Here is a 112,603-nt window from a genome sequence, read left to right as displayed (position 1 = left end):
ATAGGCAAATGGAATGTTTGACCATTCAGAAGCTGCCATCAAAGATGGGCACAGTGGCACACACCTGTAGTCACAGCCACTGGAAGATGAAGCCCCATAGAACAGAACAGTCCTTTTCTGAAATGATTGGTTGGTTTTGTATTTTAACAAGTCTCAGGATTTGGGGCTTACATTAGGCTTGGGGAAGTAAGAACATTGGCCGTCAATCTTGATGATCTGAGTTCAGTCCTCAAGTCTATCAGTTTAACACACTTAAAGGGAGGCTGATAGCTTTTAGTTGCATGTTAGACAAGAATTGTTAAAAAATAAGTTTTCTCAGGAAACTGAAATAATAGTAAATTAAACCAAGATTAGTGACTACAGGTCAGCTCTTAGAAAATATGTGGTGAGAATGTAAAGAGAGAACTGACCCAAGTCAGTGATGAGAACCATAATTGTGAAGTCTTTGCAGTAACAAGCTTATGAGTTGTTGCTAAAAACAGCTCACCAAAACCATGGTAGGAAAACGGAGCTATAGTTGAAGCTGATGAGAGTATAGTAGGCCTCTTGGGAGAGTACTTTCCCAGCACCATACCAGAAGATAGAGGCAGGGGAAAGAGTTCAAGATCGTCCACTGCATCGTGAGCTTGATGCTAGCCTGAGCAATGTGAGCCCTTCCCTTGATATGAGGGAAGGGGGCAAGTTAAACGTGTCATTAAAGGCTTTTCAAAATATATAGTCTTGGACTGCTACTCTGGTAAATCATGCTCAGAAGCTCAAGGGGATCTTAATAGTTGAATGAAGCCTACTGGTGCACACGTTTAATTCCACTCAGGAGGCAGAGCCGAGTGAGTTCGAGGCAATCCTGGCATACGTGGAGTTCCAGGACAGCCAAAGCTACACAAGCCCTGACTTGAAAAAATAAAAAGAAGTGGTTGATAGGCTTGGCAATATTAAAAGACATAGATGCTGCTGGCAAAATGACTTCCACATGGTCATTTTTAAAGCCAAGCACTTCTTAGAAGCAGTGCAGGGGCATGTGTCAAGCTCTTTGCTGTTTGTATTAGGGCTCTCAGAGGCTGGGACTTAAAGTTTTGTTTTATTTCATCCAATCCTAAAATGTGGTCTGTGTTTGAGTTTTTACAGCTGGAGAAAAGAATCACAGGGCACAACTCGAAACCTTTAGACTTAAGTCTGGTGGTGGCAGCGGCTCACACTTTAGTCCCAGCACTTGGGAGGCCTGCTCTATAGAGCTACTAGCTTCAGGACAGCCAGGGCTACACAGAAAAAAGTCCCAAAGGAAAAGAACCTTTAGACTCATTACGCACATTTAAGGTCAGTTATATCACTGAGTTCATTTTCTTTGTCAATGTACTCTGAGGTCCTAGAAGTTGGTTGATGTGATCAAGGAACGCATTGTTTTCCTTTGCCAGTTTATCCAGAGATTCTTGGTAACCAGCCAGCATCATTTTCCTTATTTTTGCATAAACACAAAAGTTGGGCTGGAGAGTTTGCTCAGAGGTTAAGAGCAGGATCTTCTCTCACAGAGATCCTGAGTTCCCAGCAAGCACGCGGTGGCTCACAACCATCTATAGTGAGATCTGGTGCCCTCTTCTGGCTTGCAGTTGTACATGCAGGCAGAATATTATATAAATAGTGACTACATCTTTTTTTTTTTTTTAAGTTTCTCTATAAAGCCACTAAATGCCTTCCTCCTCACAGCAGGTAAACCAGGATGATTAATGCATTTATTTCAGTAACTTCATTAAATAGCTTACACATGGACTCCAGTGCTGTCCATGGCTCTAGGAGGGTCTTCAGTAAGCACGTGCTGGGCAAACTGGAAAGCCTGTTCTAGATACCCTTTAAAAATCTACCCTTGTACATCTGTAGGTTTAGAGCCACTCCTGTTTCTGGTGGGACCCTGTTGCAGCGGTTCTCAGCCTTCCTAATGCTGAGACCCTCTAACACAGATCCTCACGCTGTGGTGGCCCTCAACCACAACATTCTTTTCATTGAACTTTATTACTGTTGTGAATCATAGTGTAAATATCTGTGTTTCCAATGATGTTAGATGACTTCTGTGAAAGGGTAGTTCACTCCCCAAAGTGGTCATGACCCACAGGTTGAGCACCACTGTTCTAGAAACACTGATAGAACTAAAGAAGTGTGTGTCTGTGTTACATGTATGTCTGTAGCATGTATGTATGGAATTTATTAAGGTGGCGTACAGGCTGTAGTCCAGGTGGCCCAACAATGGATGGCTCCCAGTGGGAAGGCCAGAAACCTAGCAGTTCCTCAGTTCAAAAGGCCAGATGGCTCCAGTGCAGTTCAGCCTACGTTGGAAGCCTGAAGAAGTGGATTCTAACACTAACAAAGGAATGTCTTAGCCACAGGATAGATGAACTTGCCAGGCACAGTGAGGGAAAGCAAGTAAAAAGCAAAAGGGTTTTGGCCCAGATTTAGGGTGGGAATTCTACCTCAACACGGTCAAAAAAAAAAAAAAAAAAAAAAAAAAACAGTTCACAAGCTGAGAGTTGGTGGCTCACGCCTCTATTCCCAGCACTCCATGGGCTTAGGTAGGAAGACATCTGAGTTCAAGGCCAGTGTGGTCTACAGAGTGAGTTCCAAGACAACCAGAGAAGCCCTGTCTTAAACCTCCCCCTCAAAAAAAAAAGCACACTGCAACACCAGGTGGCGCCATGCTACAACATGAGTTCTTGGGGTTTCTTGCGGCTTGGTTCTGATGAGGGGTTGGTTGGTTGGTTGGTATTTTAGTTTTATACATGTAAATCCAGCATTACGATTACTCACCTTCCTACCACCCCTGTCCACTCTCCTCACAAATGTCCACTTCAGTTCTTGTTTGAGACCCAACAATGTAGTGTAGGTCCCCAGGTGTGAAGCTGCCCTTGAATACAACTAAAGGCAGTGATTCTCATTCCTAGGATCTACATGGAGGCAATAGTTCTGGGGTGCAGAGAAGGCCCTGTGAGCCCCTTCCACATCCTTTTTGTTGACAGGCTGGTCTTCTGTGGCCAGTGCAGACAACTACAGTTGTCCTAAGCTGTTATATTAATTACCATGTTGGGTCCAGGGAATGGCACTTCCTAGCCCTTGTGGCTCACACACACCCTTCTTCCACAGTGTGCTCCAAGCATTAGAGGGGGAGGTGTAAGTGACTTGTTCAGGGCTGAGCTCACAGCTGTCCCACATTCTCTTCGTGCTGGGCAGCTGTGAATCTCTGAAGTCAGCACTCGCTGTGAGGGGAGGCTTCTCTGATGAAGGGTGATGGCCATTTCTGACTGCATGGGTATTTAGAAGGCAGTGTATTGCTGTGTCCACTTAGTTAACCATCAGAAAAAGGAGTCTTGCATGGGCCCACAGCCTCCCCAGAACTAGAATCTTAGCCAAGCTTACAGTACAGGGCAGTGGTCCCCTTGTCCCCTGTGGAGTGGGTCTGGAGTCCATCCAGAGGTTGCAATAGCTAGAAAATGAAGGCAGGCTACATGCCCAACAACTAATAAACGGACAACAAAGATGTGGTACATACACACAGGTTGCTTCACTCAGCTTTTCAGAAATGATAGAGAATCTGGTACCATAACTGAGGTTTATAGAAAGTTTCTATTAATGTTTGTTCACCAAAACTGACTTCCAGTGAGGCTCCATTCTCATAACAAGGGACAACCCTGTCTTACAAGCAGCCATTAGGCCCCACCCCATAGCAAAGAGCATGGCTCTAAAGAGCAGTGCCAGGTCACAGCAGTCATTAAATCTGGATCTGCCATTTTGTCCCCTGTGCTATTATCAGGAAAAGCAGAAGTCTGCCTGGCGGGAAAACAAACTTGAGTAATAACTATCCAATAAAAAACACTGATGTACTTAAAATAATTCTGACAATGTTTTTGCTGTGTAAATCTCTCATACGTCCAAGTGGCCAATTTGCAGTCTCCTCTCTCTGTTTAAATTGTTCGAAGTGCAAGCCTGGGGCTGAGACCTGGAAGAGCTTTTAAGGATGGCAGCGTGTGGACTGAATGAACCTAAAGACTACTCAGCTGGTAAAAAACTCTGTTCACGGCTGGTCCCCTTTTGCACATTAGCTAGAACCGGTTGTGTGCTGTTATCAGTGAGCATTCCCTTCATCGATCTAAGTGTGTGGCGTGAGTCCCTCACTGGGAAGGCATGTTCTCTCTCTAGCATGTGGAGGCCCCAGCGGGACATCCCTATACCCTAGCCCCTTGTGCTGCTGGAAACGCTGTTCCACTGGATGGAAAGGAGGAGCCCCAGGAAGGGAAGGAAGACCGACCTGACTCCAGAATGCTGACCACTGGTCCAGATTCTTTCAGAGATGAGGAAAAGCTCAACAGGGACGCTGCAGGATAAGTAAGGTGCTGAGTGGGCCCGGGGTCTCCACCCTGTAGGGCTCTGACCAAGCCCTAAGGAAGCTTTCTAGCAAAGCCAACAGGTTAGAGTGGGGATGTGTGCCTACCTGCGAGCCTTCTTAGGAGGGCTGACAGTCAAGCCTACCATAGGAAAGCAGTGGGAGGGAATGTTGTGAGCTTGGAATGAAAGTGCGAGCGAACACGCGGCCTGCCAGGGAACTCTATATTACAGACACCCCTTTGTTTAGGGTGAGTAGGGAGAACTTTCTCGGAGATTAGCCACCTGTTCAGCTGGATTGAGCAGATAAACGAGATTACGAGATCCTGTTCACTCCTGAAGCCTGCCCCATGCACTCCTCAGAGCTGAGCTGCTGTCCTGTAGATACCTTTTTTTTATATATATATACAAAAGGACCAACTAAAACCTGGGACTCCTTCCACGAGGAGGAAGGAGTTTGGGATCCTGTTCAGAACATGAAAATGGCTCTGCTAGCACTAAAGGGAAAGGAAGGACCTTCCTCTAGCTGGTCATGAGCAGACACTATAGCCTCCTCCATTAGGCCCTGCAAGGTTGGCTGGGGCAGGATGGCCTGAGCTACTGTTGGCAGAAACAGAGTAGCACACCTCCCCCCTTACCTCTGCCAAGACCCAAGGCTCTCTGGCAGCCCCATCTCAGAGCAACCTGGGGTGCTCAGCCAGTTTTTCTGTGGGAAGCCCCTTAGCTGCACACACTGGGGAGGAAGGCTGGGGATAAAAACATTTCTGTGTCCTAGTGCCTGCTGTTTTTATCAGGTCCCGTAGACCGCTCCTCTGCGACAGGGTGTTCTTTCTGTTCCTGGGACTCACTTGGCTCGATGCCTGCGCCTTTATCTCTGTCCTATCACACATGATTTTATTTTACTTTTCAATTATGTAGACTAAGGGGGGAAAAAAAAACCTAACAACACAGCTTTCTGAGTCCCATATATAATGGCTGTTTAATGGCCTCAGGGTAAGTTTAAAACATAGAAGGAAAAAATATTAGACATTTGACTGGCAAAGGAACCAAGATCTGTCTGCTTCATAGAATAATTACATTACCCTGCAACTTGATGTCTTTATGAAGCAGGAATACTTATGAAGCTGTTCAAGTTGTCTGCCTCCGTCTGTAAGACACCCAGAGAATGGTTATGAATATTTATATCACTGGGTTCATCCCAATAGAGGAACAACAGAGGTATGGATAATGTTGGAAAATTGTCACATGCTATATGTTTGGCCTCAAACAAGTCTCACCCAGAACCTGGGCAGTGAGCAGCAAACAAAACAAACGTCCCCCAGCCTGCATTCCTCTCTCCCTTCCCGGCTTTGTCCAACATCCGAGCCTTTTTATTGTTGGTAGAGGGGTGATGTAATCTCTCCTACAGCTACTTCCTGCTGAAATCGGGACACTGTTGTCAGGTCCCAGGAAGGTTGCAATGTTGGACAAAGTTGGGAAGTGCAGGCGGGAGGACATTTGTTTTGTTCGCTGCTCACTGCCCAGGTTCTGGGTGAGATTTGCCCTAGGTTTCTTTGAGACTTAGCACTGTATTAGCTCACTGAGAAGCTAGCTCTGGAGATGGGATTTGGCCCACGCGTTACAGACACAAGCATTTTCGTCTCAAAGTTTCCTCTAGAGTCTTTGCCCTGTGTCGGGCTGGCTCCCTGACACTGTGACAGGAAGGACAGCAACAGAATAGCCCAGGGAAAAGACATTGTGTATTTGGTCAACTATTTCCAACAGTACTTAGTAATCTCATGGTGTATTTATTCTTGTATTTGTTTATTGTGACAGGGTTTGTGCATCCCTGGCTGGCCTGGAACTCCATCTGTAGACCAGGCTGGCCTTGAACTCACAGAAATCCACCTGCCCCTAGCTCCCAAATTCTAGGATTAAAGGCATGTGCCACCATCACCACCACCACCTGGCTAGGCATGACCTTTTTATTTACTTATTTTGAGACAGGGTTTCTCTATGTAGTCTTGACTGGGCTGCAACTATGCAGTACAGGTTGGCCTCAAACTCAGAGATCTGCCTAGTGCTAGGGTGCCACCATGATATTAAGGTGATGTTGCAAAATATATTCTAACACAACTGCCATCTTCAGAACTCCAACTGTGATGACTTAAAATAAGTGCAACTGGACTTGCTAAATGTTAATACTCCTTCAAGAAAAGGAGATAGACAAGGTCACTGGTCCCTTACCAAGTCACTCTTCCTACCTGGTTTAATGCAAACAGGCCCTACTTACTTGAGACCTAAGATTTTCTGGATAAATCAAGTAGTTTGAATGAGCATGGCCCCCATAACATATACTTGATGCTTAAGTCATCAGGCAAAAAAGGATGGTCTTGCTGGAGGAGGAAGTGTGTCACCGGGGTGTGTGTGTGTGTGTGTGTGTGACCAGGCCCAGCTCTCTCTCTGCCTGCTGCCTTCAGATCAGGATGTAAAGCTCTCAGTTACTGTTTCAGCCCCATGCCTGCTATGTGTACCGCCATGATAATGGACTAATAATAAGCCCCTGAATCTGTAAGCAAGGCCCCAATTAAATGCTTTCTAAGAGTTAATCGTCATGGTGTCTCCTCACAGCAATAGAACAGCGATAGCCTCCTTCCTTGAGGCTGAATTTTCACTGTAGGTTCATGCTGTTTTTATCTCCTCTGCTACTTCAGAACACATGGGTCACACCCACATCAGCTGTTAGGAGTCTAGTCTAGAAAGGATGTGTGCATAGTGCAATTCCTGTCTTTTAGCTACACACCAAGGAATGAGACCGGGGCTGATTGTTTGTTTTTAAATTGCTGTATGTTGCTGGGGGGGGGGGGGGTAAGAGTGGTCAACTTGTCTGTTTCTCTTTAGAACAGCCCTGAATTCCTGGTTCTCCTGCCCCCACCTCCTATGTGCTGAGATTTCAAGTGTGTTGCTAATTTTTTCAGGTTTGTTTTGAATTAAGTGTATATGCATGTGTGAGCAGATGCCTGCAGAAGCAGAAGGCAGCCCAGGTCCTCTGGGACAGCAGTGAGTGCTCTTGACCACCAGGCCCTCTCTCCAGCCCCTTCCTTCACTTTCAAGGTTTTTATTGTAGAGATCTTTTACCTCCGTGCATGAGTTTTCCCCCTAGTTTGTTTCACACTATTGTGAATGTGACTCTCCCTGATTATTTTTCTTGATGTATAGAAAAGTAGCCGATCTTTGTATGTTGCTTATCAGAGCTGTTTTCAACTGGAGTCTTAATTATCAGCTCCAATCATTTGCAAACAGAGTTAATTTTCCTTATTTCCTATTCGTATCCTTTTATCTCTCTTAATGCCTCCACGCCCTACCCTTTGATACAGGGCCTCACTATGTAGACTAGGACGACCTTCAACTCAAAAGAGATCCTCCTGCCTCTGCTCCTGGGTGCAAGGATTATCCTATTTATCACACCCAGCTTTATCATATGCTTTACCCCTGTAACACTTACCTAACTTTGTTCATGTATCTTTCATGAGGCAATTTTTTTTAAAGGGTTGTGTGTGTGCATGTGTAAGTACGAGTGTAGGTGCCAAGGTCAAAGAAGGCTTTGGCTCCCACCTGCAGATCATCAATCATGTGGGCGCTGGGAACCAAACCTAGGTCTTCCACAGGAGCAGCTAGTGCTCTTAGCCACTAAGCCATGCCTCCACCCCTGTGAGCTATTCTTACAGATCACTTCAGGTAATCTGGCGAAGGGCTGGAACTGGATTTTGTTCTGTTTTGGTTTTTATTAAGTCACACTTGTTAAGGTGGGGCAGGCGGTGTGTATGTGTAGATCAAAGGACAACCTGGAGGAGTTCACTCTCGGGTCACTGGCTTTACCCTCTGAGCCATCCTCCCACTGAAAAGAACTTCCCTTTGAATCAACTTCCTCTCAGTGTCTTTGGACATAGAGGGCATCAAAGCCTGTTGACAAAATCTTCTGGCCTTTCTACTAGGATTCCATGTGGCAGTGCTAAACCCCGATGACCCTCCCTCAGCTCCTGCCACTTTGGGACCTTTACTCTTCTATATCAGAGGTTCAAGTGACACTGTGGCCTGTGTTCTGTGTCAGAGTGTTTGGCCAGCTTGTTAGTTCTTACACATGAGATTTGCTGTCACCTTTCCTGAAATCATGATATCAAGTGTCCCTTAGGGAGTACCAGTCCAATGTGATTCCATTCCGATAGGCTGCTCTGTTGGCTCTTCATACCGACTCAGGAGGCGGGAAGGGCTTCGCTGTCGAGGACTCCTTTAGTAAACCTTGTAAACCCTCAAGGCAGGAAAGTGGCCAGGCTCATGCCCAGACCTCTCTGCTTTAACTGTTTCTAGACTCTGTAAGTGTCACAAAGGACATCACCAGTCCCTCAATAGAACCCTTCCTGGGTTACACTAATTTTAGGTAAGAAGTCTGAAGAAAAGCCACCACTCTCTGAGCTCCCCTCACCCAAGCTAGGGACTTGAAATCCTACCACTCCCGGCCCCAGAAATCTCTGCCCTAGAAAGCTCCATTCCCTAAGAAATCCTTTCTAAAGGCTGTGTCTACTCAGCTCCCTGCTGTCCTCTCCCAGGAGCGGGGGCAGCCAACCCTGGATTCGCCCCTCCACACCCTGAACCCTCCAATAAACCTATTTTATGAGATTTGCTGCCTGGTGTGACCCTCTCATTGAAAGAACCCAAGAAGCAGTGAAGAGAAGACAAGTGGAGGGGGCTGAGGCTCCTGAGCTCCCTAGCTCAGCTGAGCTACCCTCCCCTAAGAGCTGTGTGGTTCCTGGGCTCCTGAGTCCCTGGACACCCTCCCCTCCAAGCAGGAAGGCCAACTTGCTGGAGATGTGTCACGGCCAAGGTGGCAGAGGTGCATGCTGTCAAGCCTGGCCACCTGCGCGCCAACCCTCAAGTCCAGGGAACGGCTGTCCTCTGACTTCCAGCCCCATGTTCTACTTGGCAATAAGCAACTTACTATCACTCAGAAGCTGAGGCAGGAGCATTAGTTGGCGTAGGAATCTGGTGAGGCCAATCTGGTCTACACAGTAGGTTCCAGCAAAGACTACACAGTGAGACCTCACCTTTTAAAAAGGAAGGAAGGAGAGAGATTACAATTACAGACTCCAAACTTTTGGAAACAGTCCTGAAGGCTGGCGTGACACCTGAACACACAATCCTCCAGCCTCTCACACTGAAGGCTGGTACTGCCTTGCTCAGCTAACATCCATTAGTACTTACAACCTGTAAAGGAAGGAGTGGTGAGTCGTCAGCACCTGTGGGTTGTCACTGAAGAATGCTACAAGATCCCCTACATAAGTTCTGGTGAGTAAAATTTCATTAAGAAAAGGAAAAATCCAAACCAGGACTAAAAGAAAACATTTATTGAATCAAAATCAATACTTTCTTTTTAATATCTACAAGCCAACAGTGAGCTCACTTTATTCAAGAATGAACACAATGTACAAAAAAAGTATGCTTATATTATAAAAATACGTCCATCTTGTCTTCTGGTGCTCAGCAGAAGCCACTGAACAGGTCAAGGCTGCTGCTCTCTACACCAGCTCCATTAGTAACCAAAGGAAGCTAATGGACAAACTTTCCAGGCCCACTGGAGAAGCCACGCCCAGCACACTGCTGCAGTCAGCTGTTTCTCTTGCTTACTAGTTGTCACCACGTAGTTCAGAGAAGTATTAATATAATAAATTCTGGGTACAAAATCCTATTAGCTCCAATTTAAAAATGAGATGTGTTACTATGGGGAACAAAGGCGTTCCCAAGGTTTACAATCCCATGTAGGGAGGAGGGAAGCTTGCCTCCCTGCACCTTTGCCAGCATCCTTAGGCCGCCATAGAAGACCATCATGTACAAGGTTACTCTGTACATTTTCTTGACTTTACTGAAACCTTCCAGGGCACCGGCGCGGTGCACTGTATACAGTGTCTCACTGCTGAGAGGTCAGAGGCAGCTGCAGGACCATTATGGGCTCCACGAGCCTTTGGCTTATTAATAACTGGCCTTGGAGCAGCAAACAGAGTGACAGGGGAGGGGACAATGGCTCCTTGTGCTGTCCCATCCATCAGTGCTGATGATGCCAAGAGATCCCTGTCTGTCATACAGAAAGAGTTTGCACACAGCAGTGCCCGGCAGGAACCTTGCCCTGGCTAAGCAGAATGACAAACTCAAGAGTGCAGTGTCCGCATGGTGAGTTAAAGACAACAGTGAATTAAATGTTTCTCCTAGACAGATTCTGTCTGTGCTTGGGAATGACACCTATGAACAGTAAGAATTACAAAAAAAAAAAAAAAATCAAAGGATCAGGTCATCCAGTGTTCCTACTGGTAAATTAAGGTCAGAAGAAAGGTAGGAGAAATGCTTTCGGCTTTGCCTGCATCAGCCCAGTGGCTCTTCAGTCAGCATTCTCAGGACAGGATCAGTGTAGGGCAAGGACAGGCAAAGGCAGAACAGAAAAAGATCACAGCTTCTCAAAAAAAAAAAAAAAAGGCTCTAAGTGCCTTCCTTCAGAGCTCTAATTTCAGTTAAGACCCATCTTCTGGGTGAATGTTAATCAATCAAAGGCAGTTAGATGGAAAGTAACCTGGACCACAGGCCCAGCTACCCACACTCGGCGGGGAAGAGGAACAGAATGGGACCTGAGCAAAGGCCGCTGACGAAGCACACACAGTGTGAGGGCTGGCTCCTGTCAGTGGGTCAGCCAGGCAGCAGGCTGCTGCTGGAAGCTGCCTCAGCCTCCGCAGCTAGTGGAACACTGGAAGGCTGAGGGGCTGCAAGTCCCAGCTGGCAGCAGAGGCCAGAATCTCAACACACAGCTCGTGGAAACAAATGGACACCAAAAGACTAAAAGAAAACAGAGGCAGGTCCACAAAGAAGAGCTAACAGGACGAAGATGCTGAGAAACTGGATGGGCTTCACAACACTCAGATACAAACGGTATCTGCTCACAATCACAGGTCCTTACTCTCAAATAAATACACTGAACATTCACAGCCAAGTGGCTGCCTCTGCTTTCCTGTCACTGCTCTAATCAGACCAGAACCCACTGGGATTATGGAAAGCATCCTCCAAGAGAGCAGCATCCTCAAGCCGCAGCAGCTCAGGACACCGGTGTCTGGCGTCCCATGGGGTCCCCTCTGAGCAGCACCATGGAGTGTGCAGACGCGCGCTCCGCTCAAGTTTCCAACAGATGAAAAGGACTATTGTGCTTGTGGGTCTCACGCCTTCAAAATATACATAAGTGGTGGCAGTAATTACAGGTCTTTGCTTACCAGTAAAATCATAAGGCAGAGGGGCTGGAGGCGCAATGAAAAGGTTTAAAATTGAAAAATTACAAAACAGTGCTAGCAGTCACGAAAAAGACCATGCTAAGATCCAATCCATGTCGATTAAACATTGAAAATTCAGCTACGATCCAAAGAACTCTGTCAGAGTCCCAGGCATGCATACCGCTGACGGCAAGGTAGGTCACGTCGGTCTGACGCCGCCTTCCTCGAGCAGGAACGTCTTGCTGGAGATCACAGGGGTGAACAGGTTGCTGCCACGCTTCGTTTTTATAATAAAAATAAAAGAAATCCAATCACAAGACAAAAATAGTATAGAACTGTGGACAGAGAAAATACAGAAATTCACAAAGACCTACAAAACAAAACAAAAATCAAATTATTATTTTTTAGGCTGTTTGTTTTGTTTCTTTTATAGACAGTCTCCCTACATAGTCCTGGCTGTCCTAGAACTTACTATGTAGACCAGGCTGGCCTCAAACTCACAGAGACCTGCCTGCCTCTGCCTCCCAAGTGCTCAGATACCAGAATCACAGAACAAAGCTTCCTCCCTACGCAGAAGCTGCGTCTCAAGGCCTTCAGATGAGGAGACAGCCTGACCTTTAACCCTAGAAAGAAGTCTCTGCTGAGGCCACAGAGAAGGCAATTTGACTCAGTTAACTGTTTTAGCCTCAGGGCTAAGGAGAGAGCACTCACCGAAGGGACCAGGGCTATCCTGCCTTTGTGTCCACCAGCTGCATCTGCACGTTGGCAGGCATCCCACCTCCATAGCCTCCCTTGGACTGCATTTGGTTCTGAATGGAGCTGACCTACAGCAAACAGGAAGAGAGCAGAAGCACAGCAGGGACAGTCAGTGCAACAGAGATTTCACCACCATCCTGCAGGGAACACAAATCCAGTTTTAAACACCTTAATTTTCTTTTTATAGTGCAAATGGCGAGGCCAGTATTGGACATCTGTGAGTTTGCTTTGCTTTTTTCCCCAGGCATGGCCTCATGTAGCCCAGGCTGGCCTTGAACGTGTAGTCATACTGCCCCCCCCCCACCTCACTCTGCAATGCATTCATAACACAGGCTGATGAAGGGAAGGTATAGACCCTGCTCTGAGGTAAGACCAGAGTCTCATTCTGATGGACTGTAAAGTGTTTATCACGGTCATTCAACCCAGCTCCTGTAAACTATAAACATTCTGGAAGCAGGGAGTGAGTCAGGCCACAGTGCTAGGAGGAGGAAACCAAGCAGGAAGTTTGGAGGTGATGTCCAGTGATGAATCAGCCACAGTTGGGGTGGGCCTCCATCTTTAGACGGAGTCTGAAGTGGTGAAGACATTTATTGATTGGGAAAGAGGATACTGATTATGATAAACTTGCTACACAAGTCCTTCAGCCAGATTTGAATAAGCATACCAACCAGAGCCCGAGCGCCCGTGGCCTCTTTGCTGCCTTCACCCTGCTGCCCAGCAAACAGCTGGTCCTCTCTACACATCGTGATACCCTTACTCTCCACTAGGCTGCCAGAGAAACACATCCTTTCACAGACTGACAGCAGGAGCTATAAACGGCTCCCTTGCTTTCCTAGTCACTGAGGGGACAAGGGGGTTTGCATGTACCAGACACTCATTATCTACTCCAAGCCCAGCTCTGTTGATCCTAGCTAGGAAGCCTAAACACAATCACCTCATTCTGCTTCTACAACAGTGTCAATGTAGCGAAAGGCTGGTTATGTTCTCCTTTGATATAGAATATAGAGTCCAGATGAATGAACCTAAGATCCATTCTGGCATGTATTAAAATCTCTACACAAAAGACAGCAGATTCTTCCTCATTTCAGGTACTTTATAACCAACTGCCGAATACAGCAAATTTTTGCTAGTTTGTCCTAAAGGGATGTATGCAAAGTCCAATTATCTGCTTAGCAGAAAAGAACTTAGCCACAGCAGCCACCACCTCCAGCATTCAAACACCTGCCTTCAGGGAAACACTGACATTTTTGTGAAGCTGACTCAACAAACATGGATGTGGGGCTGGGGAGTTGGCCAATGGTTAAGAGCAATACAATTCTTGCAGAGGGCCTGAGTTCTAGTCCCAGCACCCAACCAAATCATGTGGCTCACAACTTCCTGTAATTCCAGCTCCAGGAGATCAGACTCCCTCTTCTGGTCTCTGCAACCATGTGGCACATGCACACAAACACATAAATAAAACTAAACCTTAAAGTATGTGAGAAGCAGTTCACAACAAGAGGGTAAATTTTAATATTTACTTATTTGGTTTTTTGAGTCAGGGTCTCTATGTAGCCCTGGCTGGCCTCGAACTCAGAGATCTTCCCCCTGCCTTGGCCCTCTACGTGTTGAGATTAAAGGCCTGGCATAGATATTAAAAGTTCAACTTGAGTCCCATGGTGGGAACTTAATAATCAATAACTAATCCTTTCCGAGTTCAGATCTAAAATGTATGCTCATAGTCATATGTTCTTGCATGACATGGTCTGACTTTTGCACATAGCCATCCCATCTCCCCACAAACATTAACTCATCTGTAGCAGTATGTACAAATAACTGCTAGACTAGACGGTATTGCTGTGGGACTGACAACAAGAAAGGGTTGTATAAGCACAATGTTTTTTTTTTCCGAATATTTTCAACTTATGACTGGCAAAATCTAGTTGCAGAACTCACCTGACATGACGTTATTACAAGGGGACACACACAACAAGTATAAAGAGTCATTTAAAGGTGTGAGTCTGTCATGCAGGCTCCACTGGGCCTTGTCCCACCAGCCCATGTGACACACTTACTGAGTTCATCCCACTAAATAGGTCTCCGGATCCTACATGAGCTGTGTGCACAAAGTTGGTTGGCTCTCCAATCATACTTCGGTCAATCCGTCGCCGCCTTTTCTAAAACATGAGAACAACGTATTAAGAAAATGGTCGTATTCTCCCACACTGGTCTGAAAACCCAATTCTCATACTTTTAATTTTTCTTTGAAACAATGAAACAACAAAGCTCTAAGAGGATGAGCAGTCAGGATGGTTCCACCAGTACAAAAACATGCCGTGCATGTCCTGAAGCCCACGTCCCATCCCGACTCCACGGTGGAAAGAAGAACTAAGTCCCGAAGGTTGCCTTTTGTGCCCATGACGCAGTGATGCATGCAGCCACACAGTTACAGCTTTACTTGAGGGAGCATCTGGAGGTTTTAGCACAAAGCAGTAAGTAATAAGCTGGGTGGTGACACACCTGTAATCTCAGGTCTGAGGAGGCTGAGACAAAAGGACCTTGGGTTTGAGCCCAGCCTGGGCTATGTTATGAAACATTTTCAAAAACAAAACTAAAGAAATAATTTTTTTTTTAAAAGATGGGATCTCATGTAGCTCAGGTGGGCCTTGAACTCCTGATCATCCTGCTACTACCTCTCAAATGTTAAGACTGGAAGCCATGACTAGATGGAATAATAAATACCTGAGGAAATATTTTATCTTGACTAAAACATTATACAAACAGTGGACATTATATAATCACCACTGACATGTATTTTTATGTCAAAAATAACTTAAAATAAGGCAAATGTAAGATCACCTCATCATTAGCCAAGAACATGTGTGATTTGACCTCAATGTTCTTGATTTTAAGCATGATCTTGTAGCTCTTGTTAACAAGTTGATTATATTCTGATGTCATTTACTTGGGTTGTATCCAACTACCTTCCACACTGGAATGAATCTGTCCATTCAGCTGGCCTGTGGGGAGGGGCAAGGTTTTAGTACTGGTCTGTTCACTGCATTATGACTGTCCAAACTCAACAAGGCTGGACTTGCTTCCTAATTCCTGACAAGCACATTCTCGTACTATGACAGGGTCTCATCTATGTAGTCTAGGCTCAGCTCCCAAGTGCTGAGTTACGAGTGTTATTGCCACATGTGACTGCCCAGCTAAACAGTTTCCCAGGAAGCAGCCATGCTGGCACCCTTGCTTCCCTTCCTGCCTCATGACAGCTCCGCTCATCTGAGGTTTGCACATATCCCTCAGATATGACACAACTAAGAGCAGCCACCAGAGGAGCTGGGTCACTGTCCTCACAGCAGGCTTCCCTGTGACAGCACACCACTCCAAAATTTGCAGGAACTCTGAACTGTAGGAATGAACTTCAGGATGCAGCACTACAAGTCCACACAACTGCAATGCTGCTGCCCTTCTCAGCAATCCTAATCCTAACGGTCGATGTGGCAGCTTGTCTGTCAAAACATGGCTTTCTGCAGACACACAGAAGTCAACAGTTCACGTGTACATGCAGACGCTGGCTTCCAGTGTTCTGATCTTTATTGGTGCTGAATAAAGCCCAACAGCAGCTGGATACTTTTCTTTGGAAACACTTGCTTTCCCTCCGTTCAGCAACAGCAGGTGCCTTCTCTGAGTTGACTTGGTTTTAGTCCCAGTAACTCTGCATGGTAACACAGTGTGTCTGAACCGTGTGTCCCTTCTTGCTGTTCCTAGAGCTGCTCAAGTGCCCACGCTCACTTGCTCACTCTGTGTGTGTGTGTAAGAGAAAGTCCTTAGAGATTGTTTTCATCCATTATTTTAAAATGTCTCTTTATAACATATTACAGGAAAATGACTCCCTCTCTTCAGGAGGTGACAAAGGCTAGAGTATGCACACCTCACACTCACAATCCTCTTAGCTCTGCCTCACCATTGTAGCAGGAAAAAACTAGGAAACTAAAACACACACATGCAGCCATGCGTGTTCTGACAACCTGGGCCCATTGGAAGGCCAGAGGACCCACTGTCTTCCTTTTTTTTTTTTTTTTTTTTTGGAAACAGAGCTTCTCTGTTTTGCCTTAGCTGTCCTGGAACTACTCTGTAAAACAGGCTAGCCTTGAACTCAGAGATCTGTGTTGGGGGTTGTTCTAATGCTGGCCCTCAAGATCTGGTTACCTATCCTTGTTTTGTAAACCTGCCTAAGACATACCTGACTGGTTGATTAAACAGCCTATACCTGGGCAGGGCAGAATGTGTGTGGCTAAAGTTACCGGGCTTCTGGGACAGGAAAATCACAGAAAAACAGATGGGAAGACAGGAGGAAGGAGGTCTCCATGATGAGTTAGCATGGAGAAGGAACCAGATGGACTGGGAGGAAGGATTCCAATAATGGTGTGAAAAGGCCAGATGAAGAATACAAGCAAGTACCATGGGATTATGGATGGAAGGTAGACCAGATGAGGAGGATTAAGGTGGATGGCATTGAATGGGAGCTGGGAGATGGATGGTGAGGTTACTGAGTCAATGTAAGTGAAATATCTGCCCGGCCCAAGGTAAATAAGGCAATTATAAATCTAACAAATGCCTGTCTTATTATTTGTGATAGTGGATTAAATAATACCACTATGATAATCTTAAGATTAATAATAAACATAACCCAACACTCAACTTTTAAATTTTCTAGAACAGATCTGCCTGCCTCTGCCTCCCAGGTGCTGGGATTAAAGCACAGCGCCACCACCTGGCTTCTTGAAAACATTTTGAAAGCTTATGCTTTGAGAACCTCATATGTGTATATGGTATATTTTGATCCCACTCACTCCCATTACCCTCTCTTATTCCTCTCTCACTGCCACTGAACCCCCTTCCTCCAACAGCCCCCCTCACTCTTTCTTTCATGCCCTTTTTTAATGACCCACTGAATTTAGAGATGTTTATATGAACAAGGGTGTGGTGGGTTTTCCTGTAGAATTTTTGTTGTCCTATTTTATTCTTGGACAGCATATATTAATTCACTCTTACTCTTTACCTCAGGTTTTTCTGTTTTGAGACAGGGTCTCTTTACATGCTGCTCTAGCTGTCCTGGAACTCACTCTGTAGAGCAGGCTGGCCTAGAACTCACAGAGAACCAGTTGCCTCCGCGTCCCAGAGTGCTGGGATTACAGGCACCACACCAGCTTCCCTTAGTTTTTGAGACGGGGTCTCTCACTGAACCTCTCACTAACTGGCTAAGCTGGCTAGCCAGCAAGCTTCAAGGATCTTCTCCATCCCATCCCATCCCCCAGGGCGGGACTTGCAGATATGCACAGCTTTTTATGTGGATGCTAGGAATCCACACATAGATAATAGGGCTGAAGAGATGGTTCAGTGGTTAAGAGCACTAGTTGCTCTTGCAGAGGACCTGGGTTCTATTCCCAGTACCCACATTATAACTCATATCTATAATTCCAGTTTCAGAGGCTCCAACACCCTCTTCTGGTCTCTTCAAGCAACTGCAAACACATGATGCAAGACACACATACAGACAAAATGCCCCCACATGAAACAAATAACCCTTCAAACTTAAGGTGTTCCTATGTTGGTCAAGTGCTTGAAGCCACTTGACTACAAACTGTAATTCTGAATCAGTTTTTGTTTGTTTTCAGTAGCAGCAACAATAAGTAATAACAATTATCACTATTACTGCAGGAGGCCTGTGCCCAGGCTGACGCATGGAAGTTAGAAAGTCTGTTCTCTCCTTACACACAGGAATTGAACTCAGGACACTGGGCCTGCGTGGTATGTACCTTTACCCACTATGCCATCTATCTGGCCCTTATGATAGTTTTTCAAGAGCTCACTCTTAGATGTTACTGACATATGTTTAAGCCTCTGTGAGGACTAAGCATTGCTAGCCTCTAACACAGTGAGTCAACACACTGACCTGTGTCTTTTTCTATATTATTTGAGACAGGTTTCACTATATAGGCCTGGCTGTTCTAGAATTCCCTGTGTAGATCATGCTGGCCTCAAACTGAGATCCTCCTGCCTCTGCCCTCCCAAATGCTGGGATTAAAGGCATGTGTCACTCAGATCAAGGAAGACAAACATGGTATGTATTCACTTATAAGTAGATAGTAGCCATAACATACAGGATAACTACCATAAGGATACTACAATCCACAGACCCAAAGAAGCTAAGTAACAAGAAGGACCCAAGGAGAAACACTTGAATCTCACTCACTGAGAAGAGAAAACAGAATAGACACCGGGATGGAGGGAGGGATCTGGGTGAGGAAGAGGCAGGAAGTGGAGCAGGAAGGGTCAAGTGGGGAGAAAGAATTGGAATGGGGGATGGACCTCTGGGACAAGCTAGAAACCTAGGACAACGAGGAATATGGGGCCTGAAACAGCCACCTCCTGTAACTAGAAAAGACCCCCAATGGAGGGACTTTGACACCAACCCAGCCGCGAGACCCACAGTTTCTCCTACCAATAAGATGTGCAGGGGTAAAAATGCAGCAGAACTGAGGGAATAGCCAACCGATGACTAGCTCAGCTTGAGACCCATCCCATGAGAGAGGGCCACCCCTGACACCGTTAGTAATAGTCTGCTATACGTCCAGACAGCCACCTAACGAAACCGTCATCTCAGAGGCTTCCACAGCCAAACACTAAGCAGAGCTTGGGGAATTCTATGGGGAGAGGGAGAAGGCGTGTAGCAAGGAGTCAAGACCACCACAAGAAAACCTACAGAATCAACTAACCTGGGCCCATAGGGGCTCACAGAGACTGAACCACCAGAGAGCATACATAAGACAGACCCAGGCCCTCGGCACATATGCAACAGTTGTGCAGCTCGGCCTTCATGTAGGACTCCTAGTAGCAGGAACAGGAGCTTTATGTGACTCTATAGCCTGCCTTTGGATCCCTATCCCCTAACTGGGATGCCTTGCCTAGCCACAACAGGAGAAGGTACTCCTACTACAACTTGATATGCCAAAGCAGGCTGACATCCACAGAAGGCCGCCCTCTTCTCCTAAGAAGAAAGGGAGGACAAGAGGATGGCAGCGGTGTAGTGAAAGGGAGGGACTAGAAGGAGAGAAGGGAGAGGAAGTTGTGATTGGGATGTAAAATGAATTAATTCTTAAAAAGTTACAATAAATACAGCAAAAACTTTAAAAGTGATACACCCAGGTCATTTGTGTTTTATTTCTCTAAATTTAATCTCCAGGCCTTTAGTGAGAGTGTTCTGGACTTTCAGCTTTAAACAATATTAAAAAAGCCAAGAGAGGGTCCAGACCCTGTCTACGCTTGGCTCACCAAGACTTAGTTTGTCTATTTGCACCCACCACACTCATTTACTTCCCTCCCTTCCCAGTTATATGCATCATGATCAATTCCCAGCATCTTAAGTAAGACAGATTATTAGACTTTCTGGCCCCAACAGTACCAACTGAGGTTAGAAACAGGCACCTAGGTTCTTGGCAAACTCATCACAAGAAGAGGACAGCAGCTGTACTTGTCGGGGCAATGACCTACAGGACTGGTGCTATCTCCCAAGGTCTCACAGAAATCTCCCTTGTAGGAGCAAGGGCCGGATGGAGGGCCCTCTCTAGACAGACCTGGCAGACTTGAGTCATACCTTCCTTCCGGCTCTATCGTCCTAGCCCTGAAGACCCCTGCAGAGGCTCCATGGCCCCTCTCCATGCCCACCAATAAGCTGTAGAGCCTTTAGAGGTTACACAGAGCCCACACAGCTACAATAAGTGACTCACTCCAACTGCTGTGTGACTAAGGGCTAGGGGAAGAACAACCACCGCAGCGAGCTCAGCACCCCAGCCTATTCTAAGTCCTGGGGGAGGGTGTGCAAACACATTCCAAAGGGCCACCCTCATACAGAAAAGCAATGGTGGGAAGCTTCTACCTCGCTTTTTGACAAAGGCACATGGCTGTCCACAAACAGCCTTAAGATGAGATGGTGGAGGAAGGAAGAGATGAAAAAGGAAAGGAAGAAGGCTGGAGAGCAAGCCCAGGAGCCCACCAGTCACCACAGTGGGCATAGCCATCCTCCTAAAAGTCCCCTCCTCATCCCTTTTCCATGTAGCCACAGCTCTACCACCAGCACATGTCTGCTAGCATCTTCCTGAAATTCATTTAAAAGGAATCCTACAGCGTGTGCTTTCCTGCATGTGCAGTTATTCTGAGAGTGGGGACTTATGGCATATACTAATAGCTACTCCTTGTTAATCACAGAATTCTAAGAGGTTCAACTGTAACAAGACAAAATCAATCTGAATTCCTCACTCTCCTCTCAGACAGCTGACTTTCCCCATGTCCACAAACACACTTCCATAGTTGTACACAGCACATGAAGGCAAGGCTCGCAGGGTGGCAAGACCTTGTGCCAACTCCACAGTGCTCCATCTTGATGCTCTATGATGTAAGGGTGCAGAAATCCCATGGAAAGAGACTTTTGCCTAGTCACCTCTGCTCTAGCACACTGTTCACGTCCGCGCCTCTAACCTCTGACCTTACGCAGAATGAAAAACATTTTAAGTACGACAGAGATTATTTATTTGCATGGCTGGCAGCTAATGAAGTGCCCTGTAAGATCGAAGTGTTCCAGGAAGCACAGTGACTCTACCCAAGTCCACACAGCAGGGCTGCGAGCGCCCTCTCAAGCTTCCTGTTTTGCTTTGAGAGGCCCAACTGTGGAATTCCCCTGGCTGCTGACAACTGCATCTGTGTTTGTCTTGAATTTTTAATAGTGTATACTTGAAAAGTATGCTGTTCCTTTAAAAAAAGAAAATAGTCCACTTTATGCCTGAAAAATACTGTGTTTAGTGGTTGGTGGTTGTTGGGGAGCAGGAGAATCCTTCTGTGTAGCCTTGCCTGGCTTGGAATATATAATTCTCCTATCTCAGCCTCCCTTCAAAGATATGAGATCCCTTGAAAATGGGGTTTCAAGTTATCGTGAGCCTTCCAACTTGGGTACTAAGAACAGAACTCAGTTCGTGGAAGAATAGCCAATACTCTCTCCCAAATCAATGTAATATTAGTTCTGGATAATGAATCTGTATCATGTCCTTAGTTATAAACATGTGTGCCATGAGCATTTCATTCTAAACTTTATCACCCTGTTAACTGATTTAAAAGGAACGAAATGCGTGTTTCTGTTGTACTTACGTATCAAAGTCACAAAAGAGACAGGACTTGACCACAATAACCTCAAGCAAAAGACTGATCCTAAAAAAAAAAAGACTGATCCTCCATTTTTGCAAGTTCATAAAAAAACTAAGTCCATGTTATTGGTGTTAGAGAAGCAACGCCAATAACTTCACTTTGGCAATTTAAGAATTCATGACTGCTGAAGAGATGGCCCAATGATTAAGAGCACTATCTGCTCTTCCAAAGGACTGGGGTTCAATTCCCAGCACCCACGTGGCAGTTCACAAGTGTCTACAACTCCAGTTCCAAGGGATCTGACACCTTCAAACTAATGCACATAAAATAAAAAATTACAAATAAAAAAAATAAATAAAGAATTCATGACCAAGCTGGTGTGGTGGTACATGCCTATAATCCCAGCACGTGGGAAAGTAAGTGGGTCTCTGTGAGTTCAAGGCCAGACTGATCTACAAAGCAAGTTCAGGATAGCCAAAGCTACACAGAAAAACCCTTTCTCAAAATAACAAAAATAAACAAACAAAAAAGAATTCATGACCGAGAAAGGCATAAACCTTCACACCATCACACAACACAGCTTGTAACTGCAGACTGTATTTTCTAAATAAATACACAATTCCTTACATGTGGTCAGATGACGTACAACAATAGGTCATTTAAGCAATGTTTCAGGATTCATAAAAGCTTCCAGTTCACAGGAGCTCTTCACATGGCCTACAAATAAAGGACTGTGTGGCATGATGTAAGGCAACTGGGAAAGACACAGGAAAATAAAGCTGGCACTTATTTGCCTCTTTTTTATTTTTTTTAAATTTGAAAACAACAGTTGTTTTTCTTCTCATTCATCAAAAAGGGTTCCCTGATTTTCTTTCATGGTAACTGTTTGTGGCTATATGCAGTACAGCCAGGGTGAGGCATAACACACCTGTAATAGCAGTGCTTGGGGGACAAAGTAGGATGGGTCCAGGTTCTAGGACAGTCTAAGCTACACATAAGCCCTGACCTGTCCCACCCTTCCCCAAAGGTAACCCTGTTTCTGAACTGTGCACTCAAGTCTATCGCAGGCAATACACTTATATTGGGGTTCTAAAAATTCTTCTGATGAGATACAGGAGGAAAATACAAGAACTACTATTTTTATTTTTTATTTAGGTCCTACAGGTTATATTTAGTATACAGGTTATCATGAGGCTATTAAGTTCACTGGTTTCTGTAAGTTATTAAAAACAGAATAAAAGAAAGTATATATTATATAAATTTTAATTATATTAATATATTAATATGGATATAATTAATATGTGACATGATTTATATGACATTAAATATTAATTATATTATATATAATTATACATAACATTTGAAACTAAATCTACCAATGGAAGATGCACAGCGCAGATTCATCAGATAGACTCCGCCTGTAGACATGTGCCTTTCAAAATGCCAAAATGACTGTGTGGTGGTTTGAATAAGAATGTCCCCAACAGATTCATATTTGAATACTTACTCACCAGGAAGTGGCAGTATTTGAGAAGGATTAGGAGGTGTGGCCTTGCTAATGTAGGAGGTGTTTTTGGGGGGGGGGGGCTTTAAGATTTTGAGATTTCAAAAGCCCATGCTAGACCCAGTTCTCTCATCTTTTGGTGTCTCTCTTTGCCTGCATGTAGCTCTCATCTTCTGTTCCAGTGCCATGCTCCCTGCCACGATGATAACGGACTAAGTCTCTGAAACCATAAGCAAGCCCCCAATTAAACGCTTTCTTTATTAAAGTTGGCTTGGTCATGCTGTCTCTTCACAGCAGAACAGTGACAAAGACACTGACCTTACGCTCCATATTCTTATGGATAACAGAGTGGAAGAACTGAATTGGGGAATTTTATTTCCGATTTTTCTGTCACCCTGATTCATAACCTAGTAGTAGTCAATGAGCCAGCATTAAAATTAAAATTAGATAATACAAGACTAAAATTCAACACAAGACCCTCATGTCGTTCAGTGAGACCTTGAGACAAAGGAAAAAGTAGAGAGCAATGGAGGAATTGAGAGCATCCGTATCAACCTTTGGCAAACACAAGCTCTCTCTCTTCTCCTCCCGACCCCCAACCCCCGACCCCCGCTTTTCAGATGGGAATATCACTCAGCTCGGCAAGTGATCGTCTACCGTGCACAAAGCCCTGGGTTGGATCCCCAGCACCACATAAAACCAGATTTGGTGGTACACAACCATAACCCCAACACTCAAGAGGTGAAACTAGGAGGATCAGAAATCCAAAGTTATAGCATCTGAGGCCAGCCTGGGATACATGAGATCCTGCCTATGAATGAAAGAGTGAGTGAGTGAGTGAGTGAGTGAGTGAGTGAGTGAGTGAAAGCACAAGTAAGCTTTCTCAAAACTAGTCTGCAAATGAAGACACACATCCAATTTGATGAAATGTAAAGTCAACAAAAATCTAACTGAAATCTCATCTTTTAGAAACTGACAAAATTTGAGATTTGTATGGAAAATTCCACTTAGACTGGCCAAAACATAAAATAAAAACAAAAGGACAGATCTGCCCTCCCAGAAACCAGGACAATATAAAGCAGAAAAAAAGAAGAGCATGACATCAGTTCAATACTAAGCTCAGGAAAAGCAGAATGAATAGACTCTGAGTGACTCATACATGACGTGTAGACATAGGTGAGTAATTGCAAACATTTTAGTACCTGTGGCTAACTTAGAAAGACGCTATGTAACATGCCCACAATACACTATGACAGATCTCACACCAAGGCAAAGGGCTATGGGGCAAAGAGCTGTGGGGGGAAAAAAGTCACCACATGGAAAAGTAAGCATAATTAGATTCTTTCTTCCAAAGCCAGTTCCAAGCCCAGCATAGTGGTGCATATCTGAACCCTCCACATTCCGAAAGCTGAGGCAACAGAACATGGTTGAAGTTCAGCCTGGGACACACAGCAAGATTCTGTTTCAAAAAGCAAACAAAACATACATTAATTCACTTCAGGCTTTTAAATATATATGGCAACAGATTCTACTTTTACAAAAAAATCTAGTTAAGTGTCTTTATAACTCAGGAGTAAGAAAACATTCTTAAACAAGACACAAAAACATAGCCTAAGATATCTATTTGTTAATGTTTTATCTTTGTGTTTGTGTTGCTAGAGACTGAGGCCACGGCCTCGTGCATGCTAGAAAAGCCCTACAACTGAGCCACTGCCCCAGCTATTAACTAAAACTCCTAACAGGGAGATGCTCAGGCAGCCATGCGCTCGCCATGCAAGCAGATCCCCAGCATTCGACACAGAAACCTGTGCCTGTAACCCTACAGTTGGGAAGGCAAAGACAGGAGGCTCTTTGGTGCTCATCATCCAGCTAATGCTGCCAAATCAGAGCTAAGTTCATTGAGGAAGACAGAAGGACAAGGGAAGACACCTAATATTAGCCTTTGGCTTTCTACAGCATGATGTGTGCACACTGTACATACATACACACAATCAATAATTGATATTCGGAATATTTAAAATATTCTATGAATAAGAAATATGGAAAATCACACCAATAAATAAACACATCACATGAGTCTTAGTTTCCTGCTGCAGACGTAGCTCAGTAGGCAGAGCACTTGCCTAGCATGCACAAATGAAACTTGGTCTAAGTCTGGGTGTTGACCTGTAATCCAAGCATTTGGAAGGTGGAGGCAGGAAGATCAACAATACAAGGTTAGCACTGGGCCTGGTGACACATGCCTTTAGTCCCAGCATTCCAGAGGTCAGTCTTGTCTACATAGTGAGTTCCAGGACAGCCAGGGCTATGTAGAGAAAAAAACAAACAACAAATAGCACAAGGTCATCTGTGGCTATAATAGTAACTTTGAGGCTAGCCTGGGATACATGAGACCCCCATTCCAAAATTAAAGAGGTTAGCAAGAGGTACAGACACTTGCTGCCAAGCCAAAGGATCTGTATTTGTTGCCAGGACCCACACAATGGAGTGAGAGAACTGACTTCCAAAGCTGTTCTCTGACCTCCACTTGTATGTCATGGCACACACATCTCCCTAAATACGTAATGCAATAACATCTTTAAGAATTAAGAAACAAAAAATGAAAGAATGAAAGGTGGGGGTAATGCTTAACCTTGTTAGCAATCATACAGAACAATGAAAGAGAACACAGTAAAATCACAGAATTTCATTTACCCATTAAACTGTTAAAAACTATGGTTAAAACATCATTAATGAAGATTCTGTGAAAGCCAAACTAGCCAACACTGCAACAGGAGCCATAGGCACCACAGAGTCATTTGTCACTATCCTATGAGACTGACTATTCATAACCCACAACTCAGATTTCCAGTGTACTAAAGGCAAGTACAACAACAGGATGTGAGCCAGGAGCTCAACCAAGGCACAAGTGTTAGGCGCCTGTCTATGCTGGCTGTCCCAGCACTGATAAGCATCGCTGAAATGATGATTCTGAGAAAATGTATACAGCAGGCTAAATGATGATTCTGTGTATTCTACAAATTCACAAAATCAAACAGGATTTGATTGTCTTTTAAATATTAATGCATTGATCAGGGTTTTTTTTAGCTGTAACTCTGAGGTACCTATAAATTACAATTGCAAGGTAGCTATAAGGATACAAAAGAGGGGAGGATAGAGAGAGGAAAAGGAGGGAAGGAGAAAAGGATGCAGGGAAGAGGAGGGAGGAAAGGAGAGGGAGGAAGAGGGGTGGGACAGAGACCAAGAGAGAGATCCCAATCTGAACTGAATCAAGACCATTTTAAGAAAAGTACTAAAAGGTGAGATAGTAGCTGGTATCTGTAAGTCAAAGACAGGAGGCTCTTTGGTGCTCATCATACAGCTAATGCTGTATGAATCTGTATCATGTCCTTAGTTATAAACATGTGTGCCATAAGCGTTTCATTCTAAACTTTATCACTGGAAGTTTGTCCGGTTAATCACAGCTTCCCTTTGTCCGGAAGCTAAATCGATGGTCAGTACTTCCAGGTCAGCCGCACAGTGCTGCAGGTTAGCCAAGGCCACACTGAGGGATTATCTTTTAAATAAAGCCTAGAATCAATGTTCATTCTTTAGAAGGACACCTGAGAAGTTGCTAGTATTCTACTGCACAACTGAAGAACTCAGTACCCTTGAAAGCAGCTGATTAAACTCCTTAAATTCAGTTACAGGGCATTCAATTAAAAAACCTACACCCTTAGCACTACTTAACAGCAGCAATGACCTTTGCACCATTGCTGGAAACACTGGGACTCTATCATGCTATGTACTGCACTGTGCTAACATGAAGGAGGACAAGAAAATGATTCTTAGCCATTCTGCAGAAAACTGCTTCCTATTTTCTTTCTTGCATGAGGCCCTTCGCATTCATGGAATGTGCAAAAGCAGAGTAATGAAGGAGTGGGAGAGCTGGCATGTTGCACTTTATCCTAGCAAATACTTCAGAAAATTCCAAGAGGTGACCAAGCAACTCTCAGAGAAGGCTGTCTTGACACTGGCTCCAAGAACAGCAAACACAAGCATAAGGTTATAGCTGCTCTTAAAAGAGTGTGCTTGAGGCCAACAGCAAAGCACTCTTCAACTACTGTGACCACATAGCCTGCGGTATACTTTTTCTCAGAAAATGAAGAAGGCTAAGGATGTCTGTGGAATAGTTAACACACATACCTTTATTACATGACTGACATGCCAAATGTTACATGTAGAGTCTTTCTGGAAACAAAGAATCCATTTCTATTGTCCATCTCTTGTAACTCCAAGGCCCCAGCTACTTAAAGTCCTCACAAGGTGCATAGCCTGCTGGCTTTACTATACACTCTTTTAAAAGGTGGCAACAGGGGGCTGAGCAGACAGCTCAGTGGTTAAAGAGCTTGCCATGCAAATGTGAGGACTGGAGTTTGAGTCTCCAGAAATCCCGTGTCAGCGGGCATGGCAGCCCACCCATAAGTCTAGTCTCCAAATGCAGAGACCAGGCACCTCTGTAGAGCAAGCTGGTTGGGAAGACTAGATGTGTCAATAAGCTCTGGGTTTGATTAGCAGACCCTGTCTCAATGATTACAGCAGAACAATTGAGGATAATTCTTGACATCAACTCGGGGCCTCCACATGCATGTACCCACATACATGTAAAATAAGGTCACGCACAAGCACACGACATATACGAAATGGAAAAGAAAGGAAATGTATGGCAATGTAACTTTGCCTCTTGGCTGACCCAAAAGAAGATTCGGCATTTCTACAAAAGACACACAAGAAAAGCCTGGTCAAACTGAAATCCACAACTCTTCTTATATCTTCTGACAACAGGGGACTCAGAGAAAACTGCTGTCTTGCAGACAAGCATCCGAGAGCCACAGCCACCAGAGCAAAAACCTGCACAGTAGCGAGCACTGGGGCAGAAAAGCCATGTGTCTTGGGGGAACCCTGAATAAACCTGCACGTGTTTTCACACCATGCTTCCCTAGATCCCATTCAGATCAAGTCGAGCAAAGGCCATCAGCTATCAACACTACCAATACTGTATGTCTTTGATAATGAAAGTAAGAGTCCCTAAAGAGATTACTGCTCAGCTGGGCGTGATGACACTTTGGAGGCAAAAGCAGGCAAAGGTGACTTTGAAGCCAGCCTGGTCTACATTGTAGGTTCCGGACCAACCAGAGCTACACAGTGAGACCATGTGGTGACAGCGGTGGGAATGGAGGGACGGAGACAGACAGGGAGAAGGAAAGAGATCAGTGCTGCTCTCAGCCTTGGCCAAAGAAGCTTTTCTGTGCAGTGGGTAGCAGCTAATGCTCACACTCAGAACCAGTCAGCATTGAGAACACGTGAGTTCTGAGTGATGAGCACTAAATAGGACGTCATGTCAAGCCCCGCCATACACACTCCTGAGGCTCAGAGGACATCCTAGAAGAAGGAACAGAGAGGAGGTAAGAGCTGGAAGATGGGCGAAGTGAAATGATGCCTTCTGTATATGACAAGGCCATCGCAGCCATCAATTCACTGCAGCTGGGGTTACCTGTCTAAGAGAAAGCACAGGATCAGTCAGCATTCCAGGAGACAGCACTGAGTGGGCTCTCCCCCACCAGAGAGGGAAAGGGAAGACACGCAGTGGATAGGAGGACGTGAGAGGGGACATGATTAAATATCAGAAAATAAAGACATGAGTCTGTATGCGGGAGCTGACTGACTTGGAGGTGGAGGTGCCTGTCACCAAGGATGATAACTCCAGTTGATCCCCTGGAACCCACATGACAGGAGAAAACTGACTTCCACAAGTTGTCCTCTGACCTCCACTTGAGCACTGTGGTATGTATGCCATCCCCTCACCACACACAAAAGAAATAAAAATGTTATTAAAATTTTTTAGAAGAGATATTTAGTACATTTCAACTAAACCACTATTAAACTGATGTCAGTATTTCAGAATGTATATACATATTACAAAGCTAACTATATAATTGTTAAAGTCTTATAAATAATAAACATTAGGAAATATAAGAGGAAAATGGGGTTTCAGAACAATATAAAAGTCTGTAAAATATCTAGAGCAAATTGAGCAGGAAATATACAAACTTAGGTAACCAAATCTACTTTTCAACATAATTACTCAAAACTTTAACGATGTCAATTTTCCTCCAATTGGAGCCTAAACTCCAGACAATCTAAAAATACCTACAAGACTGAGAACGTGCACTATGCAATGTCTTATATAAAAATATAAAACAGGGTTAGGATGTAGTTTAGCAGTAGAATACTTTCCCTTGTACTATGGGCAAAGCCCTGAATTTATTTCCCCGTGCAACTGAAAAGGAGAGAGCGAGAGAGCGAGCGCGAGAGCGAGAGCGAGAGAGCGAGAGAGAGAGAAGTATATGATAACATAATAACCCACAATCCACCTTAAAAACCAATACCACCGACAAAGAAGAGTTATGAAAAGATTTTCCCGCTGTGAGACCAGAAAGCACAAAGGAAGTGCAGCAACTATGGCTATGAGAGGCACCTGCTTAACACACAGGAGCCATACCTCAGCTCACTCTCATCCCTACCAGCGAGCAAAGAAAAAGTTTAGGTGAGCAGAGCCCACTGGGCCAAAAGAACAGAACACTGCACACCTCAAAACTGGACTCGGGAATTTAACAAATAACAGGTGACAATTCAAATCACTAATAAAAGAACAGTTGTTTAATGAAGTGCCTTTAAATAGCTAACTAGGAAGGAAAGGTACACTAACTTGATGCCACAGCAATGAATTGCCTTTCATCCATGTAAAGAGCTAAGTGTGAAGGTGGAAGACTGTATGCAGCTGGCTACAGAGCACACATGTGAAGGCCACCTGCCACAAAACCTGCTGCAGTGAACCTAGGTTAAAAAGATGACACAGGGTACCCCTGTAATCTGGAAAACATGCCCAAAGCAGCAAACACAACTCATTTAAAGACTATTAATAATTAATTTGATGAAAAAAAGGAAATTCAGATTTATACTAAGTATATGAAAAGATGTTTGACCCCACTAGGAACCAGGTAAGTACAAATTAAAAGTACACGTACAAATATATTTTAAAATGTAATCCTCATCATCCTTGTAAACTATTATAAAGTTGAATAAAATACAAATCCATTTGTTCAGCCAAAGAGCTAGCACTCATACACAGTCCCTAGGAAAGCAGTGGGTCCTACACAAAGTAACAAGGCCTAGCCTCTACAGGGCTCAGAACAGCTCTGAAGCCATGTGCCCTGTAACCCAGCCTCCTGAGAGTTACCCTGCACCACTGAACTGCATCCCAGCCTTCCAGAGATGACCTGATGCAGGCCTCTGCAAAGATGGACAAACAAGTTTTCTAACTTTAATGCATAAAAGGGTAAGAGACACAAAAATAGAGCTTGTGTCTTAGGTTTTCTATTGCTGTAATAGAACACCATGACCATAAGCAACTTGGGGAGAAAAGGGTTATTATTGCTTACACTTCCATATCACAGGCCACCAAGGAAGGAACTCAGGGTAAGAACTCAAGTAGGGCAGGAGCTGAAGCAGGACCATGAAGGGGTGCTGCAACTGGCCTGTTCCCCGTGGCTGGCTCAGTCTGCTTTTTTATAGCACCCAGGATCACCAGCTCATGCATGCACCAATAACCGCAGTTGGCTGGGCCTGCACCCATAATTAAGACAATACCACACAGGCCTGCCTACAGTCTGACCTTATGGAGGCAATTTCTCGGTGGAGGTTCCCTCCTCTTGAATGACTCCAGCTTGTATCAAGTTGACATAAGCCAGAAGCACAGCTTGCACGAAGTCACCCAGGGTGATATAACACCTGTGTGACTGACTGCACAAAAGCAACTGAGCCTGCCACAAACGGAAACAAGAGCTGGGAGGAAATGAGCAGGTGAGTGAAGAAGAGCTCACAGGGGCCTGATTGCCACAGCTTCCCAGCACCAATCTAATGGCTGATGTGGCACATAGCACACCTCCTCTCCTCTGCTCCTGCATGTGTCAGCGCTGTGAACCACCCAGTCTCAGTGACGCACAGTGGGGCCTACAACAATTCCCCCAGTCGGGGCAGGGGCAGGAGGTGGGGGATCTCATCATGTACCTCCAACTGCTCTGAAAACAGCCTCAAACTCAAGGAATACACCTGCCTCTGCCTCCCCAGTGCCGGGACTAAAGGCGTTCAACACACCAGACTCCTAGCACAGCTCCTGACACTCAGTATGTCCTTTTGGCTTTTTTGAGGTGAAAATCTTGCTGTATAGCATTGGCTAGTCCTAAACCTGCTTTGTACACCAGGCTGGACTCAAACTCATGATGCTCCTCCAGATTCTGCCTGCCCAAGTGGTGAATTAGAGGTGTGCCGCCAAGCCTAGTAGCTTTGTTTGTTTTGCTTGGACAGATGCTCAGAGTTCTAGAACTGCACTTGCTGCCAGGGTCCCCATGCTTAGTCTGAGAACCAGCGTCCTATTTAAGAGCCCACACCCAAATCAAACAGATACTTACAGGCTGAGGTTGCTCTGCAATACAGCAGTTGAAACACAACCAGAATTCACTCATGCTTTCAGCCCAAGGCCTGAGTGAGCACCACCAAGGCTCCAAATCTCCAGCCAGGAAGCTCCACGTCCACCCTCAAGGTGAGGAATGGTTGTCGAGATAGCTTTACTTCACTGTGCCTCTGTTCTTGGAGTCAAATGTCTCAAGTTGATTAAGAGGAAAGTTTGACTGTTTCTTTTCTCTGCTTCCAGTTCTACAGACACTGGTTCCAAGTCGGTGGGAATGAAAAGAAGCGCTGTGTTCTAGGGCCTGTAGCAGGAAAGGAGGAGGAGGAAAAGCAAGTGAGTCAACCACAGTGTCCTTGAATCGTTTATCTTTTGAAATCTGTAATAAAATAGGAGTGAATATTACCGAAAAGGCAAATACTACAAGTCAACAATTTCACAAACTCATTGATGTAACAAACTAGTCTTTGAGTTACTGCTTGACTGTGAGGGGTCAAAACAAAAAATCCTTGCTTTCATGTAATATTTTATAACTATAAAGTATGAATTAATTTAAAACCATTATATTTTTTAAATCACCAATTAAAACATTATAGTTTCCATACTTCAATTCCACAAAGAAATGCTCATCATTTTCATGCTTTGTCAAGTCTTTGTTTTCAGACAACCCACAGTAACTAACAGATAAATGAACTCTATGATAAGCAGGTACACACACCAGAAACTTTAAAATGATCACCCATCCACAGAAATGGAACCCTACAGAGATGTTGCTTTCCTTCCATGCATCCAGCCATTAGGAACCCCACCCACCCACCCAAACAGCCAGCACTGAGTGGAGACGTGAGCATCCCACCACAGCAAACCAAGAAGTCCAAGAAATCCTTGTCAAGCTGACAGAGAAGCAAAGGAACAGAAGCCAGGGAGGTTCCAATCATTCTTAAGACCAGCATCACATGTATACAAGTTTGCTTGGGTGAGGCCTAAAGTTATATCAAATGGGCTCATACTGGTGGGAACCTACTCTGCACATTAGCTGAAGATGCCCAATACTAGACACACAAGTTACAAGCCACAGAAGCCTTAGCAATCAAATCAGCAAACCACAGCAGCATGAAAGGTAAGGTTGGCTCAGCCGAGGGAGGTGTCAGAGCAAGCACAACTATATGACAGGAACAGAAGTTTACTAAGGGGATCTACCTACTACCAGAACAAGAGAGAAGAGAAGCTAGTAAATGTGGCACCACAGAGCCACCTTCAAAAAGAAACTGCTACTGAGAAAAGATCAGACCTCGGAAGGGAGGGCAACCACTGGAGCCAACATGTGAAGGCAGCATCTGTAAGGAAACAGGAAGCTAAAAAAGATAATGTGATGCTCAGGGAGGCAGAGGCAGGCGGATCACTGTGAGTTCTGCGAGTTCAAGGCCAGCCTGATCTACAAAGCCAGCCCCAGACAGCCAAGGCTACAGAGAGAAGCCCCATCTAGATAGATAGACAAATAAATAAATAAAAGATAATGTGGTAGAGAGTGAAGAAAAAAGCTACCCTTGAAATGAAAAGATCCAATGCCAAAGATGACTTCATTTGGTTACACAAAAAAGACATAAACATTTCTGATCCAAGTGGTAAAATAGAAACTGAGTATCTGGTTGTTTTTTTGTTTTTTTAAATTGAGTATTTGTAAACCTCTTAAAGAAGCTTCATAAATTGATAAACTTTGTCATGTATAAATCATTATCTCATTAGCTCATAGAACCCTGGAGATTAACCAAATTAAAACTGTGCCCTTCTAAAATTATATTATGCAAAGATAACACAAAATTCTCCTTTATTCTCACCAATGTGACTACTTTAAAAGTATTATTTTAAGCCAGGCATGGTGGTGAGCGCCGGTAATCCCAGAACTCTGGGAGGCAGAGGCAGGCAAATCTCTGTGAGTTCGAGGCCAGCCTGGTCTACAACATAAGTCCAGGATAGCCAAGACTGCACAGAGAAACCCTGTGCAACAACAAACAAACAAACAACAACAAAAAAGGTATTATTTTATATATCATGGGTTAAGTATCCTTTATCCTAACCACATACATTTTTTAAAATTCTTCCCTTTAATTTCTTCAAAGCTAGGAAGACTAAGACAGGCACTTCCACCACTTTTATAAAAACAAAGGAGATAGCTCAAGTCACAAACCTGGTTAGCTGCAGAGCATAAAATATTCAACCTCACAATTCATGCAGTCAGAAACATTCGAGAAGACTGAAGGAAGAAAAATTCAGCTTTGCTATAATTAAAATGTAGACCTTAAAACAAACACTGCTTACTCCACCCAAGTCTAGAGATAAGAAAAAAGTAGAGATGTTTGTCCTAGGAACTGAGAAATATTCTGAGATTTAATTAGGTCAAAGGAACTCTTACCTATTTCTGTCCGATCTTATTATAAGGAATATACCAGGAAATGAGTTAAATTCACAGTATCCAATGTTTTAAAGATATTAAAAACTGAATTAAAAGGCCACACGTAAGGCTTACAAGATGGTAGATAAAGGCATTGGCCACCAAACCTGAGGACCTGACTCAAATCAAAACACATAAGAGACTTTATTCCTGAAACTTATCCTCTGACCTCCACACTGAGAACCAAAGTGTCAAAGTGTACATACACACACACACACACACAGCGCTGTGATACATGTATGCATTCTGTAAAGCTAAAAATACATATATCACTTTAAACATTGATTACTTCTTTATGGCAACAACACTAAGAATTCTCACCTAGCTCCTAGCTTTCTGGAATAGATGTAAGCACAGTGTCACTGTTGGTCGCTGCTAGTCACCTCACTAAACGAGATCACACCAGAACTATCATCCCTACTGTAACTCAGTCCCCGATGAGCAGGTACAGCTCCAAACAGGTTTAAGTGCCCCTGTGTCCACAGCCTCAGACATGAAGGAACCACTGTGAAATGGACTTCTCTAGCAGCCAGGGCCTTTGTGGAAACACCTCACTCTTCACCGTGGTGCAGGCCACATAGACATGAAGCTACTCTCGTGTTTTCACACCTGTTATTTGGCTTAGTCCATGTATATCACATTTTCTGATTTATATATAAACAGCTAGAATCTAATATTATTTCACATTCCGAGCAGGTGCATTTTGCCAATTTGCTTGTTAAAAATGGCTACACTCTTGTTTAAATTAACAAGCGACTTCTTACTTTACCATCTATAATAACTGCCTACCAGCCCACATTTCCCCAAATTCACATTTTCTTCACATTTCCAGTGGACACACCTTTAATCCTCAGGAGGCAGAGGCAGGTGGATCTCTGTGAGTTGGAGGCCAGCCTAGTCTACAGATTAAGTTCCAGGACAACCAAGGCTACACAGAGAAACCCTGTCTTGGCGGGGGGGGGGGGTCCTAAGATGCCTTGGGAAATGTCCATCTTCTTGCCCTCCTCATCAAACTGCATTTTTAGAATTACTTCACGTGTATAAATCTAAAATATTGATATACAAATATCTTCCAAGAATACTGACTCTACTGCAAAAAATTCATCATTGTTACTATATCAATAGTTATTTTCCACTCCTTGAGTTGAAAGTTGCTTAAAATACTTCCATTTTCAAAACCTTATACTTTTAAAGCCAAGTGCTGTTACAGTGAAGGCAAAAGGATTCAGGAAGCGGAGGTCATCTACAGCTATACAGCAGGTTTGAGGCCAGCCTGGACTACATGAGAACTATCAACAAAATACAAACCAAACCAAAACCCCTACACTTAAGAAAACACACAAGCTATGCACAGGGGAGCACCATTCCAACAGCTACACAGCTCAGCACATTCCACACATAAGTCAATACCAGGCTGGTCTAGAGCAGCACACACTTCTCCTAAAGCCTAATCTAAAGCAGGAAGAACAGTGCACAGTTCAGGAACTGGGCACAATCAGTCTGTATAGCGCTGTACCAAAGTTCGAAAGTTAAGACTTTGGAATAGATACGTGGCATGTGCTGTGTTTAAAGCCAAGCTTAACTGCTGTTAGGGCAGAGTGACATTCCTCTAGCTATCGAAAGACTTTCAGTATTCCAACCATTTTAGAAATGATAGCATAGAGAAGTGACAGGCCCTAGCTCCCATTCTGTTTTCTGTTATAGAATGCTATGTTTCAGTTTCCAGATCTAAAATGAGGGCTAAATTAGATCCTGCATATACAGGTAATGCATACTAACTGATCTTATTATCAAAATTTAAAATGGTAATTCAATAATGAAGCAAAAATAACAGTTTTCTCTTGCTATTTTTGTTGTTTTGTTTTGGGGGTGTTTTGTTTTATTGTTTGTTTGTTTGTTTTCTGAGACAGGGTTTCTCTATGTAGCCTTGGCTGTCCTAGACTCACTTTGTAGATCAGGCTGACCTCGAACTCACAGAGATCCACCTGCCTCTGCCTCCCTGAGTGCTGGGATTATGGACATGTGCCACTGAGCCTGGCTGTTTTTTGTTTTCCATGTTGCCCACATCAGTTCTGACTTCCAAGCCTCAGGTTTCCCAGGCCTCAGCCTCCCAGGTAGCTTGGCCTATAAGCACACACTACCATGTCTTACTGTAAACTAGGAAACAGCTCAGAAGTCATTTCAAGGAGAAAAACAATTTTAAAAAGATTTTCAGTTTTATGTGTGTTGGGGCATGCAAGTACACGTGGAAGCCAGAAGAGGGTGTCAGAACCCCTAAGCTCTGGTGTTACAGGGGCAGGTGGGGGGAGGTGTGACATGGATGCTGGGAAAGAACTTAAGTCCTCTGCCAGACTTAACCACTGAGCATAGGACTTAAGGGTCCTCTGCACCATTAACCACTGAGCCATCCCTCTAGCCCCAAGGCGCGGGGGGGGGGGATTTAATGAAAATGGCATAGTCATACCAAATAATATGAAACACAGCTTTATAAAGCATAATGATTCTTGAGAAGCGTTATATAAAACACACAGAGAACTGGCAACTGAACTCAGAACCTGTAGAAGAAAAACCAGTACTCTTAAACTCTGAGCCATCTCTCCAGCCTCCGTGATGTATCTCTTAAACCTGGGTGGTAGTTACAAAAGTATTGGTTAAACAGTACATTTATGCACCACACATGTGTCTATATATATTTTTTTTAAAAACATCTTTTAATTTAAAAAATTTGTTATGTGTATAGGTGTTTTGCCTGCATGTGTGTATATATGCATGCCTGGTACCCACAGAGTCCAGAAAAAGGGAATCAGAACCCTTGGAGCTAGAGTTACAAATGTTTACAAGCTGCCATGTAGGTACTGAGAATTGAACCTTTATCCTCTAGAACAGCAGTAATTACTCTTTAAGATTTATTTATTTTATGTATATGAGTGCTCTATCTGCATGTACAACTGCATACCAAAAGAGGGCATCAGATCACATTATAGATGGTTGTGAGCCACTAGGTGGTTACTGGGAATTGAACTCACGACCTCTAGAAGAGCAGTCAGTGTTCTTGACGTCTGAGTCATCTCCCCAGCCCAGCAGTATTCTGAACCTCTGAACCATCTCTCCAGTCCCTCTTCCTCTCCATTTCCTTTGTGTATGTGTGACATGCACAATGCCCACAGAGGCCAGAATAGCAAATGCTCAACCTGAGCCCTCTTCCTAGCCCCATATTTTTAATGTGGGTTCTGGAGATCATACTCTGGTCATTGCTAAACCAAATAAACTATCTCCCCAGACTGTAGTCTTCTACATTAGAGGAAAGGTGTCTTCAGTCACACACTATCGTATTTTTTTTTTAAGGCATTGTCTCTTACAGAACCTTGAGTTCATGGACTCAACTAGATTGGCTGGCCATGGAGCCCAAAAGATAGGATCCTCAGCCCTGGGCTTACAGGCATACACTACTGTGCCTGAACTTGGTTTGTCATGTTTCCACAGTAAACACTTTGACAATGGAGCCATTTCACCAGCCCTTTGTTTTCAATCTTTTCAGACAGGGTCTTAGGTGGCCCAGGTGACCCTGAACTCACTAGCTTAGAGCTTCTGGTCCACTTCCTATATGCTATGATTATAGGAATGGCAACCACACCCAGCTTAAATGGTTCTTTTAAACTGATTTGTGGTATCTCTTGGAGGAGTTCCCAACTAATTAACAATACTTCCATGAGGTTAAAAAGCCCAGAGAAGCCACTGTTACTGAACTAGTCTCAAAAGGCACAGAGAGGAGTGCTTGCAATCATGAAAACAGGGTATTTTTCTCATGCTTGAAATGACTAGTTAGACACTAGTCTTTCCCATTGATTCATGTAAATGAACCACATAGAATATGCTCAGTATTTAATGGGGCTGGAGAGATGGTGGTTAAAATGGCTTGCAGAATGCAGTTCTTAGCGCCCACACTGAGTAGTGCCTATGCCTGTGCATCCAGCAGGCCTCTGGGCACCATGTACACATGCACACACATACACTAACTGAATGAACGAACGAATGAATAGATGGATGGACCAACAGACAGCAAGACAGACTGGACAGACAGATAGCAAGACAGACACATATACATTTTAAAAAGTTTTAAGTCCTAACTACATACGCAGACAAGTGCTTTTGAAGAGTTTTTATTTGGGGGAAACACAGGAGTAGAAATCCTCCGCCATATTTTAAGCACAGTGTGAGTTTTACTTCCTAGGAAACCGTCCCATCGCTCTCACAAACTGGTGCCATCACTTTACCTTCCTACCAGTAATGCATGAGGGTCCCACTGCTCCACATCCTGCCACTCTCTGCTCTGTGGTGGGCACTCATCTTAGTCATTATGGGGTAATGCCCCTCTGGTCTTAATTTGCACTTTCCCAGTAATTAATAATATTAATGATATAAAAAAGATCTTTTTATCTTTGTTTACATGTACGTGTCCATGTGAGTGAATGCCATGTGTGCTCAGGTACCTATGCATCCCTTGTATCTAGCGTTACATGTGGTTATGAACTCAGGACCTCTAGAAGAAAAGTAAGCACATCTTTCTAGCCTCACTGATCTCCCCCTTCTCTGAGGAGAAGGAAAATGGAGAAGGGGAAGGGGAAATTGAAATGGGGAAGGGTTGTATAAAGAAGGGACTGGGAGGAGAAGAGGGGGCCGGCCATCAGGATGTAAATAAATTTTCAGATGGACTGCCTGCCCGTTTTTTAAAGATGTGTTTTTATTACTTCTAGCTATGTGTATGTGTGCACAGGTGCTCTGAACTGCAGAGTGCAGCAGCTCTGAGCTTCAGAAGGCTGGGAACTGCCCAATGTAAGGACAAAATCTGAGCCACCTCTTCAGATCCCCAGGGCCTATTTTTAAATTTTAATTATGTTCTATTACTATAATCTCAATTCCATTTTAATTAAACTGAGTTCTTTATATACTCTAGAACAAGTCCCTTGTCTACTACAGACATGAATTTTTTTTTTCTGGTCTTTTTCTTTCATACCAATATCTTTCAGAGTTTAGCTTGCATGAACTCTGATGCATCAACTCTGTCTTTTATGATTTGTGTTCTGCCTAAGGACTTTCGACATACTCTTAAAAGTCACATAGACTGTCACTTACTCTAGAATTCTTAGGTTTCATTTTGTATCTATAATCCAACTTGTAGTCTATTTGTCCACCTTGAACCTCTAGCTCCACTGAAGTAAGACCTGCAGTTGAGATTGGAAGTGCCCTGTTTTTACTTTTCAAATTCCATTCAATTTCTAAGCCCCTTTTATTTCCACATACACTTTAGAATCCATCTATTACTGCAAAGTTTGACTGTTTCCTTTAACCTGTTCTGTGAATTAATCATGACTGGAGGCTTGTTTTTCCTGTGTGAGGCCAAGGCTCCCTAAAGAGCAGTTTGCATTTACTGTTGTTTAGATGGCCACAAGGTAAAATGCCTAAATTGAAGTATGAATGTTAATTTAATTCCTTGGCTTAGAATTACTATACCACATGAACAGGATACATCCATTCATACCGAGCACTGGTGTGCGGAGGAGAGATTAGAAAGGCTGTGTGGAATGCCGGTTTAGGATTATAACAGATGGCCACGGGCACATGCCTGCTAGTGCTAGTGTAGGCCAGCCTGGGCTACACATTAAGATGTCACAAACAAATTGGCTTAGAACTGCAGAACACTTGATCTTTGTACATCCTGTTCTGCTGTTCTATGAAACGGTTTCACATTAGTGTCTACCTCTTTGGTACACGTGAGGATCCAATGAATAAATATAGACTGCTTAGAAATGTGCCTGGGCAGTTTACAGGGCCATGTGTGTTTAACACCTCTCCTATGTAACTGGTTTCCACTATGGTTGCTGTGTTACGCTTGTTGCCCTAGTTACCATATTTTCTTTTATACAAAGACAGGCCTCCTTGGTGCTAACCTGAGTAACATGTGCACAAAGCCTTTTCTAGTCAGGCTTCCTCTCTTAGATGGAGCAATACATAAAAAAGTATCTATTTACATTTACATTTAAAAGGGAAAATGAAGTAAAACTGGTATCAAGGTACAGAAAAAAACTAATTCTTCCTTTGTATAGCAATGTCCTAATATCCTCCAGAGTACCTTAAATGTTTACATAATTTATATGTCCACAACCTATACTAAATTTACAACAGAGAACTTTCAGTAGATAGCTGAACTAGTAATTCTAACTTGGTTACTTTATCAATCAGTAAGTGCCAATGAAACATAACTGTATACTAAATTGATTTGTCAGGTTTTCTCCTCTTAGAACAAAAGGCCCTAAATGTCAGAGGTATAAAGGTTTAGAGGGGAATGACATTCAATATCTAGATACTTTCCTGAAGTACTACCAAGCAAGAGAGGACATAACGGAACAAGCTTAACAAAGGAGCTGTATGTGTAACCCACGCTTCTTGGCCATGCAAAGAAGTCCCTATCAGTCCCTTGGGACATGAAAGCCAGTTCAACACAAACTGCAGTGGCTTATCTGGGTGTAAACAATGCAAGGTGGAGGGCAGCTTTAATCCTGTTTCAGATTACTCCCCAGAGACAAAAGAGCACTTGGTTCTACACTTCATTCCTACGTGCCTGGTGCCAAGTGCCTCAGACTTGTCAACTTGATATTTTCCTCCAATAAACAAGGTCTTTTCAACTGTCAAATGAGTTTTTAGAGGGAAACCTTTTTGTTTTTAATAAAATATGCTGTAACAACAGAATTACACCACACTCTGTAAGGAGTTCTCTTGGTTTCTTTAAACTTTTTTCTATTTAAAATTTTTTTTCCATTTATTTGTTTTATGTATATGAATGTATACATATGAATATATGGCTGTGCACCATTTCCATGCCTGCTTCCTAGGAGGTCAGAAAAGGACAATGGATCCCCTGGAAATGGATAATCTTTGTCAAAATATATTTAGTACGTGTGACTGATATTCAAATGTTTGTTTTCTCTTTTTTTTTTTTTTTTGGAGAGGTTTGTAGTATTGCTGGAATATTGTTTTATAAGGAAATTTATTAACATCACCAATTTTTAAAATTTTTAAACCATTCGAAGAAAACAAGTTGGACATGGTAATCTATGCCTATAATTCTGGTACCTGGGTGGCAGAGTCAGGATGACTCAGAATCCAAAGGCCAGCCAGAGTTGCACAGAGATCCTCTTTGGGGGTGAGGGTTGGTAGGACACTGGCTAGGAAAGGATTAAATACAACTTAATAGTAACAGACATAAATAAAAATTTAAGGCAGCAATTTAATTAGATCAGCTTGTCTGATGTGGTCACTGGAATCAATTACTATACCAAAGAATGAAATGACCTTTGGCTCATTGAAACAAGAGGCTAGACTAGGCTAGCTTGCCTGTTCAGTGGAAATCCACAACACAGCAGGAAGGGTAGAGGAGGAAGTGTTGGAAAGAGGAGACTCAAGGACCTTGTCAGAAGCCTGTACCTACTTTTTATTTATAGCCTCTGTGCTTTGTTCAGGCTATAAACAGAACCTGAAACACATTAAACTATATATATGTATATATATGTGTGTGTATATATATAAACTATATATATATATATATAAAGACTAAATGGGAAACTTAACTTTTGAGAGATTCTTGAGGGTACTAGCTAAAAATAAAACTAATGGATTTTCCAGGAGAGAAATAAAGAAGGGCTGAATGTGAAAACCCACAGGGGAAGATGACAAGTTAAAACTGCTCACTGCTTCTAATTAAAGAAATGGAAACGGGAGACTTTCTAGAGAAGTCAATGAATGGTGCACTACTATACCTCTCCACGTCCCTCTTGGTCTCTCCTAATGCTGTGCTAAAATATATATTAAAACTATTTTTAATAAACTATAACCAGCTCAAAAAAGCTCAAAATGGCAACTACCATTTCATACATATTCTATTTAAAATGAGATTGTACTCAGTGCTGGGAAGTGACCAGGGAAAATGTCTGTGGTGGTTTGAGTGAGAACAGCCTCCAGAGGCTCAAGTTTGAATACTTGGGCCCCAGCTGGTGGTACCAGTCATGGTCTGAATGAGAATGGCCCCACAGGTTCGTGTTTGCCTACCTGGTCCCCAGTCAGTGTTACTGTTTGGAAGGATTAAGAGGTGTGGCCTTGTTCAAGGAAGTATGTCACTGGGGACAGGCTTTGAGGTTTCAGGACTAGTGCCATTCTTAGTCTGCTCTCTGCCTCCTGCTTGAGGTTCAAGGTGTGAGTCTCAGCTGCTGCTCTGGACACCTGCTACTTTCCATTCACTACACTCTAACCTTCTGAAACCATAGGTCCCAAACAAATTCTTCTATGAGTTGCCTTGATCATGGTGTCTCGTCACGGCAATAGGAAAGTAACTGGCAACCACACATATGCGAATTTCAGTCCTTTTACAAAAGCAACCTGAAAAAAAAAATTTTTTTTTCTATTCTGAGCCCAAAAAGGGGACGTGGTGGTACACGCCTGTAATCTCAGCACTCTGGGAGACAGAGGCAGGGGGATCTCTGTGAGTTCACAGCCAGCCTGGTCTACAAAGTGAGTCCAGGACAACAAAGGCTACACAGAGAAGCCCTGTCTCAAAAAACCAAAAAAAAAGAAAAGAAAAAAAGAAAAGAAACAAAGAAAAAAGCATACATGCACAAAAATTATTCATTGAAATACTTTTTAAAACAGGATTAAAAAACAAAAAAAAACTAATGTCATGTGGCCAGATATTGAATTCTGGCTTAATGACAGCTTTTACAGCCATGTTAGTGTTAAAAGAATATGTTTAACAAATTGTATTGCCTAAAAGCATTCTAATATTGCAACAATCATAGGAAACTTGTATGAAAATAATATGGCCATTTAAAGTCTAATATTATTAAAAATAATTGAAATCTTGCTTGCTCTTTTTAAAGATATTTGTTTTTATTTTACTGTATGGGTATTTTGCCTGCCTGTATATCTGTGTACCACGTGTGCCTGGTTCCCACGAAATCAGAAGAGGACATCAGATCCCTTCAAACTTGAATTACAGATGGTTGTGTGCTGCCATCTGGGTGCTGGGACCTGAACCTAGATCCTCTGAAAGACAGCCAGTGCTTTTAAACCATTGAGCTGTCTCTTCAGCAGCAAATCTTGTCTGTAAAATATCTGATTAATCTGGCACCGTGTATTGAAAACATATGAACTTCACCAAAAATGGGCAGAAACAATTACATTTTACATGTAAGTCACAGAAATATTAACTTGAAAGGATATACAAGATTTTTTTATACTCAAAGACTATAACATAGCTACTCTTGAATAAATAGCTTATGGCAGCTATTTCAACATCCTCTATACCAACACAAAGTGCTGGGTTTATTTCTCTGAGATGCTTTATGTTCTCATCTGTTTCATTAGCACAGCTCCACAGGAGACCACTGAAGGCTTGTTTCTGGAATTCTGCCCCAATTCTTCTCACCCAGGCCTTGTTGCCAAGGCTGCAGCTGCACAACCAATTCTTATTAAAATGGAGTCTTTGAAATGCTGGTCTATGGAAAAGGATATAAAGGATTTCATTATCTCTTCTCAAAACTCACAGTGAGGATTACTCTCCACCCTTCCCTTCCCAAGGCACACAACTACTCACATCCCTCTTGGCCAACTTAAACACCAACACAAAGCAGCAGCTCAGCCTTGCAAACAGTATAAGAAGTCATGACAGAGAACACTGTTCAGCACTGAACCTTAACCTAGCAGGTTATTTTTCAAATGAGTGTAAAATCAGTGGTGTGGCCATGAACGACAGCTGTACTCATGCATGGATGTGACTTGAAAAACAACACTTGTAAAGAGTCAGCACTTGGGGAAAAGACTCAGCACTGTCTAACAACAACCAAGGGTAATTTCACAAACAAAAACGGGAAAATGAAAGGACTCACTCACTCACTTTGCTATTGTACTAAGGGCCCTAACAGCTGCTTGGAGGAGAATTTTATGGATGGGTTATTCTCCTCTGTTTTCATTAGGACCACATGCCCTCCGGCTCTCTCAATAAAATTCTGCTGGCCTTGCTCTTGAGAGCAATTTATGACTGAATTTACCTTATGAGAAAAATTAATGTAAATCTATGAAGATTAGCTATTTTCAACTGAATGTAAACATAAATACTCAAAGGCAAAGTAAAAACCAAGGCCAGATTTTTACTAACTAGTATTTTCAGTGTAGGTAGGGCACTAGAAAAAATTTTTGTAGCATGAAGAACCTTAGAACACCAATGATTTTAATACCAATGATTTTAGAGACAGGCTAGAGACACTCCTTGGAGGACACTGTTGTCTGTTCCCCAGCGATGCACTTACAGTGTAAAAAAGCAAGAAAGGAGAGTGAGGACGTTCTCCCTGGAGGACCTGACCACACACATGTGCTTCAGGTCAGAGAACACAGGCACAACGAGACTCAGACCTAAAAGCACACAATTATTGGCATTTTATCCACTGCAATCAAAACTGAATCAGAGATTAAGTATATTTAACACACACAGGTACTTTCCCTCTACTTTTCAATTCTTGTACCTGTCAAGCTCTACATAAAATGTTCACTCTCAGTGTTTGCAAAAGAAATTTAAAATACTCTTCTATTTTTTCTCATAATAGGCTTTGTCCTTAGTCAGTACATGCTGTTTTATTTTTTAAAACTTGGTATTTTTGCCAGCTATAAGTTCCCCTTTATTTTAGAGAAACAATATTTCTATTTTATTTAAAATGTATAGCCAAAACAATCTCTAGAACTCTAAAGCTCCGTTACTGCTGATGTGCGGTGGGAAGCACAATCCCTTCCTCCCAGAAGAGGGTGGGAGGACGTGTTCTCTACTCCTGCGACTATGATGGACGGAGCTATTGTCTTTTACACCTTGCCTCAACAATCTTCATTTTTGTCATGTACTGGACTGCACAATGAAGAAAGAGTAAACATGGTTCTGGCTAGAGACATTTTCCAGGTTTTTCTTTTCTCCTCCTTTGAGACAGGGTTTCTCTATGTAGTCTTGGCTATCCTGGACCTCACAAAATAGACCAGGATACCTCTGCCTCCCAAGGCCTACAATTAAAAACATGCACCACCATGCCCAGTAGATTCTTAATGGTTAGGGTTAGGCAATTAAAATGGCTTTGAAGAGTAGACAACCTTTACTGGATACTTTTATTGATAAAATGTAGAAAGTATTGTGACTACATAGAAGATGGCCGGCCATGAGATGATAAATAACTGTCATGACCATCACTGAAAGTGAAGAGAAAACTGTAGGCAATGGAAGGCTGTGCTTAACCTGAGGATCAAAGCCACACTCTGAAACCACGCCTTACATACTGGAGGGGAGAACTCCGACAAATGAACTTACTACTGGTCAGTGCTAACAACATGAAGAAAGCAGACTGCTTCTGTGGGGATTTCGATGTCTAGTCCTCAGTGGACACAGACTCACCACTCATCAATGGGGACACTTATTCCGCTGTCTCTGAGTGAAGATTAGTCTGTAAGACACACACAGGTGACTCTGAAGATTCATTAGCAGAAGTTGTTCCTTGAAGATTTCTTCTCGGTTGGTTTCCACGTTTCACTCAAAACTGACCCAATCTGCAAACGAAAGCATGCAATTAGGAGGCAAAAGCTGCAGGGAGCAATTTCTCTCTATATATAATTAACTGATAGCACAAGAAAACCGAGCTCAAATGCTAGACCACACTTAAGAACCATGTTTAAAAGAACAACCTACTTTTTAATGCCTGTAATGTGCTTATTACAAAGTTGCTACCCTTTTCTCATCATATAAATTGACCATTGCTTCCATGCTATGCAAGGTACAACTCATACCAGGGGCAGCCCCCTACACATGTCAATTCTGGAGACATCCGCAAGGTTGGCTTACACACCGTGTTAAAGAGCACCTTCCTACATTGACAAACCTGAAGTCTTCACAAAAAAAATTCAGATTTCTAATCTCTCTTGAAAAATGAAAGCAGACAACATGAGGTCTGCTCCTCCATGGAATGCTATCTATCAGATGGGATTAACTGTCAACTCCTGATGGGCTTGGGCACTGTGTTTCTCCACAGATGCTGCCACTCTGCAACGTAACTTAGTTCTCAGTTTTTGTCAGGACCAGATAAGCATCCGAGCTTTCAAACTCCAGTATGTATTTTTAATAGCTTGCAGAGAGCACTGTATTACTGTCAGAGTCAAATATGTTTTCCTGACTTAGGGATATAAAATGACATGAGATTAAAAAACTTGAGCTTTGAGTCAGAAAGCTGTAGATTTGCATTCTAGTTCTGAAAGTCAGGAGCTGTCTGAGCAAGCCTCTAGCAAAGCTAAGCGATTTCTTCATACACAAACACCCAAATAAACACTTAGAGCTCTAAGCAAACACCAGGCCTAAAATCCAGCACGCACACGCTCAACTGGTAACCTGATCACCGCTTGCCCACTCTTGCTCATCTCAGGGACCACACCATCACTCTCCAATGTCTTCACCCCTAAAAGCACCACCATGACAAGTCATTCTCTTCCCATCCCAGCCATTCAAACAAATAGTAATTCCTCCCTAAGCATCAACTCATTTGCTAAAATTGTCTATATATTCAACTGTTTAAACTATGGTAGGCTTGAGATGTCATTGGCCTTACATGCACAAAGCCCAGATTTAACCTTAGCACCAAAAACTACAGCAGAAGTAGAAACAACTCATTGTGTAGTCCAAATGCTGCTGAGACAAATTTGAAATGCACAGCCATTAGGCTTTTATTTTTTTTAATTTTGCAGTTGCTTTAAAAACATATAGATAAACACACACTCTGTCATACAGTACAGCTATTGCATTCCTAGGTATTTATCTAAAAAAGCAAAAGTGCACATCTCTGGAACTATAATTTAACAGTAATTTATCTGTAACATGATAAAATGAATACACAGAAAGCCACTTATTTGAAGCTATCTATATACTTTGAATTCCTATAACATGAAATATGTTAGTATAGAGTTTGGGTCTGGCTAATTTTGGTGAATGATGTTTTAATTTATTTGCAAGGGTTTTTTCTTAATAAATTAAAGCTTATAAAATTTTAAGAAATTAAAGAAATACAACCTAACTCACTATATAAATGAACAGAAACCCTAACTGACTGGCAGAACAAACAGCCGAGTCTCAAAATCACAAGCAGCCAAATTCAGCCAAGCACAGGCTGCCAACAGAGCAGACCACACCCAGAAAGGGTAGAGAAAGGGACCCTACTTTACTTCCCCTTTTATCAAAAATACTCAATGCCCAGTAGACAAAATTCTCTGGATATGATTATTTATGATTATAGCTATTAACTAATTCAGAAAATTCATTCTTTACTCAAACTCCGCTTTATTTAAATTGCCTAGTTTTTTTCCCCCTTTATTTAACAGCGGGAAACAAGCCCAATTGCCTATAGATAGATGAACGGATAAACAGGAGTACACCTTCATTCCGGAATTGCAGCCATGCCCCACAGGAGCCCTGTGTACGGATGGCCAGCATACACAAAAAGCTGGATGCAGAGCCAAACATCTGTACCCCCAGTGGTGAGAGTGTAAGATAGATGGATTCTGGGGACTTGCTGGCCAGCCAGTAGAGGCGAAATGCCAAGCTCCAGGTTCACTGAGAAACTGCCTCAAAATATACAACAGAGGGGGTAAGATGGCTCACTGGGTAAGGGCACTTGTTGTGAAGTCTGAGTTCAACCTCAGGCACCCTCATGGTGAAAGAAGGGAACCAATTCGTTCAAATTGCCCGTCAGAGGTGCACATATGCACCATATATCCCCCATAAATGTATATACACATACACATACGTATACACATACAATAAATAAGCAAATGTAATTTTTAAAAACAAAGTAGAGGGATAAGAGAAAAACTTTGGGGATGACAGATATTTTCAATTATATTTCCATTACAGTACTTTTTGTGGTTCTGAGGTCACACCACAGCCTTGGGGGTCTCAGGCAAGCTCTGGTCTATTGCTGGCTCCCAGCCTCAGATTGTCAGTAGCTTGAGTGTGGTATCACTTCATAGGCATATATGTATGGCAAAGTTTATCTAATTGAACACTTTCAAAATGTTCAATTACTTTATTTAAAACCAATTACTGACTGCCGGTTGATAATTTAGCAAGACTGATTTACATGGAAAGCTCAACCTTTTCAATGCATGGTCACAATCTTCTTCAAAAAAGACTTTCAAAAATGCATATAGTGTTAGGTACCAAAAACACTAACTGCTGATCACAAAGAAAGTATGTACTAAAACGGCACTGGATCCCAGTGTAATTGCACATTCACAAAAGGGAAATTCAATAGACTATTTATTATTCATTCAATTCTAGTCAGTATAGTTCCTTAGTCCCTTATTACATTTAGTAGGAATCTCTTTTTTTTTTTTTTAATTAATTTGTCAGCCAAAACTGCACTTTAATGTACTCATGCCAAAAACATTCATGAGCCTGTTACTGGCATGTACTAGATCCTCCTTAGACACCCCCCACCCCACCCCCCGCTGAAGAGGCCATGAGGCTGCAATCTACCTTAAGACCTGGCATGTGGTAGTGCTTTTTGTACCACATTAAATGCTACCTTTCCCACCTACTGTTTACAGTGAGAAGACAATGTGCTCTGCACCACCTCTCTTGGGTTTGAGATTATAGCACTCTTTGCACAGAAACTTTTTGTTTTCCAAAGTCTCCATCAGAGTGCCATGAACAAAAGGATGATCTTTAAATGAACTGACATCTTCAGACACTTTCAGGCAGTCACAGAAAAGTTAGGCGTGTTGTACTCATTCCAGCTAGACAGGAAGGTGAGGGGAAGCCACTGGAACACTGTTTTGTGTCACCACTGCCTGAAAGTAAAGTGTCCTGCTTCAGTAGCTACTATCAGGATGGTGGATCGTGACTAAAGGTCCCACTGGTGGTGAAATCCCAGTTATGATTCCTCTAACCCTTAGATCCTCTCAGGAGTTTTAAGGACCAATCTGCTGTAACTCAAAAGCCCTAAGGTTAAAGTGACCAAACTGTAAGGAAAACCCTAAGTTTTACAGAAAAAAAATTATTTAGTTCCCACTTTTCTCAAATGCATAGTAACCTGCATTAGCAGACTTGATCCTATTAAATTATTTTAAATAATCTAATAAAAATACATACTTACAGACTGGGTGTGGTAGCACAAGACTTTAATCCCAGTAATTGAGAGACAGAAGCAAGCAGATCTCTGAATTCCAGTCTGTCCAGCTAGGGCTACACAATGAGACACTGTCTCAAAAAACAAACAAACAAAAAACCCTCATGTACACACCCCACGCTCTTGGTCATTTAAAAATCAAACAGCCATTCTCTTTTTTTCCCAAATACAGATAGGTCAAAAATTTAGTGCAAGCTCCTGATTTTAGATCTGTCCAAAAATCACAATCACTATAATGTCTACAGCCACTGAAATGAACCTCTGCAAACAAACTACAGGAATATAAGCAGCTTAAGGGAAAACTTATCTGGGTAACCATGTATCGGTACACCGTTAATGCTACAATCCTGATACATTTTGCTATATCTGTTGGTGCTGTTCACAGTCCTAGATGTAGTGGGGTTACTGAAGGTACAGACAAAGACTGCACTTCCAGGAATTATTTCTACAGTTTAAAAGACATATAATAAACAAGGAAAAAAATTTTGTTAAAGGGGCCTACTACTAATTGTTGAAGTTTCAAAACCTGGTAGGAAAGGACGCAAATGTCCTATTATCACACATAGAAAAAGAGAGGTGAGGTTATTAGAGATGACCTACTGGTGGGAAGGCAAAGCCATATAACCTGTGGAAGGGATACAACTACTTACTAATGCTTGTGGACTATAAGAAGTATGTGACAGCAGCTTAGGAGAGAGGATCTACAGTCTGAATTCTAGTTCTGTCAATTATTACATGGGTTAAATTTAAGCAAGCTACATACCCATTCCAAGCCTCAATTTGCTAAACTGTACAATAAAAATAATCCATAAAATTACTGTGAGGTTTAAATTAGGTTAGTATCTGTGAAATGCTTATGACATGGTCTAACACTCCAGAATGTAATTATCAAACTTAATGTTATATTTTATCATACTATCAGCTCCCTCAAATCACCATGACTTTAAAGTCAGTATATTTTAAAGTACATAGCACACTCAGAGCAACTGTAGTCCAATGTGGTATTTAACAGTGAGCTGGAGACAGGTGTGATGAGCCTAGCCATAATCCCAACAATGTGGAGGCACAGGCAGAAAGAAGAATTTAAGGTCAGCCTGAATAACAGTTGACATAGATTGTATCAATAGTCAAACAAATATAATTTCCAATTTGCGCCACCATAGAGAATTGTAAGCAAATTATTTTAACTCCCCAGAGTTTGGTTTTATTAACTATAAAGTGAACACAGTGCCACTTAACTCAGTATAATGTTTAACACATAACTAAAACTTGAAATATTTAATTATACTACAAATGAAATAGATATATTTTATCTTTGTATGAAGACTGTCCCAATTTACACTTTGTTTTCATGGTCATTCCTGTCTCCATCTCTGGATGTCTTGTTCAAATAACAAACTATATAAAAATTTTATTCAATTATAAATTATATGGCCACTCTTGTTTAAAACTGAAATGCCTTCAGATTTTTCCCTGTGTTTCACTTTCAAGTGTTCTTTTACCCCCTCCTGTGGATCAAGCTGGCCTGGGAATTCTCTATCCTCTTGCCTCTGCCTTCCAAGAGTTGGATTACAGAGTATGCTGGCTCCACAGCTCTCTCACATTCCCTTTTGGGTGACAGGATCCCTTTGCTCCCCTAACTCATCATGACCCACTTCCAATCCAGGCTCCAAATCTAAGATTCCTCTTTACTCTCACCCTTTGGGACAGTGTCATGTTTTCTAAACTTAATCTTTCTTAAATTTCTATCTGAATTTGTTAGCCAAAATAAAGGCTAGCGATATGAAAATATGAGCACTACAGTAACAAGTCAAAAGTTTATCCCTTCAGAGATAACTACACTTTTAACAGGACTCCTGAAAAGACAGTATTTTAACCCAAGAGAAATACTAATGATAGGAATTTCAGGTACAAGCTGAGTAGAGCTCACTGAGGGCAGTTTTTACTCTTGGGATCAAATTCATCCTCAGTTCCATCTACCTTATTTTATTACATTCTCTTTCTTCTACCTTGTTTCCAAAGCAAAAAGCAATAGTATCATTCTTGACTCCTGTCTTTCTGCTTTGTTGTTCAAGTCCAAACCAAGATCTCTCCTAACTATTTTTACAATCTACTTAATTCCAGCCTTGTAGCTATTAGTAAAAGTGATTGCCACCACACCTGACAATCAGAGTTGCATCCCCAGGACCCACTTGGTAGAAGAGAACCTTTTGTAAATTGTCCTCTGACCTTCACATGCATGCTATGGCACACTCAAAATCCACCCTTCCTCTCCAAGACAGATAGGCAGACACACATGTATAGGTATGTACACACACACACTAACTTTTGCACTAGCAAAACATTGTAAGGGAAATATTTAAAATTGAACATGACAAAAAAAAAAAAAAAAACAGGCTTGAGAGATAGCTTAGCAGTTAAGAGCTCTTGTTCTTTCAGAGGACCCAAGTTCAATTCCCAAAACCCTCATGGTGGTTCATAATCATCTGTAACTCCAGTTCCAGGAGATCTGATGCAAAACACTCATACACATAAAATAAAACAAATCTCAGAAATAAATAGACAATAAAAGCAAACATTTTTCCCAGTTTAGTCTGGGTAAGACTTGCTAATTCTAAGTTCATTTTTTTTTTTTTTTTTTTTTTGAGACAGGATGTCTCTATGTAGCCCCCGGTGTCCTGAAACGTTATCTATAGACCAGACTGGCCTGAAACTCAGAAAACCATCTGCCTCTGCTGCAGAGTACTGGTATTAAAGGTATGGGCCACCACATCTGGCCTAGCACACATTATTTTTGAAGATTATCACACCCTATTGCATTTCAGCAAGATAATAAAGATTAAGTGAATTTAAAAAGTAAAGCATAGGAAGTAGAGATGGCGCAGCAAAGCATGCTTGCACAAGCATGAGAAACCAATATTCTCAATGATCCTACAGAGATAGGCAAACTCCAAGAAAACTCACAAGCCAGGCAGCTTATGAACAAGAGACCCCATCTCAGGCAAGACAGAAAGACAGGACTGAGACCTGAGGTTGTCTTCTCACCTGTACATATATGCTGTTGCACATGCATGCGCACACGCACAAACACATATGCATACACACTTTGCAACCACGTTACAAAACCAAGCAGAAAAAAAGATACAAAGTGTGCATTAATTCAACTATGTAAAACCCATCAGTAAGAGAGAAAACTAAAGATTTTACAGTTACAGCCACAGGCGTACTTCAGCATTCACAACAAACAGGAAACATACTATAAAAGGTTTTGTTTTGTTTACAAACAGCTCACTTCCAACTGAAAACATTAGACCTGAAAAAAAATCACTTTATATAAACAAAATTAGCTGTTCACATTTAGCATAACATTTCAGAACACATCAAGTCTAAGATTTTTTTAATCTTACCACCTTCAAAATACTGCATGCAAAGCCTTGTAGCCAAACAACAGAAAAATATTCACACTACCTAGACATGCATACCTTCCTGTACTTCAAAAAAATCCCCTACATTTTCCAGATCTTTTCTTGCGTTAACATTTGGAATGTAAACAGGTCTCTGAGTAAGCATCTCCTACAAGTCTCACTGCTGAGCTAAGTGGTGAGTTGGTGAGCGGGAGGATCCCCATGTTTAGAAGCTACTGCCACCAGCAGCAGTTGTGACCCCAGATTTGGAGTTCTTACAGCAACCTGCCAGTTTCAACTTCCTGACCTCTAGGACATAAGTATGGGCCTATCTTCTTGAATATATTAACTAAAAAATGACCTCAATTCTAATTCTTCCAGACCATCCGTTACCCTCTTTTGTTTTTGGTGGGCGGGGGGTGATGAGGCAGTTTCCACCTGGTCCAAGATAGCCGGGAACTACTGATCCCACATATGATGAACCTTGACAATGACCCTGATCTTCTGTTTTCACCTAATCCAATAATCTTATCATTACCAATGTCCTATGTAAATGGCCTCTCTGAAATTGTGAAGTGTTTGTTTCATAGAATGAACTCTGAAAGCTATAGTAGGTGTCTGTTATGTTTAAAATATGTATTTCCTGTGTTCATTCCTTTACCCCAATTTATATGCCTAATACACAAGACTTAGTATTATCAATTGAATTTGCAAGGTCAGTATGAAGAATTAAAGCTTCTCTTATCTCGGGCTTGGTGACAAATGCCTAAAATTTCAACACCCAAAAAACAAGACAACAAAGTTTCTGTCAGATGTAATCTGAAATTCTTTTATGTATAATGTATGCCAATTAGTGGGCTGATATAAAATACTAACACTCCTGTGGTGGTCTGAATAAAAATGGCCCCCACAGGGTCCATAGGGAGTGGCACTAATAGAAGGTGTGGCCTTGGAATAGGTGTGGCTTTGTTGGAGGAGGTGTGTGGCTAAAGGGCAGGCTTTGAGGTCTCAGAAGCGCAAGCCAAGTTCACTTCCTGCTGCGGTCAGATCAGGATGTAGTACTCGCAGCTCCTTCTCCAGCACCATGTCTGCCTGCAGGCCACCACGCTTTTCACCATGATAATAACAGACCAAACTGAAACCGTAAGCCAGCCCCAATTAAATGTTTTCCTTTATAACATTTTAAGTGGTCATGGTGTCTCTTCACAGCAATGGAAACCCTAACTAAGACAACCCCTAAGATTGCATGATTCTGCTTTTCTAGGTTGAATAAATTTCTGTTAGCATAAAGATGCAACTGCTGTTTTAAGAATTTCCTTGCCAGGCTTGGTGATACATACATCTATAAGCCCAGCACTTGGCAGACTAAAGCAGATCAGGAGCTTGAAGAAAAATTGGTCTATACTGTTAGACCCAGTCTCAGAAATTGAAAACAAACAAAAAAATCAGATAAATAAAATGTTCCTCTTTCTCGGGAAAGTAGAGCAATGTTTAAAAACTCAGGAATTTCCACCTTCCAGACTCCTCACTGAACAGCTGTGCATGTGCATCCCAAATCCTGCTACTGCACTCTGACTGACAGTCATTCTCCCTCAAATTCTCCATAGTGAATCTAAATTACTAGTGGAATGCTGGCTATGACAGGCACATGCCTACAGCCTCAGCAGTATATAAGGCTCAAGCAGGAAGGTCACAAGTTCAACACCTGCCTGAGCTACATGGTGACGGCTCAGTCGTAAAAAGAAAAAAATTCTAATTTAATCTAAAAATAAATTACTAGTGGGATATAAGTACACAGAGGTACAATTAACCATTCCTCTTTTCACTGACCATTGAAAAATTTAAACAAAATATGACGTGTCCATACTATGGAATATCATGCAACCATAAAAAGAAATTAAGTACAGATATATACTACATGAATAAACCTGGAACCCATTACATTATGTAAAACTATCCAATTACAAAAAGCTACATATACATAGCTCTACATCACTAGTAGAACTTGCAATGGTGCAGTCTCTTGGTGCCATAGTCTAGCACTTCATCAAGGTGATATATAAATTAGTATGTTATAAACCCATCCCAAGGTATACACACACATAAAGATAAACTAAGCATATCCACACAAAACCTTGGCTAGGCATGCACCACCTGCCGATAAATATAGTCTCTAATGATGAAAAGTACACATTTATAGTTAGATAAATATATAGTTAATGTTAGCAAATGTGATGCATCTTATGTTAACTGTGTGTTCTATACCTGTCTATGACCAGCAGCACAGTAATTTTATACCAACATCACCACAAACAAGTGACAGAACAGATACCATGACCATGTTATTAGGTGACAAGAATCTCCATCACGATCTTAAGGGACCACTGTAAGTGGTCTACCTCTGCTACTCGTCACTTGACTATGCTTAAATGTTCACTTTTTTGTTTTGTTTTGTTTTGTTTTGTTTTGTTTTGTTTTGTTTTGAAACAGGGTTTCTCTGTGTAGCCTTGGCTGTCCTGGACTTACCTGCTTTGTAGACCAGGTTGGCCTCGAACTAATGGAGATCCACCAGCCTCTGTCTCCTGAGTGCTGGGATTTCTGGTGTACACTACAACAAAGTTCATATTCTTAACTGCATTACCCATAATAGCTAAAATGTGAAAAAAGGAAAAAAAAAAAATCAAAATGCCCACAAACTAATGAATAGAAATATGAAATGTCATATATGTACATTATGGAATATTTAATTGTAAAAGACAGTGACAGGTGCTACGTTACTGGCAAATCCTTATGAGATGTAATGAACACAGGACTCCTTTCCAACCAATTACCCAAAGAGGCAACTGCCATGAACAAAAACTTCATTGTTGTGTCAGAGCACAGAGCTGAAGATCTCTAGCGATAAAAATACTATTTAGACAAAGGAGGCAGTCAACAGCACCGACTTACACGTCTCAACAAACTGATTTTACTATTATGTGAAATTTCCCAATAAGCCTGTTGGGGGGAGGTATTACCTCCTCCCAAAAGAGGGGGAAAGTGTTTTTTACCCCAAGACACATTCTTAAAAGTGAAAATACTAGGATCTTCACTTTGGCACAGGCCAGGGTGTTTGGAGAAAGGGTCCCACCAACTCACCCCCTGCACTCCTCACTTACCACCACACTGTATTCAGGACTGAAACACCACTGTCTCTCAAACCTGGTAAAAGAAACTTGTAATTGATTACTGAAGTTGAGAGTGTTTCCCCCATATTTTAACTATACTTTCGTTTCTAAAAGGGTCAATTGTTAAAATAGAAAGACTTATGAATAAATGTTAGATACACAAATGTGTCCATTTCTAAGGAAATACAGAAATGGTTACTTTCTCACCAATGGTTACTTTGGGCAGCAGAAATTTAACTCCTATTATTCAGCTTGGTTCAGCTTAACTCAGAACAGTTTTACTTTGGCGCTTTTTAAAGGCAGAGTCTCAAGGCTGTGAAACTGTCCCAGAACTCACTATACACACCAGGCTCGCTTTGTACCCGTGGATCGCCACCTACCTGTTTCCAGAGTGCTAGAATTAAAGGCATGTGTACCATTATGACTGGCTACTTCAGCTTGTTTTGATTTATTAATTTAATCACTTGGCTATTTCAGTTTTTAACATTAAAGCTTCCATTGAAGTCAGCTTTTTTTGTTGTAGACCAGGCTGACCTCACAACTCAGAAACCCACCTGCTTCTGCCTCCTGAGTGCTGGGATAAAAGGTGACATGCAACACCACCATAGATGGTGTTTTTAAAAGTCATGAGAACCACTCTCATTCTCAGACAGGGAGATTAAACAATTACCACAAAATACAAATGAGCTCCACTGAATTTCACACATTTCTAGTTTCCTGACCCCAATGAACTTTTAAGAGCTCCCAAGAGATCTTAACAGAATAGGGCCATTATTAACATCTTCCATAACCCAGTGCACTGGGAGTCACCTCATTCTCAACAAACCGAGTACCCTTTCTTAACCGAAAACCACCACAGGTAAGAGGACTTGCTATGTCACTTCCCAGCACCTCCCAAAGTAGCTGAAAACAGCTGGCCTTCAAAAGTAGTTCTACCACTAGCTGTGTGACTAATTATAAGCCTCTTACCAGTGGTTCTCAACCTGTGGGTTGTGATCCCTTTGGGGGTCCACTGATCCTTTCATAGAAGTCACATGTCAGATATTTACTATTCATAACAGAAGCAAAATTATGGTTATGAAGCAGCAGTGAAATAACTTTATGGTTGGAGGTCAACACAACATGAGGAACTGTATTAAAGGGTTACAGACAGCATTAAAAAATTAAGACCCACTGCTCTATACAGTTTGTGCCAACTTCACAAGGTTAGTATTCATAAAATACGTGTAAAGAAAGAATGATTTCCTAAGAGTAACACACACACACACACACACACACACACACACACACACATCTTGACCCTACTCGTTAAAGGCTCCTAGAACAAAGAAGGACAGAAAGAATATAAGAGCTGGAGGACAGGAGAAGCGCTGTGAAATGCTGTCTTCAGGACACAACGGTGTTACAGTCATGAACTCACTGTATCTGTGGTTACCTCAACAAGGTCAAGTCAACAAGATCAGTGAGCATCCAATGGGTAACACTAACTGGATTCTGTGGGTTATTAGCACAAAATACAGGACATTAAAACAAGATAGGTGACATGCTGGGGTTTCCTAGGAGTAGTAGGGGTGGGAATTGGGGAAAACAAACGATCAAGATATATTGTTTATATGTACAAAACTGTCAAAGTATAAGAGATATTCTAAAAAATAACGGAGCAATAGTCACTCTGAATTTAAACTTAAAAAAAAAACAGTATTTTAAGCATCAAAAAGTATGGAATGATTTTCAACATTTTTCTAAAGACTCTAAATTTTCTAAATTTATCTAAAGACTCAATATGCAGACAGTTGCTTATCTGTTCACAATGCCATACATATTTTTGGGGACATTCTCAGGGGACTGTCAGTCCCTACCTTAGACAACAAATGCACTATTTCTCAGTAGAAAAAGCCACATCAACGACACTGCTTTTTATTCTTCTTTACCACATAAGAGGCAGTTTGAGCAACATCCGTACAACCAAGGAAGCAGCACTAGGGCAAGAAAACAGCTACAGAAGAGACAGACCACAGGAGCCTGTGAACATGCTAAAATATAAAGACAGGGTTAGGGAGCATAAAACCAAAGCAAGACAGTAGCAGCTCATCCTAAGTAATGTATCATTCTGGCAAAAGATTGGTCACTTAAATTATACAAACCTAAGGGCTCTTGGATAGCTATAGCCACTGCTACTTAAAGATGCAAACATCATCAAGATGTTGACAAGGTTAGGACAGTGGTTTTCTTCAAGTAATGCAAACACACACACACACACACACACACACCAGTAATTCTCCCACAAGTACTTTTTTTCAAGACAAAGTTTCTCTATGTAGCCCTAGAACTCGCTATGTGTACACCAGGCTGGCCTCAAACTCAGAAATCAGCCTGCCTCTGCCTCCCGAGTGCTGGGAGTGTTGGGATTAAAGGCATGCACCACCACTGCCTGGACCACAAATACTTTTATGAAATAAAAGTATGAAATGAAAATAAAATAAAACTCTAATGTAACAATTCTTACACGCTAAACAGTTTCTTAAGAACACCTGACATAAAAACCACAGCAGTAACTAATGAAATTGTCAACTACAGATAAATGTATTTTAACACAGACTTAGTTGTAGGCCTTCAAGTAAACAGATCTTTGAGGCTGAAAAATATATGACTCAATGGTAGAGTGCTTGCCCATCATGAACAAGACTACTAGAGTCTGATCCTTGGGGTGGTAAAAAGTGGTAGTAAAAAGTTACCTTTTTTGTCATATTTATTTACTTATTTACTTACTATGCCACAGTGAGAATCTGGAAGCTGGAGGGCACTTTATGAGAGGTGGTTCTCTCCTTCCACTATGTGAGTCCCAGGGATCAAACTCAGGCTGTTAGCTTGGTGGCAAGCATGTCTGCCCACTAAACTCTCACAGGCCACTATAATTATTCTAACACTAACAGTAAGAATGTCCTTAAGGAAAAGACAAGAGGAAAAACAAACAACACCACTAGCCAGACATGGTGAGATAGGCCTGCTGTCCTAGCACTTGGTAGGTTGAGGCTGGAGAATCAAGAGTTCAAGACCAGCTACTATATGGGAAGTTCAAAGCCAGCCTCCGCCTTTAAAAAAAAAAAAAATGCTACTTAGGTAATAACTTGCCACATTCTACACTGAGACAGGGTCCCACTGTGCAGTCCACACTGCCCCATACTCTTTCTTTCTAAGACTCTCATTTTTATTCAGCATTACATAACATTCACATGCTACATAATAGGCTGCATAGCCTTCTAGCAGGGACAGACAGAGGATCATAGGTGAGGAGTTTCTTCCTGAGTCAGGAAAATGCTTTCTTGATATTCTCCAAGTCCCTGGAGACATAACAGAGACTGACTCCAGAAACATGCCTATCTCACTCCATGAAAGCAAGTCTGGCAATTCTTCTTCCTAACCTTCACTACTGCACCAATAGATATACACAGTGACCACACCAGGGTGACCAAACATAAGCCCATTATGGTGAGGTCAGGGTGACTCTTGACCCACAGCTCCACACCATGAAATACACTCTGAGCCCTACCCAGCTCCTCACAGGTGGCCCCCCTTCACCTCCTTTCCCACTCTTGATCCTCCTGCCTCAGCCCTCCAAAGTGCTGAGTCACAGGTGTGCACCACCATACCCAGCCTAACACTACTTTTCACTACAACCTTACTTGTCCAATGTGAAGTTCTCCTTTCTGATAGATCCTCTCTCACTGAATAAAAAGCAACGCTTCCATGGTGATAACATTTGCTGGAGTGAGATATAACTGAGCCTTACTTTTGTGAGGAAAAAATGTATTGACTTTTCAGCAAAGACAGTTATCAAAATTACCCCCTGTAATGTTAGGGTGGAGATTCAAGCCTTTTCCTCCAGTTTATATTTTCTGATGTTCTTTATGAAACAGTTAAGAAACTTTATTTGGTACTGTGTATTAGAGAACAATCTGAGTTAAGGGATAATAAATTAAGTGAAGTAAATGTGGCTGAACAAATTACAGCAACCCTCTCAGTCAACCAAGTTCAACTGCTGAACAATAAATTCACTATGACAGGACAAGAGTCTCTAGAACTGGGGGGGGGTTGGAAACATGAAGCTGTGAGCATCTGAGGACTGACAGGAAATCATCTACAGACTTGAACATACTGACTGGGAGACACTGGAGAGCAGAAAAAAATGCCGGTAGCATTTAGATATGCTGACAGGCAAAACACCAACTCAAATGAAAATGCTGAACTAGAGTGTCTGTACAAACCATTGCAGAAGGAATGGAGCAGGGAGCTGCACACAGCACACTCACTAAGATGGACTTCTTTCATTATAGAGAAACAATCTGAATAGACTGATCAGTCACAAAACCAACAAACTCTCAGGGGCATTGTACGATCTTTAGCATCTATCCTGGGGTAAAGAAGAAATTAGGGATACAGTTAGGAAATTAATAGTCAGGTCCACTCTAACCTCCACAGGAGTGCCTTAGATAGCATGCATGTGCACACAATCACACACAAAAAAAACTAAATTTTTTAAAAATGCACAAGTTCATGAATAAGAATTGTATTAATCCTAAGGGAGTATTTCACATGTAAACTTGAGATGAATGCTGGATTCTAATAAAAATAATCTAGTCCATAAAATAAACGAAATTTAAAACTTTAACCAAACCTTATTCTAGTGTGTCATTCAAAATTACTTGACATGTAAAATATTTATTAGAAATTGTAACATACAGTAGGCTGGAGAGATGGCTCGGGGTAGAAGCACTAACTGCTCTTCAGAGTACCTGCAATCAAAGAGGTTCCCAGTACCCACCACATCACCTGTGACTTCAGACTAGAGGCCCTGACAGCCTCTTCTGGGCTCCAAGGGTAAATTCACATACTTGCATGCAAACACACACACAATTTTAAAATAGTAAATATATATTGTTTTGTTTTTTTTGAGACGGAGTCTCACTATGGAGCTCTGGCTGTCCTGGAACTCACTATGTAGATCAAGCTGGCCTCAAACTCACCTGCCTCCTAAGTGCCAGGATTAAAGGGCACAAATGAGCCACTACACCTAGATTAAAAATATTTTTTTAATTATGAATGAGAGCAGTGCAGTGGTACATACATCTAATTTCAACACTTGGGGCTGAGGCAGGAAGATGACAAATTTGAGGCCAGGCCAAGCTAAACAGGAAGACTCTCTCAAACACCACACATACACATATATACAAATACATATATAGGTTGCTTCTTTCTTTTTCTTTTTTGGTTTGGCTGTCCTGGACTCACTTAGTAGACAAGGCTGGCCTCGAACTCAGAGATCTGCCTGCCTCTGCCTCCTGAGTGCTGGGATTAAAGCACTCAGAGTGGTGGGATTAGCACCACCACCCTGGTTTTAATGTGAAATAAAAATACAAAATCTGATTTTTATGGTTATTATAGCTTAGGAATAAAGATTACTGGACATGTAAGCTTAAGCTGTGTGTATGTGTGTGTAACATACAGTAGGCTGGAGAGATGTGTGTGTGTGTGTGTGTGTGTATATATGTATATATATATACACAAAAGCACACATAAACCTACTTCATATGGCCATAAAAATCAAGTCCAGATTATGTCCACATACTAGTCCAACAAAATCAAATCAATAAAAAGACAGATTATTACATATTAAATAAAAATGCAAAAATGTTTAGACTACTTAATAGAGAATAATTTCTATTTGCACAATTTTTCATTCAGGAATTTCTAAGCCACCTATTTCAAAATTTTATTTTCATCAAAAGAAAAAGATTGCTTTAATCAACAGGAAATGATGCCTATAGCTTGGGGTGGAAAGTTAAATAAGAATTCTTGTCTCAGCAACACACTGAAAACTTGCATGTAAATAACTTCACCAGCATTCTCCTTTCTCACTAAACTTAAGTTGCAGTTTAAAACTGCATTTCAGAGACTAGGGCTAAGCTCAGTAGTGTGACTGTCATGCATATGTGAGGCCACTGTTTCAACCTCCAGCATTACAAAAATAAAAGTACTCATGTACATGCCAGCATTTTTTTCATTTACGAGCACAAATATGTATACCCATACATTAAATACCACTCAAAATAGTCACACACACTGTAGCTAGCTGTTAATATGCCATTGAAATACAGGGTATTTATGTGACACTCCACCACTCCACCCTCATGCCCCAGCTCTACTTTTGAGAAAGGAGTAAACAGGAAGTATATTCTCATAGGACACAGTAGTTATCAACTTTTGTGCGCTGAAATTTCCCCCTAAAACTCTGAGAACTGTTTGAGCTATGAGGCAGTTCAGTAAAGTGTTCTCCATCGGACCAGAGATCAATCCCCAGCACTCATAAAATACATGCAGTAACATCTATAATCCCAGTATGGAAATGGCAGAAACTGGACCACTAGGGTCTCGCTGGCCAGCCAACCTCATCAAATCTGCAAGGCCCCAATCAGATTCTGTTTCAGAATATGGGAGCGGGGAGGGCCTCAAGAAACAACACCTAGAGGTTAACCTCTGGGCTACATACAAGCATATACAAAGGAATACTGCCAGGTTACGTAAGTGACAGTAATTGCTTTTCTTTAACAAAAGTTTACCAAAAAAAGAATGCTGTGGCTTTCATTCTGATTTCAGCCTACAGTGCTAGTAAAAAGCTAGGTACAACGTCGTCAAAGCAAGAGTGTGAAGTCCGTCTAAGTCACCAACACTCAGCCTTTAAGAACTGTTATCTTAAAGAGAAATGTGGAGTAAGCACCCTCAAGAAGTTTTAAGTGAGCCAGGCACAGTAGCTCAGTTCATTTTAGCACTCGGGAGGCAGAGGCAAGAAGATCTCTTTGCATTTAAGGTCATCCTGGTCTACACAGTGAGTGCCAGACATCCACAGTTACAAACTTTTAAGTGTTGTCGCCTTCTTTCAGATCACATTTGTCTTTCTATTTTCTTGTCCCACTTCTCTTCATTTCTTCTGCCCCTTACCATTTATTTCAGTGGTTTCCACTTTCCATATCAAAATAATTAATTTCAAACTTACTTTTTCCTCTTGTACCTTTTTTATTTCCACCAATTCTTCATAGAGCTATAAACACTTTCAGCTACAGAAATACATGTACACTGCACCAGCTCCACACACTTACTCAGCAAACGCGAGCGCCTTCCACACCATCCACTGTCCATATACCAAGACACATCCCCGAGAATGAAGCCAAGTTGCATCCCTACAGGCACAGATGGCACAACTGTGTACTGGGGCCAAGGAACTTCAAAGAAGACTATGGAGCAGCATTAGCCAAGGAAGAGCTAGAACTTGAGCTCAGGACAGTACAAACACAGGTTCTCATAACCATGGCAGTAACTCTGCTTTTCATTTTTTATAACACAGCCACCTGCTCCAATTTTGCTCTGTTCTGTGATAAACCACTGTCCAAAATCAACTCTCTGGCTAATTTACCAGCTCCTGCTTCAATTTCAGCAATGACTTCCATCAATGAGGTACTATGACCTGGAAGTATAAGCCAAATAAAGTATTTCCTCCTCACAAGCTACCTCTGGTCCAAATGTTATCACAGCAACAGAAAGGAAACTAGAACACCACATAAGGCTCTTGAACACAGAAGTAAAATAACTAGACTTCCACTTTAAAAGGATGAGCTGGTTGCTCTGCTGGAAACAGAACAGAGCAGCAGCAAAAGAACGGTTGCTTAGAGAGCGACAGGACTGAAAACTGGGTGAATTTATTTCTGAGTGTCTCCATGCCCATCTTTTGGAATCAAACCTTGGGCTTTGCACATGCTCAGCAAGCATAGCCACCAAGCTGTATACCCCTAGAGGCCCTGCACGTATTCTTAACACAGTTTTTTAAGGTAGATAAAGCATGTTTTCATGACACCTTACTTTAATTCAATGTGGAGTATCAAGAAGGTCTTGATAGGTTTTCAGCAATAGGAGCTGACATTTAAGAAAATGAGGAAGACTGGAATGGGCACAATGACCAGGGATGGAGAAACTGGAGTATGAATTTAGTTGTGTTTTTGCTAAACAATAGAAGCCTATTAGATACCTAGTTGGAATTATTGAGTAGGCACATGGACCTATGAGACTGGAGGTTAGAAAAATACTCAGACTTAAGATAAAATTCTCAGCTTGAAATACATGATAATTCTCACTAGATAGGATGAGATCACAAGAGACTAAATATAAATACACCAGAGGTCTAAACATAGAGACTGAGAACACTGCCTCCTTTTTTAAAAAGCTGGGGCAACAAAAAGGAACCAGTAGACGAAACTGAAAACACAGAATTATCCAGCAAGCAAAGGGAAGGAAGGTTTCAAAAACATAATTATCAATCAAGCCATATGCTGCTATCGCAACTGAAATTAGTATCAAAAAGTGACTAAGGAATATATCCCCAAAGTACAGCTATGGTGCTATGGTAGACTGAATAAATGAGTCAGAAGAGACAATCAATAACTAACTGATAACCAAAAAAAAAAAAAAAAAACCAACAACCTTTTTTTTTTATTATTATTTTGCTTTTTGATACACAGTTTCTGTGTTTAGCCTTGGCTGTCTTAGAACTCACTACATAGACCAGGCTGGGCTCGAACTCAAGAGATCTGCCTGCCTCTGCCTTCCGAGTGCTGGGGTTAAAGGCATGTGCCACCACCACTGGGCTAGAACACAACATTTTTTTAGAGCAGTAACTAAGGAAAAGAGATGAACTTGTTGAGGAAGGCTTTTAGAAGATGACGAATTTTTCAACATTATTTATATATGATTAATTAGAGCGATCCAGTAGAAATAGGACAAAGACATACATGCTGAATGAGATGAAGACTGAAGCAATTAATAGCACTGACCAGATAAAAGGAACAAAACCAAGGGTGAGAGCAGAAACAGAAGATGCATAAGATATGAGTAGAGATGTAAGACAGCCAGAAAACATTTTCTGATTGCTTTCATTCTAGTACATATATATATCCTAGTATATAAGAAACTAGGTCATCAGCTGGAAGAAAAAAAAGGGAGGTGTGCAAGAGATGACGAGCGAGGTGTCAAGAGTCATTAGGAGAAAGAAAGCACTGGGATGATAGACTGTGAGGGCACTATAAGGCTATTGAGGCCAGCGGGAATATCTGAGAAGACCTGGGCATAGTCCAGCAAAAAAGGTGCTATACCGGCTAGGTGACAGGATATGATATGACTGCAATGACGGAAGAATGGAGTGTCAAGAGACAAGAATAGTGGTTACACTGGGTTCAAACCAGATAAAGAATATTCAAGAGAGGTTACAGAGAAAGGGGACTTAATGGCAAAATGACTCTACCAAGAGCGGACAGCGAGTCTCTCTCTCTCTCTCTCTCACACACACACACACACACACACACACACACACACAGAAGTACCCTGAAAGTGGCATTACTGAACAGGAGTTGGGAAGGAAGGATGTTGATTTCCCCAGGGAAATGCTGATAGCTATGCAGAATGAAGTCGCTTTAATGTATTATGCTTAGTTCTATTAACGTGCTATTCAGCTAACTTAAAGTCTAACACAAAACTTCTCCTTGAACAAAGTGAATCTATGCTGAGCACACTGAGTCAGAGAACAAATCAGAGCCACAATAGAGGGTGGTTCGAAGGCATGGAATACCACTTCCAGTGTTCCTAGGACCAGATTCATCTAAAAACCTACTCAACAAAAATGGCAGATAACAGTTGAACTAGCCACTCAAAACCTCATCTTTCCCCCAACCTCTAAACAGAAGAGAATACCCTTACTAAAGAACTGGCAATATTATTTATAAAATAAACAATAAAACTACCAAGTGTGATGGCATCTGTCCTTAATCACACCACTCAGGAGGCAGAAGCAAGCAGATCTCTGTGAGCCCAAGGTCAGCTTGGTGCACACAGCAAGTTCCAGGCCAGCCAGAGCTACACAGTGATAACCTGTAGGGGAGGGAAGGAGAGACGGAGAGAGGCAGGGAGCGAAGAAAGGAAAGAAGGGACTAGTGCAGATACTAGTGGACTTAATTATCTAAGTGACTAGAAAAGCTACATGATCTTCCTAAGTAGAGAAAGAATCTGCAGGGCAGGCTTGATGGCACAGTGAGAACCCCTGTTTCCACTTAAACCCTATCAAGACCCATCACGGAGCAGAGCAGCTGCATGAAGACCCACAGTTCCCCACAGCAAGGAGGTGTGAAGCGCACACTGCGCTGGACAGAGTCCAGGTTCATTCTGCTTTCCTATGCAAAAGGTCACAGTAGAAGACTGAGTGCAGCTCAGCAGTAAGCAGCTGCTTAACACCTGGAGCACCCTGGGGTCCATCCCAGCACTGAAAAGAAAGTCAAAGTAGATGACTTGATAAACCAAATAAAATAAAAATAATTTTGTGCTTTGCTATAATACACTTTCAAAAACTCTACCATAAAGATGTCATAAGAAATCGTAGGATTGCTGGGAATAGTGGCACACACATGTAATCCCAGCACTCTGGAAGGCAGAAGCACTTGGATCTCTGTGAGTTCAAGGCCAGCCTAGTCTGGGAGTCCAGAATAGCCAAGGCTACAGAGAAACCTGTCTCAGAAAAAAAAAAAAGAAGAAGAAGAAATCATAGCATAAATTTCTAGCTCAGTAAACAAAAACTGCTCAGGGTTTATGCAATCCCTGTTAAAAAAAAAAACATCAGATTTAATGTAAATTCATGTGGCAGTCTCTCGGGAAAAAAAGGTTTTCTACCATAATCCACTTTTAACTACATATATTTTTAATACTATGGTTTCAGGCAAAGATTGCTTATTACTGAAATTGGACATTTCAGTTCAGAAATCCCCTTTGTGTGGGACAGCACAGCAGTTTCTGCTAACCTCTGTTAGGGAGGATCAGAAATTCAAGGTCATCCTCAGCTACACAGGCAGTTATAAGCTAACCTGGACTCCATGAGACCTGTCTCCAAAAATAAATGAATAAATCAATGTATAAGAAATCAAAAATATGTATTTTCAATTGTTTTTAAAATCTTTCAAGAGGGCTAACAAAATTCTTGGCAGTTTAGAGCACTAGTTGCTCTCTTGTAGAGGGCCTGGGTTCAATTCCCAGCACCCACATAGCCGCTCACAATTGTCTCTAACTCCACCCTCACATAGACACACATGCAGGCAAAACACCAATAAACACAAAATTTAAAAAGTCATATGGAAGCCTACCTATTACTGTAGAAACATCCTAATACATGACATACATACATACACAAAGAGAGAGAGAGAGAGAGAGTGCTAAAATGGAGTTACCTAAAACAGGACAGCAATACCCCAACTAAATACCACAAACTAACAAAGAACCCAGCACTAGAAATGAACTCTTTTGGTAAGTAAGGTCCCATAAGCCCGTAAACACTACAGGCTATTGCCAATGCTACTGGTTACCCTCCAGAATGATGTTAAGACCCTACTGTTGATGACGCTATGCACTTGGGTCATAGAACATGGAGATATTAAGCAGGTACTAATCCGGAAGTCTCATCACTACTTGGCTAGCTTCCATCATTACAGAAGGTGCTGTACATGCTATTGGAGGAGAAAGTAATCATCAATCTCACCAGCTGTGAACCTTGAAAATTAAAACAGTAATTCTGGCAAGCCATGTTCACTGGTACAATAATGGCATAAACATCATGGGAGTAACTAAAGCACTTTCTAACTAGATATAAGTCGCACTACATAAAATGAAACATATACGTGGCACCACTGTTGGGCTAAGAACCTATGGGTGCTCATAGGCCCTGGGGAGAACCTACTACTATTATTCTCTACATGGACAAAGTATTAAACTGACTCTTGGTTACACATTGTTATGCCTATATATTAATTCATCTCTCAACTCTCAGAGCTTCTCTGATGACGGTGACCCGCAAGTGACCAAGGTACAGGGAGTAAGAGCCTGCAAAACGCTCAGCCCTAAAGGAAACATCTATATTGTACCCTTGCCTCCCAAAACGCAGGGATCATTTCGGAAGAAAGAGTAGAAAGACTAAGAGTCAGAGGTGGTAGGTGAACACAAGGAAACAGAGTCCCCCAGACACAAGTGGGCAGCTGCACACATGAACTCACAGCAGTTATCACAGCATACATTAATCCCCATTCAAAGTCAAGCTAGTCCAAATCCCAGGATGCAGAGGGGAGGTGAACACGAAGGCCCACCCCTAGCAAGAGGTGCTATTATAAGTGATAGCTTCTGAGAAAGGGGGGTCAATTTTTCCTAAGAGTGTTGACGCTGGTCAGATATCACACTCCAGCAGGTCATACCCCCATGAACATATGGACAACCCAAATTAGACCTGATGGGTGGGGAGAAAAAAAAGAGGACACGGAGTTGAGCTGGTTGGGGAGTGGGCATGAGTGCTGAAGAATGGGTAAATAAGGTCAAAACTCAATTGTACAGAATTCTCAAAGAACCAATTATTAAAAAAAAAAACCTACCAACATTTCAATATTTCAAATATTTCGAAATTTATAAATAAGATCATCCTGGCTTGACTTAGCCTCAAATAAAAACTCCAAGTTAAGATAATCCTTTGGAAAAATACAGAACTTTAAAATATACCAAAAATTATGCGTTCTTATTTTCTTATCAAAGTTATCTTACCACGTCTCAATGCTATTGTCAACAAGTTTGAAGTATTTATATACAAACATTTCTGCACTTTAATTTTTCACTGAGGTAAAATACATAGCTAGCATCTTAACCATTTTCAGTGCACTGGGAGTTATGTCATGCACTTACACTGTGAACTTTTCATCTGCCAAACAGAAACTCTCTACCCATCAAGTAATTCTCCCTCAGCCACGCCTATATTTATTGGGTTTTTTGTTGTTGTTGTTGTTTAGACTTACTTTTTTTTCTTTTCACGTATATGGGCATCTTGCCTGCATGGATGTCTGTGTACTGTGTGTGCAGTACCTTCAGACACCTGAAGAAGGTGAAGTGTCTGATTCCCCTGGGAACTGGAGTTACAGACAGTTGCTAGCTACCATGTGGATGCTGGGAATCAAACCAGGGTCCTCTGGAAGAGCAAGTGCTGCTGAACTATCTCTCCAGCACAAGACACATCTATATTTAATAACTACAAGGAATTTTTAGCTCCTGTTTATCTACTACCTTCTCCATCTGGCTTTCCTCCCTTTTCCCTCTGTTGCCTCACATACACATGCACGCACACACGTACATACAAGTGCACACACATTCAGACAGCACAGTTCATCCATTCATCCAGTGACCTCACGACCTTCTCTTTTTGACCACTGCTCACACCTACAGAAGAAATGCAAATAGTGTTCGTCACAAGGTCACCTTTCCCCTCAACAAGCTGCTGTTCCAGCCACAGTGATCTATCTACCAGCCCCGGTGACTGTCCACCTGGAACTCTCAGCCTCGGGCTCAAAAGCATCCAGAAAAATAATCTGCTGAGTAACAATCACTGGATTCAGATCTCTGTAGGGGGTTGTTATATAACCAAAAGAGAATCTTCCTTCCATTGGCCATGGAGAACTAGAGTAGGCCACACTCTGGTGGATCTCAAGTTCATCAAGGGTGAGCACCCATCCTTGAGCAGGAAGCATGTTATATCAGATATCATCACAGCCTGTCTTCAATGTTCTTTACTGGCTCTGTAATCATTTACCCTAAGGTTTCTCATAATACTAGGCTGTCATGGTACAATATTCTAAAACTATCACAACTCTCTACCACTAAAATCTAGGGCTTACTTCTTTTTATTGGTCCTAAGAACAACTACAATAAAAAAAGTAAACAGCCAGGAAGTTTAAAATCAGAAAATTCTGTTTCCAGGTACTCATTACTTCTTTTGTTACTTCTAAGAATAGTCATTTTAAAAGCTAACAGAATAAATAAATAAATAAGGTGACACATGCTTTACCTCTACACTCAAGAAGCAGAGGCAGGTGGTTGGTGAGTTGGTAAATTCCAGGACAGCCTGGTTTTACAAAGCAAATTCCAGGACAGCCAGAGCTATTATACAGAAAAACCCTGTCTTGAAAGAAAAGAGTGAGGCAGTGGTGGCGCACACCTTTAATCCCACCACTTAGGAGGCAGAGGCAGGCAGAGCTCTGTGAATTTGAGGCCATCCAGGTCTACAGAGTGAGTTCTAGGACAGCCAAGGCTAAAACAGAGAAACCCCTGTCTCGAAAATAAAAAAAAAAAAAAAAAGGAAGGAAGGAAGAGTGGGAGGGAAGGATGGAGGGACGGAGGGAGGGAGGGAGGGAGGGAGAGGAGGGGGAGAGGGAGGGAAGAAAGAGGGAGGAAGGGAGGGAGGGAACTAGGGAGGGAGGGAAAACTAACAGCCAGTGTCTAAACTTGGGAAGTCCTATTTGAATTGCAACATAGTCTATGCAATGATAAAATATTGCAGTCACAAGGACCGACTAAATTCAAAAGCTAACTGTAAAAACAGTGGTGAATCTTCATTACCTTGTAATAATGGAAATGGACTTTACAGAACATTAAAATTTCAACTTCAAACAACACTCAAAGATGGAGAGATTTGGCAAAATGTATCATTAGGTGTTTCCACACCATATGACTGTTATATAGAGTATACTTCACGCAAACCCAGACACTACTGTATTCTACAGACTGAGCCTATGTGGTGTGTATCCTCACATAACTCTTCCTACAAGAAATGTAACATTTAAAGAACTGTCAGGGCTGGAGAGATGCCTCAGCTGTTAAGAGCACATACTGCTTTTGCAAAGGAACCAAGTTTGGTCCCTAGTACCCACATCCGGTGGCTCACAACTATCTGTAGCTCTAGGGGATTCCATTCCCTCCTCTGACCTCTACAAGCACGCACTTTCACTGATGTGCACATACCCACACCCAGACACATAAATACACATAATTAAAAATAAAAACAGAAATTGTTTTTGTTTTTCTTTTTTTTTTAATTAAGGGGACAGGATTTCTCTGTAGAGCCTTGGCTGTCCTGAACTCACTTTGTAGACCAGGCTGGCCTCGAACTACAGAGATCCACCTGCCTCTGCCTCTGCCTCCCCAAGTGATGGGATTACAGGCACGCAGCACCACAAGCAGCTGGCAAAATATTCTTACACCTAAAATGAAATTAAAAAAAAAAAAAAAAACTTTAAAGAAATATGGAGAGACAGCTCAGCAGCTAAGAGCACTCACTGGCTGCTCATCCAGAGGTCCTGAGTTTACTTCCTAACAACCACATGGTGGTTCACACCCATCTAAAATGGGATTGAATAACTCTGTCATGCAGGAGTATACGCAGATAGAGCACTCAATATATAAATAATTTTTTAAAAATATTTTTAACAAAAAGAAAAAACTATCATGATATGATTCCCCATCACTAAAAGGTGGGGGGGGGCTACTTGTATTATTCCTTGAAAAAAAAAATACTGAAAATTGAATCTCTACACATCTAAAATCAGAACATTCTATCAAATGTACTCTTCCCCTATTATTGCTAGAACAGCCATAAAAAAGTCAATGCTGTTGACCAGAAAGCTGTAATGTGACACATAATCTCACTATTTTTAAGCCATACATGAAAATATAAAAATAAAATGAAAATGGGGTATGGCTGCAACTGATGTGAAACATATGAGGCCCTGGTTCATTCTCACCCAAAAACATCAAAACAAAAGACAACAGGAACTTTATGTTAATAATAAACGCAAGGCTACTCTCCACCCCTTCCTGAGGCAATGCCAGTGCACCACAACCTCTTGTTTTACACAGTGCAGAGGGATCAAAGCCAGGGCTTCATGCATGCTAGGAAACCACTCTCATCAACCAAGCTACACCATAAGTCTTCACTGTTTGGTGGGGTTTTTTTTTGGGGGGGGGGATATTTTTTTGTCTTTCGAGGCGGCTATTTTGTTGGCTGGTTTTGTTTTGAAATAGTCTCATGTAGCTTAGGCTGGACTGGATAACCTTTAACTTCTGATTCTCCTGCTTCTACCTCCACCTCACTGGTGGGAGGATTACAGGTACGCACCTTGATTTATGCTGTTCTGGGGCACAAGCTCAGGCCTCACGCATGCTCAACAAACTAGCAAGTAAGGTATTTCCTCAAAATACATCCTTTCTCTCCCCCCCTGTTGAGATAGGATTTCATTCTGTGGCTCTGGCTGGCCTGAATCTAGATATGTACACCAGGCTGGTCTTCGACTTAAGAGATCCACCTGCCTCCTGCCTCCCAAATGCTGCACTTAAAGGCATACACAACTGGGCCTAGCCTACACCCTCATTTTGAGATGCAGTTTTATCATAGTTGCAATATCAGCACAGAAGTTCAAACAGCACCACATATTATCACTAATAATGCTTCTCTTGTCAACACTACTTAGTCGATAGTGTATTTTTTTTAAATGATAAACAAGGAGCCAAAACTGGTGAAAAAGTATTTTATTTAAGGTACTTCTTTCTTTCTACCCAACAACTCCTTTCTTTTGCGGTACTGAAGATGGAACCCAGAGCCTGGTACATGCATGCTACATAAGTGTACTGCCATAAGCCACATCCCCAGCTCTGTTAAAAATGAAATAAAATAAAATGACTAAAATATCCAAAACAAAAAAGAAGGCTACTAATTTATCTTGTCGTGGGTTTTTTGTTTTGTTTTGTTTTGTTTTTTAGTCTCACAAAGCTCAAGCTGGCCTCAAGTTTGTTATATGGGCCAAAAACAGCCTTAAACTCATAATCCTTCCACCTCCACTGTCACAGGTGCTGGCATTAAGGCTCATACTACCATACCAGTTTGTGGTGCTGGTGAATGAACGAGGGGCTTTGTAACAACTGACCCACATTTCCAGCCTATTTGGGGGGATTTTTTTTTTATTACTGTCTTGTAATTATCGCTGTGTGTGTGTAACTTATATTCCAGTCCTCCATGAAAACCAGAAGAGGGCATCATATCCCCTTTACAGGTAGTGTGAGCCACTGGGTGTGGGTGTTGGGAACTTAACTCCAATCCTCTAGAAGAGCAGTAGGTGCTGGTCTAACCACAGAACAGGGATTTTTTAATGTAGAAAATGTTATTTCAAAGATTCTTACTGAAACAGATCTGGAATCACACTATCAATAAAAACACTGCATCAAAATCTAGGTTGAGGGGAGAATAAAAACACCACCTTGTTGAAACCATTCTTCCTGTCACTTTAAAACCCACACGGATTCTATTAAGCTGAAAATGAAACCATAACCCAATAATCTTAGCCTTAAGAGTTACTTATTAACTTTTAAGTAAAATGCTATGAATGAACACTGCCTGAAGTTCAGCAGCCATCTTTTCCAAATGAAGTGGCCCTGGGGGTTTGAGGCAGTCCTACAGGGATACCACAGAAGAAACTTCATGCTCAAGCTTACGAGAGAAGTAATTTGGGGCTGTGTTCTCTTCCACAAACAGCATCCAACATCAGTCTCTGCCCTTAATATATGTTTAATGAGTATGTTGAGTAAACGGGGATATTTAACCACCAGGGCGAGGACATTAGGTCCCCTCCCCTAAAGTTCAAAGCTCTCCCTGGCTCATAATGATTCGAGACCATGCCAGAATCCCTCAAAAGCAATTACACCTCTTTACTCCCACTAAGTAAAAAAGACAGACTTCGAAATTCACCCCAAACACCTTTAGAATCTCCGTTATTTTCCAAGAAGATGAAAAATGGAGCCCATGAAACAGAAAACTGTAACCAACTTCCCTCAAAATTCCACCTCTCAAGCGTACTGTATGCAAAGCTGGCGATGATGAATAGTTATCAATAGTTTACACAGGGCGGGGGCAGAAACATGCCAGGCGTTCTGTCCAATAGTCCATCTGAGTCAAGAGGGTATGTGTCTAATCGTGCTAGTACAAACAGCTTTGTGTGGTATTTTGAGAGTCATTCATTGCACCAGTATTTTACTGAGCATGTATGATGCGGTAGGCCCTTTAATAAAGCATTTAATGTCCTTTTTTTCTTTATGGCGGGCGGGAGTGCTGGGGATTGAACCACTCAGGGCCTCCTACATGCAAATCAAGTTCTCTACCACTGAGCTGGACTCCCAGGCCCCAAACGTTTTCAATTCTGCCCTCTCCACATCATCACCAAACTTCCTCTAGGAAAGCTTATCAGCAGCAATCACTGTTGCAGAAGAGGAATTCCCGGGGTTGCGCGAAATCAGCCGGCAAACGACTGCTCCTCAGCTCGAAACGCGACGTCAGCGAGCCGCTACCTACCACACCCGTTAGTAAGGCTCACCACCCTGGCTGCGAGCTCCCAATGCAACAACCTGTAAGAGTCGCCGGGGCGACTGCGAGGCAGCGGCCCGGCTTCGTCTCCCGGGGTCCCGGGCAGGCCGGGCGGGAGCCGGGGGTCTGGGAGCCCGGCCGCTCTACGCCGGTCCAGACCGGCGGGGCTGCGGCCGGGGGAGGGCTCCGTAGCGCCTCCCACGTCGGGAAGGTGCAGGCTACGGTGGAAGCCGGCCTCCCAGAGAAGGAAGAGCAGCGCTCGCCGGTCCTCGCGTGAGGACCTCGCCCAGACCGGGAAAATGGAGCCGCCGCAGCCGTAGTCTCTCAGCCGCAGCCCGAGTCCGCAGCGCGGCGAGGCCCGGGCCGCGCTCGCCCTCAACCCTCCGGGCAGCGGCTCTGCACTTGGCACCTCGGGCCGCGGGGCTACCGTGAGGCCCTCCCCACACTCACCGTCGCCTTTGTCTGGACTGCCCGCTACAGCCGCGCGGCTCCGAGCGCCGACTCCGCCGCTTCTGGGGTCTCCACACGCCCGCAGCTGCGCTCCCCTCTCCGGGCTCCGCCCTCCCGCCTAGGCTCTGGCGCGCAGGGGCGGAGCCACAAGTGGTGTGTGCGGTTGCGCGGACACGCCCCCGCCATCCGGACACGCCCTTCCCCCAGTAAGCGGGCGGGCCGCTGCGAAGCCCCGCCCAGTGAGGGCGTGGTGAGACCCAGGGGACGACCAGGGCGCGCAGAGTGACCGCTAGATGGGCGGTGGGGAAGATGGAAACCCCGGCACCTTCTTATCCGGATCCGGCCGTGGTCGCGCCAGAGCGAGTGTGGGCGCTGCAAGGAAGAGCTAGCCAGCACCAAGTGTCTCTCAGCAGTCCGGAACTGTTTGCCCAAACGCTCGGGTCACGTTACTTTTATTAAGGAATCAGAATTACTGACTCATTGGCAGATGTAGCGCCAAGAACATCTACCTGACATGAAAAATGTGTCCAGTGGGTCTCCATGACTTCTTGTGAGATAGGTTTTTGTTTTTATTTTTGGTTTTTGATTTTGTTTTTTTGTTGTGGTTTGAGAGAGGGTCTTTTCATAACCTAGGGTGTCCTCAAACTCACTACGTAGCTAAGGCTGGCCTGGATCTTGCGATCCTCCTGCCTCCACCTCCCAAGCTCTGGGATTACAAGTATGTGTCACGTGTCTAAGGTCTTTTGGAGTAAAACCCTGGCTGGCCTGCAACCCAGTCCTCCTGCCTCAGCCACCACATTCTGTTTTATGACTACCTTAGCTGTCCACTGGGACAGAAGAAACAAATGAACATCTTTCACTAGAAACCTAGACACACATACTCAAGACATGGAGCTACCTGCCCATCACGACTTATAGGTATTTTTCTAGCAGTTCAATCGCAAAACTGAAGAACTCCTTGGCTCCTCTCAGTCTCATTTCTTTCATGCATTCTGTCAGTGAGGGTAGTTGTTATGGTTCTCCATTCCAAATACAGCACAATCTGACTTTTCACCTACTTTGTTCCTGTCTTCCGCGGTCCCAGTCATACTTCAGCAGCCTTCTTAAGTGGCCTCCCTGACCACCATCAACATAGTGTGTTGTCAAAACAACGGGGAGAATATCCTCCCTCAAGGAGAGTCAGCCCATGCCTCATCTGATCAAAATCCACCAGTGATCCAGTCACTGTGGAAGATAAGATCTTTACAATGGCTGACAAAGCCCCTGGAATTTGGGTTTTCCCTGTAGGTCTCGGAATTCAATCTCCCATCACCCACTGCTGCTTGCATATCCCAGACTGCCACTCCGGTGGACTAGGACATTCTTTCTTTGTGGCGGACCTTCACAGCTCTACCCAGATCTTCCTCAGCATGGACACGTAGCCTCAGTCCTTCCCACCTCGCCCTTGCTCTCTCCTTCCAGAAAGGATCTTCACAATTTAGTCCATAGTTTTGTTTTTGTATGGCTGTCTTCCCCGGCAGAAGCTGGATGTGTGGATTGCCTGGTTTTCGATTGCTGCGGTGCTGTGGGTGAAACCCAGGGGTTTGCTCTGGCCTGGTGAGTGCTTGACCACTGACCTTAGAGGCTGGTGATGACTGTTCTCATCAACTGACGCAGCCCAGGTGCCTCGAGGAAATGGAAAGATTTAAACACCCCCAAGATAATAGCAAATGTAAAACAACAAAAATAACCAATTTTGTTTCCAGTTTCCTCTTGATCCCACTTTCTGCCTGTTAACCAACCATTAGATTTTAACCCACACCCCACCCAGAAGCATTTGGACTTTCCAGGTCTTTTGTGTAGAGTAACCATTTACTTGATATTTGATGCAATTTTTGGCCAGTGACATCCTTATATCCTATTTCACTGAGTAAGAATAATGTGATAGGGTAAAAAAATGTTAATACAATACTTAAAGGCACATTGTTTCAAAAAAACGTTCCTAAGGCAAAAAAAAAAAAAAAAAAAAAAAAAAAAAAAAAAAAATCCCAAGTGTCATACATTGCTTGCATTTCTCTTTGACATACAAATACATCACCTTGAACAATATTCCCTACCGCTTATCCATAAGAGGCAACAATCCTTATGGGAATGGTTACACATTAGTTCTTATTTTCTAAAAGCTTGAGACCAAGCAATGGTGGCACATGCCTTTTATCCCAGCACTCAGGAGACAGAGGTAAGAGGATCTCTGTAAGCTAGAGGCCAGCCTGCTCTACAAAGGAAGTTCCAGGACAGCTAGAGCTGGACAGAGAAGCCTTGTCTCGAAAAACCAATTAAATAAAGTATGTGATTGAATAGCATCTAATTTTTGTTGCTGGGGACATTCACACTCCCTTTTGTTAGAAACACAATTTTGTTCACTTAGATGGGTATTGTTTTGCTGCTGCTGCTGCTGCTGCTGTTGCTGCTGCTGCTGCTGCTGTTGCCGCTGCTGCTATGGCTTCTTAAGACAGAGACAGGGTCTCACTGCACATAGATTTGACTGGCCTGGCACTCACTCTGTAGAGTAGGGTGACCTTGAAGTTGGGGCAGTCCACCTGCCTCTGATTCTCAAATGCTGAAATTACATGCATGCACCTAGCTTAGACATACTATTGTTTAACAATACATGATGGTTTGCTCAATATAAGTAGCAGTCTCTTTACGTATTTAACTTATTCTCTATGATTTAAAACGAAGCTCCAAATTACACCTCATGATTCAGATTTTTTTTTTATTCAGATTTTGTTAAATAAAGTTGTAGGCCAGCCATGGTGATACATACCTTTAATCTGTGAGTTCAAGGCCAACCTGGTCTACATAGTGAGTTCCAGCAGAGCCAAGGCTACATAGTGAGACCCTGTCTGGGGCTTGGGTAGGGGGAAAGGGGTGGATGTTAAATTTTGTTCTTTTTCACAAAAAAAAAAATCATTGATAATGGATTTCATCGTGTCAAGACACAATTTGTAATTATGATAATACCAAAAACTGAATTTTCTAGAGTCAGAGACAGGATGTGTCTTCGCTGTCTTTAAGACTGTTCCCAAGTACAATCTTGCTCCCTATGAAGGACAAGGACACAAAACAGACACTACTGTTCATCACTGCACAGCAGCCTGCCTCTGAAGGTACTGATAAGTAGCACAGTCATTAAAGCACAAAAGAAGCTGCCTTGCACACTTCCTAATCCACGACAAGTGGAAACACCAAGGACAGCAGGAAGCTACATGTTGGTCCAACCAGCTCCTAATCGCTTCTGAGCTCACAGAGCTGCCACACTGGCCCGATTCTGCAAACTCACTAAATTGGATAAATCTTCTCTTGAAGATCTCAAGGGGGGGAGGCTCAGTAGGGGAAAGTACTTGCTATACAGTACAGACGGACTGAGTTCCGCCCCCAGCCCCCATGGGAAAAACCTGTAATCCCAGCACTGGGAGGCAGAGACAGAGAGGATTCCCAACTCGCCTAGGCAGCTAGTCCCAGACTCGGTGGGAGAGAGAGAGAGAGACCCTATCCCTAAAAGCAAGATGGGGAATGATAAAGGATAAATGCTGTCAATCTCTGGCCTCTTCGTACCCACTGTGCATGCAGGCACACACACACATACACACATACACACACACACACACACACACACACACAACTCAAAGCAAGTTGATTTTCCTGTAAGTGTGATATTTATATTTTTAACTGCTTTCCAAAACTTGATAGCAGCTAGATTTCCACATTTAGAAAGGAGATGGTGTATGAAATCAGAAGCTGGAGTCAAATCTCCAGTCTCTGGTGCATAATTAGCAATGTGGCTGAGATCAAAGCTCTTTCCAAACCTATCTTTTCACTTAATAGGGCTAATAATGTCTACCTTGACAACTGTTGTGAAGAATCATTGAGAGAATCCACAGGCCCAAGCTAAGTACCAGCAAGAAAACATTAACCATCATAACCACACAAGCATCTAATTAAGCTCCTTGCCCTGGTTCAAAACAAAAGTTCATAAAAGGCACTGCATGGGACTGTTTGAGCCCTAAAGAGAGCAGAATCAATAAAATGAACTTTGCTGTGTATGTGTAATTCTGGGAAATAAACTTGGAGCCTCTCACATGCTAGGCAAGTGCTCTACCACTGAGCTATATTTCCAGCCCCAAAAGAGTGTTTTCAGAGAAGCACCGTCAGTCCTTCAGGCAGACCAGGTGACAGGCACAGTCCCATATAATAAAGAAAGAAAGGAGAAACAAGGCCCAAGTCAGCCTAGAACAGCTTTACAGTTCAATACATAGCTACTATCATGATTACATGACCACATTTCTGGGTTTGTCAGGGCCATTTATAGTCCTGGCTTATTAGTTAGTATGGCCCCTTTTACTCTCAGTTGTATCCAGGTTTCAGTGACAAATTATATAGCCACTCTCTAGAAGTATGAATAAACTGTTTGGAATTCAGAGAACACTCTATCAATTCTACATAAAGCTACAGAAAGTTCAGTTGCTCTCATTCATCTTTTTGGGTGCAAGGGATAGAACCCAGGACCTCATGCTTGCTAAACCCCTCTATCACTGAGCTCTACCTTCAGTTAAACAACAAAAAAAATAGCAAATACCTAAGCCAGTTACCCACAGGATAATGGACACATGGCACATGAATCGTGACTTGAGAAGATGGGAAAAACTCAGAAAACATGGAGAATCCAATAAGGACAGAAAAAATGACCACCTCGGAAGATGCTCATTGCCCGAGGCACTGCAATGAGAACTCATGATGAGCTTGCTTCACACCTATGAACCCTTGCTGAATGAGCATCAGTAGTCACAAGTAGTTCCTGAATGCCCACTGTGCGCCAGGTAGGATACCAAGGGCCAGGGAAAGCTGGATAGAAAAACCTGGCCTTTGTCCTCCATGAAATGTCACATGGCACCATCACATAAATGGACCCCTTGGCCTTAGGAAGACAGTGGAGGTCACAGAGATCTCTACAGACGGCAATGGTTTCTCAAGACAGGAATTTGGGGTGAAGAGGAGCAGTGAGCTGTTCAGGTAGAAGAGGCAGCTTCTATACCTGGGGTGCTGTAGGACTTGATATTAGGGAGCACACTTCCTGAGGGGCAAGGATTGAGAAGGGTGGGTTAGGGTCCATGCAGCTTACATAGCAGAAGATGTAATACAGAATTTATAGCCAATAATGTAAATGCACTGTAGCACCTGAGAAAAAGTTAGGAGTTGGTTTTTTGTTGTTGCTTTCTGTTTGTCCTGTTTTGTTTTGTTTGAGCCAGGATCCCACTGTGTAGTCCTGGCTGGCCTCGAACTCACTATGAAAATAGACCAGGCTGACTTCAAACTTACAGAGATACAGCTGCCTTTGACTCCCAAGTGCTGGGACTAAAGGTCTATGCCACTGGGCCCAGCAAAAAGTTGAAACTGTGATAAGAACGCCTTTGGAAACAGACAGCCGAAAAGGGGGAAGGAAGAAGTTTTATGCTTTGTCAGGCTGTCAGATTGTAGAGCACTAGAAACTTTCTTTTTTATTTCATCTTTTTTTTTTTTTTAAGCAGGATTGGGGATTGAACCTAGGGTATGCTGCGTGAGAGGCAAGTGCTCCTCCACTGAGCTACAGACCTCTTCCTTCCTGTTAACCCCTGTGCATGCAAGAGACACACATGTTCCCAATGAATAGCATTAAATTTTCATTGTGCATTTGTTAGAGTTAATTGTGAGGAGCTGGGTGTGGTGGTGTAAGCTTTGAACCTCAGCACCTAGAGACAGAGGCAGGTAGATCTCTGTGATTACAAGCCCAGCTTGGTCTCCTTCAGTGGTTCTCAACCTGTGGGTTGAGACCCCTTGAGGGGGGGTTTCATATCAGCTATCCTACATATCAGACGTTTACATTATGATTCATAACAGTTATGAAGTAGCAAGGAGATAGTTTCATGGTAGGGGATCAGCAAAGCATGAGGAAGCACCAGGAAGGTTGAGAAACACTAGTCCATGTAGTGAGTTCTTGGCCAGCCACAGCTACAGAGAGAGACCTTGTCTCGAAAAAAAAAAAAAAAAAGTTAAATATGAGTTAAATGGGAGCACCAGCCCTCCAGATAAGAGTAGCTCTCTCTTCTCATTAAGGAGTTCCTTGGGAGAGTTGACTCAATGGTTAAGAGCACTTGTTCTTGCAGAGGACCAGGGTTCAATTCCCGGCATGCACATGGAGGCTCACAACTATCTGTAATCCCAGTTAAACAGAATCTGCCACTTTCTTCTGACACATATATGCACACAGGCAAAACACTCATACACAGAAAATAATAGAATATTATTTTACAAAAAATAATCTATAGTAACAGATAGAGGCTATTACAGAGGTCCACAGCTGGTTCAAATGCAGAGAATAAGAGACTGTGTGGTGCCTAGGCCCAACTGATATGTCTATACTGCAACCACCACACCTTAGGTGGAGGAGGCAGGAAGATTGTAAGAGTCAGAGGACCAAGACATCTTCTGTTAGACAGTGTCTAGAGATGATGAGGATGTTCTACCAATGGAATCTCAACAATATGCCTAAACAGGACCTAGCTAATGAGTGGACGTACCTATATGGATGGGAGAAATTTCACAAGGCCTCACCCCAGGTGAATAGAAAGGCAACCAATGGTGCTGAATGGAAAATCAGTTTTCCTTAAGGACTTGGTCTCTGATAGGTTATCCAGTGCCAAGTGCCAAGTGCCAAGACGTATGCACACATACACAGATTCAATAGGTTGTATCTATCTGCCTGTGTGTCCTAGATAGGGTTTTATTGCTGTGAAAGACACCATGACCATGACAACTCTTATAAAGGAAAACATTTAAGTGGGGCTGGGTGACATCAAAAAGCCAGGTGTGCACTTGTGATACCAGCACTGAGGAGATGGAGACAGGCAGAGATCCCTGGAACCATCTGCCAGCCAGTCTGGCTGCGTTAACCAATTCCAGGTAAAAGGGAGAGACCCTGTTTCAAAATACAAGGCTGGAGAGATGGCTCAATATTTATGGCACTTGCTTCTCCTCCAGAGGTCCTGAGTTTGGCTCCCAGAACTCACAGGGTGGCTCAAAATCTTCTGCAACTCCAGTTCCAGAGGATCTGATGCCCTCCTCTAGCCTCCAAAAACACCAGGCACATATGTGGTACACAGACTTATATGAAGCAAAATACTCATATACATAAAAGTCACTAAATCTTCAGAGCTAGAGGAATGGCTCAGTGGGCAAAGGCACCAGCTGCTAGGCCTCAGGACACAAGTTTGATTTCTGAGACCAGAAGACCTAGATGATAGAAAGAGAGAACCAACTCCTGCAAGTCATTCTCCAACTTTCACACACACACACACACACACACACACACACACACACACGTAAAATATAATGATTCTTTTATGGCTCCTGAGGAAGAACACCTGAGGTTTGATTGAACTCTGGCCTCCCCATGAGCATGCATACACACAAACATGCACTCACATGGAATGACACACACTAAATGTGAGTCACGGCTGAGGATGTAGCTCAGTTGATAAGAGTTCCTATTTAGCTTGCATGAAGATCTGGGTTCAGCCCTCAGCACTGTATAAATGGGAGTGAGGCTAGGGGTGAGACGGGATAGTAGCATGTGCTTGTAATGCCCTCACTCCCAAGGGAGTCTGAGGCCAATTTGGGCAACCTGTGATCGTACATCATCATCATCATCATCATCATCATCATAATAATAATAATAATATAAATTTTACATTAAAAAATATGAGAGAAACCTAACAAATTAATAATGGTACTAAAGAGAGAAAAGGCAGCTTATGAGAAAGGTTCGGAAATTGGTACCTTGGGCGTGTTCCCAGGAAGCAAAAGGCCAGCAGGTGAGCATTAAGCATGGGAAAGAAAAATCTAAAAGTTAAGTCCAAGAGGAGTGGACCCTGTGCTGGCCGTTCCACTCAGCACCAGGCTATAGTCTAGAGAGATGCTCCTGCCTGCACCTGGAAAAGGAGGACCTGGTTCAAAGGAACCAGCAGAACTGACTCCAATGTAGGCAGGCAATGGGGGACTGTAGGCAGCAGGAGCCAGCAGGCAGCAAGGGCTAGAGGGCAGTGAGGGGCGGTGGGCGGTGGGCGGTGGGCGGTGGGCGGTGGGCAGTGGACGGTGGGGAGCAGTGTGCAGCAAGGGGCAGTGAGCAGCAGGGGACCAGTGGGCACCAGGGGCCAGTGGCATTGGGGTCCAGTGGGCAGTGGAAGCTAGTGAGCAGTGGGGGTTGGGCAGTAGGATTTCCAAGAACTGGAGCTCCAGCACGAGGGCAAAGGGCATTTAGTAGCCCTCAACCCTTAAAGACTGGTGTCCTATACAGAAGACAGAAATGTTGTCACTTCCTCCTAGCAGAGATCTGTATCACCGGGAAGGAAGATGGCAAACCAGACTCCTTCCTGTCTCAGTGGCACTCTTGATCCAGCAACGGCCATTGCCTTACAGAAAGCCCTTGCTTTGCTTCTCTCCTCCCCACGAGCAGGGAGGATTCTGGCGCCTTGCTTGCTCCCTTCCACTGCCACTCTGGTCATTACTCATCCTATCAGATGACCAGGACACTGGTGGGCTGACTGCTAAAAATGTACTGTCCTGTGTCCCCAGCATTCCATGCCTCAGTCCCAAGAACCTATGACTAGGAGGGGTCATGATGTCATGGCTGACCTTGAGAGGAGATTATTTCAGTGGGTCTGATTTAATGACACTAGCCCTTGAAAGTGGAGGGCTTTCTCTGACTAGTGGCCAGAAGAGACGCTGGAGAGATTTTAGGCTTCCTGGTTAGATGGGGGTGGGGCACCGAACAAAAATTGCAAACAGCCTAAGAGCAGAGACCGGCTGTCATTGACTGCTAGCAAGGGAACAGGGACCTAAGTCCCATACCCTCAAGGAAGTGGATCCAGCTAATGAGAAAGAAGTAGGCCCTCTACCTGGAGCCTCCAGATGAGGTAAGATGTGCAGACACCTTGATTTCACCCTCTGACACCAAGAGCAGGGACCCACCAGCAGAGACTCTCACCGCAGTGCACTGGACTTCTAACACACAGGGAATATAAGCTATTAAATGGCTGTTGTTTCAGGTCACTAAACCTGCATTAATTTGTTACACAATGATAGAAAGCTAACACAGCCACTGGCTTTGACTCAGCCTTTCTCTGGATGGCTGGGAGGCAGCTCGAAGCCTCAAGAATGTTTCTGAGTTCCCATCCTACTGTTAAGCCACAAGAACGGGTGGACCAAACTGGTCACGGTGGCCCATGCCTGAAATCCCAGCACTCAGGAAGGCTGAGGCAGGCAGGCCTCTGTGAGTTCGAGGCTAGCGTGGTCTACAAAGTGAGTCCAGGACAGCCAAAGCTATACAGAGAAACCCTGTCTCAAAAAAAAAAAGGGGGATGGGGGAGAAAAAAAAAAGAAAGGAAGGAAGGAAAAGAAAGGAAATTTTAAAAAAAGAAAAAAAAGAAAGGAAAAAGAAAAAGAAAATTGGACCAAAAGCCATTTAGGGGAGGAAAGGGTTTATTTCAGCTTATACGTCCAGGTCACAGTCCTCTGAAGGAAGTCAGGACAGGAACTCCAGGCAGCGTTACCTCTGACCAGGAAACTCACTCAGAGCCAAGGCAGTACAGAGGAACCACAGAGGAGGATGCTTTCTCACAGGCTCACTCTCATACTTAGGTAGACCCCACACGCTCTCAAAACTAATTCTTTGGGAATTTCATATGACATATTTGATCACATTCACTCCTAACTCCTCCCAGATCCACCATCACCTCTCTAACCACCCCCAATTTCTTGTCTTTTTTTTTTTTTTTTTTTCCTTAATGACCCATCAGCTCAAATGGGTGCTACCCATACGAGCCTGGTGTGGAACCATCCGGGGAGGTGTGGCCGACCTGCCAGGAGCCACACCCTTGAAGAAGATTGTCTTTCTCCTTCTCAGAAATCAACTGTTCACTTAGCTAGCTTTCTCTACAGCCCAGGACCACCTTCCTCAGGGAAGTACTGTCCGCTATCAGCTGGGCCTTCCTACCTCAGTTAAGACAATGCCTCACAGACAATTCCGCAGAACCACTCAGCCACTCAGCAGCCACTCAGCCGAGACTTTTTCCCCCAGGTGATCCTAAGCTGTGTCAAGTTGACGGTGACTGATAAGGAAGACAGTAAGTGTGTCGAGGTACATATATGGAGATTAAGGGACATCTTGTGGGAATGAGTTCTCTCCTTCTAACATTGAGGTTCCAGGGATTGAAGTCAGGACATTGGGCTTGGCGACAAGTTCCTTTACCTGCTGAGCCATCTCTTTTGCTCAGTATGTATGTATGTATATATGTATGTATTTTTGCTTATGACGTATCTCAGTTTAGAATATTTATGCTTCAAGGGTTCAACGGCAATACAAAGCTATGGGCATGAGATTGGACAGGTCAGTATTAGACTTTTAAAGAGATATTTCAATCAATTTTCTTTCATCCTTAACTAATTGTAAAATAAGCATAATTACACTCTGATAAATAGCAAGCAGAGTTGTTTTTTTTTTATATATACTCACACTTCAATCAGAGGATTGGGGGCAAAAGCGATACACTGATTTCTGATTTGAAATTCCATAACACAAAGTAATAAAAGCAAAGGAGAGTAGTATTCAGCAACCATGAAGTCTCGGGTCGTGGGGGATACACACTGCTCTTTAGAGTAACTGATTATACATTTACGTTCCTCAGAGACCTTGGACTTAGACCTTGTTCTTTGTCTCGACTGATATTACCAATATGCAAAAATTAAGGTGAAACAGGTCACACACAGCAAACACCCACGTCATTTCTTTTTGTCTGCTTGTTCTTTTGAGACAGAGTCTCCCTACACAGCCCTGGCTGGCCTCAACGCACAAACATCTGCCTGCCTCTGCCCCTGAATGCGGGGATTAAGGGTGTGTACCACTGCACCTGGCCACACTCATTATGTCCCCACACGCACACATACACACATTCATGAAAAATCACCAGATGTGGTGGCACATGCCTATTATCCTAGCACTAAGGGGGCAGAGACAGAGGGTTTAAAATCAGCCTGGGCTACCTAGTAAGACCCTGTCTCAAATAAACAAATACATTCATGCATACATACATACGTGCATACATACATACATGCTTGCATACAAACATGCTTGCATACATACATGCTCACTCTTCAGTACTCCAGCTGACCCTAAAGCCCCAAGGGATAGTCAAAGATGATTCAGAGCAGTGATCTTTCTCCCACAGGTGACTCAGGTAGAAAAAAACCCAGGTCACATCCAAATATGTATAATGCAAGGTAGGACGATAAAAAAGGACCGCAAGAGATTTCCAGAAGCTATAGCCTTAAACCTGTGGAGAATTACCTCACTCCGCCTCCTGAATGCTGGGAAGTTACAGGTGTGCGCCACGACACAAGAACGTTCTATTGGTCTGAGAGATGGCTGGGTGGGTGAGGGTGCTTGCCGCCAATCCTGACAGCTCTATACCCAGGACCTGCAAGATGGAAAGACAAAATCGTCTTCCAAAGTTGTCCTCTGTGTGCCGTGGCACTCATAGCTATGAAAGGAAGAAAGAAACAAAAAGTAGCCAGACGGTATTGGCTGAGGCAGGGCACACCTTTGACCTCAGCACTTGGAGGCAGAGGCAGGCAGATCTCTGTGAGTTTGAGGCCAAATACCTGTGCACACACACTCACACTCACGCACACACACACAAATAATAAAATAAAAATAATTTTAAAAGGATGTTCTTTAAGAGAGGGCTAAGAGGCTCCAATCCAACTCAATGGCATTTATTGTGTATTGTGTGGGGAGGGGAGAAAGCTGAAGATCAATCTAAGCCTCAACACAGCCCCTCCCACCTCCTCACCCAACTCCCGCTTCCCTCTGCCTCTGAGGTCTTCTCAGGCTCACTTCTTGGGCCTACCAACAGCTTGCCTCTTAACTGTTTCTAACCCTCCACTGAGAAGACAGCTCTTGTCTCAACTGTGACTTCAGGCCACCCTTCCCAGGGACCAGTAGTCACCCTCCGCCCTTGGCTCGGCAGCCTCCTTCCTCCCGTTCTGTCAGGAAGCTGCTGAATCAAGATGCTGCCACCGCAGCTTCCGGCTCTAGGACCCTGTGTGAGGAGGAAGTTGCTTTGCTAAGTATTCTAGACAGAGTTCTAAGGAAGGACGTTGGACTCTATGGAAGTCCAGAAAGGATTCCTGAAGGATAAGATGCAATTTAGAGGAATTACCAAAGTAGGGATGGAATTCTTTAAGCATGGAAGAACCACGTGTCAACTCAGAGAGCTAGTGATTGAGTGTATGATAGGAAGCATGTGTGTGTGTGTGTGTGTGTGTGTGTGTGTGTGTGTGTGGACAGGAAACAAAGCTGGGCCTTCAGAGAGAGATCAGATTACACTAAGGAGTCTGATGTTAGCTGGAAGAAAGACCAAATGAGCCAATGGTGTAGCTTGAAGATTACAGTTTAGGGCTGTAGAGAGAGCTCACTCAGTAGGTTAAGTGTCCGCTGTGCAAGCAGGAGGACCTGAGCTTGGATCCTCAGTACACACATAAAAGCAATGTGCTGTGGAGGTATCTATAACCCCAGTGTTGGGGGACAGAGACAGATAGATGCTGGGTCATGCTGGACAGCCAGTCTAGCCAAAGGGGCAAGCTTCAGTTTCAGTGGGAGACCTCATCTCAGGGAAGGAAGGTAGAAGCCAGGCATGGTGGTGCACACCTTTAACCCCAGCAATCAGCCAGGACTGTTACAGAGAGAGACCCTTTCTTAAAAAAAAAAAAAAAAAAAAAAAAAAAGGAAGTAGGGAGCAATTAGAGGAAAATATACATCCAACCATCAATTCAGACTGAGGCACACACAGACACCTGCATACACATGTACTTAAACACTCTGACATCACTCACTTCACTTACTTCCTTGCTAAGCTCCACGTGACATTCATTCATAAAGGGTGGAAAATGGGAGCTTGGAGGGAGTGCCGTGGCTGTGTCTGCTCTTCTGTTTGCTTTTCTCGTTATTCTGCAGGTTAATTTCCTTCTGGTTTGTTTCTTCATTTGTTTGGTTTCACAAGGAGAGATCAAGCCCAAGGCCTGGTCCTCAGTAAAAAGCTGTTCAACCCTAGGCTCATCCCTCAAGTTTTAATTATGTAAGTATTACTAATTTTGGAGAGAGGTAACCCAGGCTAGCCTCTAACTTGTTACACAGCAAAGGATAACTTTGAATTATTAATCTTCCTGGCATCCACCTCCTGAGCGCTTGGATTGCGGCTGTGCGCTTCTGTACATCTCTCCGGCTTGTTTTTGGTTAGTCTGAACCGTTTGCCATTAGTTGGGATTCTCTCTTCATGAACAGTAATTGCATATACGAGATGCAGCCAAGACAATGTCATTTCTGTACCATATTCTGTTGTTCGTGTGTATGTAGTCTCCTAGACAACTTTTCTTTTTCACTTTTTTCATTTTCTCTTTCTGGAAATCCATTGTACTAAAAAATAAGGCAGATGCAATGATAAAAATGTAGGAACCCGGGGGAGCTGGAGAAATGGCTCATGGTTAAGAATACTGGATGCCTCTCCAGAGAACCTGGGTTGTTCTTTTTTTGTTTGTTTGTTTTTTGTTTTTAGGTCCCTGTAGCCAGCCACAGGGCAGCTCAACACCCTGTAACTCCAGTCCCAGGGAAATCCAATGCCCTCTTCTGGCCTCTAAGGACACAGCACGCATGTGGTACACATACATGCAAGCAAGCACTCATACACATAAGATAGAAAACATTTTTAGAAAATGAACTCATTTTATCCAATGTTAACAGTTTTACAGTTTGACAAATTCCTAGAAAAAGTTTCAAGTAAGGAAAACACACAAGTTTTTCATGAAAATGGTTGTCTGTACTGAAAAGAATCCTGTCCACGGGAATTTCCTGACTTAGAAGAGAGGAAGCTGCCTAGAGAAGCTTCCAACAGAGCTCCTTACCGTAGGCACGCCTCGCCCAGCATTCTTTCGCCTTATCGAGAAATTATTTCAATTCTCTGTTCATATTTCATTAACTGACAAACTGTAAAACAATAAATGAGATATATGAATAGTACAACGAGTGATTTGTTTGTTAAGAACGTGGCTAGAGCTGGGTGTGGTGGCGTATGCCTGTAACTCCAGGATTCAGGATGTGGGACCAAGAGAGTCAGTTAGAGGCTAGCCTTGGCTACATGGTGAGTTTGAAACCTGCCTCATACATGAGACCCCTGAGAGATAGTGCCGCGATTAAGTCTTCTGTAACGCTAGTTCCAGGGGATCTGATGCCCTCTTCTGTCCTCCATGGGCACCTGCACAATTTGTGCACACATGCACACACGCATAAATAAAATTTCAAAATTGAGCTGGGCACGCCTGTAATCTCAGCACTCTGGGAGGCAGAGGCAGGTGGCTCTCTGTGAGTTCAAGGCCAGCCTGGTCTACAAAGTGAGTCTAGGACAGCCAAAAGCCCAAATCTGTCAGGTAGCTGTATCATGGTGTTCATAATTTCTTAGCTTTGTTTCATGTGGTTTTACTGTGTCTCTAAATTCTTTTAAGGTGCATTTTAAGGAGCCGTGGATGCGGCTCCATTGGTAGAATGCTTGCTTTATATGCACAAAGCCCTTGGTTTGACCCCCGCTATGTCTGAAAGCAGATAGGGTAGCTCTGGTGGTTTGGATGAGAATGGCATCTATGGCTATGTGTTTGCATACTTGTTTCCCAGTTGGTGGGACTGTTTGGGAAGAATTAGGAGGTGTGTCACTGGGGGTGGGCTTTGAGGTGTCAAAAGTCTTGCAACATTCCCAGTGTGCCTCTCTGCCTCCTTCTTGAGGCCCAAAATGTGAGCTCTTGGCTGCTGCTCCAGCCATGACAGCTACCGCTTGCTGCCGCCGTTTCTACCAAGACGGATTCTAAGTCTCTGAAACCGCAAGCCCAGGTCAATGCTTTCTTCTACAGATTGCCTTGGTCACGGTATCTTGTCTCAGCAGCAGAAAAGAAACTGACGCAGTGTTGCATGCCTACAACCCCAGCACTAAAGAGTTGGAGGCAGGAGGATCAAAAGTTCAAGGTCACACTGGACTACATGAAACCTTGTTTTGTATTTTTTAAGTGTGCAAGGTGTAGTGGCACACGCCTTTAGTTCCTGTTGTTTGTTTTTTGAAACAGGGTTTTCCTATGTAACCGCTGGGGCTGTCCTAGAACTCTCTTTGTAGACCAGGCTGGGCTTGAACTCACAAACATCCACCTGCCTCTCCTCCTGAGTGCTGGGATTAAAAGCATGTGCCACTATGCCTGGCTCTTTAATCTTTTTACATAGATAAAGCTATAGGTAGCTAGATGTAAAGTAAAACAACTTATATAGACATACATATACGTATATGTACATATAGACATATGTGTATACATACATATGTATACATATATGTGAATATATATGTACATGTCTCAAAACAAAATACACATGTGGCCTCGTAGGAGCACACGTGTAGCAGCCTGATCAGCACACGCTATTGTTGACTGCAGCTCATAATTCAATACATATGTGTATGTATATGTTATGTATATACAGGTTGTTTTACTTTGTTTTGAGACAGGGTCTCACTCTGTAGTTCGGGCTGTCCTTGCACTCAGAGACCTGCCTGCCTCTGCCTCCTAAGTGCTAGGATTAAAGGTGTATCCCACCATGCCCGATTTATTTTTATCTTTTTAAGATCTTCTAAGTTATGTGTATGTGTCTATGTGTACATGCATATACTGCCTGGCCAAAAGAGAGTGTTACAAGCTGACCTTATCAGAGGTTACCAGCGCCGTCAGTTGTCCTCTGCGAGAGCAGATTCAGCCCTTCAGCGCTGAGCCATCTCTTCAGCCCTGTTGTCCCCTTTATAACCGCTTGCAATAGTGGAATGCGCTTTATAATCAATTAGCACCTATACATGTTTTGACTCTGTTGTTTTTGTGTTGTGAGACAATGCGCTTCATTGCTCACACAGCCCTGGAACTCACTCTGTCTCGGCAGGCCTCATGGGAGCACGCGTGTGGCAGCTTGCCCAGCACCGCTATTGTTAACTGCAGCTCATATTTCAAGCTACTCTCCTTGTTGAACATTTTGTTTTTTGACAACTGTTTTGACCCCCACCCCCACCTCCCCACTACAGGCTCATCCTGAAGAGATTCACAGCCCTAGAGTTTCCCATGCTCTACAAGCTCGTCCCATTCCTCTTCCTCCCTACACTCTCTGGCAACCACTGGCCTTCCTGTGTCCTCGGCTCTACCTTCTCCAGATTGTCATGGAGCCAGAGTCATACAGTTTGGTTTCCTGGTTCGCTTGTTTCACTTAGCAACACAATATTCAAGCCTCCTGCGTGTCTTTCCACATCCTGTAATTAGGTATTTATTAGGTATATTTTCACTGTTTTGGGGGATTGCTTTGTTTTGGAGACCATGGGATGCTTTTGGAGGTCCAAATAATGCCTCATGAAATTTGGTTTTCTCCTTTCACCATTTGAGTCCCAAGGATCAAACTTGGCAGTCAGGTTTGTTGGCAAGAGCCTTTACCTACTGGGCCATCTCACCAGCCCTCTCTTTTCATTGCTGGGGATTGAATCCAGGGCTTTGCCCATGCTAGGCAGGTGTTTCACCACTGAGTCCCAGCCTCAGCCAAGATGGCTCAGCTTTAAAGCGTTGTTCTCACCTTTATAAAAAAAAAAAAAAATTAGGGCCACATTCCCCTCATTACAGATCTCAGAAGAGGCAGGAGAGTGGCTCCAGGTCATTCTTAGTTACATAGCAAGGTTGAGGACTACTTGAGCTACGTGACACCTTGTCTCAAAATCAGAAAGAGAAAATATGAATAATAGCAGTGAGCATACTTTGCAGTTTAAGAAATGTTTATTATGAAGTACTTTATTACTGTTTTGCTTTTAAAGCCAGGCATGGTGGCACAGGCCTTTAAGCCAGTGTTAAAGGGACAGAGGCAGGTGGATCTCTGAGTTCCAGGCCAGCCAGGGACACATAGTGAGACCCTATTTCATTTTGTTTATGACAATAAGTCACCAAGTCAAATGGAGTAGCTTTGGAATACAACATAAGGTAAGAATCCAATTGTCTGCTTCTTTCTTCCCCCTGCTGTCTGTCTTTCTTCCTTCCCTTTGTGTGTTCATGTGTATGTACTTGTCTGTTTGTGTATGTGGCTGTGGCTGCTCATGCAACTTTGTATGCATTTACAGTCCAGAGGTCAATTTTGGGTGTTTTCCTTAATCATTCTCTATTTTATTTTTAAAAACAGGGTCTTTTTGTTGTTGTTTGAAATAGGGTTTCTCTGGGTAGCCCTGGCTGTCCTGGAACTCACTGTAGAGATCAGGCTAGCCTCAAACTCAGAGATCCACTTGCCTCTGGATTAAAGGTGTGCATCACCACTACCCAGCCTGAGACTCGGTCTTGAACTGAACCTGGAGAGAAAGAGAGAGAGTGTGTATATGTGTTTGTGTGGTGGGGGAGGGGAGTAGGTGGCACAGTCCTGCTCTCCACCCTTTACCTTATTCCCTTGAAGCAAGGTATCTCTTTGAACCTGGAGCTAGGCTGGGGGCCAGCAAGCCCCGGTGATCCTCCTGCTCTGACATCCACAGCTACAAGCATGTGTACAGCCACACCAGTTTTTTACATAGGTGCGGGAATTCCGGCTCAGGTCCTTATGCTTACACAGTAAGTGCTCTTACCCACTGAGCCACCTTCCAGTCCTTGTTCTATTTCTTTTTTTTTTTTTTAAGATTTATTTATTATTTATACGGTATATAGTACTCTGCCTGCATGTGTGCCTGTAAGCCAGAAAGAGGGCACCAGATCACAGTATAGATGGTTGTGAGCCACCATGTGGTTGCTGGGAATTGAACTCAGGACCTTTGGAAGAACAGCAAGTGCTCTTAACCTCTGAGCCATATCTCCAGCCCCCCTTGTTCTATTTCTTGACAGGAGTTGTGTTCTTTTTACGATGCTATCCAGTTAGATTAACTCATCAAATGATATTTATGTTTTTATGCTTTTGGGGGCACGGGGAAGAGGGTCTCATGTAGCCCATTTGAATTTACTATGTAGGCTGAGGCTAAAATTCCTGGGTCTCCTGCCCCTGCCTGCTAAATGCTGGGGTATGCCATGGGGCTAACGAGATGGGTTACGAGACTGCTCTTCCAGGGGACCCAGGTTCAATTCCCAGCACCTACATGGCAGCTCACAACTGTCTGTAACTCCAAGTTCTTACACATTCAAAGAGACTAAATAAGGCAAAACCCCAATGCACATAAAAATAAATAAATAAAATTTTAAAGGTATGCACCAGCATGCCACGCATTATGCTTATCTAAAACACACTTTGACAACTTCAAAGGTTCACCAGGAAATAGAACTAAAAAGCCATTGCACTAGCACTTATTTCCAACAAAAAGACTTATGGTAGCAAGCATTTAGCATGGTGACATGAGGCACTTCCCTCCGACAACAGCGGTTTCAGAAGAGATGGATCCAAAGCAGAATGTCTAGCAGCCCAAAGCACGACAGTACTGTCTGTCTCTTCCTTCCATAGCAATAGCAATTGGCCCCCAGAGGCCTGTTCACACCAAAATGAGTTAGAGTGAAAGTGGAACCATCATCGCATTTATATAAAATATTACTGGGGTGGGGGAGGGAACAACTACCTAATTAATGCAGAAAGAGCCAGCAACACGGCTCAGCAGGTAGACTGCTTGCTGCCTTGTTGCCATGCCTGATGACCTGAGTTTGATTCCCAGGACCCAAACGGTGTAAGAGAGAACCAGCTCCTGCGAGTTGTCCTCTGACCTCCTCACATGCATGCACCCTGACACACACACACACACACACACACACACACACACACACAGGCGCATGCGCAACAGAAAGAAAAAAAAAATAGATAGGTAGATTTTGGTTGTCTTGGTAAAAATTTAAAGCATGCTAATTGACCTTAAATTTCTCCACAGCCCTGATTTGATACTCAGTAAAATCATCTCCAAGGATTCACAGTCCTCAGGAAAGAGAGTGGAGATGAACCCATTTATGTTTATTTAAATTGGGGTTTTTTTGGGGGGGCGGATGTGAAAGCAGCAAAATTATAGTTCTGAATGTAGAAGAATTCAGAAAATATAATTTCTGTAAATTCTTTCAATATTTCCTTTTATTATACGTGCCAGAACGATGGAGAAGTAGGTGTCATGGGACTTCTGAGGATTAAACTCAGGATCCATGGCAAGTGCCTTTACTGACTGAGGCATCTTGCTGGTTCTTTCCCTCTCTCTTTCCCTTCCTCCCTCCCTCCTTCTCTTCCTTCCTTCTCTCCTGTGGCTCTGGCTATGTAACCCAGGCTGACTCAAATGGACATACCCCTACCTCTGCCTTCCAAGTGCTGGAGTCATAGGCAAAGACCATCACTTCCTGCTCCATTAATTCCTTTTTGAGTTTTTTGTTCTGTTTTGTTTTTCAAGACAGAGTTTCTATGTATATCTCTGAATGTTCTGGAACTTGCTCTGTAGACCAAACTGGCCTCAAACTCAGAGATCTGCCTGCCTTTGCCTCCCCAGGACTGGGTCATGTGGCAGCACCACCAGTTTCAGTCTTGTATTTTTGTTCATATTTTTGAGACAGGACCTCTTATATCCCAGGCTGGCCTCAAACTTGATAGCCAGAGATAGCCTTGAACTCCTGACCCTTCTGCCTTCATCTTCCAGTGTTAAGATTATAGACAAGCACCGACAGACCCCATTTGCATGGTACTGGGAATGGAACCTGGCTTTGGGCATGTGAGACAAGAGCGCTACCAGCTGAGCCATATCCCCGGCCCCGTGGTTTCTTCTTGAACAAACTATTTGAGGGTTTATTATCAGACAACTGAGAAATGGACAAAATGTCAACCACGAATTCACTGAGGCGAGAAGAGACTAAAAGAGAGTGAGTTATAAATGGTTCTGGTTAAAGAAAAATGCAAATGTCATAAACTCTGATGTTAAAGGAATGTTACTTTTAACCGAAGTTGAGGAAGGGAGAAAAGTAAAGGCCCAATTAATATATTTAAGAACACCTGCAAAGCAGAATAGCTCATATCAGCCTAGCATTTGGCCTTTATAGAGGCAGGAGGAAACATGTATTCAAGGCCAGCCTGTACTGACCGAGACCCTTTCTCAGGCATTACAAAAAAAAAATGTTTTTTTAAAAGGAAAGATAATTAACCTGGCATTGGGATTGCCTCAGGCGTTAGCTGGGTGATTCTAATACATGGGGACCAGTGTATTATGGGAAGGAAGATACATGCTCTCCCGTTTAAACCCTCAGTGAATCATGGTAAGTAAGCTGCCTCTTCTACCAGGACTGTTAGACTCCAGGAGCATATGATAGTCCGCATCCAAACCTTGTGGGAGGAAAGGGAGTACTTTTGCCTTCTTGGTCCTACATAGTACTTCAGGGAACAGCCTTGTGAGAAGAAGCTCTTCCTGTCTGTGAACCTGGCCAGTTGTTTAGAACTCACAGCCAGAGTTACACTGAGTGGATCCTGCTGGTACTTCCTGTCCCCAAAACATCCCTGTCAAGTGCTGCAACGGGCAGCAGAACCCTGGTCTAGTTGCCTTCCCCTCACAGTGTCGCTGTGGTAATGCGGGGAAGGACGGAGTTTATTTATCTTACAGGTTAGTGTCTATCATCAAGGCAGGAGCTTGAAGCGGATACCGTGGAGAAGCCCTGCTTACTGGCTGGCTTGCTCAGCTACTTTTCCAATACAGCCTAGATCCTCCTGCTGCCCACAGTGGGCCGGTTCCTCCAACATCGACGAGAATTAAGAAAATGCCTCAGTAGAGGCTTTCAGAGGCCTTCTGTGATAGCTCCTATCCTGTTCCCTGTTTTCTCCTGCTTCCTATGTCTATTGAATTTGCCCTTCTGAATGAGGATTGAGCATCTTCCCTAGGGTCTTCCTTGTTGCTTAGCTTCTTTAGGAGTATAGATTTTGATATGTTTATCCTATATTATATGTCTAATATCCACTTATAAGTGAGTATATACCATGTGTGTCTTTCTGAATCTGGGTTACCTCACTCAAGATGATCTTTTCTAGTTCCCACCATTTGCCTGCAAATTTCATGAAAGACTCTGTTGATCGAGATACTGAAGCAGAGGCTGAGACTCTTAGCCAAACTTTGAGCAGAGTACATGGAATTTTATGAAATAAGGGGGACATAAAAAGACCTGAAAGGGAAAGGACCTCCAAAAGGAGACCAACAAAGCCAAAAAACAAAAAACAACAACAAAAAAAAAAAAAAAACAACACCTGGGCCCTGGGGCTCCTGCAGAGACTGATACCCCAATCAAAGAACATACATAGAGAGGACCTAAAACCCCTGCTCAGATTTAGCCCATAGACTGAGTCTCCAAGTAGGTTCCCTGGCATGAACTCAGTGGCCGGCTCTTTGATCACCTCCCCCTGGAGGGTGCAGCCTTGCCAGGCCACAGAGGAAGACAATGCAGCCAGTCCTGATGAGACCTGATAGGCTAGGTTCAGATACAAGGGAAAGAGGACCTCCCTGATCAATGGACCAGAGGAGGGACAGGGAGATGAGGGAGGGTGGATGGGATTGGGAAGAGATGAGGGAGGGGACACAGACTGGATACAAAGTGAATAAATTGTAATAAATTTTTAAAAAGGAAGAAGAAAATGCCTCATAGACACGCCCACAGGCCAGTGTGATTTAGGCTATTCCTCTGTTGAAGTTTCCCTCTTCTCAGGTGACTCTAGGTTTGTGTCAAGTTAACAGCTAAAACTCACTGTGACTAACACTTAAGAACCACAAAGATGCCAGAACAGTGGTGGCACACACCTTTAATCCCAGAGGCAGCGGCAGAGGCCAGCCTGGTCTACGGAGTGAGTTTCAGGACAGCCAAGGGTACACAGAGAAACCCTGTTTCGAAAAAAAAAGAAAGAAAAGAAAAGGAAAGGAAAAGGAAAAAGAAAGAAAGATCTGTGAGGGTGGCTGGAGAGATGGGTCAGCACTTTGGTGCACCTGCTGCTCTTGCAGAGGATCTGACCAGTTCCCAGCACACACATTGGGTGGCACACAGCACCTGTAACTCCAGCATCATGGGATCTGATGCCCTTTCCTGGCCTTCTCAGGTACACACATACACACAGACACACTCGCATACACATACATGAAAATAAAATACATCTCTAAAACGTACACCTGGGCTAATGACTTCTGTAAGCTCTGGTATGCAGCAAATTTAAAAACGTTCAGGGCAGGCATAAATGGGGCTGTTTCAGCCCCTCTTTTCTGATATTTTGAGTCTGCTCATCCTATTAACACTGAGAGGTGGGTTGACATCACCTATAGTGAGAGCTTTTGGTTTCTTTAAACACCCAGTTATGTTCCGTGAACATGTTTTTGTTTTAATCCCAGGTGTGGGATAGTGGGCTGCTTCACATCGTCCACGGCAGCAGACTATTGGCCTCGTGCGAGCTCTGAGAGGGGGGTGATCTTTGACCGCTTCGGATGGCTTAGTTCTGGGGACTCTGAGGGGGAATAAATGCCAGAGTCCGGGGAGGAAAGTAGGTCTGGAAAGAAGAAGGCCGCTGCTTCCCGCTGCTACCCCACCCCCACCCCTGCTGCTCCTGGTTGCTGTTATTGCGGTTTGAGCTGGAGATATCCTGAAAGGAAGACTGAACTTGCCCCAGGAAACCCAACAGCCCTAAGCAGCAGGAAGTAGTCTAAAGAGACATAAGCTGCCGCTTTCCCCTCTAACCTTCTTTCTTTCCTACCTAGCGTTGGGTGCCTGGAAGGGATGAGGGTGGGTGAGGGTTGGAAGGGAGGTAGAGGTATAAGAATAAAATGGATGATAAAAACACACGCCAACAATCACCGGCCCCCATGCTGCTTACAATTTGTCTGATTCTATTTGTGGCTTTGCGATTTTTGCTTTTCGTTTAGGTACTTCTTTTCCCCGAGGCCCAGTCTTAGCAATTTCTGCATTTTCAATGTCGAGTCAAGGTAAGTCCATACAAAGTCTGAGTTGTTACAGCGCTCTTGGTAAACAGCACCTGGATATTTTCTCTTCCTGGGTTGCTGCCCCCGGGGAGTACTTCCTGTCCTAGAATCTGTGATTATAAAGCTGTGTCAGCCTTTACAGTTAGACTGTGCACAGTTTCTTTTTTCCATTATTTTGCTCTCAGCTTCGCATCTTCCCTAGGAGAAATGAAAGTTCTTTGACTACTAGGTTTGCAGCTCCTTCCCGCCACAGCATTACCTCCCGGCATTGTTGCTGTTGTTGGGATTTAAACTAGAATTTTATGGGTGAAAGCCTGGGGCCTGCCTGGCTCAGCTATCTGTCCCCAATACTCCATGAGATGAGTGATAGTGAAAAGCAGAGAGCACCATATCGGGAAGAGGAGGAAATAAGGGGGTCGGGTAGTGACCTGTGAGTTCAAGTGTGGGGTGCTGACATGAGACTTAAGCTTAAAGCTGAAAGTCCTGGTGGAGATGTGGGCTGCCCATCACCACCAGGCTCCAGTCTCTCCTGCAAGGTGGTCCCTCTGAATTGTCAGAACTGTGTAAAAATCTCTTCCTGGAATGCAAATTCTCCCTCTGGCTGGTACTGAGTTCAGTCTTTCCCCTCCCAAAACCCTGGAGCTCCTGGGCAATTCCCTGGAGTCCACTGTTTCAGTAGCCTGATGTCCAAGGATAGTTACACAACTCTGGGCCCTTTAAATGTATAAAGTGCTAATGTAATCCAGGAACAGGAGCTGCACACAGACAAAGAACAACAACTGTCTCCACATAAAAGTCCACTTGTAGGGACAGTATGAGGCTCCAGGGCGACACTGGGACTCAGCTCAAATTACAAGGGACTTTACGCCCCTACTGACCTCACAACTTCTCCATTCTCACCAAGAATTATTACTGCAGAAATTGCCAAATTCTCAGAGGGGAACTGGCTAATTCTCAGGGCCCTGTGCAGAATTGAAATGTGGAGATCATTAAGATCAAGATGGTGTGTGTGTGTGTGTGTGTGTGTGTGCGCGTGCGCGCGCGCGCACTAGAGATGGCTTAATGGTTAAGGGCTTGTAGTCTAACCTAGGGCCAAAGTTTGATTCCTAGCAACCACATCAGGTGGCTCCCAACTGCTTGTAAGTACAGCACCTCAGACACCTACACTCTCACGCACATACCCACACAGAGAAACATGAGTTAAAAAAATAATTTAAAAAATTATCAGTATTTAAAAAACATCAAGACGAGACTGAGGGTGTTAGCTCTATGGTAGAGCACTTGCCTAGCATAGTTTCCATCCCTAAACCATGTGCATGCTTCTCTCTCTCTCTCTCTCTCTCTCTCTCTCTCTCTCTCGTGCACACAGAGAGAGAAAGCATGTGCAAAACATTAAGCCAGAGAGGGCCTTTCTCATCTTTGGTTTCTTTGAGACTTCAAGGCATGTGCACACACAGGAAGCTGAACCTGTGTGAGGTAACCTCTGAATACTGACCCAGGCTAGTCTTTCTAGCACTGGGGGGGAACGGGGGAGCACTTGCCCCATTGGCGTTACAAGTGAGTCAAAGGAGAAGTGTTTACAACAAATGAGCCCTAAAACTTCAGAAAGAAATGCACAGTCAGTAGGGGGCTTACCCAATGTGCACAAAACCTGATGTTTGAGACGGAATGGCTTAAACTGGATGTGCTTGCCCAGACTTATAACCTCAGCACACAGGAGGTGAAGCAGGATCAGAAGTTCAAGGTCATCCTTGGCTAAGTGTCTTCTAACTGCTGTAACCAATAGTGATTATGACCTAAAGACACTTGAGGAAGAAAAGCTTTGTTTTGCCTTGCAGCTTAATTAAGTCTGTTGCTGAAGGAAGCCAGGGAACCTGGGGGCAGAAGCTGGAGTAGAAGCCATGGAAGGGTGCTGCTGACTGGCTTGCTCCTCATGGCTTGCTCAGCCTGCTTTCTTATAGAACCCAGGACCACCAGCCCAGGTATAGCCCTAGAGGCTACTCTCACAGATACATTTTCTAGGTTAAGATTCCTTCTTCTGAAGCCAGGAATAGTGATGCATCACTGTAATTCCAGCACAATAAAGCAGGGAAGCAGAGGCAGGAGGATCCCTGTGAGTTCAAGGCCAGCCTGGTCTACAAAGCAAGTCCAGGACAGCCAAGGCTACACAGAGAAGCCCTGCCTCAAACAAACAAACAAACAAACAAACAAAAAACCTTCTTCCTAGATGATCTTACCTTGTATCAAGCTGATATAAAAGCTAATTGGCACAGTGAGTTGGAGGTCAGCCTGGACTACACGAGACTCTTCCAAAAGGGAAAAAAGAAAACACAGACAACCTTCTTGCAGTATATGGGAAGCTCCTTTGATTTTCCTAGAGAGAATGTGTACACAGGTGGGTTCTTAGCCACTGGTTTTAGAAGACAGAATACCCTGGCTATAATAAGCAAGTAGGGGTGTCAAAGAGACAAAAGGACTGTCTTCTGCTCGTTTACCACATCGTCACTACCCACACGAAAGCCATTGCCAAGGCACAAGGAGAAAAGAATCCAGAACTCAATTCCCCTCCTGCAGTTTTTCCCACGGCAAGGGCCCAGCCTTCAGATTTCCCTGTGGAAACAAACCTTTCAGTGTGACAATGTATGCCAATGGGTAAATAACAGTTGTTTGATGCAGGCACACAAAACCATAAAGCACAATTTTTACCTAGGCTCTGAGCTGCGCTTCATGGGGCACTCCTGCTGTGGCGGCTACTCTCGAGCTCAGGAGCTTGAGACCTGCCTGGGGAGTGTTCTGAGATCCCCCTCACGAAATATCCCCCAGTGACCGATAAGGTTTAGACATCTAATAAAGTGCTGGGCTCTCGTTGCAGTGTGGACACACGTAAGCTGACGCTATGGCTCGCTCACCTAACAAATGTTTCATCGCCTTGGCGCATCCCGTCATCTCAGCGCTGGGGAGACGAGGAAGAAATGTAATGTATCAGAGATTAGTGAGGAGAAAATAGGTAGGCCTGGGGCCGGTGAGATGGCTCAGGGAATAAGGGTGCTTACTGCCAACACCATCGACCTGACCATCCCCAAAACCGCATAGTAGAAGGAGAGAACCAGGTCCCACAAATTGACCTTTGTCCTCCACATGTACACTGTGGTACTCATGACTGCCTGCTCCCCAACCCCATTCACTCACTCACTCACTCACTCACTCATTCACTCAATAAATAAATAAATAGGGAGGAGCTGGTCTAAAGAGGGAAAAGTGGAAAGGGGTTGAAATTTTGATTATATGTGTGTCCTGTCTGAGTTTCTGTGTATCACATGTGTGCAGGGGCCTGGGGAGACCGAGAGAGGGTGTCAGGTGTCCTGGCTCTGGAGTTGCAGGCAGCTGTGGGCTGCTGCATGGACTCTGGGACCTGAACCCTGACATCCTGCAAACGCAGCAAGTGCTCCGAACTGTGTCGGTTTACTTCAGCTGGTGTTATTCACGTGCCTCTATGGAAAAACGTGTTTTCGCCACGTGAGGCTACTCTTGAGAGTGTAGGCTTCACCCAGGCCAGTCTTGTCAACCCTCAGAGTGAGAACTGTCCGATGCTCTGGTTAAAGTTGGCAAGTGCACGAGAGTGTAATCTGCCTCATTTTTAGGCTCTGCTCACCTAGGTCCATGCTACCAATTAGAGTGGTAAACAGCGCAGAGCCCTAACCTAGCACACACAGGGCCCTGGGTCCACCCTCCAGTAACGTAAAAGAGAAAATACTCCTCCAAGGACAGATTCAAATGTCCTGGATTATTAACATGGCAACTTAGAAAGGAGGCACTTTGCAGAATAAGTCCATGAAGTCTATAATGTTGCAAAACAAAAAGCCCCCCAAACTATCTGAAGGCAATCCAGTGAGTGCCTGCCATCCTCATGCTTCTGTTTTGGATCCCAGGGAAGTCTGAATGATGGGTAAGACAGGCAGGTCCTTGGAAGCCCTCAGCCAGGCAGCCTGGCTTATGGGTTCCAAGGCAGTGAGAGATGGTGTCTTAAACAAGAGGTGAAGGGTACCCGAGGACTGATGCTTGCGACCTCCACACACCCACTGCATGCTATGCACCCACACACAGATGAATACACACACACATGTGTGGGCCTAATAGAGACTTCTTAGCAGTCAAAAGCAGAAATGGGGCTTGCGTGACCTGCTGCCAAGCCCAGTCAACTGAGTCAGTCCAGTGTTGAACCTACATGGCAGAAAGACAGAAACTGGCTTATAAAGGTTGTCCTCTGACCCCGACCATGTACACGCACCCTGAAGGGCTCCCTAACAGGCCTGCGCATGGCAAACATGGCCCTGGAAAGTTTTGCCTTTTCTCCTTCCCTCTCCCTTGCTAAACCGTTAGATTGCATTCCTAGAGCTGGGCACCGACGTCCTATATTTGACCACTGACCATCCTGAGACTCATCACCAAGGTCCAGCAATCAAAATTCATCATTTGGCTACTCTAGCTAACCTGTCCAATCAGGACTTGCCAACTCACCCAGCACAGACTTCCCCTTTTCTTCTTAAAAACTTCCGCCTGCTGCTTGCTGGCTGTCTCTGTCCGATCCAGAGGCCGCCCCCCTCACCTGTGCCTGCTGGGGAATATATCTCCTTTGTGCTGAGAAATTTGTGTCTGGATGTGCTCTGAGCTGACTCTGAAAGGCTCTCCCTTATACACACACGTGCAAATAAATAAATGTAAACAATTTATAGCAGAAATAAATTACATAATGGCATTATGTTAATATTTCATTTTCTGACCTAAGAATGTTTATAAAATCATTCATATGTGCAAACAGTTTTCCAAACTTAATGTTTAGGACACACTTACTGTAAGCCCTTTTATATTTAGGGGGAATTAGATACCAAAGAGAAAATGTTTTGCTTTATTTTCATCAAAAAATAAAAATAAAAGAATTGTTATTTGCCCTTTATTTGTTTATTATGTTTAGGGTTTGTTTTGTTTTTGTTTTTGTTTGTTTGTTTGTTTTTTGAGACAGGGATTCTCTGAGAAGCCTTGGATGTCCTAGACTCACGCTGTAGACCAGGCTGGCCTCGAACTCACAGCAACCTCTCTAGTGCTAGAATTAAAGGCATGCCCAACTAAGCCCAGCTCTGTTTGCAAGTTTATAACGCAGAGGGCTAACATCAAGTGGAGAAAGGAGGAGACACTTGTTCCATGGTGCTCTCAAAGTAAGTGACTTCGGGGACCTCGCTCACGTTGTGAGCAGCAAGTGCCGGTCTGTGGCAGAGAGCAGTGTGCTGTCGGTTGCACCTTGATGCTCAGTGATGCTCAGATGCATGGTTCTGGAACCCTTCTAGAGATCTAGTGTAAATCTGCTGTAGAAATTAGATGTCCGGCTTGGCCCACGTAACCGAACAAAATAAGACAGGATGTCAGGAATAGAGAAGCCCCGCACTGTCGTATCTAAGAATGAATGGATACAGAGGGAAAGAGTATTGATTCTGAGCCAAAATGCAGCATCATAAAAATGCATAAGATTAATTTTCATCTGAGAAGTAATGCATAAAATACAGAAATGCTTAAAATCTGAAACTGGAACTTTTTTTTTTTTTTGAAAGGAACTTTCTAGGCAGAAAAAAATAACAATGATAGCTCACTCCTGAGGGCAGGAAGTACATGGCTACTATGAAGGCAGATTACCGGATACAAATGTTGACCCTGACAGCCAGGGCTGTGCTCACCAGTCCTAGGAGAAGATAACAGGCAGCCTTGGCACTTCAAGCAGGGAATGAAACTGATAAGGTTCTCTGAAAAGCAATGACCTAAAGGAGGGGCTCCCCTCACAGGAGAACTGCAAAATTGTCAAACCAGAAACAGCAGGGAAGCCGGCTCTGAGTGGGACTGTGGGTGGCCAGAAACCCAAGGTGAGGTCTCTCCAGGATGTGAGACAGCCTATGGTGAGGGAAGCCCAGAGGCACTGGTGTGGGAGCCCACTAGAAACACCTAGAGTGCCACTCAGACTGCCTTTTGGGGACGCTCCCCTAGAAACCATCACATGCACGCACAGGAGAAACAACAAAAGACAAACACATTCAAAAGACACACAAAAGAAAGGACAGCCTGCAAGGTTATGAGATTAGATTATGGTTCACAAAAACACAGGACAGATGGACAAGTGACATGAAGGACAGACATGGGCCGAGGAAGTCACTGTGCTGGTAGAGTGCTTGCCAAGCAAGCCTGAGGACCTGGCTTCAACCTCCAGCACCCACATTTTTTTTTAAAAAAGAAGAAAACAGGAGGGGCTTATGGGGGGATACAAAATGAATAAAGTGTAATTAATAACAAATTTAAAAAGTCAACATGAACAAAAAAGAAGAAAACAATCAAGCAAGAGGGGAGAACATAAAATGTCAGCCTCTGACCTCCACAGCACTTTGCCTACATATGAACACATACAAAGATATATACCGTGCACATACACAGAGAGAGGAGGAAGAGGAGGAAGGAAGGATTATTAAAGATTAATAGCATGGGTAAATGGATAAAAAGACACCGAACCAAGGTATATGTGTACACCTTCACACACCCATTACTGAGGACATCAAATCAGGTTTAGCAAGAAGGAAACCATTAATGTCATTCATCATTGTCATTAACAGAGTAAAAAGAGAGGCCACAGCACCATCTTCAAGATGCAGAAAAAGCAAGCTGTAAAAACTCTATTGCTGAGAAGATGGCTTCTGTGTAGCAGTGTCCTGTTGTCCCTCCGTCCCCCAGACTAAAACCTTCCATCTTGGAGGAAAGCCCCTTAAAGCACAAGATGTTAAAGGGGAGGTGAAACAACAGGACGTGGAACATTCTGACCTGCAGGGAAACTCCTTGTGCTTCCTAAACAACTCAAAGGCTTCAGGAAGTCCCTGAAACTGACCAGATTCAATAGGCCTCTTTTACCCAGCTTACACAAGCAGTAAAGACTGCTTAGAGACACTCAGACAAGGCAAGCTGCCTGTGAGAGACTCAGGCCAACCAGCCTAACAGAAGAAGCAACGACCAGCCGAGTCACCAAAATAGGATACTCTCCAACCTGCTGAGCTGCCTGCAGGCTGGGCAAATGTGCTCCAGATTTCCAGCTTTCTTGGAGCTGTCACCAAGCTGGGCTAGGTTTGGGTGATGCAGCTGTCTTTCAGTCGTTTCTGCTCCTGTAAGTAACCCCTCATTCACAGTCCTGTAGGTAACCCCCCAAACAACTCTCTTCGTTGTTTAGATTCTGGTGGTATCTGCACTTTCTCATAACCTCCGTACCTGGAGTGAGAAGACATTTGTTCACATGTCCTCGGGAATAGTGGCTCGGCTGATAAAGTACTTACACCACAAGCCTGAGGACTTGAGTTTGGATCCCCGGAACCCTTGTAAATTCTTGGCATGACAGCATGTGTCTGTGGCCCCAGTGCTGGGGCCAAGGAGGTAGGATTAGTGAGACAAGGGGATACCATAGCTTCACTGGTCAGCCAGGGTAGCCAGAAGAGTGGATTATGGGTTCAGTGAGATCCTATCTCAAAATGATGATGATGACGACAGCGATGAAGAGGGTAATGAGGAGGAGACCCCAACATCAGCCTCTGGCTTCCACGTGCACATGCCCTCGCCCGCCCCTGCCACAGGCTCTCTGCTTACCAGGAATTCGCGGAACCTCCCCTGACTCTGAAGCTATTAGCTTCATCCCTTCACTTGCACTCTCTCTTCTCAAACACAAGAGCCAGAAGCCTAATGACTGTGTTCCCCATGTTCCATCCCTTAGACGGTTCGATGCTGCCGTTGGGGGACAACTGTGCTCCACACCCCAGATACTCAGAGTGTGTCCCTGAGCTCTGGGCAATGGCGCTTGCATCTTTACAGGGATTGCGTAATTAGCTAAGTCCCTGTTTGGAACATCTAAAGCTGCTCCAGTGTTTCTGATTGGTTAATAGTGTCTAATGAATGAAACAGGTGCTCCTGTATCCACCTCGGGACTGAGACATTGGGAAGATTTCCTGTGGAATCAGACATAGGACCAAGATGGCTTCCTTTAGTTCTTTCTAGTGAAAGCTGTCCTGGAGCCTTAGCCTGGCCAATGGGGGAAGTCCAGAGATCAGTTACGTGGAGTTTTTAAAAAGATAATAGCAGCCTGGCAAGGTGGCACACGGCTGTAATACCAGCACTGGGGGAGGAATAGCAGGCGGATCTCAGTTAGTTTGAGGCCAGCCTGGTCTACAAAGGGAGTCTAAAACAGCCAAGGCTACACAGAGAAACTCTGTCTCGAAAACAAAGAAAGAAAGAAGGCAATAGTATTGTAAGCAGAGCAGAAAGAACACATGGCAACTTCACATTAGAGTGCTGCATGGTTAAGCAAAACAGAAAAATCAGTAACGAGCTTATAAATAGGCATCCCTAGAAAGGTTGTATTTCTTAAAGAAAAAGCCAAAGAAACGGCTCTGTAAAGTGCACGTGTGAGGACTGGAGTTCTGCTCCCCGAGACTTGAGTACAAAAGCTGGGCTTGGTGCCCAACTCTAATCCTAGTGCTCTGGGGGCAGAGATGGGATTTCTGGGTGATCTGGGGAGCCAGACTAGCCATAACTAACTCTGTGTTCAGTGAGAGACCTGGACTCAGTAAATAAAGTGGAGAGTGATCAAGAAAGACTCCCACGGCATCAACGTCTGGCATCCACATACATGTGCACCTACACACATGCAGACGTGCATGCATGTTTATATAACACAAACACACACCATAAACAAACAAACAAAAAAATAGTCAGTCAGTAACTTTATCTCAGAGCGAATCTGATCGGGAAGCAAGCCGCCTAAGCATTTGTTTGGTAAGCAGAGGCTTCCATTTGGTCCTCTCTATGGTGATAACTTTCTCTCCAAGACTGAAGAAGCCAATCTAAGGCCACAGCCGGCTCCTGACAATCTCTAATCCAATTATGCACATCAGAACAAGAACGACCACACAGGCAAATCAAGAACCCAGTGAGCTTGCTGTACAGTGGACTGGAGCCAAAGCCAGACAGGCACCTGACTTTCAAAAGCTCCTGTGTGAATGGCAGGCCATGGCATTCCTTTGGGTCTCTAGGAAAGAGTGCCAACTCCACAACATGGTTAACCCATCCTCCCAGAGCCTATCACCCTGTCAAATAGCTGCAAGTCCCCTTGGGAAAGCTTAGGAGGAAATTTTACAATACAAAACTGTGGCTGTGTGTCAGCCATCTTCTGCTGTGAACCTGGCTCTTTATAGAGTCAGCTCTCAGTGTGCAAACGCTTACGCCTTAGACTTGGTTAAGGGGCGAGTCAAATTGTGCAATTCAAGTCAGATTCTGCCGATCAAGCCTTGGGCGTTCAGCTTCCTCCTGTCACGCTAAATACAAATGACATTAAATGACTGCACGGAAGTGAGATTTCAGTTAACTGCCCATCTAACTCAGATGTGTGGATACCATAAGCCGACACCAACAATTCCAGGGGTGACTGTAGAGGGCATGAGCTCACAGATAAGGACTAGAGAAACCAGAATTGTTAAACACACATGATTTTTTTTTTCTTCAATATAAGACACTGACATCTGTTTTCAACCCAGAAGGCTGAGAATGGATGTATTAATACTGGTAAGCTCTGCTGTTTGGTAAAGCCAGCCCTCTCACCAAATGCCCCAGTCAATAGAAAACATATTCAAGAACCAGGTCCTATGTACTTTGTAAAAGAGTTTGCTATTATGTTTATCACAAACTCTTCCTCACTGTTCTCACACAGTAGAACCAATTCCTGTGGAAACCATCACAGGTGCTTAGCCAAAAAGATGGACTTTGTAAGAGTTTCGTGTAGCCATGCCTAAAGCTTTGTTGTGATAATTGGCACTAGGAACCTTTTCCCCAAAGATTTTGTTGTTGTTGTTTTGGTTTGGTTTGGTTGTTGGTTTTTCAAGATAGGATTTCTCTGTATAACAGAGCCCTGTCTGTCCTGGACTTGCTTTGTAGACCAGGCTGGCCTCGAACTCACAGAGATATGCCTGTCTCGGCCTCCTGAGTGCTGGGATTAAAGGCATGCGCCACCCCAGCGGCAACTCTACCTCTTTAGAGAACACGTCTTTATATGGCTTTTCACAGGGAAATGTGAACAAATGTCTATTTTCCCAACACTGACAGGACCCTGACATAAACCAGACTCTAGCTTTGTGAACCAGTGAGTGTGTTATTCAGAATTATTCAGAGGAGTATGAATGAGAAGTTACTTTCAGAAGCATGGGTAACCCAAAGGCAGCCACAGCGCTGGAAGGCCCACCCTAGTGAGAGCTGATGACCCATGGAAGCTACATCCTTAGAGCTTGCCTCTAAACTAGCAGGCGGCTGGACAGGTTGTGGGGTCTCCTTAGCTGGCGATCCTTACTGCTTGTATAACCTGAGGAAGGGACAAGCTGTGTAAATCTGGTTTAGAGATTTCCTGAGAACTCTCCGATGTTTACTTCCTGTTCTCCCCTAACTCCCTGGCCACTCCCTCCCGAGGTTGCTCTGTGTAGTCCTGGCTGTTCTGGAGCTCACTGTATAGACCAGGCTGGCCTCTAACTCAGAGGTCTGCCTACCTGTGCCTCCCAAGTGCTGGAACTGAAGGCGTGTGCCACCACACCAGGCTGCTTTGTAGACTTAAGAGCCTCCCTTTAGAGCAGTGGTTCTCGACCTTCCTAAGGCAGCAACCCTCATGTTGTGGTAATTCCCCAACCATAAACTTGTTTTCATTGCTACTTCGTAGCTGTAGTTTTGCTATTGCTGTGAATCGTAATAATGTAAATAGCTGGTGTGCTGTATACCTGATAATGTGACCCCTATGAAGGGGTCTTTCTGCCCCCCCGGGGGGGTCTCAACCCACAGGTTGGGAACCACTGCTTTAGAGCTCTCTGCATCTTTTAAATGAGCTCCCCACAAGACGAAATGTTTCATTCCGTTCAGAAGGAATTACCATATAGCAACCCTCTCTCAGAAATCAAGCCTTGCGCCTCTGCAGCTGTCTCTGGACAGGGAGAGCTTGATAACCAAGCCTATTGTGTCCTTGTGGCCCCCTTACCTCTCACACTTGTAAGCCACGGCTGCCACCTCATACCCGGCTTCAAGACAACCTCGAATTATAACTCTACTTTTTATTTAGTGCCTTCCTGCCTTGTGACCTCTTGTGACCCCTCTAGCCCCAGAAACCGGTTAGAACAAGAAATATCCCTCTGTTCTCAGGGCCAGAAGGTTCATCTACTTCAGGAACTGAAGGGAACTGCAGGCTCTGTCTCTCCCTTACGGGACCCTCGCATGGCCAGCTATGGCCTTGATGCTGTCCCTCTCCTAACAAGGCTCACCTTAAAAGTAACTATCTCATCTTCAGTATGATAAATCTGTCATCTATTTCTAACATTTCTCAGGCAGGAATGGCGGGTGGCTTTGTCTGCCGATGGACACCTCATGCCAAAATCCAAAGTCCTGTTTCTTCCCAGTTGATGCTTTATTTGAATAAAAGGGGCTCCTGGCATTTGTAAATTCATGTTGTTTCATAATTCAGTCACCCACACACTTAGCTTCTGTGTCTGTTGTTCAGAAAACCTGAGGGAGCCTCGTCACTAAATGAAATGGGACTTTCTTAAAGGATGGTCAGAGGCAAGGTGTAATCACGGATGTCCCTAAAATACCCTGGCTTGTGGGTAAAATCACCTTAACATTGAGGTGTGTGTATGCTGAAAGCCAAAGTCTTACATATGTAAGCAAGCAGTGTGCTGCTGAGCTATATCCTACCTACTTCTTGTTCTGGGACAGGGTCTTTTTCTATAGCCCAGACTGGCCTCGAACTTCAATTCTGCCTCAGCCTCCTGAGTGCTGGCCTTACAGGCCCAACTTTCTTTTGGTTGGAGAGCTCCCAGCACCAGTGAAAGCCCTGAGCCTTTCTGGAGAGTCAGGTTTGTGGATAAAGCTGCTGTGTGTGACATTCCTCTGCTTTGTTCTGGAATCCCCCTGACTCCAGGCCACTTCTGGGATTCCAGTTGGCACTGCAGCCATTCCAAGCTACCCTTGAGGGGGGACACTGTTCACACAAGGTCACTGAGAATGCCACTTGGAAGCAGGGCCACTCCACCTAGATCCCCAAGATGGCCGTTGGGCTGCTCCTCATGCCTGTGCTGTCCTGTATGTCCCTTCCACAAGGGCTGCTGTGGCACAGTGGTGTCCCTTCCCCCAACACTAACAGCTTCTGCTGGGTCTGCTTTTTTACCCAGCTGTCACCCTTGGCTGAGCTTCTGCTGAGGTCACACTCTCCTCTGAGCCCAGTCCCGCTCCTTCACTGTCGCCACCCTCCGGCCCTTCTTCTCTAATGCGGGCAAGATACAGTTTCCTCTTCCCCATCCTCCTGTTGGGGGAGGGGTGGCTTGCGGCCAGGGTGCCACCACAGTATGAGGTGGCAGCGCCTTTGGCATCTGCCTCTTGTTCTCCTTACACAGGTCCATGATGGCCAGAAGTGGTCTCAGAGGCTGTGAAGGTTGGGGAGGTTGGTTCCAAGGCATTCCACGGCACCTCAGACTCTTCCAGAAATCTCATTCCTAAATTGATTTGCCTTGCAGTTTTCTGCCACTGAGATCATGTTGGGTTTCTCCCAGGAGATGTGGAGTCCACTTGTCCTTTAGGAAGGCTTCCTTGGGCTGCATTCCTACCACGGACAGAGAGATTTGTCCTAGGAGATGCCTCACCCGTGGCTCAGAGACCCAGCATCCTTACGGTCTCCCCTCCACTCTGAATGTAGCCACCACGGCAGGGTCCTTAAAATTTCCTTTTGATATTCTCAGAAGGAAATGGCTATGGCGTTTGTGTGTGTATATGTCCACATACAGACATGTAAGCATACATACCTGCACACCAAGGAGGCACTCTATTCTCTGAGCGAAGAGCAGAATGGACGTGGAGGAGGAGTGACCAAGGACATCGGGAGAGATGAGTACTGGGTGTTGACCACTGACGTGGTCAACAGGGAGGTCACGCTGTAGCCCTGACAGGAACGGCTTGGTGGAGTGGTGTGGGCAAAACTCAGTTGAGGGAGAACAGAAGGAGGAGAAATAGAGACAGTTTTTAGGTGGTTATTAGGAAGTTTAGCTGTAAAGAAACTGGACAGCATGTAGAGGGGAAAGTAGTTAAAAGCCAGTGTTCTGTATATGTGTTAAGGATGAGCTGAACCCAATGCACACCCCACAGTGCAAGAACTTAAGAGAATTACAGTGCTTCGGGGGGAACTGGGAACCCAAAGAGAGTCTCCAAACCTGTACTACCTGAAACCCTGTCTCAAACAATAAAATAAAAATGATGAATAGTAATATCCTTTGGCTGGGGGTAGGTGTAGAGAGCTTGCCTGGGGTGCCTGGAGCCCTGGGCTTCATCCCCAGCACCCCAAGCACCAAATTGGGGTGGAGTGCATCTGTAACCCCACCCAAGAAGAGGAGATGGGAGGAGCATTCAACTATATTCTCAACTATACAGGGAGTTCAAAACCAGCCTGGGTAACATGAGACTCCATCTCAAAAACAACAACCACCATAATAACATTGTTGTTGGCTGATAGAGCTAGCGTAGCAGAAAGTAAAAAAAAAAAGAAAAGAAAAGAAAAAATGGTGGTATGGGCCAGGGAGCAGAAATGAGTGGCAGAGTGCCCTTTATTGAGTGTGGAGTGGGAGGGCGGGGTCCAGCACACCAGAAGAAGGACAGTTCATCTGCAATGGCAAGCCACTTGGGGAGAACTTTGTTTTATTAAGAAAGTTGTATTTTCAGAGACTGAGCTTGGGGCTCAAGCTTGTAATTCCAACACTTGGAAGGCTGAGACAGGAGGACTGCCATATATTCTAGGCCAAAACGAACTGCATAATGAGTTCCAGGCCAACTTGAACTACAGAGTGAGACTATGTCTCAAAATAACAAAGAGATAAAGACAGACAGACAGACACAGAGAGAGAGACAGAGACAGAGAGAATGCAGAGCCAAGCTGGGGTTTTCAGGTTCTTGTCTATCCCAGGTTGGCCTCCACATTCACTCTGTAGCTGAAGACAACCTAAAACTTCTGATGCCCCTGCCCCTACCTCCCATGGCTGGGCTTACAGACACCAACCAGTTCATTATGCACTGCTGGGAACTGAAGCAAGGGCTCCACGCATTCCAGGCAAGTGTGCCATCTTGGCTAGATTGGCTGGTGACTGGCCCCTGGTACCTATTCATGTGTGTCCCCTTCTCTTAGCTCTGGGGCCACAGACATAAGCAGCCATGCCCCAGGCCCTAGCATTTTCTTGGATGCTGGGAGTTGACATTCAGATCCTCATAGTTATGCAGCAGGCAACTTCACCAACTGAGCCATCCCCCAGCCCTGAAATCACACGTTCGATCTGATTTATAATATCGATCATCAGAAAGCAAATGCAGCTTGCTTCAGCAATCCCAGCAGTGGCCCAGGACCATCGTCCCAGGTTTACTTAATGGTAGCCGGAGATGGGGGCTTTCTCAAGTTCACTGTGGTCCAGATGACATCAGAATGTCAGGTAGAAAGAGAAGAGGGAAAGAAACAATTATGTCTTCCAGTCAATTGAGTTCCATTTAGACCTGGAAAGGAAGCAAAAGAGAGGGTAGAAAACAGTCTTCTATTTTAAGTAAATGGATGAGGCGTGGATGAGCCAGTTAAATTAGCTAAGAAACAGTGCTGGGAAGGAGAGAAAAGAACCTATTTTAAGAAAGTGGATGGGGCACTGATGATTTCATTACATTAGCTCAGAAACCAGCCAGCGTTCATTATGGCTTTCAGGGCAGAGTGCCAGGGACTCTAACCTGGGCAGTTGGAGATGTGGGCAGCAAGGAGCAGTCAGAAGCAA

At 43.6% G+C, this 112,603-nt stretch overlaps 1 protein-coding gene across 5 annotated transcripts; it reads right to left on the bottom strand.

Annotated features, from left to right (window-relative positions):
- Positions 1–9,728: 9,728 nt before the first annotated feature.
- On the bottom strand, positions 9,729–74,762 carry Cdc42se2 (CDC42 small effector 2). 5 transcript variants are annotated; one of them, XM_060363692.1, is made up of 7 exons: positions 74,614–74,762; positions 45,520–45,671; positions 44,399–44,501; positions 31,596–31,895; positions 14,453–14,554; positions 12,354–12,466; positions 9,729–12,012 (listed from the first exon to the last, which is right to left on the bottom strand). In XM_060363692.1, the coding sequence occupies exons 4-6, from the start codon at positions 31,647–31,649 to the stop codon at positions 12,368–12,370; spliced, it is 255 nt and encodes an 84-aa protein (XP_060219675.1). In that variant the 5' UTR covers positions 31,650–31,895; positions 44,399–44,501; positions 45,520–45,671; positions 74,614–74,762; the 3' UTR covers positions 9,729–12,012; positions 12,354–12,367. The 5 variants fall into 5 exon arrangements, with proteins under 5 accessions (XP_060219675.1, XP_060219677.1, XP_021490276.1 ...); XM_060363694.1 differs by lacking the exon at positions 44,399–44,501 and having other exon boundaries at positions 45,436–45,671; XM_021634601.2 differs by lacking the exon at positions 44,399–44,501.
- Positions 74,763–112,603: the final 37,841 nt, after the last annotated feature.

The sequence above is a fragment of the Meriones unguiculatus genome, chromosome 11 (assembly GCF_030254825.1).
Source record: "Meriones unguiculatus strain TT.TT164.6M chromosome 11, Bangor_MerUng_6.1, whole genome shotgun sequence".
NCBI lineage: Eukaryota > Metazoa > Chordata > Mammalia > Rodentia > Muridae > Meriones > Meriones unguiculatus.
Note: the sequence above shows the minus strand (reverse complement) of the source record. Positions and strands in the feature narration are given on the sequence as shown.

Bases quoted from the DNA above. Each gene is read 5' to 3' on its own strand.
- Cdc42se2 (XM_060363694.1), bottom strand. From the start codon at position 31,649: ATGAGTGAATTCTGGTTGTGTTTCAACTGCTGTATTGCAGAGCAACCT. The intron at 14,555-31,595 runs GTAAGTATCTGT...CTCATGTTTTAG, and splicing joins TTGCAGAGCAACCTCAGCCT to AAAAGGCGGCGACGGATTGA. The intron at 12,467-14,452 runs GTAAGTGTGTCA...TGTTTGCTGTAG, and splicing joins TATTTAGTGGGATGAACTCA to GTCAGCTCCATTCAGAACCA.